The sequence below is a fragment of the Alnus glutinosa genome, chromosome 2 (genome assembly GCF_958979055.1).
Source record: "Alnus glutinosa chromosome 2, dhAlnGlut1.1, whole genome shotgun sequence".
NCBI lineage: Eukaryota > Viridiplantae > Streptophyta > Magnoliopsida > Fagales > Betulaceae > Alnus > Alnus glutinosa.
Window position 1 is genome coordinate 37,794,221 of NC_084887.1, and position 122,095 is coordinate 37,916,315.

General features: G+C 36.1%; 14 protein-coding genes and 1 pseudogene across 22 annotated transcripts; 7 read left to right on the forward strand and 8 right to left on the reverse strand.

Annotated features, from left to right (window-relative positions):
- The first annotated feature begins 1,090 nt into the window (after positions 1 to 1,090).
- Positions 1,091 to 8,665, forward strand: LOC133859987 (protein TPLATE). Its single transcript, XM_062295597.1, has 7 exons — positions 1,091 to 2,535; positions 3,034 to 3,630; positions 4,445 to 4,806; positions 5,176 to 5,479; positions 6,163 to 6,285; positions 6,991 to 7,446; positions 7,871 to 8,665. Exons 1-7 carry the CDS (start codon positions 1,411 to 1,413, stop codon positions 8,414 to 8,416), a joined length of 3,513 nt encoding a protein of 1,170 aa, XP_062151581.1. The 5' UTR covers positions 1,091 to 1,410; the 3' UTR covers positions 8,417 to 8,665.
- An 837-nt stretch (positions 8,666 to 9,502) lies between these two features.
- Positions 9,503 to 14,874, reverse strand: LOC133859988 (COP9 signalosome complex subunit 3). Its single transcript, XM_062295598.1, has 11 exons — positions 14,605 to 14,874; positions 13,966 to 14,081; positions 13,608 to 13,854; positions 12,829 to 12,886; positions 12,637 to 12,726; positions 12,401 to 12,466; positions 10,901 to 10,990; positions 10,577 to 10,735; positions 10,378 to 10,499; positions 9,880 to 9,952; positions 9,503 to 9,793 (listed from the first exon to the last, which is right to left on the reverse strand). The coding sequence occupies exons 1-11, from the start codon at positions 14,787 to 14,789 to the stop codon at positions 9,725 to 9,727; spliced, it is 1,275 nt and encodes a 424-aa protein (XP_062151582.1). The 5' UTR covers positions 14,790 to 14,874; the 3' UTR covers positions 9,503 to 9,724.
- A 1,270-nt stretch (positions 14,875 to 16,144) lies between these two features.
- Positions 16,145 to 19,183, forward strand: LOC133859989 (uncharacterized). Its single transcript, XM_062295599.1, has 4 exons — positions 16,145 to 16,517; positions 16,969 to 17,112; positions 17,210 to 17,415; positions 18,760 to 19,183. The coding sequence occupies exons 1-4, from the start codon at positions 16,270 to 16,272 to the stop codon at positions 18,915 to 18,917; spliced, it is 756 nt and encodes a 251-aa protein (XP_062151583.1). The 5' UTR covers positions 16,145 to 16,269; the 3' UTR covers positions 18,918 to 19,183.
- Positions 19,184 to 19,735: 552 nt separating this feature from the next.
- LOC133860953 (uncharacterized) lies at positions 19,736 to 23,003 on the reverse strand. The gene is made up of 6 exons (XM_062296635.1): positions 22,852 to 23,003; positions 22,664 to 22,748; positions 22,082 to 22,153; positions 21,613 to 21,779; positions 21,058 to 21,169; positions 19,736 to 20,218 (listed from the first exon to the last, which is right to left on the reverse strand). Exons 2-6 carry the CDS (start codon positions 22,703 to 22,705, stop codon positions 19,994 to 19,996), a joined length of 618 nt encoding a protein of 205 aa, XP_062152619.1. The 5' UTR covers positions 22,706 to 22,748; positions 22,852 to 23,003; the 3' UTR covers positions 19,736 to 19,993.
- A 1,478-nt stretch (positions 23,004 to 24,481) lies between these two features.
- Positions 24,482 to 26,508, reverse strand: LOC133860955 (mitochondrial pyruvate carrier 1-like). 2 transcript variants are annotated; one of them, XM_062296636.1, is made up of 5 exons: positions 26,353 to 26,508; positions 25,492 to 25,609; positions 25,339 to 25,393; positions 25,061 to 25,196; positions 24,482 to 24,787 (listed from the first exon to the last, which is right to left on the reverse strand). In XM_062296636.1, the coding sequence occupies exons 2-5, from the start codon at positions 25,582 to 25,584 to the stop codon at positions 24,751 to 24,753; spliced, it is 321 nt and encodes a 106-aa protein (XP_062152620.1). In that variant the 5' UTR covers positions 25,585 to 25,609; positions 26,353 to 26,508; the 3' UTR covers positions 24,482 to 24,750. The 2 variants fall into 2 exon arrangements, with proteins under 2 accessions (XP_062152620.1, XP_062152621.1); XM_062296637.1 differs by lacking the exon at positions 24,482 to 24,787 and having other exon boundaries at positions 25,057 to 25,196.
- Positions 26,509 to 28,250: 1,742 nt separating this feature from the next.
- Positions 28,251 to 36,407, reverse strand: LOC133859991 (sister chromatid cohesion 1 protein 2). Of its 2 annotated transcripts, none has more exons than XM_062295601.1 (13): positions 36,139 to 36,407; positions 33,392 to 33,656; positions 33,263 to 33,300; positions 33,139 to 33,185; positions 32,308 to 32,372; positions 31,374 to 32,104; positions 30,987 to 31,092; positions 30,134 to 30,270; positions 29,682 to 30,028; positions 29,440 to 29,476; positions 29,338 to 29,359; positions 29,102 to 29,234; positions 28,251 to 28,672 (listed from the first exon to the last, which is right to left on the reverse strand). In XM_062295601.1, exons 1-13 carry the CDS (start codon positions 36,260 to 36,262, stop codon positions 28,562 to 28,564), a joined length of 2,163 nt encoding a protein of 720 aa, XP_062151585.1. In that variant the 5' UTR covers positions 36,263 to 36,407; the 3' UTR covers positions 28,251 to 28,561. The 2 variants fall into 2 exon arrangements, with proteins under 2 accessions (XP_062151585.1, XP_062151584.1); XM_062295600.1 differs by having other exon boundaries at positions 29,440 to 29,491.
- A 5,146-nt stretch (positions 36,408 to 41,553) lies between these two features.
- Positions 41,554 to 44,938, reverse strand: LOC133859993 (transcription termination factor MTERF5, chloroplastic). 3 transcript variants are annotated; one of them, XM_062295605.1, is made up of 4 exons: positions 44,742 to 44,938; positions 43,819 to 43,868; positions 43,458 to 43,658; positions 41,554 to 43,355 (listed from the first exon to the last, which is right to left on the reverse strand). In XM_062295605.1, exons 1-4 carry the CDS (start codon positions 44,813 to 44,815, stop codon positions 42,235 to 42,237), a joined length of 1,446 nt encoding a protein of 481 aa, XP_062151589.1. In that variant the 5' UTR covers positions 44,816 to 44,938; the 3' UTR covers positions 41,554 to 42,234. The 3 variants fall into 3 exon arrangements, with proteins under 3 accessions (XP_062151589.1, XP_062151588.1, XP_062151587.1); XM_062295604.1 differs by having other exon boundaries at positions 43,458 to 43,670; positions 44,742 to 44,937; XM_062295603.1 differs by having other exon boundaries at positions 43,458 to 43,673; positions 44,742 to 44,937.
- A 1,479-nt stretch (positions 44,939 to 46,417) lies between these two features.
- Positions 46,418 to 49,798, forward strand: LOC133861060 (uncharacterized). Its single transcript, XM_062296757.1, has 8 exons — positions 46,418 to 46,826; positions 47,488 to 47,631; positions 47,728 to 47,843; positions 48,163 to 48,254; positions 48,477 to 48,498; positions 48,604 to 48,672; positions 49,318 to 49,386; positions 49,472 to 49,798. The coding sequence occupies exons 1-8, from the start codon at positions 46,616 to 46,618 to the stop codon at positions 49,550 to 49,552; spliced, it is 804 nt and encodes a 267-aa protein (XP_062152741.1). The 5' UTR covers positions 46,418 to 46,615; the 3' UTR covers positions 49,553 to 49,798.
- An 873-nt stretch (positions 49,799 to 50,671) lies between these two features.
- Positions 50,672 to 56,954, reverse strand: LOC133859994 (uncharacterized). Its single transcript, XM_062295606.1, has 4 exons — positions 56,499 to 56,954; positions 53,530 to 53,805; positions 52,956 to 53,093; positions 50,672 to 52,382 (listed from the first exon to the last, which is right to left on the reverse strand). Exons 1-4 carry the CDS (start codon positions 56,799 to 56,801, stop codon positions 50,841 to 50,843), a joined length of 2,259 nt encoding a protein of 752 aa, XP_062151590.1. The 5' UTR covers positions 56,802 to 56,954; the 3' UTR covers positions 50,672 to 50,840.
- An 8,694-nt stretch (positions 56,955 to 65,648) lies between these two features.
- Positions 65,649 to 73,481, forward strand: LOC133859996 (protoporphyrinogen oxidase, mitochondrial). 3 transcript variants are annotated; one of them, XM_062295608.1, is made up of 18 exons: positions 65,649 to 65,789; positions 65,924 to 65,963; positions 67,642 to 67,777; positions 67,864 to 67,929; positions 68,166 to 68,216; positions 68,370 to 68,426; positions 68,598 to 68,674; positions 68,791 to 68,827; positions 69,024 to 69,089; positions 69,405 to 69,445; positions 70,095 to 70,227; positions 70,407 to 70,586; positions 71,066 to 71,140; positions 71,637 to 71,760; positions 71,840 to 71,948; positions 72,106 to 72,180; positions 72,312 to 72,418; positions 73,158 to 73,481. In XM_062295608.1, the coding sequence occupies exons 1-18, from the start codon at positions 65,759 to 65,761 to the stop codon at positions 73,289 to 73,291; spliced, it is 1,539 nt and encodes a 512-aa protein (XP_062151592.1). In that variant the 5' UTR covers positions 65,649 to 65,758; the 3' UTR covers positions 73,292 to 73,481. The 3 variants fall into 3 exon arrangements, with proteins under 3 accessions (XP_062151592.1, XP_062151594.1, XP_062151593.1); XM_062295610.1 differs by having other exon boundaries at positions 69,411 to 69,445; XM_062295609.1 differs by having other exon boundaries at positions 68,604 to 68,674.
- Positions 73,482 to 74,939: 1,458 nt separating this feature from the next.
- Positions 74,940 to 76,735, forward strand: LOC133860959 (uncharacterized). The gene has a single exon (XM_062296644.1). It carries the CDS (start codon positions 75,110 to 75,112, stop codon positions 76,256 to 76,258), a length of 1,149 nt encoding a protein of 382 aa, XP_062152628.1. The 5' UTR covers positions 74,940 to 75,109; the 3' UTR covers positions 76,259 to 76,735.
- A 6,617-nt stretch (positions 76,736 to 83,352) lies between these two features.
- On the forward strand, positions 83,353 to 89,351 carry LOC133859997 (probable inactive leucine-rich repeat receptor-like protein kinase At3g03770). Its single transcript, XM_062295611.1, has 7 exons — positions 83,353 to 85,652; positions 85,863 to 85,996; positions 86,445 to 86,688; positions 87,114 to 87,325; positions 87,409 to 87,434; positions 88,338 to 88,449; positions 88,951 to 89,351. Exons 1-7 carry the CDS (start codon positions 84,299 to 84,301, stop codon positions 89,176 to 89,178), a joined length of 2,310 nt encoding a protein of 769 aa, XP_062151595.1. The 5' UTR covers positions 83,353 to 84,298; the 3' UTR covers positions 89,179 to 89,351.
- A 2,669-nt stretch (positions 89,352 to 92,020) lies between these two features.
- LOC133859998 (uncharacterized) lies at positions 92,021 to 99,420 on the forward strand. Of its 3 annotated transcripts, none has more exons than XM_062295613.1 (9): positions 92,024 to 92,311; positions 92,828 to 93,628; positions 94,298 to 95,541; positions 95,920 to 96,199; positions 96,337 to 96,561; positions 97,166 to 97,339; positions 98,231 to 98,425; positions 98,523 to 98,636; positions 98,847 to 99,420. In XM_062295613.1, exons 2-9 carry the CDS (start codon positions 92,915 to 92,917, stop codon positions 99,180 to 99,182), a joined length of 3,282 nt encoding a protein of 1,093 aa, XP_062151597.1. In that variant the 5' UTR covers positions 92,024 to 92,311; positions 92,828 to 92,914; the 3' UTR covers positions 99,183 to 99,420. The 3 variants fall into 3 exon arrangements, with proteins under 3 accessions (XP_062151598.1, XP_062151597.1, XP_062151596.1); XM_062295612.1 differs by having other exon boundaries at positions 92,833 to 93,628; XM_062295614.1 differs by lacking the exon at positions 97,166 to 97,339 and having other exon boundaries at positions 92,021 to 92,311; positions 92,833 to 93,628.
- A 3,804-nt stretch (positions 99,421 to 103,224) lies between these two features.
- LOC133860604 (UPF0481 protein At3g47200-like) lies at positions 103,225 to 104,574 on the reverse strand (annotated as a pseudogene).
- An 8,852-nt stretch (positions 104,575 to 113,426) lies between these two features.
- Positions 113,427 to 115,795, reverse strand: LOC133861383 (UPF0481 protein At3g47200-like). The gene is made up of 3 exons (XM_062297167.1): positions 115,746 to 115,795; positions 115,409 to 115,512; positions 113,427 to 115,079 (listed from the first exon to the last, which is right to left on the reverse strand). Exon 3 carries the CDS (start codon positions 115,041 to 115,043, stop codon positions 113,607 to 113,609), a length of 1,437 nt encoding a protein of 478 aa, XP_062153151.1. The 5' UTR covers positions 115,044 to 115,079; positions 115,409 to 115,512; positions 115,746 to 115,795; the 3' UTR covers positions 113,427 to 113,606.
- Positions 115,796 to 122,095: the final 6,300 nt, after the last annotated feature.

Sequence of the window (122,095 nt, forward strand, 5' to 3'; positions counted from 1 at the left end):
ACCACTTATGAGACTCACTTGATCGGATTAGTGGTTAGGCAACTTAATTTTTATTTGATCAAGTGAATCTTATAAGTAGTCTCTCACAATTACCTGCAAAGTTTCTTAAATTTAAACAAATAATTATAAATGATTATAACCCGTCTTATAGGGAAGTAAATTATCAAATCATGAATCTTATCAAAATAAGATCTCAATCGTTTATGCGCTTTGTATTCTTCTCTCTATTCATTACCTATCCAAGTTCTCTCCCAAATCCCAATATGTGTAGTTCAACGCTTCAAGCTGCTTCGACTGAGGTGAGTGTCGCCCCTAAGCGCAATTTTATTGGTGGACTGCGGTTTTACTATTTTCGGCCCAACCAAATCTCACGCCTGCTAGGCCAACCTTCACTTTTAAATTTTAATTTTTAGTAGTTAACAAAATCTAACTTTAAATGAATTTGAGATTCCAACAATATATATATATATATATAATCAGCAGTTTATGTTGTAATGCTCCATTTTAAGCATAAAATATTTTCTATATTTTTCTGTATTTTGTGCAACAAAAAATATAGTTAATGAAAATCATTTTCAATTTCACCGAAAAAACTTCTTAAATTTTTGAAAAATGATTTAAATCATTTTTTGAATTTAAACTCTTCATTCTTGCACCCACATTTGTAGGAATTCAGCTGCCACTGCTGAAATTTGGCCATTGTTCTCGAATTTTGGTGACTTAAATTCTAACAAAACTGACCGAAATATGACAAATACAGTCGAACTCCTGCCAATTTTGCCGGAATCCGATTGTATTGTGCCAGATTATGGTGAATATGGCCAGAATCCGGCTGGTCGGTGACGGAATCCAACTAGTGCTACTGCTGAATTTCAGCTACCATTACCGGAATCTCGACGCCGATAGGTTTTTTTTTATTGGTGATTTTTTTGTATGAACCAAATGTTAAAAAATATTTAAAAAATAATTATATTTTTTTAAAAATAATTTGTTAAAAATATTTTACGATGAAAAATATATTACGCCTACATAGGCTAGGCCCGATAAAATGGCTAGCAATTCAGGTAAGAAAATTGCTGAAATCCAGATGTGGGCGACAAAAAGCTAAGGTAAGACAGAGCCCCAATTCTGGGCCGTTTTCTCTAAGCCCACCACCGCAAAAATCATCCAAAGTCTACACCACTCTCAGGCTCTCAGCCGTGGCAGGTCCTCCCAACTCCCCCAACTTCACACTCACACTCCGCCATCTTCCCCATTTTCCTCTGAAAATCAAATAATTGAAACGAAAATAAATTCCTCAATTCCTAACATGTCCAACATTTCCATTGCCAATCACACCCCCTAACCAAAACCAAACACAAAAGCAAAAAGAGGAAGATATTTGGATCTGGTGGAGGTGGGGACTTGAAGATGGACATTCTCTTCGCCCAGATCCACGCGGACCTCCGTTCGAACGATGCGCTCCGCCAGACCGGCGCTCTCCTCCAAGCGCTACAGCAGTCCGCAGCGGGGCGAGACATCTCGGTCCTGGCCAAGTCCGCCGTGGAGGAGATCGTGGCCGCTCCGGCATCCGCCGTGTCCAAGAAGCTCGCCTTTGACCTCATCCGCTCCACGCGCCTCACCGCCGATCTCTGGGACACAGTCTGCATAGGCGTCCGTAACGATCTCGACTTCCCGGACCCCGACGTCACTGCCGCTGCCGTCTCCATCCTCGCCGCCCTCCCCTCCCACCGCCTCGGAAAGCTCATCGCCGATTCGAGCAAGGAGATCGAGGCCTGTTTCGGCTCGCAGAGCGACAATCTCCGATTCTCCATCACCGAAACCCTAGGCTGCGTCATGGCTCGCGACGACGTCGTCACGCTCTGCGAGAACAGCGTGAACCTTCTGGATAGGGTTTCCAACTGGTGGACACGTATCGGCCAGAACATGCTCGACAAATCAGACTCCGTTTCGAAGGTCGCGTTCGAGTCCGTGGGCAGGCTGTTCCAGGAGTTCGATTCGAAGCGAATGAGCAGACTCGCGGGCGATAAGCTCATCGACAGTGAGAACTCGCTCGCGATTCGGTCAAATTGGGTTTCGTCGATGGTGGACTTCGTGTGGAAGAGGCGCAACGCGTTGATGGCGAGGTCGTTGGTCTTGCCAGTCGAGAGCTTCAGGGCCACGGTGTTTCCGATCGTTTACGCCGTGAAGGCAGTGGCTTCTGAGGCCGTCGAGGTGATTCGGAAGCTATCGAAATCTTCTTCTGCCATTGGGAGGAGTGTTTCGGATTCGAATGCGGAACGGTTCGTCGGAGTTTCGGACATGGTTTCGCACCTGGCGCCGTTCTTGGCGTCCTCGTTGGACCCGGCTTTGATTTTCGAAGTGGGGATTAATATGTTGTATTTGGCCGATGTGCCTGGAGGGAAGCCCGAGTGGGCTTCGCAGTCGATTATTGCGATTCTCACGCTTTGGGATCGACAGGAATTTTCGTCTGCGAGAGAGAGTATCGTCAGGGCTGTAGTTACGAATCTACACCTCCTCGATCTTCATATGCAGGTATAGCGTGCTCATTTGCTAGTGTTATTTACCTGTTCAGTTGGGTTTTTTAGTTTGTTTAATTTACCGCTTTGAACATTAGAACCTAAAACTGTCTGTATATTGATAACTTGGAGAGATCGCATGGAAGGCAAGTTGGGTTTGGCTGGCTTTGGTGAAAATGAAACCTGGAAGGGAATTCTGTTCATGGTTAGCCGTTGAGTAGCGTTATGAGCTTAATAAGCTTTGTAATTGAAGAATTTCCAGTAGATAAGATATGGATGAGAATGTAGCTGCGGTTCTGTTTCTCTTTGTCAACCCTGTATTGTTTTCCTGTGAGCTGATGAAGTGTTATAATGATGGTCTTTTTCAAGGCTCAGCTTCTACTTAAGAAAGGGGAATAAAAGGACACAGCATGTAAAAGTGATTCAAATGTGTTTATGCTGTGAGTAATGCTAGTATCTATGTATGAGGGTTGAGTTTTAAACATGATCTGACATGTAGATCTTTTGTTTGTAGGTTTCATTGTTTAAGAGGCTTCTTCTTATGGTGAGAAACTTGAGGGCAGAATCAGACCGCATGCATGCTTTGGCATGTGTTTGTAGGACAGCTCTCTGTGTTGATCTGTTTGCAAAGGAAAGTGTTCGAAGAGGTCAGAAACCTCTTGCAGGAACCGATATTGCTTCTCTTTTTGAGGATGCAAGAATAAGAGATGATCTTAATAGTGTCACGAGTAAAAGCTTATTTAGGGAGGAGTTAGTAGCATCACTAATGGAAAGTTGCTTTCAGTTGTCTCTACCTTTGCCTGAACAAAAGAACTCAGGTATGGAGAGCAGGGTCATTGGAGCTTTAGCATATGGAACTGGTTATGGTGCACTAAATTGGACCGAGCCTGCTTTGGAAGTGGTGGAAGTTTGTAGGCCTTGCGTCAAATGGGATTGTGATGGCCGGACCTATGCAATCGATTGTTACCTAAAGTTGCTTGTTAGGTTGTGCCATATCTATGATACAAGGGGAGGTGTAAAAAGAGTAAAAGATGGTGCTTCTCAGGATCAAATTTTAAATGAGACAAGGTTGCAAAACTTACAACGTGAACTTGTGAAAGATCTACGTGAGGTATGTGAACTCCGCTTGACTAACTATAATTGCACTTGCTATGACTTAACATTGTGGCAATGCATATGTGGGCTGTTGCACTTCCTTATTCATTTTATCTGTAGTTAATGCTTCAAAGAAATTACTTTTATTGTTGTTAGATACAAACATGTTTAGTAGTTTGTTTCGCATAATACCTTTCTTGTAATATAAAACTATGTTGTTCTTGAAATTGTATTATAATAAATCAGAAATGAAGGAGTCAAACCGTGATTAGTGATGCTGCGAAGCTATGTCCTCATGTGTGCTGCCCTGCATGCCTTCAGTAGTTCATTTATACTTTTATGTTTTGTTTTTAATCAATAAACTGATCTTTTGCTTGATGCTGATGAGTGATTCCACAGGCCATTAATCAACAAATGTGGTGCTAAAGTATCAAGCTATAGAATAGCCATGTACTTCTATTTATTGTAGTCAAAAGTGTCTTAGTCTTGAGTCAGGTTTCTGACTGGGAGCAGGAGTCATGTATTGTTTTTTTGCTTTCTGCAACTGTTATCTGATTTCTTAGGAATTGTAAAAATGCTCATTCGAAGTAAAGTGGTTGTTATTACCTTCAAAACTAAAGACGGTTGCTATTTCTTTACAATATTGTATTCCTCAGATATTTGTTCTTTCTTTAGTTGTTTCTTTCTCTCTCCACACTGTTTTCTCGATTATCTACCGAATTCCAAGGTGTTTTAAGTCCTATCATCTTTGTTATTTTTTGTGCAGTGTATATTGAATAGCTTTTATCTATTTTTTGCGTGTCATTCCCAAACCTTTGTCCATTTGGCAGGTGAATACCTCAAGAATATGTGCCCGCCTTATTTGGGCTATTGCAGAACACATAGATCTAGAAGGATTGGATCCACTTCTAGCTGATGACCCTGATGATCCGCTTAATATCATTGTATCAAATATTCACAAAGTTTTGTTCAACATAGATTCTTCTGCAGATACAACAAATAGGCTGCTAGATGTTCAGGCGGTTCTTTTATGTGCTCAGCGGTTGGGGTCACGACACCCTAGGGCAGGGCAGTTACTGACTAAAGAACTCGAAGAGTTCAGAAACAATGGTTTGGCTGATTCTGTGAATAAGCATCAATGCCGCTTAATATTGCAGAGAATCAAATATGCATCAAGTCATCCAGAGAGCCGGTGAGCATAATTTATATCTTTATAATCTGAATAAGTGTGGATCAAAAGATATCATTTGATTGTACGCCCTAAATTTGCCAAATTTGCATCCCAATTTTTCCATGTTAAATTCTCTCCCCTAGGAGTTCCCAAACCCAATGTGGATCAAGATGTTGCACAGAAATGTTCTATCTGAATTTAGTTTTGTGCCCATTTAATGGAGTATGTCAAATTGGTGGACAATAATGATTGCTAAACTTCAGCCATTGTACTGTTGCTTTCCCTTTGTTCATTTCCTCAACCATATTTTACTAGTTTCTCGACAAGCAATTCAATATGTGTATAATGTGGAGAATGTTGAAAAGTCGGATGGTTATGTTTCTTTTTCAGGTGGTCAGGGGTTAGTGAAGCCAGAGGAGATTACCCATTTAGCCACCACAAACTAACTGTTCAATTTTATGAAGCATCTGCAGCTCAGGATAGAAAGTTGGAAGGATTGGTTCACAAGGCTATTTTAGAGCTTTGGAGGCCAGACCCTAGTGAGTTAACTCTTTTGCTGACAAAAGGAATTGACTCTACTTTACTGAAGGTGCCTCCAACTGCAATTACTTTGACTGGTAGCAGTGATCCATGCTATGTTGAAGCATACCATTTAGTGGACTCAAGTGACGGAAGGATCACTCTGCATTTAAAGGTTGAATTCTTCTAGTTGTAACTATTACAATTAACTCTGTAAGCCCTTTTATTAATGATTGTTATTGTTATGTAGTAGGCTATAAAAATTTTCTTAATTCAAAATTTTAAGTAAGATACTTATATAACATGGCACTTGGCACCATTGTTCTGCTTTCATTGAGGAGGGAAATAATGATCATGTGGAATGGATAGGTGTTTCGTTGTCGTTGGACGGTAGCTAGAAAGCACTTTGTCTGAACTCATGACTCTCAATTGCTAATATTCAAGAAGTTTTTACCCTCCACCTTTTGAGAACCCACTTTTTAGAGCAACTGATTATTTTGTGAATTTGTAGGATTTTCATGCAAATTTGAAGTGGGTAGGGATTTGTATGTCTTTCCTGTTAGTTTCTGTGGGAGCTTAACTGAGATGCCAATGCATCATGCTGTCATGACTCATTCCCTGGCACACATATATAATCATATTTTCATGGTTCATATTCTGAATAGTAGAGGTTACTTGAAAGAAACAGTGGGATTATGTTTAAATTCATTCAATGAGACTACTTTCTCTGAACTTCCATGAACTAAAGGGATGAAAAGAATTACTTTATTCCTTTGTAGGATACGAGCTATGGCAGATAATGCTCTTATTTTGTGCTTGATTAAAATAAAATTTTGACAATTGGTGAATATGTTGCAGGTCTTAAATTTAACTGACCTTGAACTGAATCGGGTGGACATTCGGGTTGGATTATCTGGTGCATTATATTTTATGGATGGATCTCCTCAAGCAATTCGGCAACTGCGTAATCTAGTTTCGCAGGTTTTCTTCCCCACCTTTGCAGTGCTTCTTGGTTTTTCACTTTTACCTTTGTGGTGCATCTTACTGTTTTTTCCCGTCAAGTTTTTCTTTTCTTTTACTGATAATCTTTTAGTAAATAAAAAATTGTTCTTCCCGACCAGTACATTCTCTAACCACAAATTAACTCTGGTGGTCTATAGTTTAGAAAATAGTGTCAGTTACCACGTTGTAACAGGCTTTAAGGATTAGAATGTGTCTCAATCAATCCTTTTGGTGGAGTTCCTAAATATTATCTGCCTATAATATTTTAGCATTCCTTCCTCAATGGATGCCATCTTCTAATAGAATTTGTCATATTCAGTTTTTCATTATATTTCTCTTTCACGGCTCCTGTATCGACAGCTTTTAAAGTCCTCTTTGTCTACTTTTCTGCTGATGATGATCTTGCCTTTATTTACTTGAACTCAATAGAAACCTATATGAATGGTTGTTGCTGGGGAACTTTGCTCTCTCCCCTTTATTGTTACTTTTTTATTGTGATGATAATTTTGGTGGGCAAGTTACATTTTGCATTTGTGTGAATATTAAATTGCCTTGAAGTCTACAGCTTGACAAGACCTTTTTGATATGGTAATTCATTCTAGTCATCTTCTTGTCCCCCTCCCTCCCTCTCTTCTTTTCACTTTGAGATTTTGTGATCCATTCTCTTGATGATGTTATTCGTAGGATCCAGTACCCTGCAGTGTGACAGTGGGTGTATCCCATTTTGAGAGATGTGCCCTTTGGGTTCAAGTATTATACTACCCATTCTATGGCAGTGGTGCTGTGGGAGATTATGAAGGTGACTATGCTGAGGAGGATCCACAAATCATGAGACAGAAGAGAAGCTTAAGGCCAGAACTAGGAGAGCCTGTGATTTTGAGATGTCAGCCTTACAAAATTCCACTGACTGAGCTTCTTTTGCCACATAAAATCTCTCCTGTGGAATTTTTCCGCCTATGGCCCAGTTTGCCAGCTATAGTGGAGTACACTGGGACATATACATATGAAGGAAGTGGCTTCAAGGCTACTGCTGCACAGCAGTATGGGGAATCACCTTTCTTAAGTGGACTGAAATCTTTGTCAGCTAAGCCATTCCACAGAGTTTGTTCACATATTATTCGAACTGTGGCAGGGTTTCAGGTATATAGTCTACTACTCTTTCTTGATGTTTGAGTTGACAATCTCTTTTGCAGTTCAGTTTCTTATGCTAGTTTGTGCAACTATTTAAGTGGTGTTTCTTCTGTGAAAACTCCTCTGGTATACTTGGGTTTATTTTCAATTTTAGTTTTGAAGGGACCTCGCCTCTGTCAGTGGCAGATTCTCTGATATGTCCTTGTTGGAATAGAAGAATTTCTGACATTTAGAGGAACTTGGTGAAGTAATTGATTTTCTCTTGTTGACTAGGATCTGAAATGGTTGAAATGTCTAGAGTAATTTGGAGTTGAAATGGCTTGTAAAATAGATACTTTTGTAGAATTAGAGCAGTGGCATTCTACCTACATGTTGTTTTCTTTGAAACTTTACTTGAAACAAAATTAGCCATTAATTTAATGTCTCGGAACAGCTTTGTTTTGCTGCAAAAACTTGGTATGGAGGCTTCTTGGGCATGATGATCTTTGGAGCCAGTGAAGTGAGCAGAAACGTGGATTTGGGAGATGAGACAACCACCATGATGTGCAAATTTGTGGTTCGAGCTTCTGATGCATCAATTACGAAGGAGATTGGATCGGATCTACAGGGATGGTTAGATGACCTTACTGATGGGGGTGTGGAGTACATGCCAGAAGATGAAGTGAAGGTGGCTGCTGCCGAGAGACTTAGGATCTCAATGGAACGGATTGCTTTATTGAAGGCAGCCCAACCAAAAAAGACTCCAAAATCTGAAGATGATGAAGAGGAGGTTGAACAGGAAGATGAGGATGACGACGACGACGACGACAATAAGAAGAAAAAGAAGGAAGAGAAGAAAGACGGCGAAGAAGAAGATGAAAAAACAAAGGGACCTTCAACCCTGTCAAAGTTAACTGCAGAGGAGGTTGAGCATCGGGCTCTTCAAGCCGCAGTGCTCCAGGAATGGCACATGTTGTGTAAAGAGAGGAATCAAAGTTAACTTACAATTTTTATTTTTTCTTTTCTTTTCTTAAGGACAAAAATATATTCTTTGCACTCGTATTCTTTTTATGATATATGAATTAGGTGGTAGTTGAAAATTTGACGGCAGAGTGCTCTTTTGGGTTTTTGGTTTTTCTTTTTGTACTTAATTTGTAATCGGGGAAGTCCCTTGTACATCTTATACCGGCTGTTCATTGGTCTTTTGTTCACCTTGAGAATGTAATTCCTAGAAATATGTTTTGTGACATAGTATTTATTTCTTGCTTCCTCGCATGCGATTTAGATACATGTCAGATAATAGAAAGAGTTGAAAAAGTTCTCATTGGACCGCCGGTTCTCATTACTTCATTTGCTTCTTCAGACTAGATGGAACGGAGTTCCCAATCTGATTAGGAACAGTAGAACAATTGAGCTTGAACCTTGACCTCATATTTAAAGAGTAGTATAAAACTATCATATAATGTTTCTCTTTTTTTTTTTAAAAAAATGTTTCTAATAGAAGAGATTCCCTCCTAAAGAGCGGACAAATGACTCTTCATGTGCCCTTGCAGTAAACCAATTCGAATGTTTCAATTGGAAAACATCTAATTTCATTTACCATGTAAACTTTGATGCTTGCAACAAAAAATCACAGCACAATTTACTGAAGAGTAATGCTATACATCATCCCCTTGTCCTCCTTTTGTCTCCCAAAATTGATGTGGCTCTTAAAATCACTATTGAATTTTTAATATATCACTATTGAATTTTGATCCAATGGTGATTTTAAGAACCACATCAATTTTAGGAGGACAAAAAGATGATGTATAGCATTACTCTTTACTGAATTTAGAACAACACTCGCTCTTTCTTTTTCTTTGATAAAAACTTATTGTGCAACAGGACCGTCTTGTATCTTAATTTTACAATGCTAGTTCCCGATTTTTTCTACGCAGCATCTCACAATGCTATAAATCTTACAAATACTAGTTTTCCTCACAAAGACCAGAAGGCCTCAAGCTGTCTAGCCTTTCAGAATTTCTTTTTGATTTTCAAAATTCTGCAGGACCATCCTCCTAAGAATGAGTGCTGGGAAAAAAAAAAATAATAATAATCTTGACTAATTGACAAGATACTTCAATATAGAAAATCCTCACAACTAAAACAGGGTTTTAATCACATATATCCAATTTTCTCTCATTTGGGCTACAAAAGAAAATTTGCATTCCTTTGAACAATGAAGAGCCGATAGAGCAAATTAATTGGGGATGTAACATCATTCTCGTAATCATGAACCACTTCATGGATGACTAGTCAAGCTTATACTTCATATGTTAAATTTCTGAGGAACAGTATCAAAGTCATCGAAGTCAAATCTCTGTCTTTCTCTCCCAGCCTGAACATATACATGAATTTCCTTATCAGTGATCAATAACTAATAAATAAGTCTGTTAACATGTAAACAAATGTGACAGGGTTCACCTTTGCTAGGTATAAAGGATCACATGAGATCTGTTCATCTATAGCAGTCAGCTTCCTTGACAAGGCCATTATCCTGGAACAAAAAGCGGGGGAGTATAGAATTAGAGATTATTTTCCCATGAAAAATGTCAGCTGTTGTACAAATAACAGTAGAAGGTTGAAATTGTTACATTCTGGTGCGGAAAAGAAAAGAAGAAGAATAAAAAAGGAGACACACGGCAATCCCTTCTGTTAATGGCCATAAACAATGATTTGACATTCTTATTTTGATATTTTTCATTGAGCTCTTCACACATATCATGAGGCTTCATATAATCTATGAGAATCACTCTACATAAAAGACTGCCAAAATTCATTCACTGACATCTAACTGAAAATTAAGATCTTGGACAGCACAGGAAGAACTAGGACCTCAAACTCATGGACTTCTGGAAGATATCTCAAGTACCGTTCTCCTATGGAATAAATGCTAAAATTAATAAGTTTGCAGCAACTTACCTCTGGATAGATGAATCGATATGCTCAATCATCTCACAGGTCTTATATTGTTCAGGATCCTCTAGGAATCTAACCATTCCATCCTTCTGGTTGATTGTTGCAAATATCTCCCCATCTTGGATCTAAAATTTGGCATATAAATTGTTAATGGCACAATACAAATGATATCATAATACAAAATTTTGCCCTCTGAAACTACCATTTGCAGGACATGCATTTCTGCCTCCTTAGGGCTATTCAGTTGTACTGTATTGGCAATATCTTGGAGGGAGAGGGTCAGGTATGTCTGGGTCAATCTCTGGATATTTCGCTTATACATAGATGATACAACCTGCTTCACCAGTCCAAGATTGTTGTCCTGGAAATAAAATATTTTTAGCCACCTTTAGATAACCAAAGCATTTGGGTAAAAGCTTCATCAAGCAACAATAAAAGCCAAAGTATAATGTTGCATACAAATTGACTCGGCATTATCTTAGGCTAGCCGAGACACTGAAAAGTCAATTATGTATGATAAACTCACATTTTCAAAATGCTCCCTGTTTGTCTGGATGTATGCCTCTAATTCTGCAATTTTCCCAGTGCTATAACTATTTGCAAGGTCAATGTAGGGCTGCACAAAGCCAAAAAAAAAAAAAAAAAAAAAACATATTATTGGAAAATGTTCTCAAAGCTCCAAATTGGAATACCATGAATAATGGTCCAGATTTGCACGAGGAAAAATACATTGGCTATTAATGGAGAGCAGGAATTTTGGGTACTCTATTTGTTACTATATGATTCACAGATACAAGACCAAGAATGAGAGCAGGTGGACAACTGCTGAGCTTTCCTTCAAGACATAATACAGAGTCAACAAACCCAACTTTATACCAAGGACATTACAATTTTAGTAGTAAAAAACATATATCAGAGGCTCAACCACTACATGGAAAAAGCCAGATACACTGAAGCAGGTAAAATACGAGAGAGAGAGAGAGAGAGAGAGAGAGAGAGAGAGAGAACAAACCCAACTTTATACCAAGGACATTACAATTTTAGTAGTAAAAAACATATATCAGAGGCTCAACCACTACATGGAGGGAGGGAGGGAGGGAGGGAGGGAGGGAGAGAGGGAGGGAGGGAGAGAGAGAGGGAGGGAGGGAGGGAGAGAGAGAGAGAGAGAGAGAGAGAGAGAGAGAGAGAGAGAGAACAAACCCAACTTTATACCAAGGACATTACAATTTTAGTAGTAAAAAACATATATCAGAGGCTCAACCACTACATGGAAAAAGCCAGATACACTGAAGCAGGTAAAATACGAGAGGGAGGGAGGGAGGGAGGGAGAGAGAGAGAGCCTATACTCCATATCCAATAATCATATAAATATATATATAATGTCATTAGGACCTTAATTTGGAAGCCCCAAAGTCATTTTTTCTTCCATAGAAAAAAAGCACGCCAAGTGCCATCCATCTCCTAGTCTAATAAATATGTGGTTTTAGTCATTCATAATATTCTAGCCATAATGCTGCCCAAATTTCAAATAAGATAGCTGAAAATCATCTTCCACAATGCTGCACTATGAGAACATGACTTTCATGCTTTCACAATTACTTATCAAAAAGAAAAAGAAAAAAGAGGATAGCTAAAAATATCTCTTTCCGTGCAAGAGATATTAGTGCTTGATCTCTGTTTGGTAAGAATGGGAATGGCCTCCCTATCATAAAAGGTAAATTACATAATGAACCCAAGATTTGAAAGTAATCTATTTACTAATCAATCTAAACCCCCCATTGAGGACAATTATCATAGAGGTAGCTCACAAGCAAAGACTATGTTAGAATGAGAATGCCACAATGCAAATCAGAAAATTGTCTTTCCATGACATTAATACAATAATTTAGCTGACAAGGCATATCTTAAAACTTGGTAGCAATCTTATAAAACATAGTCCAACCCAAAATCTATGTCTAATAGCCACAGAATCAACCCAAGGGCTCCCAGAATTAAGAGCCATGCCTAGCTTAATTTAAGACAATACCTGACAGAAGTTCTTTAGATGTCTCTGAGCAGCTGAAGAAGTGTACTTAGGAAGATTTGTAGAGAACTGCATCCCAACATATAAAAGATGATGTGATTAGTCTATAAGAGAGTGACAGACATACTTGCTCAAAAATCGCTTCCCAATTGCGAATCATGTGACAATATTTTCGAGAATAACTTTCTTCTCTTCAGTCTTCACATCAACACAAGGGTAAGAAGGAAATGAGGGCATACCTGTCCATGGTGAATGAGAGAAACCATTATGTATTTTTTGTACGCTTCAATAGCTATAGCATTTATATTGGACATTGGGGCAGTAACGGCCTGAAAAATAAGCCATAAGCACAGTCAGGACAGTAATGTGCATCAAAATGTCAGGATGTCAACGAATTATTTTCAGTAATGAGCTCTACATAGATAACACACATTGTGCAGAAGCTCCAGTGCTTTGCGAAAACGCTTCTGTCCAATGCATATCATCCCACTGTAATGATCACAAATGTGAAAAACTGTCAGCAAACTTCCTTACTGCTATCAAAGTACTCAAAGCATGAAACATAACTAATCCTAACGGTTGGCAAAAATTCAATCTTCAAGTAACACAAGATTTTTCATTTGTTTCCCTTCATGCTTTCTAAATAAAATAAGATTTTTTTTTTTTTGGGCTTTTAAAAGTTCAAGGCTTCTCATAAGATCATTCTGAGCTTCCATGTAGATAATCTAACATTACCAAATCGATCCTTCATTATTGAATAAAAAAAAAGCTTGTTATTAATAGTTTATCGCACTCAATTTTTTCCATTGTTTTTTTCCACTGTTAAGAAGTACCATAAATTATGAAATAGCTATGAAATTTTTGGTATTCTTACTTAGGTGACTAAGCAGTTCCCAATGAAAGATTTATTTCATAGGATAAATTACACTTATCAAACAAAAACATCCATAACAACACTTCAAATCCTAGGTGCACCAGTAGATCAAGTGAGCATCCAATAAAGCGAGAGAGTTCCCCCAAGAACCTACGGTATATGTCCATAAAGAAAGCAAAATGACAAATGAGATAGGAAGGTTACCAAGAAGCTAAAAAGGAACATGATTACAGGTGTCAAATGAAACAATCAGAGTTTAAAAGCAAATCACCACAACAGAAGTGTAAATTCTCATCTATAAGAGCAGAAGAATGCTAAGAAGCAAAAGCAACCTACCCATAATAACAGTAGAGGAAAAAGTCCCTTGGCTGATCAACTTCAAATATATCATCCTCCAAAATGGACAGGCCGGTTTTGTAGCACTTCGCCAACAAACAAAGAAGAAGAAACTCCGGATGCAAACTAGTCAAATGTTCTGAGGAACTCTGAAGTTTCTGAACAGCTGCCAACATCGGAGCCACCCCCCGAATTGGTGCCTCAAGCAGCACAACCTGTTCCTTGAACCTCTTACAAACAGATACAACTGCAACCCCAGCAATTAATAACGTCAACGAGTGTAGTACAGGTGATTTGATGACATTCCTCCCATCAAATACAATTCCATCTAAAGGTTAAAAAAAGAGAGGATACATACATTTATCGGGTGCCAAACGAACCTGCTCTGGAACACAAAAGCTAATAAATCTGGCAATGTAAGGAACCAGTGTAGCAGCTTGCTCTTTCGAGATTGGGATAGATGTGCACGCTTCTCTGTCACCACAAACACACGAAATTTCTTCCAACACTCAAAAATCGAACAAAAAGCTGACTACATAAGAACAATAATACCAAAGATATACGAATTTCCATTGTCATCAAACTCAATATCATACATTACGCCAAAATTCATGTCTCATATAAGTTACGTAACAATGTTCTCCACACCTTAGTACTTTACCCTAGTTTGATAGCCGAAAAAATATAAATAAAATCCTATTTTTTCTCAATTAAATCACACCCAATTGAACGTAATGCAACTGCTTCTTATACTAAGTTCTACTCCCTCATTTTTATCCTATCCAAAAGAGAATACAAAAAGAACGTAACAAACATGAAATTTAAAATTTTCCATTCTATTTTCTTCCACTTTCTTCTCAACCGAACAACAGGTTAGGCTACACTAAATATCTAAACCCTAACACTAATTATTTACAGTTACGAAAATAATAAACAAGCAAAAGAAAAAACGAAAAAAAAAAAGGAATAGTATTTAGCAGAATGAAGCAGAGCTTACAGGATGTAGACGTATCCGAGAGAGTGTATGGAGGGGTCGAGCTGGTTGAGAATCGGAGACAACCGAGTCGACTCGGAGCGGAGCGAGTCCTCCGCTTGCTTCAGAATGACATGGAGGCGTGAGATGTCTCCGGCGCTGCTCGACAGCCCTTGGATTTGGGCAGCCAGAGCTTCCAATGACCCCATGTTTCCGGGTTGTCGAACTCGGTGATACCAACTCAGTCTCAGAGAGAGAGAGAGAGAGGAAAAAAAAAAAAAAAACTTCTTTAGCCCTGAGTTTCGCTTGTATTTTATAAAAGAGTATGATTCGACTCGGAGATGTCTCGTATAAATCGTTGAGCTGACTCGGGTTACGATTGGACCGGAGAACAAAGGCCTGGGTTGCCTCGCCATTGCGATTCTGATAGGCGGTGCTTTTAGATCGGGCCTATGTTTAAGCCCGAACTCGGCCCGCCCAATTCTTCCTATATATCACTCTCCATAAAACTCCAAGAGCAGGGGTGGGTGTCGGTTCGGTAGGCAGTTAAGTCGGTTCGCTTAAGTCAACTTTGTCGGTAAAATAGGTAGGCGGTCGGTGTCGGTTCAGTTGCAATTCGGTAAGCAATAGTCTGATAATTTGCCTACAAAACATTCAATAGGCAATAAAGTCGGTTCGGTTAAGTCAACTTTATCGGTAGAGTCGATAACCGATTAATGTCTGTTCAATTACAATTCGGTAAGCGGTCGATAGATGGTAGTTGAAAATTTTTTCTTATTTTATGCCACATAAAATGTAAACCCTTTGTTGCACATTCTGTGTCAATTGTCATTGCTTGCTGCCTTGCTTTTATTTTGTCTAGCTGTGATTCACATGGGCTCAAGTGCTTTACCAAATTTCACAAGTTTATGGTCGTACCAATAATTCACGTGACACTGGTCCGTCAACCATAGATTAAATTTAATTATTTAGTGGTTGACGTGGTAAGTGTCACGTAGTCTTATAAACTTACATGACATTTCATGTGTCACTATTACACCAACCACAATCAAATTTAATTGTTTAGTAACTAACATAGAACAGGCCACACATATTACCTCGTTAACTTGTAAAGAACTTGTAGTGCTCTTAGTAGCACTCACTGCTAAAATACTAAAATTTAAATCTTTCAATGAACTCGTTTAGGCGTAAGAAAGAAAAATCTCATAATCATGCCATGAATTTTCTTTTTCTCCTTATTAAAGGGCATGTGGCATCCATGAATGGGAGAAATTAATTAGAAATTTGGGTAAATGAAAATAAAAGAACTGGAAGATGAAAGAAGAGGATTAGAATATTCTTTTTAAAGTAATTTTTTTAGTGGAATTATAAAATTTTAATCTTATTTTTTTAATATGATCCGAATGTTATCATTATAAGATATAATTTAATGAGATCATTGAGATAGAATAAATAAATTTTTTTTTTTTTTTTAAAAAAATATGATTATTTAAGAATTACCAAGAGAGATCTATCTTCTTCTGGAAGACCGGAACAATAAGAATTATTACCAAGAGAGAAATCTATTAAAAAGAAAAGAGGAGACCAGAGAGAGAGAGAGAGAGAGAGAGACAGCAGTGTAAACGAAAAAGAAAAAAATCGAGTGCAAGCTTTAGCGAAAGCTCTAAAAGCTCGAGCAACGAAACAACAATGGCGGACTACCACTTCGTGTACAAGGACGTGGAGGGCGCGTCGACGCAGTGGGACGACTTACAACGAAAGTTCGGGAATTTGCCGCCGAAACCCCCAGCGTTCAAGCCCCCACCCTTCACGCCCGCCCCGGGCGAGTCCTCTATACCCAAGGACAAGTCTTGGATCGATGAGAAAACCGAAGAGGAGCTCGAGGACCTCCAGGACGACCCCGATCTCGACGACGATCGCTTCCTCGAAGAGTACAGGTCTCCTATTTTGTTATGAGTCGGTTATCTGTATTCGTTCCGTTTGGTTACCGAGAAAGTGTAGGAAAATTAAATGGGATGGAAAATTCTAAAACTTCTCATTTCCACGCTTATTTTTTATTTAATTTGTTAGTATCGAAGGATTAGGAATGAGTTTACTTGGAAATATTCTTACTGTGAAACTAAATGAAACCTATTGTGACATTGTTTTGGTTGTTAAGGCAGAGATAAATAGAGTCAAATGGGTAATTTGGAAATGATTTGGTTCAAAGAAGTTGAACTTACCTTTTGAATTGATTAAGAAACTCACAACAAAAATTGCGAGGCCTAGCTATATGTTATGCCGCTCATTTCAATCAAATCTTTGAGCAACAAACCATTGTATTAGATATTGTTAAAATCAGTGTCTGTATTGATGTTTTCTTACGCTAAAATGTCTATGCTAAAATAGGAAAAAGAGGTTGGTGGAGATGAGGGAAGCAGCTAAGGTTGCGAAGTTTGGATCCGTGATATCGATTACAGGATCAGACTTCGTGCGAGAGGTTTCGCAAGCTCCACCTGATGTTTGGGTTGTTGTGATCCTCTACAAAGAAGGGTACTTTATGAGAGATGTAAAAAATACACTTGTTATTTTCTTTTTAAGGATTTGTTGCTATGTTTGTTATGTTGATGTTTGTTGGAATTTCTGATAGAATCCCAGAATGTGCACTGCTAATGCAATGTTTGGAAGAATTGGCGACAAAATACCCGGCCACGAAATTTGTTAAGATAATATCTACCGACTGCATCCCCAACTACCCGGACCGTAATATTCCTACTCTGTTAGTGTACAACAATGGTGCAGTGAAAGCAAATTACGTTGGCTTGCATAGTTTTGGCCGGAGATGCACACCTGAAGGTACCTTACATTTTAAGCACGGCTCATTTTTTCCATTAATTTATGACCTTAGCACTTATCTTAATCAGTTATTATTCTATATACGAGATCTTTTCTTCTCTATGTGAATAATCATTTTTGAATGAGTCTCAAACAAATTGTCAGTCATGTTTTGTAACAAATTTTAATTTTTTTGGGAGCTTTTTGAAATTTATGGATCTCATTTTTTGTATGCCTCTCAACAGAGTGATTGATCTCCAGCTTCTCAATTATGAATATGTAAAATGCATTGTTGAAAGAAATTAAACACAAATGAATGACGACTGATACTTTTGGGATGGCGAACTGAAATGAGATTTAAGTTATCGTAGACATGATATTAGTGTGTAGTTACTAAGGTAAATTAGACTTTAAGCTTCTTGTATGATCATTTTCAGTATGACCTCTGGGAGTAGTTTTGCTGTGCACAAGAGCAGCCGTATAATATTGGAGCTTGAACTTGTTTTCTGCAACTTCAAATTGTGGATTATTTGAAACAATTTCATGTATAGCATCTCGGATTAGTTTGTATCACCCATCTTAGTTTCTTGTTCTTGAACCATGTATCACGGAAAAGAAAAGTTTTGTGAACCATGCCCAGGAAGCTGTCATATTAACTTTGTCAGTTGAAGTCTGTATTTAGTAGGAAAAGTTGCTACTTAAAAATTTCAGGCAGTATTATTGGATGTGGATTATTTGAAACAATTTCATGTATAGCATCTCGGATTAGTTTGCGTCACCCATCTTAGTTTCTTGTTCTTGAACCATGCATCACCGAAAAGAAAAGTTTTGTGAACTATGCCCAGGAAACTGTCATATTAACTTTGTCAATTGAAGTCTGTATTTAGTAGGAAAAGTCGGTACTTAAAAATTTCAGGCAATATTATTGGATGTTTTGTTTGAGAGTATCTCATGTCAAGCCCTGGACCTTGATTTTTTTTTTTTTTTTTTTTTTTTTTTTATTATTATTATTTTTTATAATAAGGGAAGATTTGAATCTCCCCTTCGGCCAATTACTTATAAAAAAAAAGATTTGAACCTAGAACATCTGAGACAAGGCACAGTGGCTGTGGTGAGATTTCCTATACGTATCAGGTGGTGGCATTCCCCTGGATTTCTCGGCAATATAAGACAATTTGGAATGATTCCATGTGGAGGATACTTTTCCTGAACCTGTTCTTTTTTCAACATTATGTCATGATACCCGATTACTTGGCTCTTTGGCTCATTATGTATTGTTGTCAACCTGATATCTTTCTACTTACAATTATTCCGCTTAAACTCTTAACATATTCATATTAAATATTTGTGTTCCCCTGAAACTAGGTGTTGCATTAGTTCTCTGCCACTCAGATCCCGTACTTGATGATGGCCAGAGTGGGAGTGATCCGTCAAGAAAAGCTGTGATAGAAGGAGTTCGCAAGAGGCTCATAGAGAAAGTAGTGAAAGAGCATGAAGATGATGATGGATCTTCGAGTGATTAAAATCTTTGTAATTTCTTTCAGGTTTTTTTTAGCAGGAAAGGACAAGTGTTCATTGAAGATAAAGGAATGCTCACTTGCTTTCCTTCTGCCTGCACACCTCTGGTTTTTCTTGCTGCTTGTACACCTTTTTCTGTTTTTCTCGTCATCTGTGATACTAAGATGTTTGTTCCTGAGGTATGACCTTGTTTTTATGTAGACCCCAACTCAAGTTTGAATACTTCTCATGGGATGATGTACTATTTTTTGAGGTGAAGGTTCATTTCCTAGATTCTGAAGTTTTGTGATTGAATATTGTAACATGCCTTACAGCAGCCTTATTCAGCAGTGAGCGGTGATAAGTTAATGTGGAATTGTAACATGCCTTACAAAGAGCCTTAAAGCATTGGTTAGCTCCAATTGTACTGCATTGAGGCCCCTTACAATTATCTAGAAATGTAGGAGCCTGCAATTCCTTCAATCAACAATGAGCGGCCTGAATTATACTGAAGCCTCAAATAAAAAGCAAAATTAAATAAAAATAAAAATCCCTTAAAAAGTCGAGTCGATCGCCCCATAACAGAACTGTGCTAGGTTAATCATCTTTTAAGCCTTTTATAAGGCGGTTAGACTATTGGGGGTGGTCGGCCACTCTTGAAATAGCTTTGGGGGCAAAACCTGATTTAGAAGTAGTCCGACAACTACCTCAAAATAGGTTAGAGGGTAGCGGTTGCCCTTTTAGCTTCATTTTTTTGTTCCCTCCTTTTTCTCAATCTATTTGTACCAAATGATTCCTTCCAACATAATTTCTTCCATGGTTTAAACTTTAAACTAAAAAAAAGTGCAAATTCCCAAGGTAGGAGCAGTTTAATGGGCAAAATCAAGGCCAATTAGTCACCATCTCCTCGTATGCTCAAGGTTTTGACACCGCAAAACAAACATTTGAATAGAATTCTGATAACCACAAAAGAATTTCACAACCCGAACGTTGACTATCCTCCAAAGTAAGAGCTGATTTATGGCCCCACATTCATGGTGGTTACATACAAACGATAAGAAATTGCCCTCTATCAAATACGAGAACACGCTCCAACTGCTATTTATGAACTCACGTCTGCTTTAACTTTTTTCGCCCTTTTGCCTTTTATTGTCTCATTGGCACTCTGTTGTTGCAGCTCAGCTTTCTTCTCAGCTCGAATCATTGCTCGCCTTGCACGGGGCCGCATTTCGCGTACTCTTCTAGGAGGCGTTATGTATGGTTCAATGGGTCTGTCACCGAAGGGGTGCTCACTTCCAGCAAATATCCTCAATTTTCGATCTCTATCCTGCATCCAAAAGGCCCTAAAATGTAAGACAAAAAACTTTGGAATGATTGTTCCAATAGACCAACTGTATGGAAGAAAGGCGCATGTAATTACATGTTTACACGAGTTATACCAATATTTTGTTCTTCATTCCCCTTGTCCCCTCAAAATAATCGAAGCAAACAAATTGGTGTGATTGTATAACCAAAAAGTAGTAACAAGCAACTAATCTCAACTGCGGATATTAATCCTGGTGGGTCTACCCCCGACAGCCAACTGTCAATTTTCCAAGGACAAATTAAATCGTGCCTTGAAATCAATTAGGCTATTACTCATATAACGTAACTGAGAGCCACAAAACTGGTTACACGACTTCTGTCCTTGAATGAATGCCATCCTACTCAAAAATTCAAGAAACAAAATGATGCCAATTTGAATACGCAAGCAAGCCAAGGGAAGTTCCCAAGCATTTTGATATTGATATTCATTATGCAGGACACAGTTTCTCGGCCTGGATCATGTACCCATGTAAGGTGAATAAAGTTTACTGAGAGACAGCTAATAACTGATGATGTGTTGGTCAGGCACCTCACTTCAAAGGTTCAAAAAGCTTGTTCAGATAAAGATGAGGATCACCAAGGTGAATCCCATGTTTATGTACATAGGTGATGCATTTTTTTTTTTTTAAAAAAAAAAAAATTCAAACTAGCACACGAAACTTCTGCTACTAATTAATCTAAACTAGAACAAAGCAAAAGAGGTGCACTTTATTGTTTTTAGCTAGTTTAATAATAGAGCATTTGAGAGAGAGAGAGAGGGAGGGAGGGAGGGAGGGAGAATCCTAAAATTCTAACACTCACATCACGCAATTTGTTTCTTGGAAGCATGCGTAATACAGCTTTCCGTATGACTTCTGTAGGATCTTTAGCCATCTGGTCCTTTAAACTCCTTTCCTTGAGGTGGCCCACATATCTACAGGGTACATATAGTTCAATGTCAATATCAAAATGCATAAAACGACAGCAATTAGGTGGAATTTGGAAGCTACACGAATAATTACATTTTTTTTCTTCCTGCAGAGATGTAATTTGAATATGAGTCCACTTTGTTTCAAGTGGCACTTAAAGCAAGTAAACTTTTGGTTCTCACCACTGATCACCAACAAGATCTTTTAATATGTCGTTAGAGACAAATCTTCAAATATTTTCTTTAGGTTACATTGAACAAATATGCAAGATCTTTAAATTCCAATTGCGCTGTTGAAATTAAGTTATGGCGCATAGTGATCACAAACTTGTGCACCTCAGCTTATATAAAAACAAGACAAGAATTAAATCATTTTATTTTCCTGCACTCCCCCGAATTTTTTATCACTGCTACAGTTCACAAGCAATAAGTGAAGGAGTAGAACTTGCCCAGTATGCCAATGATAAATCTTGTCTGTGAGTTTTCTCCCTGTGACGCAGACATCCTTTGCATTAAGCACAATGCACATATCCCCATCATCACGATTTGGAGCATATGTTGGCTTATCCTTTCCTTGAATCACAGTAGATATTTGGGATGCTAATCTGCCAAGGACCTAGGGAAAAATCGTATTATCATAAATATTTGCAAACCTTATCACTTCGAACAGATAAATTGGAGATTTGAAAAATTCAATAGAAATACATTAAGAAGCCAAGTTTAAAAGATCTTAAATCTGCCTCATTTCATAATAATTTGCTGATCAAACTCAGGTACTTCTGTTCCCGAAAGGAGTAGAAAGACCAGCATCATTAGCAAAATTCTAAGGACAGAATTTTTCATCCATGCCTGTATCTACTAGATATTTAATTTGCCATAATTAAAGGCATATGGGGGAAAATGATGGTATATGCAAACCTGGCCTTTGGCATCAAATACCCTCCAGCGCAGACCTTCCAGATTTATACGTCTCAGCCCAGCAAGTGCTTTCTGCAATAATATTGAGTGATAAGTTCCGTTATTGATTTGGTCATCTTAGTTAAACATTAATCAGCAAATAAGACACCAAGGGGCATGGCGTCCAATATAAATTTCGAATTCGATGAAAAAGATTATCGTTTCCCATTCTCAAAGTACATCAAGTATGAGGGGCATAAATAACGGCTTAACCATGGCATTTTTTCAACACTTAGAGAGTAGTAGAGAAATATGTAATGGGATTTTTTCACGAATTCCATGATACCTGCAACCTGACAGCAAATTCAACAGTAAAGAAGAAATGGGTAGTGACAATACAACAGGAAAACTTCAAGACTTCGCGATAAAACCACATAACATAGAGAATGAGTCATTCAATACATTTCACAAGCGTGTGGCGTGCTTCAGTGACTATGAAACGGGTTTGGTTTTAAGCAGAAATAATAATTATAACTTGAGCTCCACAACGAATGAAATCTACGAGCTTTGAAACATAGAGATACAATAAAAGGGAAATATTGCCTTCATGTTGCCACTGAAAGATTGAGCTGCTTGGGTTGCCATTTCTCTTTCTTTGAATCTCCTTCTTCACGCCCAAATCATCCAGCTGAGAAAATCCAATCAAAGATTAAAGCTAAATAAATCTTCAAAAAAAAAAATGTTGTTAAATTAAATTTAAAATATAAAAAGGGAAAGGGAAACAATTGGACCTGTAAAACCCTGAACAGAGAGAGCTTAGGGTTTGGGCAAAGAAAGAGAAAGTCCTGAAGTGAATTCGGCTCTGATCCACTGCTATTGTTTTCTTTTCTTTCTTCTTTTCGGAGGACTTGAGGCCGTTGGATCTTCAGGTAATAAGTCGTGATTAAAATGGACCGATTAGAGTCGGCCAAGGTTAGATTTGATTCTGGATGAACAGTGTTAAGGGTAATATAATTTTTATTATAAGTTTTTTAAAATTGACATGACAATTTATATGATATTTACTACATTAATTATTAAAATATAAATGATATTTATCCCGTTTACAAACTAATATAGTACTTCGCATGACACTTACCACATCAATTACTAAAATATAAACTGTCATATATGTGTGACACTCATTTTCATAAAATGTATTGCCACATAAATTTGTAAGGAACTTGTTTTAAGATTAAAAATTTCTCTAACCCAGTCCATAAAAAAATTATTACGTGTCTCTTGAGCATGTGAAAAACACATGTTTTTTTTTAAAAAAAAATAAAAAAAATTATGTGTTTCTTATATGCTAATTACAAAATTTTGTATTTCTCACATGCTAAGGAACACATGACAAATTTATAGACTGGGTTGAAAAAAAATTCTCCCAACCTAATTTGGAGGAAATTTATGTCCAAAATTGTAGCTCTCTAACTCTTAAGAATTTTCCATTCTGTATTTTGATACTACAATAAGTAACTTAAATCAATTATACAGATTTAAAGGTTAAAAAGAAATTTAAAATTTGAAAGTTGAAGCTACTGGAGTGGGCTGGGACACTTGAATTTTGTTGATTTATAATGGGCCTTGTCAAAGACCTGATCTAGTGTGTTCAGTGTTGGGATGCACTAAGACCCTCCTACTCTCCAGGTGATTAGATCAACAGTTTATTCAAAGAGCTTTTTAAGTATGTTTTAGTCTATTTTTATGGTACAATTTATTCTATTTGCAACCTTTGCAAACAAGTTGCTATAGGAACTTGTAGTTGTGGAGAAAATTATTCTGCCAAAAGTTGCTACTTAGCATATTTCAACCACCGCTTATCTAGATACAAAAAACGCAATTAAACAAGACGAACTTGCCCATCTAGCCCTTGGTTAAGCTGTATTTGATCAAAATATGCACCATACTTTGGGGATATCCCGCAAAGATTAAATGAATGGTTTAAATTACAACTCATAAAAGAAAGATGAAATGAGTGATTTGCACCACGTGCAAGTTATAAAAGTTGTTGAACTACCTTCTGTGGCCAAAATGGTGGTTCGGCCATTCCGAAGGCTAGTCTGAAAGTGGCCGAACCACTTCCTATGGTCATAGGAGTGGGTTGACCACCTCCAACCCAAGTAGTAGGGGTCGCCACCACATTATAACAACTAGAGTGATTTGGCTACCCTAACAGATACCCCTATAACTTGCACGCAGTGCAAACCACACATCTCTTCTTTATCCTATACGTTGTCGCAATTTGAACTGTTCGTTTAAAATGACAATTCAAATTAGACAAATACATCGCGTGCAATTCCCGATCCACCCTATAGTACAATAAAAAGAGAAAGAAATTGTCAAGCTCACCATGATTTTGTTTTTTGTTTTTTTAAAACATAAGAAATTCGAGTGCTCCAATATATATATATGGTTGATAATTGTCTAATTGAACAGGTTAGAAGAGCTTGTTTCACTAACATTTTCAGGGATACTGTTGCTTTGTGTTGTTTCTATTCCTTTGAAAGCCCAATGCAATGAGTTTTTTCTTGCTAGCTTTATTACACAACAATGACAACATCCAGTGAGGCCGCAGCTAGGCAACCGCCTAGCTAGGCAAGGAAGCAAATGGTCCATGATGTATACAACGTCATATCATCTTTGAATCACTATGTTTCAGCGTCCTTTTTCTCCTCCTGCAAGTGCCTGTAACAAAGAACATTCATAAAAAAACTTCTGTCTGCATCTTTGATTGCTGGGAAAATGAAAGGAATAATAGAATTCTAGGCCAAGTTGCTTGCTATAATATGGATAGGATATTGGAATTTGATTTGCTGCATAGATTAACTTTTCTTTGATCACTGACTCACTGCTGCTTTTGATTAAGTAGAACCCAGAACCATGAAATTCAGATTGGAAGAACAAATGATCATAAAACAAAGCCAGAAGCCATGGGTACGTGCTTGCTTAGATGCTTACCCCTGAGCCTTCATCCAACGGGAGAGCTGATAGAGCTGTACAGTCTCATTTGCTGCATGGCATACGAGAAGATGGTAGTTCCTTGGCTGTACCATATATGCAAACCTCATGAACAATGCCGAATAAACACACATTACTGCAACACCCATCAGAATTAAACTACAATTCTCAGTTCATATATATAACAAAGTCTGGAAGAAATAAATGAAAAAAAGAAGTCAAACTTTAATGTTATACGCCTTTACTCCAAAGCCTCAAACACATATATAGAATTAAACCTTTTGTCATATTGCCAGATATCAACTCTGGGGGCTTTTTTGTGTCTGTCATTGCCTGTCAGAACCAGCATTAATGGAATATTATCTCAAAGTTACCCAATGGAAACAACAATTAACGTTAATTTGCATCAGCAGAGAAGTACTGAAGCATACTGCAATGGGAATGCTCCAGTTCACAACAGGACCCCAGAAGTGAGTTGTTTTAGGACCGATAGGACTGTTCCAAAATGTGCGGAGGATTCCCATTTATTAGCTATCACAACTTGCAGACCTGCATATAATAACATTTCAGTGATACAGCCTTGTCGTGCCCGGCCCGGCCCGACCCCCAATCCCAAATCAATCAATCAATTTACATAGCTAGAACGGCGAAAAATTTAAAACTTTTTGCTACGTCTTATCCTTGCGCAGGGGCCACACTAGCTAATCTTTTTTAATCGTACACTCATAGCGGATTTTCCCGAAAAAATTGATGTCATAATGGTAGTATTATAATCTCAAGCATGCTTCAAAATTTTAAAGTTATGGAAGGGGTTTTAATCATTTTCTCACAAATCTGTCATTTTTTTTTAGATTAACCATATTATTTATTTTATCAATACGACCAGTACTACTATTATTTGGAGGCTTTATTCCTTTGTTTGCCTTAATTAGGTGACTTCCTAATTAACTCGTCTAGTTGAAGAACCGGCTTGATAGTAAGGAAACAATCTCTGAAATAGATTAACGGAGAAATTGGATGCTTTATGTAACTGTGTTTATGAATGATTGACTGGATCAAAATTCTATAGCATAACTTAAGTGGACAAATACAAGCAAATTAAAACAACTGTCGGCTTCTCAATATTATCAAAAAAGAAAAAAAGAAAAACAAGATTAATTATATATCAAATAAAAGAGAGAAAAGAAACTAAATATATTTTACGTAATAATATTCATGTTAATATATGTTTTCAATGAACCTCAATCGATCAAATTATCAATATGAGAAGTAGTGAAGCATATAAATCTTACTGGATGGAGAAGCTGCAGATCACATGAGCTCAGGGTGCAGTCATGGAATCCAACATGATATGCAGAAATGAGAGTTCCAATGCATCAGAAATGCCAAGGCTAGCTGTGGCCCTTCGACCAAGTCAAAATGCATCTCCAATAATCTAGCTAGCAAGTAGCAAGATATGATATTTTATTCGCCCAAAAAGACCGAATTCTCCCCATTTTATCACATCACATGCATCAACCTTCTATACGTCTCATTCATCAAAAAAAGAAAAAAAAAAATTATATACACGTCCATCAAGTTAACTGTATATATTTATAATGAAAATGGTTTTTAATGGTGAAAATGATGTTTATGCTCATATTTTAACAATATCACACGTCAATGCCTACTTTTTTTTTAAAAAAAAAAATAAAAATAAATGAATAAAAATAGAAAGTTTGGGATACCAGGACACCACCATCAAGAGTTTTAACTTCCTCTTCCATTATGAGATATCACCACCTTCAACTACTACCGAAATCTATCGCTACACAGTCTGACTGTCATGCCACCATCTGTCACGACTCACAAAAAGTAACTCCCTAGCTAGATTTTAAAAAGGAATAATCACTCTTTTGGTTTTAACACAATTAAAAATCACTTCTTTTATCAATATTTTTCTGTCTAAATTATTCGGAAATTTTTTGCAATTAAGGTTAGTCATCCGCATCCATGTATAAACTAGACAGACCATACCGAGAAAAATTTCAACCATAACCAATTTGGAGGGAAAGTCTTATGGAAAGAGTGATTTTTAAATGTGTTAAAATCTAGTGAGTCATTTTTTTTTTTTTTTTTTTTTTAACATAAATTGTAAGTTTTAAACGAGTTAAAACCAAGGGACAATTTTTTTTTTTTCCCCCTTAAAGTTGTACCCAATAAATCGATCAAGACTAAGGATATTGTAGATGAACATTCAAAGGAAGTCTTTCAATTTGCAATTTTGCATCATGCATTTATCAAAACTACATAAAAATTCAATTAAAATGTTACATGAAAAATCCTTAAAATATGTTGTAGTAGTTGCCAAATGTTGACATCAACTTTCCCAACTCATCTAAAAAAATACACACTTTCCCAACTCAATATAGAGACTACCGGTGCTATCCAATCAAAATGGTGCACGTTAGGGTATTCCCAATAATTTATGTAAATTTTTAGACAACATAACTAACCAAAACTTACTTTATTTTAACTTAACTAACCACTTTTCAAAACCTACATCTATCCGTTTATATAAAACTTCTTCTCTATTTTATTAAAATAATACCTTTTTTTCTTTTTTTTCTTTTTTCTTTTTCATTTTCGTTAAAAACCATCTCCACCAAAAACATCAAATATAGGGAGGGGAACAAGCACTTTGGGATTTTACTATAAGTCTATAAGTCCAGTTAGATATTTCGACTACATGAAAAATAATCATTAGGGCTAGCAGCCTATCACATGGCAAACATTCAGGACCATATTTAGAGCCTTTTTTTTTTTTATAAAGGACACGCATCCCCAAAAGTCAGGTAACACCCTATCTCTAACACTTTCCATTCAGTTTTCTCTCTAAAATACCTTATTGCTTTAAGCATAAGAGGCTCCCTAAATCCCCCTAAACCTACAGTACTTTTGAATGACTCTTTCTTTCGTTTTGCAAGAGCCCCGTCACTGGCCCGGCTGTTTAAAAAATTTGCTTCAACATAGAAGTTGATTCATATAATCACTACAATTATGAGCATTGCTTTATAATTACAGTAAAAAAAAAAAAAAAAACACACTTTAAGTGATCAAAGAGGAAATCAAAGAAAGAGTGCTTGGTGGCTGTCCCTTTCTGGGTTGCCGAACTACCCACCAAAAAACCGACCCCTTTTTTTTTTTTGGGTTTCGTTGTCATAATTTGGGCCATTCATTTAAAGTAAACAACCCACAAAAAAGGTATTGCATCCCGTACAATGGATCTCAATCCGATCGTTACAGGATTTTTCCTACAGTGGTCGAATAAAAACCTAGGCCAGTTTATGGCAACCGATGTACTCATGTACAAAAGAGACTTGATTCAACTCAACCTTAATTCTAACTAGTTAGTGCCTACTGTACAAAGGAGACAACACCTTACTCATCTAACACGGTCGAGTATCATATACTCCATAATTCTATTTCTCTGCAATGAATATATACAGATACTGCAGTGTTTCATAGAAAATCAGCTTCACAAATTTGGTCCCATTTCAGGAGTTTCTGGACTTGAATATCACCATAAGCATTATCCTGCTTTACATCCACATACCCTGTAGTCCCCAACACCTGCAAAGTTGTTTGACATACAACACTTTCAGATTTTGTATCACCTTATCCCTAACTTTGTTGTGTTTTAGGGTTAAAATTATGGGGGGTGACCTGGATATATATCTGCATATAATGACAAAAAGCAGCGGATTCTACAAAAATATCTTGCTGAAATTGTGTGTAACTTCTCTCTCTCTGAGTATATAGATGGGAGTTGGGAGGGGGGGGGGGGGGGGGGGGGGGGGGGGGACATGTATATAGGGCTCTTCTAAGGCCAAATCCTAATAAGGACTGTTTAAGTAAGCAACCAACTGAAGTAAAGATTTCAGGCAGGGGCAATTTCAAATTTCCATTAAAAAATGAAATAACAATTGAATAGCAGTTTATTGCTGGCACAGGCCCTCAGAATTAGTCAGAAAATGATTCTCAAAGACATGTAGGACATACCAGTATCTCATAGAATAGCTTTGCACTTTCTTTCTTGGTTCTTCCTTCCAAAACCCTCAATAAGCTCATTACTTCCTCCTCTCTTCCCTTTTTCCGATTTAGGAAATTTTTGTGCAAGTACCTTGCTGCTATTCTGTAGATCACAAGCATAACAAGTTGAAACCAAATTTTACAAAGAACCATAGAGAGCTTATATTCACCAAGAGAGAAAATTGGACGAGTGCAATCCAGCTTACCTGGTTCTGCCTGACCATCCATCTACAATAAAAATAAGATCCATATGAGAATGCAAGATAGATTAGCACAGTATGTTGGAATAAATTTGGGATAGTTCTCACAGAGTTCCGTGTTATCTGCTCCACATGAATATATCTCCTGAGACAAAACAGACGTATAAAAAACGAAATATCAGTCAGTTATCAAACATGCATATTCCACTCCAGGCATAGAAAACATGCTATTAAAAAAAAAAAAAATCCACCCTTATTGGGATCTCTAGACTTGGTAGAGTTCAAACCACTCATATCAAGATAATTATTCATGTAATTTTAAGGCTACTCTGTAATGATCATTATTTCACCTCATTCATTAGACACAGATCAAGTTCTTGATCCTTGCGTGGAGATGGCTCTTGTTCCTCAACAATTCCAAATGAACTTGAAGGACTTACTCCCTCTGAGTTAGGATTTTTGGCATCGTTTGGACTTTCAAATGATCTTATTGATGTTGGATGCTTAACAGGTGTTTCTGGAGCAATAGCAATTTGCTCTGATCTGTCCACAGTAGAAGATTCTGCAATTTGCTCTGATCCACCCACAGTTGGAGATTCTGGCAAATCTAACTTCTTAGGCTTGTCCATAGTTTCAGCAGATTCTAGAATCTTCAATTTCTTTGTGTAAAAGAGAGATCTAAGCTCTGATGAAATACCTAACGATGTATGTTGAGTAAAGATAGCACAGCAATTATTCATTTAAAAATGAAATAGATAGTACAGCAATTGAACCACAGAGAAAATGGTCATAGAAAACTTACAAGGGATCAAAGGCTCTAAGAAGCCCTGGTGGAGAATGGAAATTCGAGAAGCTTTCCACACAGCTAGAGCATTATGAGGAGGTTTTTTTCGTTTAGAAACTAAATCACTTGCATCATATATGCTCTGCCTAAGTACCCTGTAAAAGTTTAAAATGACATGGCGCACGCTATAAGTCATTTATTTATTTCTTTCTTTTTTTAATTTCCTCAAAATTGCTACACTTCTGTCCATTTTAATTAAAATTGAATGTTCAAAATTATGTGTTTTCACACAGCAGCTAGAGCATCATGAGGAGTTCTTTTTTCGTTTAGAAACTAAATCACTTGCATCATATATGCTCTGCCTAAGTACCCTGTAAAAGTTTAAAATGACATAGCACGTGCTATAAGTTATTTATTTATTTATTTAATTTCCTCAAAATTGCTACACTTCTGTCCATTTTAATTAAAATTGTATGTTCAAAATTATGTGTATTCACACATACAGAGCTCCCTATCTTATTTTCAACCTTTAACGATTGATATATATAACTTGATGAGGAAAGAGATTTAAGCTCGACTCAGCAAGCGTTATACCTCATACTTTCGGGTAAAAATAATTAACATTACCATAAAATTAGCATGATATTGACATTAGATAAATTCACAAAGAACAGCTGTTTAATGATATTGATGGCTATATTGTTCAGGAGTTCTATCATCCACAATATAGCTCTTAATAGGGTCATAAATTAACAGCCATATCAGAAACAAAATGACAGAAATAGACAATTAAATATAGGCCATGCTTTTATGTATGGACAATAGCAAATATGAACCCATATTGAGTTAAACTTGACGTAGCAGTACTTACACATTGGGCAACACTGTGGTCTCATCAATTAAACATTTTCTTTTCCTTGAAATCCGAGCTCGCTCCCTAGCAGCTGGTGTAGGAATAAACTCTGGTGTAGTAACAACTGCATTGAGGGAAGAATTGTAAGTAAGGACAACCTTACTAAGGACAAGGACCCATTTAATAATATACAATTGCAACTTTGAACTGCAAGTTCTGCAACACATAAAATGGGAAGTCCCTTACTGTCTTATTAAGCAATAACAAATTTGGCTTTCTGATAAAGAAATAATGACAAAAGTACGAATCATTAAGGAGATAGTTGATAAACAATTCTACCAAGGTCTATTTTCAAGAGGTGACGAGAGAAACATAATCTAAAACCCTATCTTGGGTATTTTGCACCTGATGCATCTGGGAACTTGGATGGAGGAGTCCCATCAAGCATAATGGACGGTGGACGCTCTTTAATATTACTCTGACACTTCCTATTTTCTGATGATGTCAGATTTGGAAACTTTATTGACTCTGAACCATTATCATGCCCTGCATTATATTGTCTAACAAGTTTTGGAGGTTCCTCCTTGGCCCCACAAAACGTATCAAGGTCCATACATTCTCCTTGAGAAAATTTATCAACTCGAAGCTTCTCCATGCTTGTTTCTAAGTCGCACAGATCATAAGTTTTCGTAATGACCTGGTGCATTTTGTTTTCTGATTGTCCCAATTCTAGAGTCTTTATTCGCTCTCCATCAATTTGATGACCTTCACCAGATATATTAGCATTATCTACAGGTTCTCCGCCAGTGCCACAAAATGTCGCAGGGTTCACACATCCTTCTTCAGATAGCCTACTGTCTTGATGCTTCCCTGTGCTTGCTTCTCCAGGTATTTTGTCTTCAAATGGTGCCGTTAATGGAACGTTTATCTGCTCTCTCTTAGTCTGATGATCTTCACCTATTGATTTAAAAGGATCTGCAGGTTCTTCCTCAACTTCACAGAACATTTCAAGATCAACACATTCTGCTTTGGAGAACCTTTTGTGTTGAAGGTTCTCTGTTCGTGCTTCTAAGTTGGTTACATTATGAAATGCACTTACTTCCACATCAATGTCCATTGGGTCGGACGATAGAAGACTGCAACAAGAGTAACTTTATTATTTAGAGAGAGAGAGAGAGAGAGAGAGAGAGAGAGAGAGAGAGTGCCGCAAAAAGAATATAAAGCAAGAAGTTTATAAAACTTGAGCCACCCTTATATATGAACAGACATGCATACACATGAAATTCCCGAGAAAAAAAAGAAAAAGAAAAAGAAAAAAGATGGGGTATGATTTACATACTTGTCAGCCAAAGTGAAATCAGTGCCGTAGGTACTGTCAAAGACAGCAATCTCCTCATAATGATACTGCAAAACCACAAAAGGCTAGCATTTTCAGTACATATCTCTGATGAAACAAAGATAGCAAAGTCATTATAACTGCTTATAGGTCATTAAGACTGTATGCTTTTTTTTTAAAAAAAATGTACTACTCGATGTGACAATTTTGGGGTTTTATTTATTTATTTGGGGGGGGGGGGGGGGGGGGGGGGGGGAGGGGGGATAACTATGAACATAATCTAAGTCCCAAGATGGAGTAATTCTTTAACCTGATAAACACTTTGATCTATAGGCTTCCACCCACCCTGGGTCTAGATCATTATAACAGTGTCAAACTAATCAGGTTGTGGATTAATGATTCAGGTTCATAGAGGACAAAACTAGATGCAGCACGCCTTCCAGTATATGGGAATTGCTGCATAAGCGATGCTGTCATATCATATTGATTAGCAATGTTCTTTTCTATTGATGTTTGTAAAGGATAAGACCGTAAGTCCTTGTTAGCCAGGGAAGCATATCATGCTCCAGAAAAAAAAAAAAATATATATATATATATATATATATATATATATATATATATATATATATATATATAAGTAAAATAAGTTTTATTGAAAGCGTAAGGCGCCCCTAAGTACATTGGAAGTATATATATATACACTTAAAAATTTAATAACAGAAAACAAAATTTCACCCATAAACTTATACATGGACGTATTAGTGGACGTATCTGGTGAGGCGTTATAAAGGACCACCGTAGCATTTTATGCATGAACATGACTATGTGACATACCTTGTCCAAAGAGTACTGCCCTATTCCCTCATTTTTCCATGCACCATCTGTTCCATATCACAAAAAATATATAAACAATACAAGCAAAGTAAAAAGCACTTGAAATTTGAAGGAGATGTAGAACCTTTCAGTGTGATCTCTTCATGTGGCACCACATTACCTCTGGGAAGTAGGAAAAACAGAATATATTATAAGTTGATCAAAACAAAGACAGATAACCTCAACCAATCAATTTTTTAACCGGATAGCTTACCCACTAACATCATCAAGGATCTCTAGATCAAAAGCATCAAGTTCAAACCTTTCCGGTAGAGTAATAGAGTAATAAGGTGCGCGCAAGGTTTCCACTTGTGCTTTATCTTTTGTACTAACCACAAAGTCATTGATCTTTACTAGCACCTTGTGGCAGTCATCAAACAAATATTCAACTTTTTTTGAGTATACTCTCACAACACCTAGAAGGAGGTAGGCCAGCACTCTATATGTAACAACATTCAGCTCATCTTGCAAAATTTTATCTGCGTGAAACCAAAAAAAAAAAAAGAGGAGGAAATAATGGGACAGGGTGATCAGAAATCCAACATTAGCAGATACAAAAAGACAGTAACCATTACTTCCAAAACAAAAAGACGACTATTTTTAGATGTTAGATTAACTTGAAATGTAAGGAAATTCAATGCTTATAATTCTGACAGTAATGATCTCCCGTGAATAAGACTCTCACTTCTCATTTTTGGCAAACTGCCATTCCATGAAAAAGTCATAAAAGTACTTTTCTTAACCTTGAAATCAGACAAATAAGAAACAAAATTGTAAATTCACCTTTCAAACACTTTTTCAGATATTGAATTTCCAAAAGCCGTTATCCTGACTTTAACTCATGCTGATTACCATCATCATTACCATTACACCACGGCTACAGTCACCACTATACTGCAAACAGCATCACCTCTGAAATGTCACCACAGTATCGAAAATTTTATCTTTTGAATATTCCACTATGATCTCCACAGACACCATTATCATAAGCCATTTAGTTCTTATTCTGCCATCATCAAATTCACCACCTGCCATGCCACCACCTATTCTGCCATCAAAACTACCATAGCTATCACCATCTTTGTCAACACCAATCCTATAATTCCAGTCAAATACCATTTTTCATCATAGATGATAATTTAAGCCTTTTGCTCAGCAGCAGAAAGTAAATTAAAAAAAAAATACATATTTTCTTTTCCACTCCCAATGAATCACCTTCTAATATTTTATAACATGTCTTTGTAATTCGGACACAAAATTTACCAGTTGAACTAGTCCCACTATCATTTAGATCTGACACTGTGGTTTAGACCCCAAACTAAACAAATTCAAAGTGAAGCCATTTGGCTTTGATGGTATTTTGTGTTTTCCGGCACTTCAAGAGCATCTTACATTGTTTCACTTGACTGAATTGCCAATCAAATTGGCTTCTATGTTTCCCAAAATGATGCTCCAGCATGCCTAAGGTGTCCTAGTCTTCAGTATGTAGATTATATGCTTGTCGCATGGACAAGATGTGGACCTATAGTTCTCTCTAATGTTAGTGATCTATATAATTCCAGACAATTTCTGCAATAGTTTTTTATGACTTCATGACTATTTACCTTATTTTACTGAGGCTGCAGATGGAGTCTCATTAGCTCCACTATAAGTTTTTTACCTTGAATTTTTTGATAAATTTAGTTTCCCTTTTGGTTGATCACAGCCAAATATTTTCCAACTCCATACTTGGCTATGGACCACGAAAGGTAGGCAAACGTTAGGAGGGACTAACTCTGATAATTAGATAACGCCATGTAAACTTGTGATAATTTTTGAAACCAAAGTGATTATTTGATAAAGGTTCAAAGCATAGGTACCAAAATAGCATTTAACCCTAAAAATTTTAAGGTTTAGCAACATGCGGAGCCTGGGTCCAAGAATTTGGGTTCACTAGTTAATTAGGTTGAACTTTGTTCCAATGATATGATGGCCAAATTGGTGGTCTCTAATAGGTTCACCGAAAATTTGTTGCAATATTTGGAAGGAAACTCTCATATTTCATGTTCCCATAGATTTTCCATTTCCACTCCTCCAGCTGGAACTATAAAGTTCTAGTTTCCCATGTCCACTCTCCAATTCGACACTTTAATTTGAACAAATGCCAAACCTTAAATTTTTATTGATGCTTAAAGTGAACTGTCTTCCTCTGTCTGAACTAAATTTATTATAACCAATTACAAGGAACAGGACAAAGAACCTAACAAGAAATTCTTGGCTACGAAAATTGCGATTAAATTATTACCCTAGAAAAGAATGTGGGAAAGAATCAAGACAAAAGCCACTGTCCAGCTTAAATTCTCAATGGCCAGATTATCTAATACCTACCGCCAATGAATACCAGCAACTTACAAAATTGCACTGCTGCCACTCAGAACGATATCCACGGATAGCTGATTTTTTTATTGTAGTCAACAAGGAACAAAACCTCAAACTAGGTCACACAATGGTTGCACTTTATAGCAAGAGAAAAAAGTTTTTTTTTAAGAAAAAAAAAAAATCAAATTTTTAGAACCCCCCAAATGGGTTTAAGCTAATTCAGCCATTATTTAATATATCCATGTAGACAAACAGTATTTCAAGCTATTTTTCATACAACTCAAGCATCCAGATGAACCAAACCCCAAAAAGGAGGAGGAAGAAAAGCCTGTTGCATCCGAACAACATGCACATTCTTGTTCAAATATAAGAAAGAAAAGATACAGCAGCTAGCACAAATGAGAGAGAACGACAGAGTTCTTTATTTTATTTTTAGAAAAAGCTAACTTTTAAATACGAATGAATATGCTGCAATTACTCTCTCTCCCCCCCACCAAAAAAAAAAAAAAGGCAAGCCCAATATGGAAAATAAAAGGCAGTATGTATGTATATACGTATATAGGCACAAGCATATAGTAAAGCTGAAGAGAAAAGAAGACGAACCAACGGAGGAAGAGATGTCAGTCTCAGTAACCTGAGCCTTCTTGAGCTTTTTGAAGAAGTAAGCAGCAACCCATATGGCGCCTAAAGGCCCTTTGCTTGAAAGAAGGCACTGCGAGTAGAACATGTTCCTTTCTCCTTCGTCACGCTCTCTCTTATCTTTCCCTTCGGTTATGATTCTGAAATTCAACACATTTCTGAAAATTCTCCTGCTGGTTGAGAATGCGAGGGGGTGCTTATAAGAAACGGTCGAATGCAGTGCCCAGCAAGCCTCGGACCCAAAAGCAGAAAGGAAATAATTGTGAATTCATATTGATGATTTATTTATTTTATTTTAAAAAAAGAAAAAAAGAAAAAAGACATTTATCCTTGACCTGCTCCTCATTTGTGTACTTATTTGTCTTATTTTATTACAAACTATTATTTGTAACACTTGACCTCTTTTAATTATTTTTATTTTTATTTTTGCAGTTGGCAGTTCTCTCCTGAAAAGCGAAACCTAACTTGCCTCAAATAGGTTGAGAGTTTCTAAAGAAAAGAAAGAAAAAAAACGGTTGAGAGTTATATTACTTTATTTTATTTATAAAAAAAAAAACACAGTTAATATATTACCATTTGAGGCAAGAGTAATGCTATTAAAATTACTCTTTTGAGGCAAAGATGTGATCTCATACCTAATTACAGTATTCTCATACCTAATTACAGTATTTACTCTATATTACTATATATAATTTTGCTAACCGACAGTATCTATCATTTGATATTGAGATTAACCGACAGAAAAATGACAGCGTAAGAATTGGTGTTTTGGATAATGTCCTTGGTGTGGGTGCACGGTACACAGTGAGGCAACGGTAAAAAATCTCAATCCATTACTTGGCTGCTGACTCGTGTGTTGCCCAAGCAATGTGTCAATCCTCCATATCTTTCAAGTCGAACGACAAGAATTATCCAGAATTTTGACCCTAACAACTTCACCCAAGGACCAAGGATGGCAAAAATCCCACCCCCACTCACCCAGTAGGGCCGGCCAGTACAATCAATATCATCAAAAGAACATCATCTCATTTGTATTCGCAAGTCAAATTTGAGTCGCATTATATATACATTAATTTTAACTCAATCTGTTTAAATAAGCAAATTAGACTGTTCAACCTTAATCTGCAACGTTTATGTTGAGATCGTGTCAAGTTTAATTGCAAATCTTAAATGCCGCGTATCGAATTTGAGTTGATATATAAATATAAAATTATATAGATCAACTCTAACCCAATCTATTTAATTAAACGAGTTAAACCCAACAATCCTAACTCGTTAATGTCTTATTTAATTCGCCTCAAATTTGTAGATTCTGCTTCCAAACACACTTTCCCGATGCATCATCGAGTATGGCAAGGACTACTGAGCAGGTAATCCTTTTGGAGAAAAGAGCTGAACATGATAGTAGATGCGTCCGCGTCCGTTCGGTGCACGGCGTTATGCGCCAAAATGTGTTAAAGTGTCCTACATTGCTAAGAGATCCTTGTCTTGTAGACTTTATAAGTCATTGACACCCCTCCTCTCTTAAAGCGTCTTTTGAAAGTGAGTAAGCCCATAAACTTACAAAATGCACTCTCAAACTTGATTAAAGCTCACAACAGAACTGAAATGGCCAAAGTTTGCAAATGCAGCTGTAAATTCGTTTACGTGATCCAATTTCCCCGACACAATACGATTATTGTGGCTCTCAAGAGAAGCAATAAATAACTACTAGATATCGAGATTTACGAACAGAATGAAGCCCTGAGACAAGGTGGTCAATGAAAAGGTCTGACTTGTTGATGGTCCTTGCAGCAACTGAATTGCTCAGTCCTTGTTTCTTTAAGAAAAAGGTCAAAACAGCCTTGGCTTCTTCTTTTTCTGCTGCTAATAACAGGGCTGGAGGCACCACTTTCAAGTTGAATGACCCATCAGCCCCAGAATCAGCTTGCCATAATATCAAGAAAAATTATGTTAACATCGTGAAAGAGAAAATGACAGTTCAAATGTCTATGTTTCTTTCAATTTTATGCGGAGGTTGAAATAGCACTGCAAAAGCCACATGAAAGAAAATCTAAGATTAATTGCTTACCCAACTTTTCTTGGCAAGAGAAGAGATTTGCAGTTAAAGAAAGTTGAGTCCTGAATGTGATAAAATAAATAAATTAAAAAATAAAAAAATAAAATCAGAATTTCCGTAAGAGAAAAGAAAAAAAACTAAACAAATACAAGGGGAGAAGAGAGCTGTGGAATGCAGCTTCAGCTGCTACAACTACTACAATCATTTAAAAACATTTATAGTCATTCAACTAAAGGAAATATGGCAGCAACCATCCTTCCCACCTGCTTAAATACCAAAAAGTTCAAAAAATAAATTAATAGGAAAAACCACGCCTACTTACTACTTCTTATCTATCGAAACCCATTTGCATTAACTTTGGGGGCTTCAACTCAGAGATATAATCCATCTCTTTGCCATCCATTTGCATACGCACATTCGTGAACTTCATATGTTGGACTATATCATCGTTGGTTTTCCTTATGCCTCACCACCATTAATTGCAGTACTTCATCAGTATGACTCATACTTGAACGTGTCTAAAAGTCGAATCACCTCTTAGGAATACCATCATACATCACAAAATCAATCAATTCCATTCCTCTCCTAAAGCATATCTATACATCCCATCTCAAAATCATCCTTTATTTTTTGCATCTGGTTTAAAATCGCATTTTTTTTTTTTTGATGAATAAGTAGAACTATTATTAACAAATGAATCAACTGTACAAAGAAACCAACAAAATACCAAAACACATAACAAACTAACACTAATTCAGTATGTTAACATCAATATTCCATTTGTGACACAAGTTGATGTTTTCCAGAGTCTTCTTGAACTTCCCTTTCCCAGAAACCCGGAACCTCACCTCCCAGAAAATTAACTTCAATATCTGCTCTTCATTTCTAGGTTGACTTCCAAACTTTATCTCATTTCTTGTTCTCCAAAGACCGTATACAGCAGAGCTCAATATCAGTTTACATATTGACCCCATCAAGGACTTAGTCTTCCAAGTTCTACACCCTTCTTCTATCAAACCATCCCAACTAGTAGGAGGATTTAAGACATCACAACGTTGTAAACAGGTTTTCTAAATTCGGGAACTAAACCCACATGAAAAGAATAAGTGGTCACGACTCTCAGTTCCATTTCTGCAGAAGACACAATTTGTATCTCCTCATAACCCCAAGCCAGCAATCGATCGCCAGTGGTGAGCCTATTATTGACTGCTAACCAAAGGATAAATGCTTGTTTTGGAATAGCATGCTGATGCCAAACCAGCGGCCACCAATTGACAATGGCCTTTTTCTGTTGAAGATAATTCCAAGTATCAGAACAATCATAGGAACCAGAACGAGATATGGACCACACAGGCTTATCAATCTCACCAATAGGCACTTCAGGTAACCTACTCTGTATATCAACTAACATCTCAGATCGTGCAAGCTTCCAGCACTTATTCATCAACTTAAAATCGCATTTTTGGTCAGCAAATCGCAATGTCAAACGCACTCTTAGCATAATATTCATCAACTTAACACACGGGCTTCTTAAGCCATAGAGCATAATACTCTTGATCGGTTTATTTTTCATCACAATTGGCACAACCCCATTTATTATTTAACCCGTAATTTATTTAGCTTCAAAACAAGAACATTTATAACAATTGAAACAATACACAAGCCGATGGTGAACAAAACAAGAATAAAGACATTAAAACAATCAACTTTTTACTTTCCTCTTAACGTCACTCAAATAACTCACATTTCACATATACATATATAAGCCAACCACGCCACAGGTACACAAATATGAATATTATAGTCAAGAAATCATAAACTATACAAATCACGTAATAAAACGGTTAAGATAACAACTAAATACAACTTTCTCTATAAAAACAGAAAAAAAAAAAAAAAAAAAAAATGTTCATAGGAGAAGTACCTTGCGGAAGTGAAAATTCCTTTTGACAGAAATGAAGGATGCTCAGCAGAGTTGATAGCACAAAAAACTCTCATTTTCTATCAAAAATTGGAAAAATTAGGATTTGTAGGGCAGAGTGAGAACCGAGAAAGAGTAGGAAAGGGCTGGTCTTTTTCTCGGCTATGGATTTCGCAGTGACGTCATTTAACAAGGGCACGTTTGGTGGGACCAGGACCGGCTCCTCCAGTTGAAAGCAACTGGAGAGGATCTTGATGCCATTTAGTGGGTCTTCGAAACACCGTTTTGTTTAGGCTGTATAATGGGCCGTTGAAATTGAACGAACTTTTGAGTTTTAGGCCATCGGCTGACCTATCTTGTATGGTACAAATATACATAGGATAGTGTTTCCCTCTAATAGTTTTCCTTCAACTTAGAGGATTTATTTATTTTTATTTTTTTTAATGAAGTCTATTAAATTAATATTTATTTTTGAAATATATAATTTTATATGTATTTTATTATAATAAAAAGTTCACATACAATTTAAAAATTTATGTAACAATCGTGTGCTCTGAAGACAGATATTAATTTAATCGACTAAATTCAAGATTCTTTAACCCAATTTGAAGAAATTTTTTTTGTCTAATTATGTCCAATATACAAAATGTAATCTTGAGTTTTTGTCTTGATCCTAAAATTTTTAATTCCATTAGGAAAGGAAAACTCTATTAAGTTTGAATTTTTGTCATAACTCTAGAATTCTTAATCCCATTCCACAAACTTTCTAGATTCCAAAATGAAAATTCCAAGAGATTCCAGTCGATTCATCCATGTATATATATTGTTGATGAAAATAAATGGAATTTGTTTCAGGATGGCATGACATACTATGAAGTATAAATCACAAAGCGTTTCTTCAAACAAACAAATCTGAATATGGTGAAAAAAAAAAAAAAAAAAATCAGATCTGAAAAGAAATCTATGGTTAAAATGTCGACGCTGTACTGTATGAAACCATGAATTATACATACGTAGTGGGCTGGGCTCAATAAATTCATCCATAACATTCAACTCTTGATAGGCCTCATTTCACCTGTGAAATCCGTGTGGGCTTTCCGGCCTTTTCCTTGTCACACGTCGTCGTTTCATAGCCAAGAAGGAAACCGGCCCAGGGTTTATCAAAAATCTAAAACCCTAAGAATCAGACTCAGAGAAGAAGAAGAAGAAGAACAAGACGAGCATGAAACCTAGAGGCTAGATCCATGGCGATTTTTCTGAGATGCGCATTCTAACATTGTCAAAAATTGCCACCCTACTTGAAAATTAGCTTCCCAAACAATATTATCTTCAACAGAATAGAAACAGGAAAATAAATATCAATCAAGTCTACTTTGCTATACTTATTACACCAATCATCTGCATGCAACTGAATAATGGTATTATCAGAGAATAAGGCGTATCATTTTTTGAGCAACAAAAAAAGGCATTTTAGCAATACAATTATACAATGACTAGAGATGCAGAACTAGGCTACCTCCCTGGAAGAGTGTAGATGCCAAATTGGAAATGGAAGTAAAAGCATAGACAAGGACAACATTAAAGATATAACAAAATATGGGGACTAAATACTTTCAATGAAATAAGCAATGGAATAACCATGCTATGCAATTGAGAACAGATTGCTTTCAATGACAATCATTCTGCGTCCAAACAAACTTCCCCGACGCCTCGTCATCGAGTATGGCAAGGAGAAAGCTTTGTCAATATACAGGATCACTGAGCAGGTAACCCTTTTGGAGAAAACAAGCTGAACAGGATGGTAGATGTGTCTTTGTCCCTTTGGTGCACGGCGTTATGCTCCGACATGCACTCTGAAACTTGATTAAAGCTCACAACAGCACTGAAATGTCCATAGTTTTCAAATGCAGCTGTAAATTCGTTTACACGATCCAATTTCCCCGACACAATACGATTCTAATGCCCACATAGGAGCACCAACGGCTTCTGACTTGGCACTTGCACCCCCACGATAATCCCTGAAATTAGGCATTGAGTACTGTTATAAATCTGCACACAAGTCTCATCGTACACTGTCTGATCAAAGGTCATCACTGTTGCTACTCTTATCCTTGTCAGGGAGCATTTTCTCCATTTTCTTCATTTTCTTTTCCAAAGCCTTCTTAAAGTCACTATATGACAGTGAAAGCAGCTGGTTCAGCAGCAATGAAACTCCACACTCCTTCATTTGTGCATACCTTGGTTTAATCCTCTCTTCCAAACTATAGCCAAAATATTGAGGGAATTTCACCAGCTCTGATTTTGGATAATCCATGGTCAAAAAGAACTCCCATTTTGTAATCAAATTCCCTGACAAGCTAAAAGTATATAAGGCCCCATATCTCGAAATCATGGTCCCAATTTCCTCAATACTATATCCCCTCTCCAAGAAAAATTCTGTCATGGGCTTCAGATTTGCTTCAATGCTAAGACCAAAAGTCTGTGGAGATCGATAGAGAAGAGTAGCAATATCAACTCCCAAAGAACGGAAATACTCAGCAGTCGGCCGTAACTTGTCCTCAACACTGTAGCTAATAATGGTTGGGCTGCGTGTCAGAATCTTACCAATGCTCTCTGCTGAAAGGCCCATCTCATTAAGAAATTCCACAGTGGTCTTAACCTTCTGCTGGCTATATGTTAGGAGATGTGGCAAGCGATATATCACTTTTGCCCATTGTTTCTTGTCCACACCCAAATTCTCTAAGAAGGCCATGGTGGGTATAAGATTTTCAGAGAGACTAATTCCACACAACTGAGGCCTTTTCATGAGGATGGTGGGAATATCTGATTTTGGTACCCCAAGATCAAGAAGAAACTCAACAACTGGCTTGATTTTCCCCTCCAAGCTATAGTAGGCAAAAGATGGGAATCTTTGCGTAATTCCCTTGATCTGCTCAAGATCCATACCAAGCTCTATGAGATAGAGAACATGAGGGCGGAGCTTCCCAGCTGAGTCAGTCTCACTCACTCGCGACATGGCCTTTAGCTTCTTAGAGTCAAGGGTTGGATTGGGCTGTGAAACTGGCAGAATTGTTTTTTCTTTAACAGGTGGGTTTGGAAAGTTTTCTGCCACGTCAACCATAAAGTTCCCATGCTCTTCGAGAAGGGATTCAAGGTAAGGATTAAGAGCATCCCTGATCTCAAGGGTTGTAAGCTCACGTCCTGCCATGTCAAGGGGAACTGGATTAGCAAGGATCCATTTTAGAATAAAATAAAGTAAGTTAACTGTGGCTCAAAAGAAGTAATAATATGTTGAAATCGAACCTACTAGGTATCGAGATTTATGAACAGAATGAAGCCTTGAGACGAGGTGGTCAATGAAAGGGTCTGACTTGTTGATGGTCCTTGAAGCAACTGCATTGCTCAATCCTTGTTTCTTTAAGAACAAGGTCAAAACAGCCTTGGCTTCTTCTTTTTCTGCTGCTAACAGGGCTGGAGGCACCACTTTCAAGTTGAAAGACCCATCTGTCCCAGAATCAGCTTGCCATAATATCAAGAAAAATGACGTTAACATCATAAATGAGAAAAGGATAGTTCAAATGTCTAAGTTTTTTTGAATCTTATGTGGAGGTTGAAATAGCACTGCAAAAGTCACATGAAAGAAAATGCAAGATTAATTGCTTACTGAAATTTGCTTGACAAGAAAATTGTTTTGCAGGAAACGAAAGTTGAGTCCTGAATATGATAAAAGAAGAATCAGTATTTCCATACTAAACAGGGTAAGAGAAAAGAAAAAAAAAATAAACAAATACAAAGGGAGAGAGCTGTGGAAGGGTGAGAGAATGCAGCTTCAGCTGCTACAACTACTACAATCATTTAAAACATTTAGTCACTCAACTAAAGGAAATATGGGAGCAACCATCCTGCCCAACTGCTTAAATACCAAAAAGTTAAAAATACATTAATAAGAATAGCTACGCCTACTTACTACTTCCTACCTATCGAAACCCATTTGGATTAACTTGGGGGTGCTTCAACTCAGAGCTCCCATAAATATTTAATCCATCTCTTTGCCATCCAAATGCATACACGCCTCACCACCATTGCAGTACTTCATCAGTATGACTCATACTAGAACGTGTCTAAAAGTCGAATGGCCTCTTAGAAATACCATCGTATATCACAAAATCACTCACTTCCATTCGTCTCCTAAAGCATATCTACACATCCCATCTCAAAATCATTCTTTATTTAGCATTATATTCATCAATTTAACACGCGGGCTTCTTAAGCCATACATCATAATACTCTTAATCGGTTTATTATTCATCACAATTGGCACACCCCATCAAACCCGTAACTCATTTGGCTTCAAAACAATTACATTTTATAACAATTGAAACGATTCACAAGCCGATGGTGAAGAAAACGAGAATAAATACATATTAAAACAATCAACTTTCCTCTTAATGTCACTCAAATAACTCATATTTTACATGTACATAAGCCAACCACGCAACAGGTACACAAATATGAATATTCTAATCGAGAAATCACGTAAAAAAAACTTTCCCTCTAAAAACAGAGAAATGGTCATGGGAGAAGTACCTTGCTGAAGTGAAAATTCCTTTGGACAGAAATGAGAGCTGCTCGGCAGAGCTGATAGCACAGAAAGCTCTCATTTTCTATTAAAAAAAATACTGGAAAAAACAGGGTTTGCAGGGCAGAGTGAGAACCAAGAGGGAGTGGGAAAGGGCAGGTCTTTTTCTCGCCTGTGGATTGGGAAGTGACGTCGTTTAATGTGCCGTTGAAATTGGTCTTGTAACTGTGTGGTACAAACATACAGACAAAGTTTTCCCTCTAATCATTTTATAATTCGGTCTGATATTTATCTTTAAAATATGTAATTTTTACATTTTTTTTAATATGATTTTCAAATTATGTACATGTTAAAAATATATGTGATAAATACGTGCTCTGAAAATAAATATCAATTTAATAAATTGAATTAAAAAAAAAAACTCAATTTTAAAAAAACTTTGTTTATTATATCCTGTTTACAGAATGTAAGCTTAAGTTTTTGTCTTAATCCTAAAATTCCTAATTCCATTGGAAAAAGAACAACTCTTTTCAGTTTTATTTTTTGTCTTAATTCTATAATTCCTAATCCCATTATTAATAAGGAAATACCACTCTCCATTTAGTGTAACAGTGAGGGCATGCATAATTGTTTTCTCACATTTTTTTAAAATATGAAAAGACAACTATACCCTCAATTTTACACTAAATATAAAAGATTTTCTCCATTTCAAATAAAAAAGATCCAAATTTACCAATAACCCGCTGAATCAAGTTTGGATCGAAAGGTCACACTCTAACAAATGCCTAGGTTTACCAATTATAATAATGCCAACACAAGAAACCAATCTATTTGCCTTACTAAGAAACACATATGGGTTGGTCAAATCTGCCTTTTTACCTTTGCCAAATTTTTGGTGTAACATCCGGCAACATCATACTAGAAACAATATAAAAGCGACATGTCTTATTCACCAAACAGAAGTTACTAGTTTAAATCTTTTCTTCCGATCTTATGTGGACATGTTAAAAATAAAAAATAAAAAAAAAAACTCACCAGGCCACAATAACAGGTGGCTTTAGATGCCACTGAATCGTGCACGCCGGTAACTTTGCGACACTCATTGTCAAAGCCGGTAACCAAACGTCGTGTCCAACCCATGAATTGCCCAACCAAGGAAGGATACCAAGCAAAGCCCATTCGAAGGAAGGGGTCCTCATGAAAATAAAAAAGCACTGGCCCAAGGTCTTCATCCTATCATCCTAGAGTGCAAGGCCCACTTCTTCTGCCCTCCTAGATTCTAGTTTCTAGACAGATAATGGACTTCAGTCCATTTAACCACGTATGATAAATGATAATCATTTTCTGTTACATCTTTCACCGATCTCTATACAGAATGGGTTAATCTATCATTAAATGCGTGTAATCTATTATATGGATCTCATAAATTCAATAATGAATATACCAAAAAATTGGTTGGAATATGAGATGAAGAATGATGTCTAATATCCATCCATGTATATATATATTATGGATGCAAATCAGAATTTGTTTTCGGATACATACCATGAATCACAATTAGGCCTCTCATTTAACATAGGAATATGTTTATTGTACAATTTTTATACAATTTAAGATACATTAATCAAATTTATGCATGTGAATCTTATATATTACCGATGTATTTTGAGTCGTGTGAAAAGAGTTGTGCATTTGGATGCAAAAATCATTTTCCTTTCACATAAGAATTCCTACGCCTTTTCCTTGTCACACGACACGTCGTCGTTTATAGCAAAGAAGAAAACCAGCCCAGGGTTTATCAAAAATCTAAAACCCTAGAATCAGACTCAGGGAAGAAGAAGAAGAAGAAGAAGAGGAGGATGAAACCCTAGAGGCTAGATCCATGGCGATTTTTCTGAGACGCGCATTCTCAAACCGAAACCTCCTTCTCCTCCGAAGATCCTCGGCCCTCCATGGCGGCGAGCTCCGTCAAGTGATCAGCTGCTCTGCTAACAATGACATGAACTCCGAGACTCATCACAGGACTCTCACTCTTCCGGCCGTTGGTTTTCCCAGAGAATCTCGCCGAGGCTTCGCCAAAGGACGCAAATCTAGTAAGTAGTATTGTTTTTGTTGATTTTGATGCCCAACATAAGCCAATTTTTATGCTTTAAGATTTGATTTTTGACTCTGAGAGTAAAGGGTTATATGGTCTTTCATTTCTATTTCATAAAGCATGAACTTTTTTTGCGGAGCGTTGGCATTTGCTTATTATAATTCTACATGTTTAATTGCTTAATGGGGATGTTTAAATCCATTATGAGTTAGTTTCACAGGTCCTCTTTTGAATGAATCTCTTGGCTTTCTGAGAGTTTCAATCGTTTTGCAGATCATGCTTTGTTAATAAATTGTTGGGTTCCATTCTTATAGAGAAATTTCTACTTGTGTAGCCTTGGAAGATCCCTATGATTTTTCTCTGTATTGCGCACTTTCATTTTCGTTTAACTGCTATAAAAAAATGAATGCGAAAATTAAAAGGGAATCCATGAGATAGAGATCCATTGCCGGTATGCTGGTTGAGAGAGTTTTAGGTATTTTAGATGTAATTTTTTGTTGATTGAAATACCCTATTGAGCTTGGTCGAAGTGATTCTTTTTGCTAGAATAACTGCAAATTGTTTAACTTTTCACAACCCGCATGCTATCTTTTTGCGAATTTATCATCATTATCCCTTTACATTTGAATCTTCCTTTTCTATTTGGTTACACCTTTTAGAGGATGATGATGCTACAAGCACTATTGAAGTTTCACCCGATATTGGACCCACTATTAAGGCAAATGCTGCCTCACAGATGGAGGCGGCAATAGTTGCATTATCAGGAGAGTTGACCAAACTAAGAACAGGAAGGGCATCTCCAGGTACATTACTCCATGCCATCGCTATTTGTTACTGTTTATTTTCTCGTTCTGGTTGTCTGATTTATTAACACGATTATCGGTGGAATGTCTCTACAGGGATGCTTGACCACATTATTGTAGAAATTGATGGTGTAAAGATGCCCTTGAGTCACTTAGCTGTTGTTTCAGTCATGGATTCCAAAACATTATCCGTAAATCCTTATGACCCAAATGTAATGAACTAAACTTCTGCTTATTGAGTTTATTACTATTGGTTTCCATACTTGTCTTTTCTTTTTCATTGGCATGTGTAACTGTTTCTTATTAACATGTGTCTGTGATTAGGTCTTCAAATCTGTAGATCTATTATGATGGAATTTTTATGTATCAGTTGCATTAAGTCAATATTTTTTGAAACTTAAGTTCATTTGCTTTTATATGGTTTGCAAAAGATGGGCATTTAAACTTCCTTTTTTCTACATGCTGATCGTTACTTAATCTAAACATTCCAGTTGAAAGAATCATTCCAGTGGTGGTGCTTGTTTTATGCAGACCTTAAAAAAATTAGAGAGCGCCATTGTTGCATCTCCATTAGGCTTAGCCCCCAAAGTGGATGGTGAGCGGTTGATTGCAGTTATTCCAGCGTAAGTGATTATGTTTAATCTCATACTGCCACTTTCCTTGTCCAAAAAGAAGCCCATTTGCTAGTAATGTCTATTTTAAAAGTGTTGTACTTGTGATAATCATAGTTTTAGTTACTGTTGGATTTCAAGAATTTTGTTTAATTATTTGCCACGTTAAATCTTAATCTATCTATATAAATATTGCTTGACCCATTTACATTTTTTATACTCTCCAATGACCAGGTTGACGAAAGAGCATATACAGGTAAGCAATCATTGCCTTTTCCCTTCATTAACTTTTTTCATCTTTTACCTCTTTGTCTCTGCACCGTGATGGCTAGCGTTTTATATCATTGGACATTTTTACAAGGCTGTGTGTAAGGTGGTTGCCAAGTCTTGTGAAGATGCTCGACAAAGTATTAGAAGGGCTCGCCAGAAGGTATAACAGTATCTTTGTTCTTTTTACTAATCTTATCTATGTTTATATTTCGTGGGTATTATTAGAGAAATATAAATTTTTCTTCGGGTAAATTTGATCGCAATCAAATAATCTTCAAGCAGGGTCAGGAGTAGGAATTTTGGTCGGGAGGACCAAACTATAGTATTGATACACAACTCAAGACAAACTATATATATTCATTAGTTTACTATAAACAAAAATTATCAAAATGTCTAGCCCCTTATTTTTAGTTGTCTATTGTGGTGAGCTCACAATGAAATGTACCTGTGACAAGTGTTCGTGGATGAGAAGGAAAAGAATCAAGGGCATGCCCGACCTGAGCTCCTACTCCCAGGCCAGAGCAAGAGCAGAGAGGAAGAAGGAACATTAAAAGTTTTAAAATACACAGATTCGCTCGACTGGGGCCTCAAGAAGATCGTCCAAAACAATGTTAGGCAGTTTCCTAGAGATTCAAGAAGATTGTCCAAAAGAATGTTGGGCAGTTTGTGTGGCAACGAGTCTAAATATGGGAGTGTCATTATTATAGATAGGGAATACAAATGTATTCTACGCATTGCTGTGAAATGCCTCCCCCATGTTCTTAATCTTTATTGTGCCTAAGCAGATTGTTGGTTGGTTTTACAGGCAATGGATACAGTAAAGAAATTGTATTCACATGCCCCGAAGGATGATATAAAGAAATTGGAGAAGGGAGTGAGTTCTTAGCTAATCACAGCTAAATAAATTGATGAGTTTTACATTGTTTTTGGTGTTTTCTGACCCTCGTTCCTTTTCTCAGGTTGACGAGTTGACCAAAAAATTTGTCAAGTCCGCAGAGGATATGTGCAAGGCGAAGGAGAAGGAGATCACTGGAGGCTGAGTTCCGGATTTCTTCTTTTGCATGAGTACACAGTTTTTGAAGATCCCAAATCAGTAAAAAGTCCTTAGAATATCAAATATTTGGTGATCAATCAATGATAAAGTGAGATTTTGCCATGTTTTACTTTTATTGCTATGAGATTTAACCTCTGCCAAAAGGGTCCATTCTGTTTGCAGCTCGATGGCAGTTCCAATAGAAAATCATGTAGAAACACATTTATAATGTGAATGAATATTCCGTTTATAATTTTTTCTAGACATTAGTAATTTTTCTGTAGGCATAGGCGAGATAATTTACACGCATAAGCCTCCTAGGTTCGGGAGATTCCAAAATTATTCTAAGCCTTTGTGGTGCGGCTGGGACTTTTATTTCAAACGAGGTTGCAAAAAAAAAAAAAAAAAAAAAAAAAGGTCTTTAATAGTTTTTTTTTCATGATTAGAAAATTTTAGGAAAAAATCAAATTTATATTTTATTTTAATCTCAAAGTTTTTCTTTGATTCCCAATGGATCTTTCTTTCAACCTACTGTTTACATTTGATTTGAGCAATCAATTAATGTGTTTAACATGTCATGTACCATTTTTTTTTAATGAAAATATCAAATTTAATCACTAAAGTTTTCTATTATTTTAATTTTATTTAATTTTTCAGTTATTAATTTTGACAATTAGGCCTTTTAAGTTTTTCTCTAATTTTAAAAAGATTCGTTCGTCTAATTAATTAAAAACATGTCACATTAACTCATTCAATTCATGTTTTTTTTTTAATCAAAAATAAATAAAAATTAAAAAATTAATTTTTTTTTTTTTTAAGAAGTTGTTGACCCCTCTTGGGAGGAGTGTCAACACACATACTCCATTTCAAATAAAATAGAGAAATCATTTTATGGTTAAGATTGAATTTTACAGAATTAATAATATATATGGGCTACATCATTTAACATAGACAATAAATACATGGTTAGAATATTTAAAATTTAATTTGAGCCATAAAATAATTTCTCCATTTTTCAAGTGAGATGGTGAAGATCTTGTTCGGTTGTTCCCAACGTTAGGGGCACGGGAGGAAAGTTAGTCTCGATCAAAAGAGGTCGGGCTTGGGTTTGAGATTCGGCTGAAAATGTTCTTCATCGGGCTCAACAGTGATTAGCCTTTACAACAAAAGCTACACAATTTACAACTACGGGCTACCAAAACCTTTACAATGAAATAGCAGCTGTGAAAAATACTTCAAGACGAAGTACTCTCCCAAACATCTATACATATTGCCTACTTCAAATCCTCACCATTTTATGTTTCTCTAAAAATAGCCTCTTTCGTCACAAGCTTTATACCCCTCACCCAAAGCTCAGCCCTTTCAAACCCACCCTCGCATACAAAATGCACTTCCCTGTTCTTCGTAGTCACCACCCTAAACAGTCCAGCTTCATCAGCACCACCCTTATTCTTCCTATTCTTCCGAAAGGCTGGGCTGGGCCCCACCTCAGCGTGCCGGCATATCACATTTCTCCGGCCAGACTTCCCCCATCGCAGCACCCCTGCAGACCCCACCATTCTAATTTCCTTCCCGTGTGGAGTTCCTTTCCCTTGCTTGGTGTGCTTCTGCAGGTAAGCACCGCCTAAAACTAGCTTGCGAGAAAGCTCGTCGAGTATCACACGCTCTGCGTCGTTTTTCCTGCCAACAGTTTTCCTTGCAAGTGAGAGTGCCGTTTCACCTCTAGCATTCTTAATCTCACAATTGGCCCCATGTGAGATCAAGAGCTCACACATGGACCCATGGCCTTCCTTTGCAGCCAACATGAGTGGAGTGTAGCCGTCCCCATCAGGGACATTTACATCATAACCTCTACTAGTCAGCAATTTAACCGCATCCAAGTCACCGCGGCGAGCAGCACAATGTAAAGCACAAAACCCTCCAGCATTGCGGTTGCCCTTTTCAAGGGCAAATTCAAGCATTACCTTCTCAAATAAGTCACGACTCTGATGCAACTCAGATAAGCTGATTGCAGTTTCCCCAGATTTGTTGTGCAGTTTTACATCAGCCCCTGCATAAACCAGCAACCTGAATGCTTCAACATGACCCTTCAGAGCAGTGACCATGACTGCCGAGAAACCATTTTCGTCCTGATAATCAAGATTAAATCCTCCCCGGCCAATAATAATTTTTAAAGCCTGAACGTCACCAGCTTCGGCTGCAAACATTAATGGAGAGAAAACAGACATACTGCTGGATCTAGGTATCTTTATAGCTTTGATTGCATTTAACACTGCTTGTTGAAAACCAAGGGACCACCGGTTTGAACCAGCAATTGAACTTGCAGACTGACCAGCAACATTCACCAAGCCAAAATCAGCACCAGCCATGGCCAATACCTTGAGACACTCTTCATGCTTATATTTTGCACAAATCATCAAGGCCGTGTCACCACAATCTGAAATTGAGTTTAGATCACAACCAGAGTCAATTAGGCATTGAAGAATTTTTGACAATCCAAGACGGGCGGCCATGTGTATGGGACGGAACTCAGTTTTCTTGGTTGTCTTAACAGGGCATTCCACGTCCACACCACAATTCAAGAGCACCTTGACAGCGCCTGCATTGCCACATAGTATGGCATGGTGAAGGAGAGTTCTTCCGTGATGAAGGATATTGGGAGAGAGGTGTTGAAGGAGCATGCACAAGATTCCACCACTCTCTTCAAAATACTCCACCGCACACCAGGTGATGGCATAAGGCTCTGCCAACCCTGCACCCACTCGAAATTCTTCCCCTGTAGCCATGTCCCAAGACCAAGCTCCCAACTTCACTTTGATGTCCGTCCTGGCACCAGCCTGTTTTTCCATTTTAGGAGGAAAAGCCCACAGTGAGGGGAAAAAAACGAAAATCATGAAAAGATAAAACAGTAATGATTCTGTCACTATCTTATCCAATACTGAACCTGCAGTACGCATCATCCTATCACATACTGCGAATATAATTCATTTACAGTGAAGATTCTAACACAATTCCAGAAACCTGCACCATTGGCTTGTCATCAGGTAGAGATCCAGCTGTGATAGCAATTACACCAACATCACAGAGGGACCCACCCGTTGAATTGGTCAAGCAGACTTATAAGTTTCAGACTAATAATGAAGTACTTGTTATTCCCCCCCTGTTTCCCAAAAAATAAAGACAAAAAAAATTAAAAAAGCATCCTTTTTAGGGTCATATGTGACTGCTTATTCTATTATTTTGTCTGACACTAAAGATCAATTTCACTTGACCGGTAGACATATTATAGAAGTTGCAAAGCTTAGAAGTACGCAAATTTACTGCAAAAGAAGTAAGCCCACTCAAACTTGGTCTCCATATGTTCCACCCTAATCATTCCAACAATTAATACTGAGACGTAAAATAATCACCTGGAGCAGCAAATGGACGACGGAAACCTGCCTGCCAACCACAGCAGCAGCAAGTGCAGTACAATCAACATTCATGTGAACAGAGGGCTTAGATGACTGAAGCAAGACCCGATCAGCTGCACTTGCATCCACACCACACTGCAATTAAGCAATAAAGTCAATGTATACCCAAACAATCAATCAATAAAAAATAGAAGAGAATGAACTAAGACATTAATTGGCTGCCCTGGAAGACATACTGTTAAACACATGGCTGTGAATTCAGTTACTATCTGGTAATATCCTTCCACAACGGTCAGAGAGAGGAGATATTACAGAAAAGGCATAGGATATTTTTGTAATGAGAGCCAAAATAAACCACACAGCCCAAATAGCACACAACTGTACTGCAGCTTAGAGAAAATAGCCACAGTAACTGTATAATGTTCATATTGGTGAGGAGCAATTAACTTAGTAATATAAAAGGAGATTAACAGCGACCACAGAGCACTCATTTCTGTTTTACTACAACAGTCCCTATAGTAGTATCTAAAAAAAGTCGATGATTGATAGCCCATAGGATTGCAATGTTTACCTTCATGAGTGTATCAACTACATCCACGAAACCCCTGCAGCATGCCGTGACAAGAGCGCGCACAGCAATATGGGGCCGGATCATATCAGATCCCATAAGCAGCTCTGCAAGCCTTGCACGGCCATGACAGCTCACCTCCAGCAGAGCCTCCTCACAGGCTGGCTGTGACGCCCCAGCTTTAAGTAAGATCTGAAGAATCTCAAGGTGGCCCTCCCTCACTGCTGCTGTTGTCGCGAAGCCCCTGAAGAGTTTCTGGTTTACATCAGCTCCAGTGCTCTGTCATGTAATAAGCGCCAACCCTTAGTACATTGCCAAGCCCTTGACAAGACTCCACAAGAAGACATTACACTCGTGTCTCTTTCTTTTTCCTTTCAATTTGCCCAAAATCTCAAAGGTTAAGAAGAAGAAAACCAAACCAGTGCCATACTAAGCATCTTGGATTCTTTATTGATGCAAAAGGTAAGGCCACACGAAGACAAAAACGGGGAACAAATCTGATGTAATAGGCTAAAAAGCACAGAACTTTCATTTGGCAATACATGAAGGCCATTGATAAGAAGGGCGATGTATCATGCATACAAACAACTATGTACTTAGCCTGCTCTGGCCAAAGGTCAAAGACAACTAAAAGGCATTGGGGAATGATCAAGACTGATCAAATCAAAAAGGTTACGTTTAATATCTCTGCTTTCATCACATTACAAGCATTTTATTACATCAAACCAATAGAAGAAAACAACATCAAGTATTGAATGAATAATTCTACGGGATTAGAAAACTATCATCATCCACAGTGACAACCCAACTACAAGTTTCATAACAAAATTCAACAGCAGGATAAACTTGACAAGGAAGTTGAATAAAGATCATCACATTTTTGTGGTGCTGAAGTGTGCATAGCAATCTAACAGTAATTCGTACAAAGTTTGTGGAGTATAGTCGACAGCAAGGCAACATAAGCAAACAATTTAGAGGGGCACTATTCTACAAAAATAATACTATTCCTCTCAAACAAGGAAAAAAAAAAAAAAGCATTTCCCATTCAATATAAAGAGCCATTATAAACTACAAAAGAGGCACTAGCAAAAGCAAAGGGACATAGTAGATTAAAAAAAAAAAACTGCCAATCTACTGCTTTACAGAGAGGACTACCACCACTTCTCGTTTGTAAAACGCACAACAATTAAAAAAAATAGAACGGACCATAAAAGACCCAAGGATCAAAATTCATCAATAACCTTCAATAATGAAAAATCATTCAGAAAAATATTTAAAAAGATGGTATGCTATGTGTGACAACAATGAGAGAAGTCCATGACTCTGATCTGATGGTTGAGACCGATTGTTTTATTACTTCTTCAATTTCAACCCAATCAAGAGAAGGCTACATCAAGTACAGAATACCGAATCTCAATACTTTGAAGCAAGCAGCTAAATTGATCACAGAGCAGATGAACTGAGTGTTATTAGTTTACGTGAACAATGAGATACAGAGACAGAGTCCCACACCAACTAAATAATAAGAAAGAAAACAATATGGCACATGATAAGAAAATATAAGAACATTAATTTTGGATTATAGAACAAGATAAGTGGATTTAGCTGAAAAAAAAAAAAGAAAAAAAAACCATTTGGAAATCAAAAGTGAATAAATTAGTTAAGGGCTACCATATCTCCATTAATGAGAGATAATGAGGCACTTATACAATTACATAATGGACCCAATGAGGTAAAAGCATTAAAGACAATGAATCTTAAAGAAACTAAAAGGAATAAACACCCCGAAGAGTGATAATGCCTGCGGAAATCGAGACATAAGCTTCCAAAAGCATTCTTTTAAACTAAAAGCTTAAAACGCATCAAAACGTCCTAATATTCTCAATTCTGAGTAAATAAGCAGAAAAAAAAATAAATAATAATAATAAAATTTTTTTAAAAAAAAAAAAAGAAAAAAAAAAGACAGATATGCTGACTATTTTAGAGGGAAAAAAAATCAAGTACTTAAAAAGCACTTCTTCGAACAGTAAAAGTTACCGAGATTTGGATTCCCTTTTTATTTAGGAGCAGAACAGTAAGCATAAAGAGCAAGAGAGATTTAATTTCCTTTCCTTTTCTGAAGCAACCAAACAGAGTAGGAGACAGAACTCTTTTCAAGCTTTAAAAGCTTCTAACAGGAGATTTGTTAAAAGCTTTTAGAATTGAGAATCACAAACTAATGAAAACAAAATACGCATAACGTGCTTCAAAATCAGTTCAAATTTATTTGGACGGATAAATTTTATATAGACTCTTTCACATTAACAATGGATAATTTGTTTAAAATAAAATAAAAAAATCAAGTACTTAAAAAGCACTTCTTCGAACAGTAAAAGTTACCGAGATTTGGATTCCCTTTTTATTTAGAAGCAGAACATTAAGCATAAAGAGCAAGAGAGATTTAATTTCCTTTCCTTTTCTGAAGCAACCAAACAGAGTAGGAGACAGAACTCTTTTCAAGCTTTAAAAGCTTTTAACAGGAGATTTGTTAAAAGCTTTTAGAATTGAGAATCACAAACTAAGGAAAACAAAATACGCATAACGTGCTTCAAAATCAGTTCAAATTATTTTAAAATAATGATTTAAAGATAAAAAGCGCTTAAATAATCTAAAACTAGTGAAAAACCAACAATGTGAATACAAAAACGTAAATCTCAATCTCAATCACCAAAGTGCAAAGAAAATAGATAAAACAGTTTCAAATGTTTCCCAAGCAAATATAAAACGGTTTGAGACCAGTGAGAATCACAAATTTGATCACCAAAATGTAGAGAGACAAACGAGTAAGAGAACAAACGCATAACGCTTTCAACAATTTCAAAGCAAAAGAATAGACACGTCATTTTCGACATGCTTCAAAATCTGCAAAAATCAACAATGCGAATGAAACAGTGACGAATCTCAGCTTCGGTGACAGTGATCTGAGCATTTACCAGCAATTTCTTCACGAGGCCCACATTCCCGGTGTGTACGGCGAGAAACAAGGCCGTGACGTCCGTCTTGAACTCCTCGTACACCACGCGGACCTCGCTCGCCGATTCGTCACGGAGGACCAGCTCGGTCTTCCTGCTCTTCAGGCACACAGCGCCAACGAAGTTCACGTCCACGAACGGATCGGCGATGCACTCCATCGCCGACCTCAGATCGCCGGAGAGCGAAGCTTCGAGAAGCCGCTGTGAGACCTCTGCCTCGTAGTCCACCGGAAACACCTGCTGCCTCCCGGAGAACACCGTCATTGAGACACGTGGCGGAGCACGAGATTCAGTAGTACCAAACTCTCGCTGCAACTTCAGGCGAAGGCTCGCATGCGCTCTCTTTCTCTCTCTCTCTCCACGAAACGCGAGGCTCAATAGAAACTTTGAAAGCAGTGAGCGCCAGAGACACAGAGAGAGGGAAGTGGAGACGGGTGCGAATTTATTGGGATGGTTTAACTGGGACTTAACCACGGTTGAAAAAATTGGTGGGAGGGTTTAAAAAATTGGGTTGTGGGGTCCAGTGTCAGTGTGGTTTTTTTAGCCTTTGAGCTCGGCCGGGACTGGTGACTGGCTAGAATAGTGGATGAGCGGCTAAATATTGCCTTGGCTTGACAAGATTGGTCCTGGGCCTGAACTCTCGGCTCGGCTTCAATCCCGGAGAGAATATCGTGTAACAGTCGTGTCTGTGGGATGTCAAATCGAAACCGTTGATTGATTAGGATTTTCTGTTGTTAGTAATTAAATAATTCCGATTTTATAATCTCAATATTTATTAATTAAAAAACTATTTATATCATAATCTCGATATTTGTTACTTACAAAAAAATATTTGCATCCTATATATATATATAGTCAAATGTGAATTGGTAATATTTCTAAAAAAGTATGATTAGTTAGGATAAGGACTCTCTTCATTTCAACTAAATGTGGATAATCAACTTTTTTATCAAATGAGCAAAAAAAAAAAGTAAAGATTTTCTGAACCTCTTTGGACTTTAGCCTATTACAAATACTTGAAAATATTATATTTAGTCTTAAAAAAAAATTAAAAAAAATAATAATAATAATCTCTTTACCCCTTAAAATTTGGAAAAAAAAAAAATTTAACCCAAATATTTGATTCAAAGTTAATATATTAGATAACGGTAAAGTTTTGGATAAATTTATTATAATGGATAATAATTAACCATGATTTTGAAATTTAGAATGCGATTTTTTTTTTCTTATCTTTTATCGTAGACCAAGCATGAGTTTACAGTTTGCACTCGATTAATGAGTATTTGAAAAATTCATTTTTTAAAAAATATTTATTTTGTTTACATTTTAATAAATAAGACTGTAATGTTATTTCATGTTCAATTCACTCCGTCTAGTAAGTCCTTTTCTTTTCTTTTTTTTTTTTGTTAAAGCAAAAAAAAACACCAATAATGTTTTTAAAAAAATTTATATTTATTGTGGCAACAGTCCAATTTGAATTGAAAGTTTCTAGATTTCCTATGGTAAATTCATCATACTTTCAAATTTCAACATTAAATAAAATACATTGAATTGAGAAAAATTAAGATCTTCCAAATAAATGATTTTAAAAAGTAAAGAGATAGAAAAAGGATCACGTGATAATGTATAGCACATCTCGATCTTTTAAAAGTAATAAAGATGAAAAATGTTATTTTGTATTCTTCCAACCTGCAAAATAATCATTTATTTAAAACTTATCCAATAAAATTACTCTAATCAATCGAAAAGATCATCTATGGTTTTAAGATCCTTAACATGGATAAAAATAAATCTATAAAATCGTAACTAAAAAATAACAATTAAGATTTTAAAAGTGGATACATGCAAAATCATAATATATACAGACCCTAATATAATTTAAAGAACTCTCTTAACTGTTCCTTTATCCAAATATATCAAAAATAAAAAATAAAAAAATCCAAGTTGATGTCAAGGTCAAGAAGAGTCCTGTTCTGTTCTACGCTTTTTTCTTCACACTTCCTCTATCTTTTGAGGGTCAAAAAGGGTAAAAAGTAAAAACTGAGAAGATAGGCATAAAGCTGTAGTAGTCATCCTGTATACTCCGTAGTCAGTTTGAGTACCGGAGAAGCAATCGCTCCATTTGAGTTAAGGGCTACGGTGACCCAGTCCAAGCTCCAGTACGTAGCTCAGTCAAGTCTTTTTTGACCTACAATATTTGCACTTTGTCAGCGCATGTCCTCACTCTCCTCCCGGTTCACCCCACACATGCAGCACTTTATCTGCTAAATACAGAGAACAAACCCATGTGCATTGATCTGATATTATCGACGCAATAATTAAGATAGATGTTAGAACTTAGAACGTACAGTTAGACCACTTGAAGTTGACGAGGTAGTCATCAAAAGTATATTGCGAAAGGAGAATAATTTAGCAAAAGAATTTGCTTGGAGTAGGTTGATATATATAAATCAAATGAATTGATCTTAAAAAAAAAAATAGATGTATTGTGCAAATTAGCAAGGAGACGAAGTCTCGTTCTACTTGATAACTTGATGTATACTATTAAATAAAATAAATTAAATTATTAATTATAAAATAACTTCTCTCCATTTTATTTTATTCTAAAATTGAAAGAATCTTAATCCATATTACATGCATAAAAGACAAAATAATACGTTACAATACGAGTAGCAAAAACTACCCTTACAGCATCGAATACCCTTGAAAGTTGAAACCATCAGATAATGCAGGTCGGCTCAACGTTTCGTGTACTATTCATTGCCATATGGCCATGTCGTACTAGGAGACGCGTCGGCGTCGCCTAACTTGGGGCCCTTTCAGGATGAAGAATATCTGGCAAAATCACCAGTATGATATGGGCCCATCCTACAGATTTAGGGGAAAAATCTTTAGTACAGTGGACTATACCGTACATCAGCGCTGATTTCATTGGCTTTGCGAGCCCCAAACTGATGGAGCCCACAAAGAATGCAGAAATCATGGTCGTCACGGTACAGCTGGTTCTACCAAATTCCCGCCCCATCTCGGATCTTAGAAGATCTCCCCGACGCAAGATCACGTTGTCTCCTATTTGTCCGTAGACAAAGACTGAAAGACGTCAGGTTATTATCAAAGCCAGTTATTAATTAATTATAAAAAAATATTTGACTATACACTCTCATTTAATTTTTATTCTATCTCTGTATATATAGACTAATAATATATCATCTTTGAATATATAAACTAATAATATGAGAGATAGTAAAAAAAAATATAATACGACCTTAATTTTTTTAACAATATTATTGATTCATATAAATAAGCGTGAAATAAAAATATATAACCAAGAATTTTTCTTAATTATAATATTAAGTGAGATTTTGATTGGAATTCTTGGAGGATGCTCATTCATTGTCACGTGGCAGAGTGATGGGAGTTCTTGGACGATGCTAATGCATTGACACGTGGCAGAGCATAGTCAGTGTTAATTGCCGAATTTGAGTGAGCTTAGCCTGCACCTGCAGTGCTTAGACGGCCAAGAGAATGCAGAGATAGACTAGTGACAACTCCGGGTGAAGTAAGAGCTATCAAAGCCTGGCCGCACAGTAGACACGTGTGTTTTGTCGGAGAAAGCAACACTGACGTGGCTGTCAACGTGTGTTTTTAGTCTTAATTGATATCATGATATCCGGCTTAAGACAAAGAGATGCTGCTAAGCGCATCTCTTTTTCCAAGTGCAGCAAAACCAATCCCTCGCGTGGAATGAACGCGTTGCATTGCCAGGAAAGATTCACTTTTTCAGTGTCGTTGGATTGGATATGATGTCTATTTAGTGTTGAAGCTATAATAATAATAAAATATGATGTCTATTTAGTGTTGAAGCTATCCATAATGTTGGATTGATGGATTGAATAAGGGGCGAAGAAGGGAAGCAAAAAGGAAGGAAGAGAAAAAAGAGAGATTTGATTTGGGTGGTGTAAAAAAGTTACACGAGATTTTTGTAGTGTTTTTCATAGTCTAGATTTAATTTTACATTTTTCATGAAAAATAGAGTATATAAAATAAAATTTGGACCATTGAATTTTTTAACAACACCCCGAAAAAAAAAAAAAGAAAGAAAAAAAAAGAAGAAGAAAGAATTCATTTCTCCCTTGGTTTTGAGTAAGGATATTGTTGAACTACAAAGAGAAATATTACATAACTCTCAGTTAAGTTGCATTCTTAAGTGTATACTCATTAAGAAAAATATTATATAAAAATTATTATTGAATTTTTTTGATCTAATAGTGATTTTTATTAGTAATCAGATAAAATGTGTAGTTAAAAATACATATAACATTTCTCAATCACAGATAATATTTCCCTATTCATTTGTGAGACGAAGACTTAAATGTCCAAATTCACGAATTCAATTCCAATACAACATTATAAATTACTAAATATTTTTAAAAACTTAATTAATAAAAGATAGTGAAGTTAAATTATTTAAATTATTATTTTATCAATAAAGGGCGCGCAGTTTGTTTGTTGTACCCCTTTATAACCATACCGAAGTATTAGCTTGGCGGTGATTGATTAATTATACACAAAGTATAAATCCTATAGACTATAACCTTTTCTGTTCAAATTTGACGAAAATAAAATAATCAGAACAGTGTGGATTCTAGAGATAGGCTCTCCTCCCACCTCTTCTTCTTCTGTTTTTTTTTTCTTATTCTTTTTTTGTTACCCTCTTTCCCTCCAGCTGATGGAACAAATAAAAGAAATGATATCTCCCACCCTCTTTCATTTCACTCCTTTCTGATTCCTCTCTTGTCCTTATACATAAAGCTTAAATTAACTCAAGTTGTCACCGACATTAAAGAACGCTATCAACAAATCAATCAATGCAAGAAATATATGTAGGGAGGGAGTGGCTGAATATAAACAAACAAGAGTAAAAGCAGGTGTGACGACCCCGCACGTGATGGGAATGGAGGAGTTTTCATTTGTTAATTGGTTGTCGCCGTGCACGAGGGGGGAAGCAGCTAGCATTACCACCCGTCACCCGCTCATGTGACCCTCTTTAAGGGCCCTTGAGAAAAATGAAGCAGTAGGACTGTACGTAGGAGTAATAGTCCGCATCAGTCTCTACGAAGGCACGGACAGGTACTCAATTAATTCTATTTGCTTTATGATCAAAATTATTGAAAATCTATATCCATTATTAGGGTACTAGCTAGTATTACTTTTATTATAGAGTGCTCCTCAAAAATTTGAAATTTTTCTCTAGAGTACGTATTTTTTTTTTTTTATGAAGAGACCCTCCAAATTTTTTTTTTTTTTGGTCCCCTCCAAAAGCTTTCATTTTACTTTTGCCTCCTACCAGTGTGAAAAATCGAAAATGTCCCCCTTCTTTTAGTTTCCCCAGCGTGAAAAATGCTGAGAAGTGAGAAGTGCCCCCTTTTTTCTTTTGCTTCTTTCTCAAACCTCTGAAATGTCAATCTCAAGTTTTCCATATTCTCAAAACTACCTCTCTTTTTTTTTTTTTTTTTTTTTTTTTTTTTGACCGTGTACTCAGATAAAATAAGGGAATTCAGATCTTATTTGAAGCGGAGAATAACTGATTCTTTATACTCCAAAAAAAAAAAATGCCTTCAAATATAAAGAACCGTTCCTCTTCACTTCAAATCTAGCTCCAAAAACTAAATAGGGCATTTTGTTAATGAGAATCATTATAAGTTTGGGGTGTAATCAAATTTGTATGCTTAAAGGTAAGTTTTTATTATGGATATTGGTGATACCATTTACTAAAGGCTCCCTTAGACTCAAAAGAGGCTCACTCAACCTAATAACACATGTTTTTATTTCCTTCGGACTCAAGAAGATTTATTTGTCCTCAGACCAATAGTCACCTGTCCAATGAGCACGTAGTAAGGTGATCATAAAAAGAAGGGCATTTTCGAAAGAAAAACTATTAATGAGAATATGCCACATTTCATATTGGTTCATTGATCTTTGGCACTTGTCATAGTAAAGCCCACTTACCATATCAACAGCAGTACTATAAATGAAGGTGATGATTCCTATTTTGAAGTATGCACATTTTTTCCTCCCCACTCAATAGTTCTATTGAGTTTTCTCTTAAATAACTTATTAGCTTAAGTATCGGAGTGATCTCTAACGGTACTTCTGATAACTCGCCCTTATTTTTTTCATGTCTTATCACGTCTCATTAACTGGACCACCGGCCAAATGTACAAACATATATTAATTTATTTAATTAATAAAATCTCTTTTTGTTAAACAATGGATTTAGGTTAAATTTTATCAACATCAAGAGGAAAATGTTTTAAGGAAAAGATGGAGTACTCCCGCCCGTATGCATAAATCCAATAGACTTCTTGTGCAATAAACTTTTAAACGAATAAGTGTTACTATGATTATGTTAAGATAAAACAGTAGCAGTTAATTGTCTCATTCTATTTTTTATTAAAAACAAAAAGGTCGAACCCCAATTTTACCCGTAATAAAATTCTCTCTATTTCAAATAACATCAAGAGCATCCAATTAATTATAAAACAATAAGTAAAATGATTTAAAATATTAAATAATAATTTTATCCCTTATTTTGTAGCTAAATTAAGAGGATCCGTTTCCCCATTACCGTACGTAATTAATGCAATATTTAACTACGTGTTATAACTGAAAGTACACTTATTTTTTTCTTTATTTGGATCAAGTTGGCTTCGTCAACTCTGACGTTAAAATGACGCATTTCGACCTCTACAGCTGTGCCATGAACGCACGGATGAAATTCATGCTTGTGAGTAGGTTATGAGGGCCCCTATGCTGTATTACGAATTTAAATTTTGAACTATAATCGTCCGATCTCAAACCTTACATCTCGGCCCCCACATTCTTTTCCAAAGTTTCCATCCCATCATGAGATCTTCCTTTTTGAACACTCTTGTCACTTCCCTCGCAATTAATTTGGTATCCGTTTGCTTTACCACTTTTCAAATATAAGGTTTTAAAAAGTAGTAATTTTAAAACATAATTAATAAAAACATAATTAAGTATTCGATAAGATCATAAGTTTTTCTTTTTGATATGTCCACATCAGAGGAGAAGAGGATTCGAACTAGTAATTTCTGTTTCAAGAGGCGTAGTCTCCAACTGATTGAACTACCTATTGAGTTAAAATCATAAATTTTTTTAAATAGCTAGGTTTGAATCTTTTTTAAAATACACCCATTTATCCTTGTTTTCAAACCATATAAAATTCGGTTAAAATTGCAAATTTGGCCCGCAAAATCTAAACACACTCTTAAGAATAATTAAGAAAGGCGTAAGCAAATCATTCTTAAGATAAGTAGTACTAAAAACAGACAAATCAAAAACCAATCATTATAATTTAAAACGGAAGTGGCCAATTTCATAAATTCCCTTTGTCAACAGACACAAGCGACCATCTTGAAGCTTTTGCGCCTTTTTTTTCTGGTCTCCAATTGCCTTAGATTAATCTTTTGGCAAAATTATGGTCAAGCGTGAAGGCGACACCAAATTTAAATATGACAACGCCACTAATCATATTGGAAATCCTAGTGGCATTCCGTGATAGGTCGATCGCCATGGAAGGAAGGTTCTTTTGGAGACAGATTTGTCTCCAAGCTAGACACCACCTAACCCCAATTCAAACAAGTTGCTTGTGCCTCAAGGTTCCCAAACTTAAGCAAATATGATTTTAATCTACTCATTTGGCTTTAAATCTTTCGTGGGGGGGGGGGGGGGGGACATCTCTTTTTCTTTTGATAAGATGGCAACCAACCTTTTAAGCCATGGCTTCCCTTTAAGTAAAATAGAAAAAAGCAAGCAATTTATTGATAATCATTCAATAGGTTTCTTTTCCCCTCGATGTTATCTGACATATATTATCAAGAAATGATTGAAGGAGAGCCAGGATTCTTAATTATCCGAATCATATGAGTGCAAAAGCATATTTTTGCCGGGCCGCTTACAAGGCAAGAAAAAATAACTGGAGTGGCGCCAGTCAGCAACTGGTTGGATATTTCCGATGCTTAAGTCATTAAATTTATTGAAAAAAAAAAGAAAAAGAAAAGAAAAAAGAGTTTTAGAGTAGAAGAGACTCTTATCTTATTTGGAATGACCACCCTCATTTATGCCAGACTCATTGTTTAAATGTCACTTAAGAGGCCTTTGATTGTGTACTAGTAAGATGAATGCGATAGACTTCTAAGATTTTTTTTTTTTTATCCTTTCTAGGCTTCTAGCAAAAAAGCATTTATGTTAATTAAGCTCAAAACTTTGACCCTAAGCTTGTTTATAATATCATAAATAGGCAAAAATTGACATGCTCTCGTGGGCAACCTATGCATGATAGGCTGATAGCACAAAAAACTTAAGGAATTAAAAGTCAAATTTAAAAATTAAGGTTATGTTTAGTATGTGAAATGACTATTCATTAGAAAAATTAATAGTTTTTATTGAAAATATAATAAAATGGAATGAAATAGCTCTGGAATAGTCAGTCTCATTGATCATGAGAAAATGACTTATGTTCCACAATTTTGAGAAATATTAGTCATTTCTTCATAAACAATAAGAATGATTATTTTAAATGTTAGATGCTTATCATATGATCTAACACTAATGCTATTATATTTTACATTCTTTTATTCTTAAGAGCACTAACAACATCTTCCTAAAAAATCTCATATTGTTTCCATAGACGTAGGGAAAACTTAAAAAAGAAAAACCTTTTGAATTAGATTTTCGTATTGTCCTATAACCTAAGAAAACATTAAGTGAGCCAAAAGTTATACCCTAGATTTAGAGAAATAAAAGCGGCTTCCTTAACATTATTTTAATATAAAAAATTTTATCCATTTTGTGTACCAAATGTAACCTAAGATTAAATTGCGCGATTACTCGAGAAATAAATTTATGTATTTTCCCTTTTCCTCACGGGGTGTGAAAAATGTCCTCATATCAAAACACTCGAAACCTCATTACTCAATTCAATTTGGACCGCTCCAGGCCTGTTGGGTCTGGTTAACAAAGTCTCATACTGAAAATTGTGGGCCAAGGCCCAAATCATTTTACAGCCCGGTACTAGTGGTAGTTCTATTATTACTACTATTCATTATCTCTCTGTGGTCCATCTGTGCAACGTTTGAATTCTGCAACAACGTTCACTCCCCAGAGCACCACCTATCAACAGGACTACGTCCGCAGAAATGGCCTCAGCTTCCAAAGAAGATAAGCGGAGTAACTCTCTCTCTTCCTAATATCATTTTACGATTAGGTTTATTAGGTTGGATAGGTTTAGGATATCTCTTTATTTTTTTATTTTTTTGAATTTATTATTAATAGCAATAATAATGGTTTTGTGTACTTTTCAGGTTCGGCTAAAAGAGTAGCTGTTATTGGTGCTGGTGTTAGGTACTGTTGTTAATTAATATTTGAGGTTTTGGCTGATTTTGAGTCATTAATTAGTTCTACAATATACTGCTTGTTAGTAAATCCTTAAAAAGTGCTTTCTTAGAGACAGGCTGAGTAGGCTTTATCTCTTGATTTCAGCTACACTTCCATTAATCTCTTTGAATTTAGTGTGGGGGTTGTTTATCAGAATCACAAAAGCAAGGCCAATTGCTTTAGCTATTAATCTCGGTTAATGGTTAACTCTAGGGCCGGCAATTTTTACACTGTTCATGAATCCGACACGAAATTAAGGGGTTAGGGTTAAGCTTAAGGGATTTGATTCTTGTACAACACCAATACAACAACTGCACAACAACCCCTCACATGAGGGTGGGCCCCAGCATGTGGGACCCACCCTCATGTGAGGGATTGTTGTACAGTTGTTGTACAGTTGTTGTATTGGTGTTGTAAATCTAACATTTTCCTACGTTTAAAATGGTTCGGGTCATAAAAGGTTGACCCGTTTAATAAAAGTGTCGTTACAGGGTCAACCCGTTTGACCTGCGGGTTGACCCGTATACTTAAACCTTTTTTTTTTTTTTTTTTTTTTTTTTTTTTTTTTCAACACTAAAAATTAAATATAAACAATCATTTTACCTCTCTATTTCTCTCACTATCTAAAGAGTAAAGACTAAAGAAAAAAAAATCTTACAAAAAACAAAACAAGTCTTTTTATTTTATTGAGTTAGAACTTGAACAAAAAAGGCAAAGACTAAAAAAAATTAGCGTAGTTTTTTTCTTTCTTTCAAGTTTTCGATCTTAGAAGTTAAACCAAAACAAGTAAACAATAAAACAATTCAATGTTTTATATTTCAACTGTGAAATAATATGATTTTTTTTAGTTTAAATTTGTGTTTTTATTTTTATTTTTATACTTTATTAATAAACGGGTCAAACGGTTTGTGTCGTGTCAATCCGTTATTTAACAGGATCGTGTTAGGGTTTAAGGGTTTGAGCATTTTATATAAACGGGTCGTGTCATGGTTGACCCTTAACGGGTTGGCGGGTGAAACGGGCCGTGTTAACCCGTTTTGACAGCTCTAGTTAACGCTGTGGTCTTGTGGATATAGGGCTGTTTGTTTTGTTTAATTTGATTTTTGGGTGAAAAAGTTGCATATTGTGCTGGCAAGGCTAATTAAGGAGACTATGGGATACCTCATAAACTTAGTCCCACATTGAGTGGGTGGATTGCCCACATTAGGTGGATAGATTATAAAATTTTGCTCGAGAATGCGAAGTCCCGCATTGGTTCTTTACTAAGTAAGACCAGGCTTATAAGTGAATCTAGGGAGCTTCAATTGCAACTTGATTAGTTCTTTTGGAGTGATAGCACATATGTAATTAGCTCTTTACCTGAGTTGTTACAGGTTAAGCTAGAGTAGACTACGCGAAATCTCAATCTACTAATTATGTTCCCTTAAGAAATGTCTGGAGTGTTGAACTCTCTTGAAATAAGCCCATTAGTCCAGCACTTGTTATGTGCTTCATAGATGGGGCCACATTAAACTTTCTTACTGATATGTCTAATTGTTTCATGATTCTCATACATTTATATTTGCAAACTAGTTTATGAATGCTAGATATATCATTTTCTTTCTCCTTTCCGCAAGTTGACTTTGACTTTATTTTGATGGTCAAGTGGGCTTGCTGCGGCGTACAAGTTGAAATCACATGGTTTGAATGTCACGGTATTTGAAGCTGAAGGAAGAGCTGGAGGGAAGTTAAGAAGTGTTTCACATGATGGCTTAATTTGGGACGAGGGAGCAAATACAATGGTAAAATTTGTGGCTGCAGATTGGAATGACCATGAGTCCAATCTAGAATTTGAAAGCAATAGTAATGGAGGTTTTGTTCTGTTCAGACTGAAAGTGAAATGGAGGTCAGAAGTTTACTTGATGATCTTGGACTTCGAGAAAAGCAACAATTTGTAAGTGTTTCTGCATTATATCCAATTGTGGACCTGTAACTTGTGCATTTTCATACCAGTGTGGGGATCTTTGTCTTTAATTTGTTGTCTAGACTTGTGACTGCTAGACTTTGATTCTTGGAATTTGAAGTGATGTTTCATTGCTGCGGAAATAAAATTTTGAAGTTTATTGTAGCCGTTCTCGGAATCTGTCATGGTACTCTGCTGACTAAATTAATTGTTGTCTACCGTTACAGCCAATTTCACAGAATAAGCGGTATATTGTACGAAATGGGATGCCAGTATTGGTATGTCCTGCGTTTTACGTCTGTACTAATTGCGTTTTCTTTTTTTTTGTAGTATCACATGTGGTTGGAATATTTTTTATTTTGCTGTTTTGTTATTGTCATATATGCATTTGTGTCTAACCCTGACCATAGCATCTCAATTTTTCTCACCAGATACCCACTAATCCCATTGCACTGATCACAAGCAACATTCTTTCTGCACAATCAAAGGTTTGTTTCTAGAACATGGTCAGAAAGCAATTAAACGTTAGAAAGTTTCTATTTTTTAAAGAATTATTTTGCAGTGTTTTTGGGCCCATTGACAACAGTGATGACATGTTTTATTTTTTAAGAACTCTCTCTGTGAGTATACCCTTATGGGGTATGTTAATGTATTTGCAGTTTCAGATAATTTTGGAGCCATTTTTGTGGAAGAAAAGTAACTCCTCAAAAGTTTTTGATGATGATTCACAGGAAAGGTGATGACTTCAATAATAGGCAATTTTAAGTTCTCTGCACTTTAAGTCTTATTTGTTTGTTATTATTTGAGGAGTAGTTCCTTAGTATTCTTATTTGCTATTTGTTTTTCTTGTAGTGTGGGTGGGTTCTTTCAGCGTCATTTTGGGAAAGAGGTATTCATTGTACTGTTGCTTCATTAGTCCATGATGCTAACCTTTCCGATCATCAAATAAAGCTTATATAGCATAATGTTTTACAATTTTCCTGACAAAATTGATTTTGCACACAATATAGTGAAATACTCAATAGCTTTGGAATTGATATATGAAATATTTAATGCATTTCTAATCACTTATTTTCACTTGTAAGGTTGTTGATTATCTCATTGACCCTTTCGTTGCGGGCACAAGTGCTGGGGATCCTGAATCTCTTTCTGTGAGTAATGCACTTATCATTGCTAAGAAGCATAAGAATGATATTGTTTTCTGATTGATCAATTATTTTACCAACTAAAGAAAATGCCTACCCTGACATGCGATTTATTGTCCTAAAATGATCTGGTTTGGGTTGACATAAGAAACACTTGAGCTGTTTGTTTTTATTCTTTTTTTCCAATCTACAAGTTTTAGTTTTAGGGAGTTGCTTTTATAAGCTATGGTATCTTTTTAGTTATGACTTTGAGTTTTGATGCTTATTCATTTTCATTTGTTCAATATCCCCTTTTCTTTACCTCCTTATCGTTTCAAATAGATGCAGCATTCTTTCCCGGAGCTATGGAATCTAGAAAAAAGGTATTATGTCCTTTTGCAACTTCCACCTTATAGATTTGTTCTTTGCTGAAGATTTTTTGACGTAGTTTTTTTTACCAGTTTTCTCTGGTTTCTGTTTGAATTTGGATTGGCAGTTGGTTGGGTCATTCAATAACAACCATACCTTCGCCAATCCTACTTTTAGGAGAGATTATGGGAAAAATAGATATATTATTGCTTTATCAAAGCACCAAAAGTTTTATATGTGAGTCATGCTTAAGCTGACCCTGATATATTTGTCTCTTTATGTTGCACAATTAGATCTCCACAGTGAGTAGGGTCTGTATATTTGTCCGAATATTACAGGGCTTAACAATCCTGTGAGCACTTTAAATTTCAGTCTAGGTTTGGTGATACTTGAAGTCATACTTATTAGCAAATAATGTTGAATCTCTATAGTTTCGTTCCTTATTGACTGTTCACAACCATTGGTTTGGACATAATTTAACTTCAAAGCAGTAGTCCCATTACAATTTTTATTTTTTTTGTTTTGGTGTAGTTGATTTTAGTATTGACAGAATGAACTGTTGTAGTTCTCCAATTATAAATAACATGTACCTAATGATATTCTATCTATTGATGCTTCCTTCATGATCTATGCCTATAATTGGCCAATTTTCTATTCCATCAGGTTTGGCTCTATTATAGCTGGGATGGTTCAATCTAAGTTATCCACCAAAAGAGAAAAACGTGGAGATACGAAGGGTACTTCAGAAAAAAAGAAACGCCAACGTGGTTCATTTTCGTTTCATGGTGGAATGCAGGTATGGTTACCTCTTAAGAATTGATGTAGTTTGCATGTCTTACCTGACATCACTTATGTGTAGCATGCTTCTCACATTTGTAGATGTAGGAATGAAATGCTTATATTCATCTTTGTTGCACACTGCTAGTTTTTAAAATATGTACTTGGTCCTTATTTTCTGATCGTGGTCTTTTGCAGATGCTTACTGATATGTTGTGCAAAGAGATTGGCAAAGATGATCTTAAACTGAACTCAAAGGTTTTGTCATTATCTTACAGCTGTGATGGGAATTCTGCCTTAGAAAATTGGTCAGTTACTTGTGCTTCCGACCGTGATAAGCATTCACAAACCTTATCTGTTGATGCTGTAATCATGACGGTCAGTACGTATCTTTTGTCAAGGTGTTTTTCGACATTTATGTGCTTTCTTTCTGTCAAACTTCATTCAGGGTATTTGTTTTTGACTTTCTTCATAGTGTATGATTTATGTGTCTGAAACTTATGCATTTCATTGCCTGAGTTGCTTAGAAAGAAATAAAACAAGAATAAATGAAATAAAGAAAGAGAAAAAAGATATCTATTCCTCATGGCAGTTGTTGGACTCCTGCCAACTCCATGACTTAGTTGGATTGATGTAAGGTTTCTCAAGGACCGAAACCCCTTGCCATGGGACACATCGCATATACTTGCACCTTAGTCACATGACATACACAGAATCTGCTTCTGTATGTTGGAATCTTCTTGCTCTATCCTTGGCATGAATGGGAGTGCACCTACTCACACTTGCCACACTATAAATATATTTGCTACTAAGAAAGGAACATCATTGTTTTCTGACAAGGAACTTGTTTATGATAGGCTCCATTAAGTAATGTCAAAGAAATGAAGATCACCAAGAGTGGAACGCTCTTTCCACTTGACATTCTTCCTGAGGTATGTATTCCTATAGTTTGACTTGAATAATCATGTACATGCTTATCAATGTCTTTAGGGACTACATTACAGTTTTGTCTTAGTTACTTAAGCTGGTAAGAACCCGGGAATATGTGCATCCTTTAGATAATCAAATTGAAAAAAGCAAAATGCGTAGCATGCATGAAATTTTCTGCTAGATGACATTAACAATAATGAATAAAGTAACATAAAATATGTCTGCATTTTGACGTTTCTCTTTGAGACATTTTCAGTTGGGTGGGAATGGAGTAGCAGATGTTTTTCCTTCAACTTGAGCATCTAAACGGATGGAAAACATTCCTCTAAATACCTCCCCATTATGTTCAATTAACTTTATACCTGTAAACAATATAACTAGACAAGTCATTGTCCTTGACAAATAACTTTGGCACTTGAAAAAAGCTCTGTTCATTCTTGGTGCTTTCTATCAGTTCAAGTTGTAGCAAGTATTTCGTATTTTCTGGTCATATTGCAGGTGACTTACATGCCATTATCAGTCATAATCACCACCTTTAAGAAGGAGAATGTCCAGAGACCTCTTGAGGGATTTGGAGTTCTTGTTCCTTCTAAGGAGCAACAAAATGGTCTAAAAACCCTTGGTAATGCTTTGTCATTGCTCAGTACAAGTGAATATCTTATATCATTCTTCTATGTCACTGTATGTATTCTGGTGTACAGGTACACTCTTTTCTTCTATGATGTTTCCAGATCGTGCACCTAATGACCTATATCTCTATACAACGTTTGTTGGTGGAAGTCGAAACAGTGATCTAGCAAAAGCTTCAACGTATGGGAACCTTCCATGCTTTTGATTTAATAAATCAATTATGCAACGTATCCTTCACTTTTATATATTTTTCATCAATTTTTAGTTCACTCCTTTTATTGTTCTAATTATATATTTCCTGCAACTAACATTTTTCTCCTGTTAATTGTATTTCCAGAGATGAGTTGAAGCAGATTGTTTCTTCCGATCTTAGGCAGTTGCTGGGAGCAGAGGGAGAACCCACATTTGTAAAGTATAGAAACCAATAATTTCTTGTTTTTCGTTTTCCTTTTTCTTCAGGTGGTTAGGTTGGAAATGATATATAGTAAATTACCATTTTTCTTTGTTTTAAGTTCTGATATTTTGAAGTATACTTAATGACAGTCATTTCTACTGGAGTAAAGCATTTCCCTTGTATGAGCGTAACTATGGCTCAGTTCTAGAAGCAATTGAAACGATGGAGAAAAATCTTCCTGGAATCTTCTATGCAGGTACTCACTTATCAACTTGAAGTTCAGATAAGCAATCATTTTCAATCCAGTTGGATAAAGGGGTGGCAGATCCTCCATTGTCTTAGGCTTAGACCAATACGAAAATCCTTTTCAATCATAAGTTTCTAGGGAGTTTATAACTTTCCAAATTCACATCTTAATGATGTCTCAGGTTCGAGAGTTGTCAAACCGTGACTCCCATTAGGCTTTTATAGACATTTGTGAGAGAAAAGAACAGCACATCCAGCCATCATATAACTACAAGTTGTGAATATGTATGCTGTGTTAGCATGCTAGTTAAAGATATTGCAAGAAAATTGCAAGATATTTGATAATACCTTGTCCTAAGGTTTGTTCATGAAATGATAGAAGTACGTATAGCTCTAAGTATAAGTGAACTCATGCCCTCATAGCCTTATCCTACTGGAGTATATGGTGTTGGGTACAGAAATCCTATTTTGCCAATATACACCTTTTAGCTTTTATGTAAATGCCTCTAAACCTAATGAAACCTTCTTTTCCTACCATTTTGAGATGAGACAATGAGGATGATATTGAGTGCGAAAAGGGATCCTGCTGCTAATGAATCCAATAACTGGATTTTTACCTTAATTTTTATTTATTTTTTAAAGCCGCACTTACAAGAATGGTTTCTGTCTGCCATATTATGAGATGATCAACTAATGACATTAACATTTTAAAATTTCTTCTCTTGTGGTCTGGACTATGAACATGTTAGGGAACCATAAGGGTGGTTTATCTGTTGGCAAAGCAATAGCCTCTGGGTGCAAAGCAGCTGATCTTGTTATATCCTATCTGGAGTCTTCTTCAGATGACAAGGCCCTTAGGGAAGAACCATCATTATATAAATAAGTCTATCCTTGCTGCTCTAAGTACTATTATCTATCCTCCCTCTTCTTTGAACATGAAAGGATAGATCATCGCTTGCAAACTGTATGCCATCCCCTACTTTTGAATGGTCATCAACAATGAACTTTGTTTTCTTGTACATGACATGAGTTTCTTTCTCAGCTTACCTAACCGATATATTTCTGTTTATTAAGATTTCCTAGTTTTTCCTTTTTTGTGGGATAAATAGTTAGTCCAAGATTACACTTTCATGCATAAAATGCATTAAAGAGAACACTGGGAGAGATTTTTTTTTTTTAAATAAAAATAACTTTCAATATTAATAGATAAACATCAGCAGAGAGCAAATTGCTTCCTAGATACAATATCATAGACACAATTCGGAATTTCTTCTAACCAAACTTGATCTATGATTGGGCAAAAAGTTAAGATGTCTTTGAGAGTCAATATTTAGCAAGATTTTTTCTTGTTGCTATGTCTTCAAGCTAATCTCCAACTAGAATAAGAACCAAGGAAATAGACATGAACTGAAGTAGTTACAGAAAACACTCAAGACTCTCAAGAGAACTCTTTGTATATGAACTCAAACTATTTTGCGTCTGATTCTCACAAAAGAGTTGGTTGATCTTTTATAGAGGAATAACGAAAGAGAATCTTTACTTTTTATAAATATAATTTATTGTACATGATATCATCTTTAAAGAATGCTACTTTTACTTTTGATTAAAGCCAAGTTCTTTAATTTTGATGGTCTTTACTTTACTGATGTATTTTTTTTTTTTTTTTACAAAGTCGTTTACTTTTGTAAGCAGTTTACCAAAACTTCTCGCATGTCTGAACTCGAATACACATTTATTATTAATATTATTATTTTGAAAAACACTTTTCTCAAATATATTAATAAACAATTCAAAATATAAAATACTTCTTTATAAAACTTTTCAGGAGAAAAAATGTTTTAACAAAACAAATATTTAACTTTTGCAAGAAGATAAGTTAACTTATTATGTACACTACTTGAGTAGGAGTTAACTATTTATTTAAAAAAGTTAAGAGTGACTAGGAGACGATTATCAACGGAGAAGAAAGATAATTACGCGGCCACGCCTACTATTCTGGTGGCCGCATGACACTATCTACATGCTATAGCTTAATGTAGTAAGAGATAGGACAATAACAGGATAAAAGAGTAGTTTTTAGGGTTACTTCTTTTTTTTTCTTTTTCTCTTTTTTTTAGTGCGTTTGAAAAAAAAAGCAGCGTGAAAACTTGAAAAATCTACATTTTTGTGCCGTAAGCAAGGTGGTGCATTTTTAACAAATGTACGATTTTAAAGGCTGAACATCACTAACAATGTTTTAAAAAATTTATCAAACACTTAATTATATTTTTAAAAATCGCATTGGAATTAACTACGTTATAAATTCGTTATTTTTTCAAACATTACATTTTCGAACGGATAAACCAAACAAAGACTAAAAAGTAGTATGAGGTTCTGATTTTGTGTCCAAAATATACCAATCCAACTAACTTTCCTCGCACGATTTTCTAAATTGGAGCAATAGTATTTTTGTAGGCACATAGCTATGTGGGTTGGGCCTGACTAATGGGTTGGCCCGGATATTGTCCTGGATGCGAAATTACGAACCAGTATAGCTCCTTAAGATCACAATGACTCGGTGAGCCAACGAATCGCTTCTTTTTAGGGTTTGTTTTTTGTCCTCTCGGTCTCTGAGTTTCAAAGATCGAACCCAGATACCAATTCAGCCTCTCAATTCCTGGTGAGTTTCTGTTACCACTCGGTCAATCTTTTTCTCAAAGGAATGTATCATTTCATATGCAGAACACTCGTACAAAATCGAAAAGTAAGTTCGAAAACCAGTTACGTTCGTTATATCCAAACAACACCCTTGTTCAATTCAGTTTCAAACCCCACAGAGCAACAATCTTTAACAGTCTCTTACCTCATTAACTCATGTGGGTTGTCTTTAGAACAAGCTATTTCAGCTTCAAAGGTGGTTAGAATAGAAAACACTGAGAAACCAGACTCGATTCTAAAGATGTTAGCCACTTATGGGTTTTCAAAAACTCACATTTCAAGCTTGATTTCTAAACTTCCACCTCTGCTTTTAGCTCATCCGGAGAAAACTATAAGGCCCAAGATTGAGTATTTTGAGTCCTTGGGTATTAGAGGACCCGACGTACCTAGGATTATCTTTTCAGACACATCCATTTTAATGTCTAGTTTGAAGAAACAGATAATACCCAACATTGATTTTCTTAAAGGTTTTCTTGAGACCAATGAGAACCTTGTTAATGCATTGAAGCAATCAGCCCAATTGGTTCGATGCAACATTAAGAAAGTTTTGGTGCCAAATATATCCACTTTGAGGGCTCATGGAGTGCCAGAAGAACATGTTGCAAAGCTTATAATCATGCAGCCTAGATCACTTTTGTTGAGGTCTGATTTGTTCAAAGAGGTGGTTTGTGCAATTAAAGAAATGGGGTTTGAACCGATGAGACCTTCGTTCATTTTGGCTGTTCGATGTATGTCAATAATAAGCAAAGTGAAGTGGGAAAAGAAAAAGGAGGTTCTAACGAGCTTTGGTTGGTCCGAAAATGAATTTCTTTTGGCATTTAGAGTGCAGCCAATGCTAATGATTTGTTCAGAGAAGAAGATTAGGGATGTGATGGATTTCTTGATGAACAAGGCCGGTCTGAAGCAATCACATATTGCTAGATGCCCAAATTTATTTCTGACTAGTATTGAGAGGAGATTGATTCCCAGATGTGCAGTTCTGCAAGTTTTGATGTCTAAAGCTATGGTTGGGAAAAATTTAGATATAGTTTGGGCATTGAGTTCAAATAAGCGGTACTTTGAGAAGAAGTATGTGACTCGGTTTATGGAAGATGCCCCTGAAGTGATTAAGGCATACCAGGGTAAGATGGTATTTCAGGGATTCAGTAATTGACTGTGAGACTTGAATCTGATGGAGGAATCATTGAACTTTCCAGAGTCTCCTTGTGTTTTCTATTTTGATTTCCACAATTTGGTGAGACCAGAGCGGTTTAGCTTTCCAAGAATTAAGGCTTGTGTGTCTCTACAGACAGCATTGATGGCAGATGCATTTTGAGGAAAGCGAATGTGGTGTGTTCAGTGTGAGGATGAGAATGATCATACATGTTAGGCTTTTGTGATTGATTTTGAATGTGATGATGATGATTTACCTGTTATAAAGTCACATTATAATTTCTTTTGCACAGTTGTTTCTTTCTGGGATGAACCTTTTTTTTTTAATTATTTGACCCATTTACAGGATAGAGTTCAGCAGCTTCAGCTGATTGTTTTTAGTTTAGGATTAAATGTGTATGTATCATCTTGCTCTCCCATGGGTATTGCTATTTTTTATTTATTTATATGAGAATTTAGAGTACGTTTGATTTTGTAATTTCAAAACGTGATATTTGAAAACACAATTTTTGAAAATATAATTAAGCATTTGGTAAAATCGCAGTTTAACATTTAAAATTACGCATTTTTAAAAACACATTCCCTTGCGTGTGACTTGACAGTGTGCGTCTTTCTATGTTTTCAAATTACAACTTTTTTAAAAATGCACATCTAAATGAGCTGATTTTAGCAATTTTGTAAAAAACGTATTTTTAACCTTCAAAAAAGCAAGGCCAAAAAGACTCTCGGTGTCATCAAGTCATTTTAACTTTTGGGTTTAGTTATTGTTGCGCAAAGTGATGTAGCACAATCTTCAAAAAAAAGAAAAAAGAAAAAGTGATGTAGCACAAATGCTTTTGAGAAGAAAGCTTTGAGAATGAGGGGGGAGAATCCGGAAAAGAGAAGAGAATGAAACCAAAGAAAGAGGGGAAGAAGCTCGGGAGAGAAAATAGAGAGAAAGAAAACGGGCGGCACCCTTCGATTAAACAAAATATTTCATCCAAAAACTACCTTAATCTCCTGTTAACAATGTTTAAATAGAAAAATAACAACCCTAATTAAACCCTAGAAGGGATATGATTGGGCTAAAAAAACAAAATAAAAAAATATATATATAAAAAAAACAAATAAAAAAATAAAAGAAAAGAAAAGACATGGTCAATCGGTCAGAGAATTGTTTCACATGCTTTGAGAGTTTGAGTTGCAGGTTGTTTGCAGGTTTCACAAAAGCAAGAACTACAAGACAAAATTCCTATTGGGCCTCTTTCAACCATATTTATTTTCTCAGCCCATATTCAACTGCAAGTTCAAGAATAAAAGGGAAAGCCCGTTCAGAGTTGATAGATTGGGCTTAGGCCAAAGCATCGTCATCTAAACTCGATGACGAGTTTTTCGATGAAGGGAAGAATGATGTGGAATACATTGGACCTTTAGTTTTATTTAAAGTATTAGTTTTATTTTATTTAATTATAGGCTTGATCCAAAGTTTAAGTTAGTTGTAATTTAAGAATGGGATTGGCCTAAAGTTAGTCATATTAATTTAATTTATGTGTAATCCAATAATGGGCTTAGCCCTTAGTCACATTAGGGTTATGGTTAAGATTTAGTCTATAAGTCTATTTAAGCATAATATTTTATTGTAATAGACAGTTTATAATGAACAAAAAATATTGATTAATTCAGCGTACGTCATTATGTTTGCTCTCTATTTTCTCCCTCTCCGATTAATGACCCTACATCACAAAGCCTAGAGATAGTGGAATCATGGCATGATTGAACTCACAAAATGGGTATTGTTTATTCATCGGATATATTTTGATTCCCTAACTGATTGTAACTGAAGCCTGTTAAGATTCTATTTTAGACATAAAGATGTTCATAACTTTTTGACTCGTTTACTCTTTTGTTGTCAATTTTTTTTTTTTTTTTTTTGGCTTTTGTTGGTTGTTTTGTGTTGCTTTGCAGGTTTTACTGGTCTTATATATATATATACATATACTTTTTTTTTTTTTTTTTGAGCAAATACAAAGCAACGGAGGAAAAACAACAAAAACCAAAAGACAAAAAGAAAGGAAAACAAAAAGAAGAAGCTGTGGGGGCTAATACAACGGACAGAGGAAGAGACGTAATGGGAATGCATTTACTTTAAAGAATAGAGGCAGCTCGTCGAGTGAAATTGTACACACATCAGTCTTGACATGAACTTTGTAAAATGATTCGACTGGAATGAGGTTCAAAAGTCGGAGATAAAAGGCTCCGGTTACTAGTCAAACGGAGAATTTGCATTGAGGTTTGCTTTTATTAGACTAGATTTAAAACAAGAGCAATCAAATATTTTAAAAAAAATTATTTAAACCGGCCGTGAGAGATAGTCCCTCACACCGAACCATCCAAGACGTGAAAGATAATACCTTATACTTGACTAACATTTATCTCATAAATCATTTATGATGTCAGATTTATAGAGAATAAAATTCTTATTCAAAACAAAAACATAATCACCAAATAACTGCAGCGGTCATGGAGGAGATGAGCAGCACCGCATGAAAGTATATAGACGGATACATAGTAGAGATGTCAAAATTGTTAATCTAGTCAAAGAACAGCACCTACAAAAAGAATAAAAAAAAAAAAAAATCAGAATGAGAGGCGAAGGGTAATAGCAGATAATAGAAAGAAAAACAGAGTGGATTATCAATTTTTTGCGAGTTTTTTCCCTCGGGCCAATACTGTACTTGCTCAATTTGTCTTAAAAGTTAAAAAGAGAACAATTTGAAGAGATTTTTGGGTCTTGTCTTTTGAATGTGTGAACTGAGAGCAGCACATGGAGAGGCCTCCTTGGAAACTTCGTCATTACTAGTACGTATTTACTCCAAGTACAACACTTTTTTTTTTTTTTTTTTTTTCTTTTTTTTTGTTCTTGGGTTTTGTTTTTTGTATCAGTTTTATAGGTAACACCAATTTCATTGATGGAGATAAAACTCACTTTGATTGGCATTATCATTTATCAAACGCACTTTCCGTCCGAAAAGTACTTTAAACGCTAAAGTGCTCCATTTTAATGAATGTTTATCACATATTCGCACCCTTCAAACTTTGATAACACTAACACTACCAAACACGCAAATTCACTAGTAGCCCAAGGCAATTTGGCCACATTTTCTTTACATAAATGCTTGACGTATTTATTATTTTATCACAAGGTCTTACGAGTTGATGTAGTAGCTAGTGAATTACGCAAGCATTAAAAAACGAAAGGAAAAAAAAAAAAACATAAAATTACACTTTGAGGTGGCGGTTAATCACTCAAAACCACTTTCATGGGCGTCCGACCACTCCTTTGGAGGTAAGGAGATGGTTGATCAACCCTATTGAACCTGTAGGAGTGGCTGCATCATTTTCGAAGTCATCGTGTGGTTGCAACTATCTCCCATAAACAATATATCTAATGGTTGTGACTAGGGGTGGAGCTAGTATTTGAAATTTGAAAAAAGAAAAAAAGGAGGAGGTGGAGGTAAAATTTAAATTTACAACAAAATTATTATAATATTTTTAAAAAAAAATTGAGAAAAACATGGTAGCTTTAGGGCAGACTTCCCCAAACGATAATGTAGGTTCGCCTTTAGTTGCGACCATTCTAATGTGGTGTAGAACAAACTGTTTCAAATCTGATCTACACCAAAATAGAGCCATTAATTTGTTTTACGTCAAATCTGATGGTTCCGACCACCCTCATATGTGCTTTTACTCATTGTAAAAATAATAAAAAATCGTGAGTTATAAAGAAAGTTTTTTCAATTTTAAATAATATTGTAAAGTAGATAAGATATACATCACCATTATTAAATATTATAAAATCTAACATTGGACCATAAAATAATCTCTTCATTTCTAAGTGAAATGGAGTGGAACATTATTAAGAACTTGATGAACAATAATAAAGGACTTCAATTTGATAACGGCGGGGTTGCAGTTTATGTAGAGGCAAATTTGTGAGATAGGTTGGTGCCTTTGATTGTCGGTGGGAGCGAGTTGAATGAATGAATAGTGATTGTTGATCAGGGAGGAGACAGGAGGGGCTCCCAAAAATGAAAATGGTCCCACACTCAAATGATTGTCCTTATCTTTTTGTACTTGTAGCTATTCATCATTTTCTCATTAGATTTTTGCTTTTGATTTTCCCTGGAATTAACCGTTATCTTACACTGGAAAGCACCAAGTTTTACTTTATATCATTGTGTTTGTCTTTTGGTGCCCATGATGGGACTGGAACTAGGTCACTTTCACTAATATATCATTATATATGAATTCACTTACATGGGTCACGTTAATCATTTGTCAACAAGAGTTTATAGGATTTCGTTCATATAAATTATATATATATATTTTTTTATACGATAAAAGACATATGGTAATTTTATAAACTGGATTAAACGAATTTAATTTGTAAAAAATTTACATCCATATGAAAATTAAGTTCAAACCAAACAAGGTGAGATAACCTTTTAAGATGTCACATTTTATTCCGTTCAAATTCTTATACGTCGTGGTTAGGCTTATAACATGCACTATCTCAATGTAAAGACAAATGTCGGTTTAATAGGCGAAATCGAAAGAATTTGGCTACCAAAATTGTGTCCCCCACTTAATCATATACAATCAAAATCTGTATGAAGGACTTTTCAGTATACCTCAAGAAGTTTGATTTGCGCATTACATTTATTATTCAGGATATCATTGACTCTCTTTCGGTCTCTATCTCTTGAAGTGCTAAAAAAATCAATAAAAATGTAAATTTTTGTATCCATTCAATAGTACATTGAGCCGTAGCTAGATTTTTTTTTTCCGACCATATTCCTACTGCTCCTCCACCCCCTCCCTCTATCCCAAATTCCCAATTGTCGGTGTGAAAGACCCACCTCCTTTTATAATATTAAGTTATTAGCTACTTATAGTTTAATTCTGCTTTAAGCTTGTTTCTTGCTTGATTTGTTTTCAATGTACTTAAGAAAAAAGAAAAAAGAGAAAGAAAAAAAAAAAAGTTTGGATTTACTTTGTCAGATGCCCAATCCAAATAAAAAAGAACAGAAAATTCCAAGCAGACTGATTCATATTGGCCCCCAAACCAACATGCCTCTTTGTCTTGGGAAAGAACCGCACCAAACTTCCACATGCCTTTTAAGGAGCGTGAGTCGAAAAACCCACCGGAATGCTGAACGTGGTGGCAAATGGCAATGCTCATTTCACGTCACATGGGTGCGCGTGGTTACGGTTCTAATCACTACTTTCATGGGATTCTTTGGTCTCCAGGCCTTTCGAGCTCGTGGTTTCGCATTCAAAACAGGCTGGCCAAGGGACACCTGGCCCCTCTATTTAGGACTTTTAGAGCAATTAGCAAATCCCCAAGTTCCAATCATATGCTTTCCATTTAACTTTCCTTAATAGACGTTAATTACTCAATCAATGAAAAAGATTCCTTATACAATCTGGTTTTTGGACTCAAAAGCTAGCTACTCGAGTAACAGTGGAGCTATAATTGTAATTTGACTTTTTTTTTTTTTTTTTTTCGAAGTAACAGTATAAACATAGTTATTGTTTTTCATAAATCGTTACAAATGATATTAGAATTATCTAGTAATGATATGGGGTGCAGGAGCACCTCATGACGTATCTTTGATGAGGACGTTCGAGATTTAAGAGGAAAAATTGTAACATCTCGGTCTCAATTAAAAATATGAGTAGTTTATATAGAGTTAGTGGTTTATAAAGACATTCATAAATATTAAAAAGTCTCTCATTGATTATTTACTAAGGGAGACTTAGCTGTATAAGTAATTCTAAAGAAATTTTAACTTGACTACTCTCTTTAAAGTGATAATGTACTTGTTTTAGTTGTAGTACAGATGCGACTAGCGTTTTTTCTTATTTTTACGGCCAAGCTATCACATATATCCTATGTATTAAAGTTTTTTTTTTTTTTAAAAAAAAAAAAATTAAATTGAAGGAAAATTCTCAAATTTAATCTATTAAATTAATATATATTTTAAAATATACGATTCTCACGTATATGTAGGAAAACTTTGTCCCCATACGTTTTCATAACTACTCGATAAAATATAATGCTTTTGTCATATTGTATTGACATGCATTGCATTTCACACTAACGAATATGCTTAGTAATCTTTTTGTGTGTGGATATTTTGCAGCCTAACTCCGGAATATAAGTAAAATTGTAAGCCAAAAGGTATTGCTGGACTGCCTACCATACAAGTTTATTTTCAGAAATAGTATTTGTTTCCATTTTACCTGGGAAATAGTATTTTTTATTTTCAGAGAGAAACTGTCAAACTGTCAAAGAACCAGCTGGGAAATACCGTTGGAACGAAGAGAAGAGATGCCACTTTTGCATCCACGTACCAAACCTCCATTAATTGCGAAAGCAATTGCTCTTCCTGTCGTTCTTTCTTCTAAGAACACCCATCACTATGGCCTTCTTAATGATGTGGATAGGAGACCCCAATATTCCCAAAATTATGGTTACGTCTTTTTCCACAAAAATTTCCCTCTATCCCATTTTTCCAATCTAAGCATGGGAGGCTCCGCCGTTAACCTCATGCGGGTTTTGTAGCGACCCGCTTTCTAGTCTGGCCGCATAAAATTTGGTAGCATCAAATAGTAGACGGTTGATGCCATAATTATACATCTACAACTATTTAGTAAAATCTGTTGCAATGGACTACTTGAATCAAACAGTCTCACATAGAGGGAGGTTACGAGACTTACCTTTTTGAATAACTTAAAGTGCAGGGCTCATTTGTTCCGAACAGATGAGTGCACAGAATTCAGACAACTAATTAGATGGATTCCGATTCACAATGATTGACCTCATAAATAAAAGGTTCTAATTGTTGTCTTCTTGGTTTGTTGAACCGGGTTAGTCTTTATTTTATAAGATGTCGTTGTTGTTGCGTTTAGGAAGAATCAAAAGCTAACTTTGCTTTTACTAATTGGAAATGAATGGGCTGCAAAAAAAAAAAAAAAAAGTAAATGAATGGGCAGATCAATGGGATTCAGTTGAGAATTGAGATAATAGAAGCAGGGTCATAACGGTGATCGTGAAACCAATCAAAGTATCAAACAGAGAGGGAAAAAAATCCATGTGATGGCATATCCCTGCGAATAGCGGTGGAATCCGAGGGACATTCACGAGAATCAGTCAACAAAAACCAGTATTTAGTTGCACATTTTCAGTCTCACACGCCGCACAGACACAGTGCCTTCCCTTCCCCTCGGCCCCCACTTGCTTTGTCCTTGTCCTGGCAAAAACTGACCCGTCATTGAAAGAGAGAGAGGGGGGGAGAGAACGTCTCAGGGGCACTAAATGCAATGCCAGTGTCTTGTACGGACCTCTTCAACTAACTCCATTATGGTAAACTTTTCTTTGAATTCCACACGCATTCACTGAAGAACTGAGAACAGTAGTACTAGCGCTATAAAGTTTCTATTCTATTCCTCTTCCCAAGGTTGGTCTCCTGCCTCCTTTACATTTGTCTCCAAGCTTTCCTTCGTGGGTCTATCTGTATTTTCCTAGAAACTGTCTGGAACTAATTTGAGACATTCTTTGGGTCACGAACTTTGCTTCTCCTTCTTTTTCTCATGCTCCCTTGTTTTTCTACCTGGGTTTTTGAGCAACTTGTACGAGCATTCAAGGATTTTCCGTGAAAGCGCGCCCCGTTGAGTTTCCCAATAGGTTTTTCTTTCCTTCGCTGTCATTATCTTGGATTTCAGCTTCGACTTCTGGCTTTCTCGAACTTGGTTAAGCAGAGCCTCTAGGCGCATTTGAGGTTTATATTTCATGAATTTTCTTCCTGGGCTGGTCCGAGTTCACTTGGAAGTACGTTTTGTTCCACGCGAATTTTCTGAAGGAGCTCTTTTTCGTTGTTCTGCTTAAGAATCTTTGATGGGTCTGTTAAGGTTTTTCTTAAACTTGATAGTGCAGCTTAATTTTTAGGGTTTCTGTCACCTTTTGTGTTTCTAGTGTCTAGTGCTTCAAATTTGTACAATGGGATATTTGTGCTTCTTGTTACTAGTGGTTCTTCCTTGGGTTTTGTTCATTCCAAGCACTTATGGGTTACCAACTTCTCAGACACAAGTCTTACTGCAGCTAAGAAAGCAATTGGAGTACCCATCTTCATTGCAAATTTGGGAATATTACGGTGGCGATTTCTGTAGCCTCTCTTCATCTGCACATATGAGCATCTCATGCCAGGGCAATCTTTTAACTGAGCTCAAAATTATGGGAGATAAGCGTGTCAAGGTCAGTGAGTTCAATGGATTTGCAATTCCCAATAAGACTCTATCTGGAAGTTTCTCTATTGATTCCTTCGTTACCACATTGACAAGGCTACCCAGCTTAAGGGTTCTTAGCTTAGTGTCTTTGGGGATCTGGGGACCACTTCCTGATAAGATTCATAGGTTATCTTCACTTGAACTTCTGGACTTGAGCTCAAACTTTTTGTATGGTTCGATTCCATCTGAAGTATCAAGATTAGTTAAGCTTCATACTTTAGCACTGGATAGCAATTATTTCAATGATACTATCCCTGGTTGGTTGAACTCATTTTCGAATCTCACCATTTTGAGTTTGAAGAGTAATGAATTGAAGGGTCAGATTCCTTTATCAGTATGCAAAATCCAGACACTCACTGATCTTGCCCTGTCCCACAATGAGCTTTCTGGCAAATTACCTGATTTGAGTGCTTTAACCAGTCTACATTTATTGGATTTAATAGAAAATCATTTGAATTCTGAACTACCAGTCATGCCCGAAGGGTTGGTTACAGCACTACTGAGCAAGAACTCGTTCTCAGGCAAGATTCCTGAGCAATTTGGTGAATTGGGCCAGCTTCAACACCTTGATATATCATCCAACGATCTGAGTGGAACTCCTCCCTCTGCATTGTTCTCTTTACCAAACATCAGTTATTTGAATCTAGCATCCAATAAGCTCGGCGGGTCACTTCCAAATGAGTTAAGTTGTGGTGACAAACTTGGGTTTGTTGATTTATCTGATAACAAGTTGATAGGTGGACTTCCTTCTTGCTTGAACAGTACTTCAGACGAGAGAGCTGTTAAATTTAACGGAAATTGTTTGTCCATTGATTCCCAACATCAGCATCCAGGATCATATTGCAAAAAAGCCATTATGAGGGGTAAACAGTCCAGAGGAAGAGATATAGCGGTAATAGTTGCTCTCGTTACCGGAGCTGTTCTTCTTGGGGTGATTTTGGCATTTGGGGCTCTATTCTTGTTTAGAAAATACCGTTCAAGAAGAACACACGAGCAGCATATATTGCCAAAGATTGCGCAAGATAATGCATCAACTGGGGTTTCCTCTGAATTCCTTGCAAATGCCAGTAAGTTCTATGGTGGTCAGTTTATTTTGTTACTATCATCTTCATTTGTTCAAAATCGAAAACATTTTTTGCCTACTTACAATGTCAATTTCATAGTTTAGGATATATGAATAGAGACTAATCATGATTGGGTTGAGCATGGTTTTAGGTGCATATGAGAGCTTAAAGTGATAACCTTGCCTCTTTTTTTTTTTTTTTTTTTTTTTCAAGGGTTCATTTCTCAAGCAGCAAAGCTAGGGACACAAGGTGCCCAAGTGTGTAGATTGTTTTCTTTTGAAGAGTTGAAGGAAGTGACAAACGACTTTGATTCATCTACGTTTCTTGGTGAAGGCTCTATGGGGAAGGTAACTCTCAAAAACTGAAATATGCAGCGGAAATATAGATGATTCACTGGATTCTTCCGAAATGGTGATTCTTTTAGATAAATCTACTAACTTTTGAGCTTTACATTCACATTGTTTAGGGGCATATTATACAAACTAGGAATTTAATTCTAAGAAAAACGGTTGAGCCCAAATTCTTTTGAAGATCCTACACTCTTTTACTGTCTGGCTAGTATTTTGATATTTACTATTATTTTACTTATTCATGTGTATGATTTGCAAACTCTTGAAATGGGTTGTCATGATGCCACAATCGATATGTACAAACTAAAAAATGCATTTATATTGATTGTTGTGGTGTCAATGAGAAGAATATGTGTGGCATTCATTAAGTCCAACACATTATATTTGTCCATTGCCAACTGCCTCTTCTAACTTCTTCTTTTTTCTTTTTCTTTTTTTATTTCAGCTTTACAGAGGGCGATTGGAGAATGGGACCTATGTCGCCGTACGATCTTTATCTTTAGTAAAGAAATTTTCAATTCAAAACCTTAAAGTTCGGCTTGATCTGCTCCCAAAGCTTCACCATCCACATTTAGTTGGCCTCTTGGGTCATTGCATTGATGGTAGTGGAAAAGATGATTCCAGTGGCAACAAAGTTTTTCTTATATATGAATATGTTCCTAATGGGAATTACCATACCCATCTGTCAGGTTAGTGTATGAAAATGTGTGTGTGCCTGCTCATCTGTCTTCGATGATATAGTGTTTACTATTCGCACAGTCTGATATATACATGCATAATGCTTATAACTAGTTCAGACCTTTTTCTTGAGTTCAGTATGCAAGTGGCATCCCTCCCTGTGTGCACCGGCATAGGGATTTTCCTTTTTTTTTTTTTTTGTTTTGGGAGGGGTTGTTTGTGGTATGCAGGTTTGGTGCTTCTAACTTTATCTCTTATCTGAGTCATCCTATCCATTTGACTGCATTCAACTTTGACTTGTCATAAGATGGCCGAAATCAGTTTAGAATTTTTTTTACTATCAGACCTTTAAAAGCTACAATTTTTAACATAATATATTGCTTTATGTGTTGGGGCAGGCAACCTCTAATCCAACTACATATTTACATACATGCAGAAAATTCTCCAGAGAAGGTTCTTAAATGGTCAGAGAGGCTGAGAATTTTAATTGGAGTTGCCAAGGCTGTGCATTTTTTACATACTGGTGTAATTCCTGGTTGTTTCAATAACCGACTAAAAACGAACAATATATTGCTTGATGAGCATCAAGTTGCAAAGCTCAGTGACTATGGGATGTCAATCATCGCAGGAGACATTGAAAAATCTGAGGTATAATACCTTGCCTTTTCAAGCTCTCGAGTGTGCAGTCTTATCTTGGGCAGTCATTCTGATACATTCTGTTTGTTCTGTAGGAAAAGGAAGAAGACCCGAAATCATGGTATGATATGAACTATAGCTTGAATTTTTAAGCGGATGATACAAACTGTAGCTTTGAAATGGCTGCTTGATTTCATCAACCGGAGTCAGATTCTAAGCTTTTTTATGCTGAATTAAGAAAAATTATAACCGATAACGCATTCTTGCGGAAGATTTTCTTTGATTAATAAGCCCAAGGATGCAATCTTGGGATATGTAAATATATCTTATTATGGATCCATAATGAGAATGGTTTATGAGGCCTTTTTACTTTGCTGCTTAAGTGACACCGAGTTGAAGTATCAAATTCTTGGTATATTCAGCATTCCTCCCGTCTACCCACTACCTTCGTACTCTTATTACTCCTGCTGCTACATGTAAGATCACCATCATTGGTGCCATTTAGACTGCTGCTGCATAGGGATGTCTCCCACTGACACTTGTCATTCCCATTGTAGACCCCCATCAGATCCACCTTTGCTTCTTTAGCAGCACTTCCCTCATTGTCACCACTCCCTTCATCATCACCATTCTGTAGCACCATCTTTGCTACCATCCGCAAAGTTTCCACCACCATGAACACTGCCATTATTTACATGCTGACCCCCTCAACACCAGTACCACCACTACTGTTGCTATAATTATTGTCTCACTGCCCCCATTACCACTGCTGTCATGCTGTGTCAGTGAAACTACCCAGTGCCACTACTTCTATCATACATATTTAGTTGATTAACATATGATTTTGTTTCATGATAACTGGTGGAGTCATTAAAATTATACAAATTGGGGATCATAGAAGAAAAGTTGGATACCTAATCTGATGATTTGTTCGAATTTCTCCTTACCTGCCTGGTGTGATGCTGTAACTACATTTTAGTACTTATTTAGAAATAAATGATACTAATTACTTCCTTTCTTGCAGCCATCGAACAAACTCAGAGGATGATGTTTACAACTTTGGATTTATATTGCTTGAATCACTGGTTGGGCCTATAGTGACTGGAAAAGGAGAAACATTTCTCCTAAATGAAATGGTATGCCAAAGCTTTTATGAAATGAATTCCATAAATTTAATTGTACAGCTCCGAGGCAATTTTATCCTAAACATTCTTTTCTCAAGACATTTTCCAATTCAGGTGAATGGGAATTTTGAAACTACTATATAAAATTTTCCAAGTCTTCTCATTTATCCATTTGTTTCCTTCTGAAAAATGAATAAGCGTAAACTCGAACTTTCTTAATGCTTTTTTCACATAAATTTTTGTTGAGGCTACAAATGCTGGTCTCAAGATCAATTTTTTTCTTCATATAATAATGAAATGAGATCTCAATTCTTTAGACTTAGCTGCTATAATTTTGCTCTAGAAAACAAAACAACTGCAGTTAGTCATATTTTTAAAATGGCATAAGATCAAAATGACTTGGATTAGATATAGTGAAAATTTTCGTTTTCTTTATGATGTTTTTTCAAATATTTCCTTTATTCATTTTGTTTGAGATGGTATGTTGCTAAGTCCTGGAGTCATGAATCACAGGCATCCTTTGGCAGTCAGGATGGTCGAAGACGGATTGTAGATCCAATTGTGTTGACCACTTGCTCACAAGAGTCGTTATCGATTGTGATAGCCATCACAAGCAAATGCATATCCCCCGAACCATCGTCTCGTCCCTCTTTCGAAGACGTCCTTTGGAACTTACAATATGCAGCTCAAGTCCAGGCCACTGCTGATGCTGATCAGAAATCAGATTCTACGTCGTTATAAGTTTAGAGGTAGTGCAACAGTATAGAAGCCTCCTGAAATTTGTAATGCACCAGGTACGCCTGCATTTGGGCTGCCTTTCCCCATTGCAATGTGAAATGTAAAGTTGTAAATGTCATTTTCTTTTGCTTGACCTTATACTGCTGAATTTTGGTAGAAAAGAAGTTGTTTGGTTACATTTGAGTTTGGGCATTGATTGAATGATGTAGAGCCCTGAAGTAGAATAATAGCTGCCAAGTGTTTCGTTCAAATATTTGTCCCTTTATTTAATGATGGGGGCTTGAATCATGAAGATTGCAAACAATAGAATATTTTTAATGGGGCTGTTGAGATAATATGAGGAAGAAGGAATTCTCATGATTGATTGGGGCAAAACAGATTTGGATCTGGTGCAACAGGGGCAGCTAATGTTAGAGGATAGGTGCCCCCACACTTGCTCGGCCAGCCGATCAGGTGTGTGCCCATCTACTTTCTCATATTAGCCAACTGTATTGCATGCAATACGAGCAGCTAATTGCATCTAATCCAGTCCGGGGCAAACACAAACTTTAATGAGGGGTCTCGAAGCTGACCTACAAACGAATCATTAATATAGAACAAATTTTTTTTTGAGTGTCGGGGAGGTTAAGACATATAACAAGTAATTACTTTATTATTCAGGAGTTTGTCCAAGGTCTTCCCCTAGAATCATATTACATTATTTTATCATATTCTCCAAGCTCCACCAACAGCATTGGAAAATGGCAAGCACTATTTTTTCTGTTAATCAACAAGACTAGCTTTCATCATCTAGAACTAGAAGGGGACATTTCAACCTACCCAGATCCTTCCTGCTTTCCTCTTGTGAGCTATTTTATATGCTTAGAGTTTAAGCTCATATATCAGCTAAGTTCATGATTAAATACAAAGCACTTTTGTGACGGCTGGTGCACCTAGGACCTAAGCAGTTAGGTGAATGGTTCTGATTAACTTTCCGGTTATGCTAAGCGTGTATTACTTGAAAATTAATTTACCTTAAAATCTATCAACATAGAATTAGGGTGCCGCTGAAGGAAATTTTATCACTTCAGTCTATTAAATTGATATTTATATAAGGATAAATGTCAATTTTTATCATTATTTGATCAAACATGGATCATTAATTTCATTTTTATACTCTTGCAAGAGTTTGTATATATTCTTAATTCAGATAATTCTATGTTAGTGAATACTGAAATAATAAAATATGAACAAATTTATTAAAAATAATAACAATTTTTTTTTTTTTTTTTGAAAAAATTATTGTAAAACATTTTTGTAGGATCTTGATGAACGTTGAATGAATAGCGTGGGCTGAAAAATAAAAAATAAAAAACGAATGAATGGCGTGGGCTAGACTATCCCGGGGCGGCGGGGCGTGGAGTTGTGTCGGTTCAAATACAGCTAGCCAGCTAGCCAAGCAAGAAAGGGACTTGCAAGGGACCCACTAGACTCTGTAGTCTAATCCCCACGCGCTCTCAAAGGGTCCGAGTCATTGATGAGTAATGGCTACCCTTCTTGAGTTTTACTTTTCCACACTTTCATAACAAATTCTTCATTTTACTCGGTTGTCCGTTGATCTTGGTAAAGAAATTTAAGCCTATGATACCTAAAATTGCCCCATACAAGTTAATCAAAGTTTATAGAGGTAGCAGGGTCCTGCAGTTTGTTGCTTGAAGGCCTTAGCGTCGTGAGTCGTGACAAGTGATATCATAGTCAAACATGGATCAAAATGTTAGGTCAATTAAGTTGTGGCTAGTGAAAAGAATACGTAAGCAAGCGCCTTTAAAGAGGCTCCACGGAGATGGTTCGAGTCAAGCAAAACCAAAAGCATTCATCGAAAAAGAAATTGTTTGTGAACCAGTGCTTTTTCTCAGCCTTTGGATCAATAAATGTAGTATCATATGTTACTTTACTTTTTTAATCTAAGTATTAGTCGGGAGTGTTACGTCAGTTTTAAATCACAATTCATTTTAATATTAAGAATGTCAAAAATTGATCGATAAAAATAAGTATTTTCCAATTATAATTTAATAAAAAAAATTCATTCATTGAAAACTCACAAAATATTTGTAACCCAGTTCCTTGAGGGACCGATGTATTTCGATGACTATTTTCTCCATCTTGCAAGAGCCCCGTTGCTAGTCCGGTCATTTGAAAAATTGTTTTAACAAACACAAAACACTTAACACTTAAAACTATTTTTTCACATTTATGTCACATAAGATCACGTTTTTCAACCAAACACAAAAGAGTAATGCTATACATCTCATTTTTATCCTACAAAAGTATTCCACAAAAATAGCATGTGAGTTCCAACCAACCCTTAAATTTTGTTTAAAAAATACAAAGACCGATCAAATGGTTAGTTATATCATCTTTGTGAAATAAATGTAAAATAAAAACGTGATATATAACATTACGCAAAATAAAAAGTATCCTCTAAAACACATTAACAAACATTCGGATATTATTTTAATAATTTTTTTTTTGTTTTCCAATTTACATAATCCTCTCCTTGTTGTTATGGTGATATACAAGCATTCCTCGTCATAGCCTTGCTTGCCAAAGAAAAAGCACTATATAGTAAATAGGCTTTAAGACCTTTGTGTTATTTCTTGTGTGTGATAGTGAGAGGCCCATTGGGTTTGGTGAGAGCACCAACTCAGTGGTTCGACCCTCAGTTGGTCAACAACCGACGGTTACCGGGACAGTGGTCAACACAACCCGTAATCGCGCGTGCGAAAAATCCTCGCCTCAAGCCTTCAATAGCTTTTTCTATATAACTTGATCAAGTGAAAAGCATTTCCGCCAAGGCATCTCCACCATCCAACGTCACAAACGACATGGACCAACCATTCACGACGCCGTTTTGACTTGTCGGCGTCATCCATTGCCCTGGCAGAATCATCTCCACTTTTTTTTTTAACCATATTTTTGCTTCTCTTTTCTATTTTTATAATCAAAGGCATTCTCGATTCTCTTCACTCACAGCTCCTTTGCCTCTCAGAATCTCTCTCTCTCTTTCTCAATCAACAATGCTGAACCATCCGATACAAAACGAGTCGTTTTCTCTCTCATACACACTTCTCCGATTTTTCGGCTACTAGCTTTACTGGTAACTTTTCTATGTCATGGTGAAATGGTGTGAACTACTTTTGGCTTCAATTAATTTTGGTTGATGTATTATCTGGATCTGATGCTTGTAAAGCAATTCCTGAAAATTGCTCAGTGGCTGATCATTTTGCTCTGACTCCAATGCTGTTATTGCTAAGCTTTGTGCTTATGAATTTGTGATTTTTGAGCTCATTTTTGTTTAATTTGTGTTTCATTTACTGAGCTGAAAGTTTAGAGGACATTTTTATTTTTATTTATTTTTTATTTATTTAGCTTCTATGCTCCGCTTCTTCATTTTGAAGTTCATTGGATCAAAATCTTTATAATTACGTGGCTTAATAGAATGAAAACCAAGAATGGGTTTTTGTTTTTTTAATAGTTAAGCAATTGGAAGAACAACTCGTGAAGAGAGCTTGTTTTTATTCATATTCTGCTATTAATGTGTAGAATGCAGTGTTTTTCGTTACTAACTCTTCTGAGTAAAATACTTATGGTTTTCTATGTTTTGCTTGTGAAGTGTAGGACTCTTAGGTGCTTGTGGCTATACATAGCTAAGCCCATTGGAGTGGAACTATAACTAGGAATTAATCCACTTTCTGCAAGCATGGTTCTAGGATTGAGAGCAAAGAACAGGCAAAGTGCCTCTGTCCAAATCAATTATTTAATCCATGTTCAGGAGATTAAGCCTTGGCCCCCATCACAGTCACTTAGATCCCTCCGTTCTGTGTTGATTCAATGGGAAAATGGCGAACGGAAATCTGGGTCTACCAACCTTGTCGTACCGTCACTTGGGTCAGTTGTTGGTGAGGGAAAGATTGAGTTCAATGAGTCTTTTAGGCTACCGGTGACTTTGTTGAGGGACACGTCTGTCAAAGGTGGGGATGCCGATGCATTCCAGAAGAATTGCTTAGAGTTTAACTTGTATGAGACTAGGAGGGACAAGACTGTGAAGGGCCAGGTGTTGGCTAGTGCCATCATAGATTTGGCGGATTATGGTGTTGTGAAAGAGGCCTTAAGCATTAGTGCTCCAATGAACTGCAAGAGGAGCTATGGGAACACGAATCAACCGGTTTTGTTTATCGAAATTCAGCCTTTTGCTAAGGGCCGCACTAGTTCCTCATCAAGGGACAACCAAGCAAAAGGGGAGTTGCTGGATGATAATGGTGGTGGATCTGTTTCTGCCTTGATGAATGAAGAGTATGCTGAGGAAGCTGAGATTGCATCTTTAACAGATGATGATGTTTCATCGCACTCATCTCAGACGGTTTCTTTTACTTCTCCTGACTCTAACGGGGGTTTACCTCCTCAACATGAAGAGGTACTCTTTGCTTTTTTTTTTTTTTTTTCTTCTGTTCTCTTTTGATTGCTAGTCTGTATCTACATTCTTCTATTGCTGGAGAGATTCATATTCTCTTGCCTTGTTCGTGGATAGTATGTCTAATTTGCTATATATTACATACGTGCTTTGAACATGCCTTTGGGAAAAGGTGTTCTGCTACTAAAGAGATTCATATTCTTTAGCCTTATACGCAGATAGCATGTATAATATGCTATATGTTAGATAGGTGGTTTGAACATGCCTTTGGGAAAAAGGCATACACAGCATCTGATTTTAAATTGTTTGATACATCATTAGTTAGGTAGATTGATTTTTTATTTTTATTTTTTTTTATAAGAATTATGGCACAAGGTTTAGGAAAAATGCTATAGGACAGACTCAGTAATTTGCCTGTGTTTACACAGCTTGTATTGGGGGGCCGAACACGAAGAACATACGTGTATAGATCAGTTTTTTGTTTCTAATTTAATATTTTTACACATCTGCCTGTAGATCACCATGCTGTTGGTCAAGGGCTTGATACTATGGTCAGCATCATAGGTGAAACTATATATTTATATATACATATATACTCACACACATACTCTTTTTTGGTGATAAATTACTAATGATGTTGCATGTAATATAATAATTGGAACTGAATTCCAGAATGGACCTGACATGGTGACTCTTAGCATTAGAGGAGGTAACAAGGAACACGCCTTAGCTTCGAAACCAAAGCTTGAAAAACCAAATACGATGCCACATATTGGATCACATGAGAGTCTAAAGAGAAGCTCATCTTGCTCATCATCGATAGACTTATCCTCTGATCTGGGAAGCCCCGTAAATGGTCCTAATTCTACATTGAACTTTCCTAACTCTAGTTCAATGTCAACCTTACAAAATATTGCTTCCCATGGTGTTCACTCTTCCTCCTCATCCTTGGCGTTTGAAAATCCAGAGGAAGATTCTGATGCCAGCATTAGAAGCAATGATCAACTGCAGTTTCAGGAAGTTCATAAAAAGGTTACGAATAGCACAACTGCAGTTTCAGGCGATGGTCAGCAGAACATCAAGGAAATATCCAACAGTCTTGTAGCATCCCCAGACAATCATTCCGGGGTGGTTGAGAAACGGGACTCCAGTAAGCCCAGCGGTTCTCAAGTTAAGGGAAAAAATGATGGGAAAGGTTGGGAAATCGGCAGTGATGAGCAGGAGGAGACTGAAACCAGTGATAATATCTATGATAGTTCTATGGAAGACAAAGATGGAAAGGATCCACAAGAAAACGGGGATGAAAGACAAAACTTGGATGAGAAAAGGCATTCTACAGAAGATAAAGCATTAGGTATCCTAGATGCTACAAGAGTACAAGCATCTTTGGAAAGCGATACATTTTCTTTAAGCTGGGGAAATCTTGGAATGAAGAGCAATATCCTTAAAAGTGACAGATTAAAGAATGTGAAGTCTGTTAGGTCATCAACAGACTTAGCTAGGACCAATGGATTGCTCAGTGGTAATCAGCAAACAGAAATAAAGGAAGCTGGTGTTCTGGGAGATGCACAGTATGTTGCCCGAAACCTCAGAAGCAGTGAAAGAAAAGAAGCTAAAGTTTTTCCGAAGGATACCAGAAGTGCCCTTTTAGACAGCAAAATCCAGCACTTGGAAAACAGAATAAAGATGCTTGAGGGAGAGTTGAGAGAAGCTGCTGCTGTTGAGGCTGCTCTTTATTCAGTAGTCGCTGAGCATGGAAGTTCCATGGGTAAGGTCCATGCTCCAGCTCGGCGCCTTTTGAGGCTGTATCTTCATGCTTGTCGAGAAAGTTCTCTATCAAGGAGGGCATCTGCAGCTAGAAGTGCGGTTTCAGGACTAGTTTTGGTAGCGAAAGCATGTGGAAATGACGTTCCAAGGTATATGTAAACCACATTATTTTATGATTTTCTTTAATGGTTAGCTGATTAAGGATATCGGAACTACCTACTTTATGAAGAGAACTAGTTCATTGCAAGCACCTTGATAAACCATAGACTTTAGGGGTGGGAACCACCCATAGATGGTCTTATCCACGAGATCTAAATTGAAGCTGGATGCATTGTACTATTGATGCAATAAAAATATAATAGTAGCAAGCAAAAGATGACATAGCAGAAGCGTCAGATATTTGCTTGAGAGACTCAACTTGTGCACACATCTTGTGTATGAAATTTTATTTTATCTATTATGTGTTGAAGTAAGTTTTGTGTGGTTCTCATATGAACTCATTTTCTTTTCCTATCCTCTGATTACAGGTTGACGTTTTGGTTGTCAAATTCTGTTGTCTTGAGAACAATTGTAAGCCAAGCCAATGGGGACCTGAAGCTACCACTCTCTGCTGGAAATTGTATAGAAAGGAATGGTGGGGGAAAGGTAAATAACAAGGTATCAACTTCATTAAAATGGAAAGCATCTTCTCCTGGCCGAAAAGAGGCATTGTATGGAGGTTGGGAGAACCCACATGTGTTTACATCTGCATTAGAAAATTTAGAAGGTTGGATCTTCTCCCGCATTGTAGAGTCTATCTGGTGGCAGGTCACTCCTCAATTCTTGTTCTTCCTTTTGTCTTCAATTTTTGAATTTCCCTGTAAGTGTTTTATGGCAAAACTAGGTTCTAGGGCATCAATTTTCATAGTTGCCTGACCTGATTTAGTTTACTGTTTTATTTCCAGACTCTGACTCCACATATGCAGTCTGCTGCTGCAACAGCATTTAACAAAGGTATGGGTTCCAGCTCAAAGAAAAACTACGGAAGGTTATCTTGTTCTGATGATCAAGAACAAGGGAGTGTTTCGTTAGACCTTTGGAAGAAGGCTTTCAGGGATGCGGGCGAAAGACTTTGTCCAGTCCGAGCCGGAGGGCATGAGTGTGGCTGCTTGCCTATGCTGGCTAGATTGGTAAATCTTTACACTTGACTTTCCCATAGTAAGATCAACTTTATTTTTCGGCAGGTGCCTGTGTCTTAACATGTAAAGAAGCCGACACTGTATAATTTTGTGAATTTCATAAAAAACAATTTAAAATTAAAAGAAAGAAAGAAAGAAAGAAAATATCAGTGTAGACAATAGTAACTGAGTGATTTATTTTCAATAGATGCTGATGCTATAAATCTCTGTGCGGCAAATTGAAATTTGATATCAATGAACAGAAAATGGCTGTTTTAAAGTCTGTTGATGAGATTGCAAGATAGCTGCTTTAAAGTTCCTAATGCACGTAGGCAACCTGAATTAATTATGTATGTACTACTTTTAAATGCATTTCCTACCTCTCTCTAGCAAAGCTTGGTATACTGCTGCACATAAGTTTTGGTCTAAATTAAATGACATGTTTTAGTGAATATGAAATATTCCTTATATAACACAGCCAAAAGAAACAAATAAAAGGTCAATACATTGATCTGTCCCTTTGAATTTCTGATTATGTTTTCCTTGGAAAATTTTAATTTTAATTTTCTTTTTCTTTTAAAAAAATCTGACATTACAATGCATCTTTATGGTCTAGATAATGGAGCAATGCTTGGCTAGATTAGATGTGGCTATGCTCAATGCTATTCTTCGTGAATCTGCTGATGAGATCCCTACAGATCCTGTATCTGACCCCATCAGTGATTCAAAGGTTCTTCCAATTCCAGCTGGGAAATCAAGCTTTGGGGCTGGTGCACAACTGAAAAATGCGGTAAACCTTGGAAATTGTACTTTCTGAGGCTAATGTAGAGCAGATCATAATGATAGATGTTCTTGATCCTCTCAATTAAGTCTGCCAAGTTACTACTATTTCCTGGAATTGTAGGATCACCTTTCATGTTTTTTTTTTTCTTTTAGTATATTGATTTTTTTTCCTAAGTAAAAGGGTAGGAGAGGGTGACTGGAGTGGCTTCCCTACTTGCGCGTGACCATAATAGTACCTACCCGCTGGGAACAATGACAGGAGGGGCCTAGATGGGGAGACTGCAAGCGTTCCCTCAAGTCTGTTCAGCCATAGCCTGATCCAGCTTTACCAAAGGCACTAATGGACACCTACTCGGTGGTTTTTCTCTTTTACCACCGAGGGTGATGGTCTAGTGGCACTTGGTTTGTCCCAAGTGTTTTGGTGGGTGGTAGGGTCCTGGGGTCGAATACCGAATTGGGAAGCACGTGGGATTTTAGTATATTGATTTAAAGATGTTCATCTATATATTCTGAAAATGTGTTACATTTGGCTTGTCTTTAAATGGTGAATGCCAACATCTTATCCGAAAGATGAAGTCTTTTAGGCATGACATTGACCCATGCATTGCGTGTTTTTTGTATGAGAGGATATAGACTGGACTATTTCTGATTCTTTCTAATATCGGTCAACATCATACCAAATCAGATGATTATTTGCAGTTCGAGATGCATGAAAATTGGATTCTGATTATATTGAACCTGCAGTATTCCTAAATAACGCCTGATATCTTAGAATGCACCCTAAAATTTTGTTGAATTGTAATGGCAATGTGAAGTTTTCTAATGCTACGTTCTAAGCGAATATAGTTCTTGTTGCCCTAATCCACATTTTTCTCCATTTGTGTTTTGTGAATCTCAGATTGGAAACTGGTCTAGATGGCTGACTGACTTATTTGGTATGGACGATGATGACCCACTTGAAGATGTAAATAACCATGCCGACAATGATGAGAGAGATGATACATCATTCAAGTCTTTCCATCTCCTTAATGCATTGAGTGATCTCATGATGCTTCCAAAGGACATGCTTTTGAGTAAATCCATCAGGAAAGAGGTTCAATGCTGGAACTTAAACCATACATTTAGTCTCTGATCTGCATGGTTAATATTTGTAGTTGTTATTTTATGGTATCTTACTTCCACTTTTGAAGGTATGCCCTGCATTTGGTGCACCAATGATCAAGAGGATTCTCGACTATTTTGTTCCAGACGAGTTTTGTCCGGACCCAATTCCAGATGTTGTGCTTGAAGCGCTGAACTCTGAGGTCAATTAATTGAATCTGCATTTTTTTAGCCCCTTGTGTGTTGATGATGAGAATAATTGATACATGCTTGCTAGTTTTACCTTTTGGGAAATAGGTCTGGCACAGTCTGGACCAAAAATCTCTACCATGGTGTTATACGGCATTCTTGCATTACTATTGCGTACAAGAATTAGCCTGATGAGCCTATATTCTTGCTATTGCTTTATGTAGGATCTTGAGGCTGGGGAGGAGTCCCTGACGAACTTCCCATGCACTGCAGCTCCTATAGTCTATTCACCACCTTTGGCAGCTTCAGTTGCAAATATTATTGGAGAGGGTGGAAGCCAACCTCACCTGAGAAGAAGTGGGTCCTCTGTCCTTAGGAAATCGTACACCAGTGATGATGAGCTTGATGAATTGAATTCGCCCTTGGCTTCGATATTTACCGACGGTTCCCATTCTTCAGCAGTTCCAACTAGGCCCAGCTGGAAATCAAAGGAAAATGGCAATCAAAATGCTGTGAGATATGAACTCCTTCGCAATGTATGGATGAATAGCGTGGAGTAGCTCAATATATATATCTCAGGTATATATGTACAATATGTCTCTCTTTTTTTTTTTCTTTTTTTTTTTTTTTAAATGTGGAGTTCTTAGTTCTTACTCCGGTTTTGGTTTCAGTCTTCTTTACTTCTCTGTACAAAAAAGGCAATGTTACTAAAACAACTCAAACTTTTAAACTGTAGAAGTGTACCTTTGATATCAGTGATTGAATCTAATAAGGTATTGGGTATGGGTAAATACATCATTACGTTATTGTTTCTTTTTCTTTTGCTGGAACCAAAATGCTTTTTGAACAAGGGCTTTGCTTCCCTATCTTCCTGAGGGGAAGGGGGAAAAAGACAAAAAGGAGTGTTTTAAATCGGATGGATTGGAATTGATGTGATATAAATGTAAAATTGTTTGTGTTTTGAGTTTTTGAGTTGTTAATATATTTGTAGATCACAAAACAAAAGACATAAAATAAAGACAAAACAAACATGGCCGATGTCTCCAAGACAAACAAACTCAAGAAGCATTGAAGAAATGTTATTGAAGAAATGCTTTTGGGTATATATATATATTGACGCCGGAACAGAATAGCGATTATTCTGTAGGCTAATCAGTAAGTAATTTGCAAGGAAGAAACAAGAAATTCACCCCAAAACAGAGATAAAAACTCTGAAATTTGATAATTCATCAATAATAATGAACTGTCGGAAAAAGGCCCACAAGCCGGGCTAATATAGCTGAAAATTCGACCTTTAGGATTTTACCAAAAATAGCAAAACCCTAATAAAATCTCCTAAGACTTGAAATAAATACAAATAAGCATATTATGAAAATATTTGGTGCCAAAGAATTACCATATTAGGGAAACTATAATAACTATAATATTACTTAACGACTACGTAAATATAATTATGGGAATTCTTTAAAAGATGAATCAAGAGATTTGTGATAGTCTCTTCTTTCCTTCTTGGTCTTTCCCTTGATGGATGTTGACAATTGGTAGAGAATATCTTCTAAATCACAACTTGCTAAAGGTCTCTTCTTTCCTTCTTGAGTAGTTGACCATTTCCTTTCTTGCTTAAATCAAGCCAATCACATCGCCACATCATAGACCAATTAATTCTATAGTTGCGTCTGATTTCCTCCTGCATCATATATATATATTATTGCAATAATATCAAAGCAAATTTTTATTCAGGTAGAGAAATGTTATATACCACATTTCTATCTTACAATGTTGATGTGACAGTCTCAACTAACATCTCTATTTTTTTTTTTTTTTAATTTTTTATAATTTTAACAAAGACTAATCCAAAAGTTGGTTGAGACTGCATTAGCATTATGAGATAAAAGTGTAGTTTCTAACATTACTCATTAAGATATATGAAGGTTTCTCTTAACAATTACCAGAACTAGATGAATGTCGCTATCGGAGGAAGCCGGTTAATTAGTCCATGGTCTTGGGCTTTTGGGAGCGGAAACAAACAAAGTTTTACTCCAACTACACTAGAGAATTTTTTTATTTTTTATTTTTTTTAAACTTAAGTTTTAAAAATTATCATGTATCATTTAGCATTAAAGAAAATCACATATTTTTTTAATAGAATTTCTTCCAACTCTTTTGATGTTAGCACGCTGGCTTCATACGAGACCCACACATTGGATCGGAGTTAACATGTCCGTTTAAAAAAAAAAAAAAAAAAACTGTAACAAGTAAAGTCGACTGACCGAGAGAGAGAGATCGGGATCCGGCGAGAGAGAGAGAGAGAGAGAGAGAGAATCAGAGAGCTAGACAGCAAGAGAGAAAAGAGCTAGAGAGAGTTTTTAGGAATTTCAAATTTTAGGAGAATATTCCAGACCACTACTAAAACTAAGCCCGTCCTCCAGCTAATGGTACTGTTACATTTGGGGTGTACCTGCGTGCATGAGTGTTTTTTACCGTGAGTCCCAAAACGTGCTTTTTTATGTAGCTTCAAAGCCTCGCCTGAATTAATTGATTTTTCTAAAGCTTTGCAACCTCACCTGACATCATTCAACTCTACAGTAACACATTTTTTGAGTTACTAAAGCAACCTTGTTATAACAGAACTCAAGGAATTAAGAAGGTAGCATTCTGAAACACACCGCATATACATCACTGTGCACCGGTCGTGGTTCAGCTATCTTAAAGTTAAAAAAATACACTCTCACTTCCATTTTTTTTTTTACGTATATTTTTTTTAAAGTCATCACTAAATTTAGGGTTAAATATGTTTAAAGTATCTGAGTTTTGAAAACTTATTTTTTAGTACCTGAGTTTCAATTTATTTTTGTAATTTTTTATATTGTGACATGTGTCAACCTCTAGGAGTTGACACGTGGCAAACCGTTAGTTTTTGGACGAAAAATTTGACTGAGGTACCAATTTAATCTTTTTCCAAAACGGAGGTACCATATGTGAAGTGAATTGAAACTCAGGTACTAAAAAATAAAATTTCCAAAACTCAAGTACTAAAAACGTATTTAACCCTTAAATTTAAGATGTATCACTTTTAGATTTGAGATATGCTCCCTTGCATTCTTTGGTTCATCTCTTTTACAAATCAATCATCGAATTTGTAGGACTCGCATGTGAGTCTCACAAATCTAATGGTTATTTGTAAAAAAAATTGTACCGGCCGTTACAGACAACATATGGACCAAAGATGTAAACAAAAAAAGTATTTCTCTTTAAATTTTTTTCAAATTGTGATTTTATGCTAACTTGCTTATAAACTTGGTGCTACTTTCCCTATGGCTTTTGTTTTTGGATATTTTAGTTTAATTCTCTGTATATATAGGTTGCTACATAGAAATTTTTTGTAAAGTTTTCTGAGGATTAATCTTTGTTTAGTTTGCTGAAGGTTGCTTTTGACGTTGTGCTTTCTTATGCTCCGTTTATTTCGGCGTAAAATGATTTTCAAAAAATGATTTCGATATTTTTCGATGTTTGGTGGGGGCGAAAATAACAATTAACCGTAAAATGATTTTCATTTGACCAAAAATGCTTAGTAAATTTTGTAAAATGGTTTACGCTTTTTAAAAGCGTAAACCATTTTCTCCAGACGACAGACACATTCAACCCTCTTTAAATGATGCAGTCGACCTTCACACTCAAGCAGTCGACTATCACCGAAAACTTGTTGGTGCCGGAATCCTGCCAATGTCGGAATCCGGCAACATCCGACCGCCATCGCCGGATTCCGAAGGGCCAGATTCCGGCCAGAATTTGGCTAGATCTGGCAAAATCCGGCCGATGTCCGGCCAATACAGTAGGAATCTGATTGTATTTGGCCGAAATCTAGCTTGTCGGAATCCCATGACGGCGACCAGACATTGCCGGATTCTGGCGGTGGTTGCCGGATATCGTTTTTCGCCATAGGACATTTTTCCGTACGCGCCAAATGCCGGAAAATATTTTTCGTGAAAATTGATTTCATCAAAAATATTTTACGACGAAAATAATTTTATGTCTAAACAAACGGAGCATTAGTAGTTTGTTTCGATTATTTGCAGTTGTTGTAAAGTTGCTGAGCAACTTGTGGTCGATCTACTGGAGTTTTACACTTTCTGGAGAGAACTGTGTAATTCTTTCTGTGGAATGAAAAATGTTATTCGATCATCTAAAACAAAAAAAAACATTAGAACACATACTCCAAAGCAAATAACAGCCCTTTCTTTTTCATAATTGACATTGGAAATGATATTAGAGAGACCAATATTATACAACAACTCAAACCCAAAACTCTTAAGAATATATATATATATATATATATATGTATATATCACATTAGAATGCTATTTCAAACTAAATACAAAAAACACCTCTAAAATCAGGGACGGAAGAGAGGGCGGGTATAGGCCATGCCCCATTTCTAAGAATAAAGAATTTTTAAGGTAAAAATAAAAAATAAAAATTATAAGGTTAAAAAAAAAAAAATAGCTTATTGATCAAAACAACAAAATTTTTTGACCCTTAATCCCTGCATACCCATAATATATAGTTTCTCCCATAATATATACTTTCTCGCTCAGTCCCCGCCTAAAATTCCTTAACAAAGAGAGCCAGAGTTTGTAAGAAAGTAAGGATCAAAAGGATAACAGCTGCCAATGTCGAAAGAACAGACCACGGGGTGTTGAAATATTTGTGCACAAGCATGGCACGCCATCCGGGCCAGTGGCGTTGGCAATGACTATGCACTTGCTCGCAAAGGTTTGCATAACAGAATTCCCCGACGGCAGTATTATTGTAAAGCTTGTTGAAGAAGATAGTGGCAGCCTCTGGATCAATCCAATTACGGATGATCTCCTCATCGCAAAGTATCTCCAAGTCCTTTGTAGTATTTATGAGGTTGTCTAAAAGTACGGCATAGGCCGGAAGTGAATCTGGTTTTGCAACCTGGGTAACACTGCTCAAAACTAATTTCCAGAACACCGTCAGCAAATTTTATGTCCAGGATGCTTTTAGACGTACCACTCCTTCTGAATATGATTCCAGCTTCTTTGAGATGTGTAGCCGAAGGCATGAGTTCCCATGGAATTGTGCTTTCTTCCCCAGTACTAAATTTTCTGTCCAAGATGCTTTTAGACGTACCACTCTTTCTGAATTTGATTCCAGCTTGTGTAGCAGAAGGGATGTGTTTCTGGGTTGATGTGCTTTCTTTCTGATCTTTCCCAATGGATGAAACCAACCATTTTCTAATCAGGTCAAGAATATGCTTGATGTCTTTGGCTACAGTGCTCCGTAAGAGGAGGCATGGAGGACAAGAAATTGTAACCAAAAAATTCGATGACAAGTTGAACTAGGGGTTTCGCGTCGTAGGGACGCTTGGTCACGTTGAACAACTGCTCAAGTACGATCCAGGGTACTTGGTTTTCTAGCAATGCCAAGTCATGGCTTAGAAATGAGGAGATACAAGCCATGGTGGTAACAGGATCATCTTTTTGTACAGGCTTCTCGCAGTCAAACTTGCGGAACAGCTCAATAAGGAAACAACCATCGATCACCAAAATTTTTACAAATTCATCTGAGCTGTAACTGATTGGTTCGGCATAACATGCACGAGCCTCTTCTTCCACGGCCTCGATGGATTTGATAATGTCTCCAAGCTTTGTCTCTGAATAACGAGACAAAAGAACTCTCAAATAAGTGGCTTTAATCTTTTCCATGGCTTTCAAGTTTGGATTGCCATGGTGGAAATGCCCAAAAGAAAATGCACGAGGAATATAAGCTTTTTCATTTTGACTTTTGAGTGTGATCGATGGGAGTTCTGAAGATACAAGCCTCAAGTGACATGAATAAATCATCGTCGGACATTGCATCTCTTATCGAAGATTCCAAGGATTTGATTTCAATAGTAACACTGTCTTCTTCTCTGTTGACCACACCCATATTTGATTCCTAAATAATCAAAAATGAAGAAAGAGACAATATTGTAAGAGATTTCCTTGCTTTTGAAAGAAAAAAAAGAAAAGAAAAGAAGTTGGTAATACTTACAAATTACAAGTTAAGGACAAATTAGGGCCTTGGTTGAAAGTTGAAACTGTAGTAGCTAGCTAGCTGCATGTGTCGTCGTGACTCGTGAGTAGTACGTGCTTAAATATATGTTATGATGCCGCGTTTAGAGGGGCTATTAATTGCTAACTTGTGAGACTGGGTCTTCAACTGCAGCCCTAACACTGAGTCAAGTGTACGTAGCCCTAACGACACTGAGTCATTGACAATTAATTAACCAAGGTCAGCAATGTTGGATTAATTTGTCTTTTGAGAAAATTTCAACCAAATATTTCGTTTTCCCCAGAATTATGAATTTAATGAATCCATTATGCAGGGTTCATAATACAGGAATATATCAATTCCATTCTCACAAAGTATGGTTCATAAATCATAATGATCCTAAAGAAATTAATATCTAAAAATTCATTTTCTCTCTCCTTGCACTTTCTTTCTCTTCTTTTTTTTTTTTAAAAAAAAAAAATTATAAATTATTACTTATCTTAAAAGTTTAAGTGAATAAAAATATGAGAATTTAATTATTTAATTAATATTTTGATATATAGATTATTCCTCTCTCGATTCCCCCCCCCCCCCCCCCCCCCCCCCCCCAAAAGAAAGAAAAAAAAACCATTCCCTAAAAATGTACAGAACGGCTTGCCAAGTAGAAATGCGATAAGTCGAATAAATCACATGATGCTACTATTGTTACCTTAAATAATGCAGTAGGAATTGACACGTATAATTTTTTGAAACCACAAATTTAAAATTGTCATAAACTCTGAATTAAACACTTGTTTATAAACATTTTTTTTTTTTGAAAGGTTGTTTATAAACATTGAGGACATTTGATTGATCTTTAAGCTACTACTACTCTTACGATTCAAAAAGGATGTAACAAATAAGCCCCAAACCTAGCTAGTCAAGAGCGTACTTTCCCGCTTGACATTTGGTTGTTAAACATATTCCTTCACTTAACACTGGGTCGTCAAGCATATTGCCGTACCTAATTCTGGGTCGTTAATTAAGTGTAGGGATGTCAAAAAGGGTTGATACAACCCGTTTAGATAAAAGGGCCAGACCTTTCGACCTACTTAAATAATGGGTTGACACGACACTATCCGTTTGACCTGTTTATTAAATGGGTCAAACGGGTCATGTCGGATTGACACGACGGCACGAACCGTTTGACCCATTATATAATAAAATCTATAAAAATAAAAATAAAAACACAAATTTAAACTAAAAAAAAAATCATATTATTTCACAGTTGAAATATGAAACATTGAGTTGTTTTATTGTTTACTTGTTCTGGTTCAACTTCTAAGTTCGAAAACTTGAAATAAAGAAAAAACTCCGCTAATTTTTTTTAGTCTTTGCATTTTTTGTTTAAGCTCTAACTCAATAAAAGAAAAAGACTTGTTTTGTTTTTTGTGAGATTTTTTTAGTTTAATCTTTACTCTTTAGGTAGTGAGAGAAAAAGAGAGGTAACATGATTATTTAGATTTAATTTTTAATGTTGAAAAAAAAGGTTTAAGTATACGGGTCAAACAGGTTGACCCTGTAATGACCCTAGCTTTTATTAAACGGGTCTAACGGGTCAACCATTTTATGACCCGAATCCTTTGAAGTTTAACCCTAACCATTTAATTTTGTGTTGGGTTCTCGGGCCGTGTAAAAAATTGACAGCCCTAATTAAGCGTTATATGTATAAACTTGTTCATATTTTATTAATTGATTGTATAATTTTGAATAATAAATTAATAAAATTTGTTATTTTGGTTTATTTAAATTTTTATTTTCTTAAAATCAGAAAACCAAAAAAGCTTAATCGAGCCGAGTAGTCGACTTGGATACCTATAAAGTCTTGAGCCGAGCTCAATCATACGAGCTTCGAAAACTCAAATCGTGTTCAAGCAAAATATTGATTTCGCCGAGCCGAGCCCGAACAACTAAAACTCAACTCGGCTAAGCTCATTTACGGCTCTAGCCTATACTGACCAGATCATGAGTCACACGTGTGTTGGGCTCATGACTCATGTTGACATAGTTTAGGAGAAAAAGACAGCTTTGGAGGTCTTTAACCCTGATGGTTGTGTGGCCTCAAACTGAAACTGCAGCATTCAAAGTAGAATTGAGAATGAGACTTTTCACTTAAAAAAAAAAGAAAAGAGAATGGGACTTTTCCTCGTTGCTTTCTTCAGAATAAGGTCATGATCATGTCATTGTGCTATATATATATATATATATATATATATATATATATATATGTACTATATATCTAGTGCACATGAAAGGATTGGTGTGCTGACCGATTGGAATTAACGCTCGGAATGCATGCAAAGATTCCATGTAAAAAATTTTAATAAAGACATCGCTAAAAACTAAGATCGATCAACGGTTGAAAGGTTGTCTTTCGAATCCTTCACTTTTAATCGACTCTTTTTATTGGTCCAAATATACACGTTGATACAGTTAATTGCACCATTAAAGCCCGGTCTGCTACACCTGCATAAACAACTAGAAAAGAAAGATACGGGTGACTCACCGGAGGGGAGATGGTGGGAAACCTCTTATGCCTAGCTATATCAGTAGCTAGGGTAATTTTGTTGTGAAGACAATAAGCTAAGAGAGTTTTTTTTTTTTTTTTGGGAGTGAAGCTAAGAGAGTTAAGGGTGTATTAATTGATTGCATAGTACCTTATACTTAGGGTTAGTTTTACTTTACCTCCTTTTTATAGAGCTATCTCCCATATGGCAGCTGTGCCAAATCTGGCAAGGATCAGAGGGCTGATCTTCTCTCTCAAGATCTTGGACTCCGATTCGTCCATCACATGTATCATTAATGGCGGAAGAACCAATCTAAAATAGTAGGATTGTATTTGAACCGAGTCGGATTAAGTATTGAATGTTTAAATTTGACTCATTTAATTTTATTTCAATCACAAGCCGAGCTCGAACTTATCACCAAGCTAGATATCTTGTTCAAGCTTGGCTCGTTTAATTTTATTTTGAACACAAGTTGAACTCGATCTTATCACAAGCTGTTCAATTAACTTATTCATTTCTTATATAAAGTAAATATCATGATTGTTTACATTTCCGTAAATCTATAGTAATCAATTAATTAATTAAGTATTGTTAAAATTTTATCATTTGAATTCATTAAATAAATTAACTTAATTCTTAAATAATATAATCTCGAGTTTATATGTATGTATATAAATTCATTATGCACATATACAAATTACGCGCGTGCATATACACACATATAACCACACATACTCACAAACATACTTATGTATATACAAATCTATAAAATTAAATTCACAACAATAATTCAAGTTATATCTATCATAGTAGGAAGATAATTAATTTTTACTTAAGACGTTCTTAATTATTACAAAATTAAAATAATACAATTTTTTTTTTTTTTTTTTTGTAAAAATAAAGTTATTTTATACAAACTTATCCGAGCCGAGCTGAGATTATACGAGTATGCCTCGTTTAATATTCGAATATATTATTGTGTTCACGAACGACTCATTTATTATTTGAACCGAGATCGAATCGAGTTTAATTGAACTGAATTGAGCCAAGTTCACGAATGGCTGAACTCATCTTACACCCCTAAATAGTAGTATAGTATAAAACAGTTATTATTGATGTCTTCTTTTTCTTCTTCTTCTTTTCGGTATTTATTATAATGCGAATTCATATAAGTAGTAAAAATAGTTTTTTTTTTTTTTGTTGCTCATAACAGATCGAGTCCACAATATTAATTATATATCCTTTGAAAAGGTTCGAGTTGACGGATAAATTGATGTTCACCATTCATATACCTGGTGGGACAACATTTGTTATAGGAAATGCAACTTGGTGGCTTGCTACAATGACAGAGAATATAGACAGAAATTTCTTACAAACTGTTTGTAAGAAATTTTATATAAATCAGCTTTTAATAGTGACATGTATCCCTTATATGTAAGAAACACATATTTTTGTTTTAATTGCATATACTTTTCACATATTTTTTTAATAATTTAAATAACACATGTCGATTTTAGAGATTGGTTTATATAAGAAATTTGTGTCTAGGGAATACATACTCGCAATTATGCTTCCTTTGCCGTTTTTTATGGTTGGCGAAAGAAAGGTCTTCGATGACCTTACGGAATGTATTAAGAACCTCATTTTGGTAAGTGTAACTTAACTGTGTATTTGTCAGTCGAGAAATGCTACACTTAAAAAAGAAAAAAAAAAGAAAAAGAAAAAGAAAAATTCATATTTGCTCTCCAATGATATGTCATTTGAGAGAAAATTTTAGGGAATTGTAGCATTTTTCTTTTGGGTAAGAGTAATTTTAGAGACTATCTTTTTATCTTCTTAAAATTGACATGACTTTTAAAATCATTATTAGATCAAAATTTAATAGTGGTTCATCTCAAATCTACTAGTAATTTTAAAAGTCACTTTAATTTTAGAGGATTACAAAAAAAAAAAAAAAAAAAAAAAAAAAAAAAAATATTCTATAAAATATTTTACTTGTGTTTAATATTTTCAAATTGTTGAAGACCTCATGGCAAAGTCATATTGTCGTCATCGTTGCTACTTACACAACAAGTATTTTAAGAAATTCAAAGATAAGGAGGAAGCGATTTTTTACCCCCAAATGGTGGTCCTGCAGAGGATAATGACTAGAAAGAGATTTGCGAGATGTTCTTCAAATTCTAAATTTGAGGTAAAAACATAATTTACTTATGTAAATTTTTTTTTTTCATTTGTTTCGGCGTAAAATGATTTCTGGAAAATAATTTTGGCATTTTTCGGTGTTTGATAGGGACGAAAATAATGGTCAACGAAAATAATTTTCAATTTGACCATAAAAGCTTCTTTAATTTTTGGAAAACGATTTACGATTTTTTAAACCGTAAATCGTTTTTCGAAATGAAACTCTTTGTTTTTACACGCATATTTATATTTCTTATGCAATTTTTTTTTTTATCATTCTTATTTATCTTAATTTTCTTATAAAAAGTAAATAACATACAATATTATTTTAATATATTTTTTTCAATGTAAGAAATATATTCATTAACCCGAATAATCTTTTGAGAAATTACAACCTAATTTTTTTCACCAAAATCATGAATTTAATAAAGCCATCATATTCGAAAAAAAAAATCAGATATTACCCTGAAAATCAGCACCTCGAATATTGGGCAATCTTTTGTGTAATTGTCTCATTCACAATGATCCTAATAAAAATTAAGATATTAATTAAATATACCATTTCTTCGTTTTGATCCATTGCACAAGTTTGGTTTCTCGGTTTCCCCTGCTCCTTCCCTATGTGGCTATGTTTTAGCCTTATTATATTACCCAAGGGTTTTTCGGTTTCTTAAAAGGCAAATTGTTATTAAGCAAAGGAATGAAAAAAAAGAAGAAGACATTTTTAATTTGTATAATATAATGGACATACAGACCAGTGCTCTTTCTCTGTTTCTCATCTCTCACCAGAACTAGATCACACACATACAAACATTGCAGGGAACTTGGCAAAACAAGAGACTAAAACGCCAAAATTTTAAAACTGAATGGAATATTATTCCGCATTCAAAAGCTTCAATACTCGCAAAAAATGTAAAGCTTAAGAAACACTCCCCCCCCTCCCCCCCCTCCCAACCATTCCTAAAAATGTACATAACGGCTTGCCAAATAGAAATGAGATAAGTCGAATAAATCACGTGATGCTACCATATATTGTTACCTTAAATATTGCAGTAGAAATTGACACGCATAATTTTTTGAAACCACAAATTTAAAATCGTCATGAACTATGAATTAAACAGTTGTTTATAAACATTAAGCACATTTGATTGATCTTTAAGCTACTATTACCCTTACAATCCAAAAAGGATGTAACAAATAAGCCCCAAACCTAGCTCGTCAAGCGCGTACTCTCTCACTTGATATTTGGTTGTTAAACTTATTCTCCCACCTGACATTGGCCAGGTCGTCAAGTGTATTGCCCTACCTAATACTGGGTCGTTAAGCGTTATTTGTATAAACTTGTTCATATTTGATTAATTGATTGTATAATTTTGAATAATAAATTACTAAAATTTGTTATTTTGGTTTATTTAAATTTTTATTTTCTTAAAATCAGAAAACCAAAAAAGCTTACTCGAGCTAAGTAGTCGACTCGGGTACCTATCGGGTCTTGAGCCGAGCTCGGACAAGCCTCGATTGAAAACTCTGCTCATGTTCAAGCAAGGTATTGATTTTGCCAAACTAGCCGAGCCCAAACAACCAAAACTCAATTCGGCCAAGCTCATTTACGGCCCAAGCCTATACTGACCAGTAGGGGTGGGCATGGGGCGGGGTGGGGCGGGTTTCGGCATTTTTTGGCCCCGCCCCGCACCTTTGCGGGTTGGAAATTTCCAACCCGCAAACCACACTTAATAAAGAGGAACCGTGCGGTGCGGTTCACTGCGGGGTGGGTTTGTGCGGGGCGGGGATTGCGGGGCGGGGCGGGGCGGGTATTTTGAGTGGCATTTACGTAATTTTGATTTTATTTTGTAAAAAATAAAAAATTCAAAAAAAATACTAGTTTTTTAAATAAAAAATTAAATTCATATTTCCATTCAAGAATATTTTCCATGGATTAGCCTTTTAAACTAAAAGCCCTATTAATTATAAGATAAAATTCTAAGAAACATGATTTTTATTTTCTCCCATCAACAAAGCATAATGAAAAATGACAAGAATAAAAAGTTATAATATTTTACTATTCTATGTCATCAATTTTCTTGTCTTTTCCAGAAGTAATGAAACGATTATTTCAAATAACAATACAATAAAAATGTGTACACTTTAACATCCCATAAAATTGAACCATAAAAATTGTATTTTTCACACAATGAAATGAGTCCACTAGTTAATAAACAACTAAACATGAAAAAATATAACAGTCAATTAGTTAGTAAACATGCAAAAATATAAAAGTGAACCAAAACAATTTAAAACAAAAGGAATGAGTGAATGAATAGACGATAAGGTTTTCTTTCTTTCCCTTTTTTTTTTTTTTTTTTTTTTATCCTTTTTGGGGGGCGGGGCGGGGCGGGGCGGGGACCCGCGTTTTTTAAAAGTCTAAACCCGCAACCCGCAACCCGCCCCGCATAAATTTCTCAAATTAGGATTCTAACCCGCAAAAAATTTCAAAAATCCGGTCTTCTGCGGGGCGGGGTGGGGCGGGTGCTGCGGGTTTTGCACACCCCTACTGACCAGGATCACGTGTGTTGACATATAGCTAGTTTAGGAGAAAAAGACAGATGGCTCAAAAACCCCGATGGTTGTGCGTCCTTTCTAGAACCCTAGCTACAGCCATTACCCCACCCATTCCCTCAAACTGCAGCATTCAAAGTAGAATTGAGAATGGGACTTTTCCTCGTTGCTTTCTTCAGGATAATCATGTCATTGTGCTATATATATATATGTACTATCTAGTGCAAATGAAAGGATTGTTGTACGTACGTGCTGACCGATTGGAATGAACGCTCGGAATGCATGCAAAGATTCCATGAAAAAATTTGTAATAAAGTCATCGCTAAAAACTAAAATTCTTATAGAAAAAGATCAACGGTTGAAAGGTTGTCTTCGAGTCCTTCGTACTTTTAATCAACTCATTTTATTGGTCCAAATATACACGTTCATACAGTTAATTGCATCATTAAATTAAGCCCGGTCTGCTACACCTGCATAAATTAACAACCAGAAAGAAAGAACCGGGGTGACTCACCGGAGGGGAGATGGTGGGAAACCCTCTGTTGCCTAAACTGGTGGGTGGCTGACCCAACCAGTGCCATTGAACCGGAGGTGGCCGCAGCCACTCCTAGAACTCCTCGGGGGTCCCCCCAAGGCGTTTCGAGAGTGGTGCGACTATTCCTGGCCCTCCACAATGGCTGGTCGACCAACCATTTTGAGGTTTAGTTCTTTTTCTTTTTTGAAAAATGCAGTCTTTACTTCAAGGAATAGCTATTCATCTTCGTAAGGAAATAGTTATTCCAATGGAAATAATTATTCCATGGAATAGATTCCTACCAAATTAATTAAAGAATAGCGATTCCTATAGAATAATTATTCCATTTCATGGGCCTATTCTGTGACCTAAACGGGCATAAATTATTGTACGACCAAATACCAGACATGATATATACATGTCAATGTTGTTAGAATATATATATTTTCTTGGGTCGGAATATCAATAGGAAGGGTTTATAAAAGAGAATAAAAGTAAGCAAATGAGCTAGCTTTTCGGTGTAGGCCTGTAGGGAATGGTTCTTATGCTTGAAACAATATGTATTTAAGAAATAATTTGAAATAAGAAATAGAGCAGAGTTTTGGGAAGAGACCAAAACTCTCTTTTACATGGCTTTGGGTTAACTTTTATAATAGTCTGCCCTCAACTTTTCACTGTCGGTTTCTCCACGATGATGATTTTTAGGGTGATTTATCAAACGGTTCTTCACATTCTCTCGTGCCTTATATTTGAGATTTGGGGCTCGTGAAGCAATTATAAAGACTGCTCAGGTGGCACGAAAAGGGCCAAGTGGCGTGAGAACGAGAGAGAATCCTTTGTTTCAACTGTTTGGCTAACCCAGATTAGTGGGTTGTTTTTTTGGTTATGTGAGCTATTAAGACAATGCTGATAGAACCCAAGGATGTGCTCGGGAGAAAGAAAAAAAAAAATGAAAGGTGAAGTGACTGATTTCACATTATTGAACCCAAGCCTACATGAAGTTGAAACCAAGCCAAAATCAGCAATGGATAAAGATGAGGACTAACAATAGTTCCAAAAAAAAACTTAAAACTTTTTGCCACATTTATATTACATATATAGAACACTTTCTTGATAAAAAAAAAAAAAAACTATTTTTTTATGGTGTAGAAAGTTTGTAAGAAGGTAAGGATCAATAGGACGAGAGCGGCCAATGTCGAAAGAACAGACCATGGAGTGTTAAAATAATTGTGCACAAGCACTGCACGCCATCTAGGCCATTGGCGTCGGCAATGACTATGCACTTGCTCACAAAGGTTTGCATAACAGAATTCCCCGACGACAGTATTATTGTAAAGCTTGTTGAAGAAGATCGTGGCAGCCTCTGGATCCATCCAATTACGGATGATCCCCTTATCGCAAAGTATCTCCAAATCCTTTGTGGTATTTATGAGGTTGTCTAAAAGTACGGCATAGGAAGTGAATCTGGTTTCGCAACCTGGGTAACACTGCTCATAACTAATCAGATTTCGGAATAAGGTTTCTGTCGTATCATGAATTAGCAATGAAGGGATTTCCAGAACACCGTCAACAAATTTTATGTCCAGGATGCTTTTAGACGTACCACTCCTGAATTTGATTCCAGCTTCTTTGAGACGTGTAGCCGAAGGCATGAGTTCCCATGGAATATTTGTGCTTTCTTCCCCATTAAATTTTATCTCTACCATGCTTAGAGATGGACTCCTTCTGAATTTGATTCCAGCTTCTATGAGATGTATAGCAGAAGTGATGTGTTTCTCTTTTTTTTTTTTTTGGATGACAGAAGGGATGTGTTTCTGGGTAGATGTGCTTTCTTTCAGATCTTCCCCAACCGATGAAACCAACCATTTTCTAAGCAGGTCAAGAATATGCTTGATGTCTTGGCTAGAGTGGACCGTAAGAGGCGGCAAGGAGGACAAGAAATTGTGACCAAAAAATTCCATGACAAGTTGAATTAGGGGCTTCCTGTCGTGGCGGCCAAAGGTGACTTTGAACAACTGCTCAAGTACGATCCAGGGTACTTGGTTTTCTAGCAAGGCCAAGTCATGGCTTAGAAATGAAGATACACAAGCCATGGCGATAACAGGGTCATTTTTTTCTTTAAGCTCGTCGCAATTAAACTTGCGGAACAGCTCAATAAGGAAACAACCATCGATCACCAAAATTTTTACAAATTCATCTGAGCTGTAACTAATTGGTTCAGCATAACATGCACGAGCCTTTTTTTCCACGGCCTTGATGGATTTGATAATTTCTCCAAGACCTGTTGTTAAACAAACACGAGGCAAAAGATCTCGCAAATAGTTAGCTTTAATCTTTTCCATGGCTTTCAAATTTGGATTGCCGTGGTGGAAAGGCCCAAAAGAAAATGCACGAGGGATATAAGCTTTTTCATTTTGACTTCTAAGTGTTGCGGGAGTTCTGAAGATACAAGCCTCATGAGGCGACGACATGAATAAATTATCGTCGGTCATTGCATCCCATATCGAAGATTCCAAGGATTTGATTTCAAGAGTAACACTATCTTCTCTGTTCACATGATCAGTCATATTTGATTCTTTTTCTTGTTCCTTTTTTGCCTGATCCTGATAATGTTTATTCAGAAATAAAATCAAAAATTAAGAAAGGAAGAAAGAAGGTAAGAGATTTGTATCTTTAGGCACGTGCAATTCTCTTCAAACAGAATAGATAGAAAAGAAAAAGTCACATTGATAAGAATAGGAGCGTTACATTCGTTCAAGAAAGAGTAATACTGTAACTGTTAAAATAAGGTTTTCAAAGTTCATGCATGGTAACAGATGTAGCATTGTCCAAAGCTGATGACATATATTCCGAAAGAGGTAGTATATATAAAGTAGTTCAAACGGACTCAAATAAAGGCGAAAGTATGTAAGCATTAAATTAACATATATACCAGTAACTATTTATCCGGCTCCACCACTAGCTCAGTAGCTCTCAGAATTTGGTTTTTGGTTCCTACAGTAGTTTGCTGCTTGCGCGCGCTCGATCAACAATATCCTGCAAGAAAAGTTGATATATATAATTAAACCCATCAGAGAAATTTACTTGCACTTGCGACTTCTACTCAAGAAATCCAACCCCTCTACAACTTTAATGCGAAGATGGCTGCTGTGATCAAACTAATTAACCATTGAACACGCGCTCATACTGTACGTGTGTGTATATATGTCCATGCATGGCAAACACAGAGCTAGTAAACTATGATTGAGCAAGAAGTTGCTGCTACTTACAATAACAATACGTCGACAAATTAAGGACTTGTTTGAAAGATCGATGAAACTGTACCTGTGTCGTCGTGAGCAATCCTTGCTTAAATATATGTTATGATCGATGCCGCGTTTAGAGGTTGACTTGCTAAGTTGGAGATCGATCCACGCGCGGGGTATTCTCCACTGAAATTGCTTGCTACTTTCGCGAGTAGGAAGGTTAATTATTACACGATTATTCTAATATTCTTGGACAAACATGTCACGGAGGTTAGATATATTATTAATTAAATAATTAAATTAATTATTTTTTATTGACTTAAATTTTTATAATAATTGATGATTTAATATGGTATCAGAACAAAAGGTCTCGAATATTGTCTTTGTCATTCACCTCTCATTTCTATTAAATATTTCATTTGCTGAATCTGTTACGAACTTGAGTTCGTAATGACCCTAACATGATAATTTAGGTTCTTAGAGAAAACTTAGACCTCACAAAACAAGGTTAATTTTAATTAATTCTTCTCTTCCTTTAATCATAATATAACAACCTTTAAATAGAGGAGCTATTACAATGTCCCTAAAAAAAATGACAGAAATTTCCTACAAATCGGTTTGTAGAAAATTCCATACAGCCCACATATAAAAATGTTAGTTTGTGATTGGCCTCATTTTGTATTTGGACAAAATCACTTATTTGTAAAAATGCTTTTATCAGGGATTCCACTATTCAGAGTGATGTCAAAAGATTCTGCACTGCTTTCAAGACAGAAGTTTTCAGAGTCCCTATCAGCCGTCCGGACAATCGTGCCATCCTCTCCGGACGCCCATCTATCTACTATTCCATCCGTCCGGACGCCCGACAGACCAAACATCATCCGTCCGGACGACGTGCCATACCGTCCGAACCTTCACTGTTTCGAGAAGTTACTGTTCCAGCTTGCATCCGTCCGGACGTCTCAACAGCCCGTCTGAACGCCTCTCAGTGATCGATCAGCTTCAGATTCTTTCTAAGTTCAATTTAAAGGAAGATTACTTCAACCGTCCGGACGACGTGGATTCCCGTCTGGACGCGCTCATACATAAGGCAAGAATCGCAATTCAAATATCACCGTCCGGACGACAGTCAGCCTTGGTCCGGACGCGCATTCATCAGTTAAGGAAATTGCTTATTCGACTTCAACCGTCCTGAAGACTGCCTATCATGGTCCGAACGCGCGCATAGCAGATATGAAAATTGCGTGTTGAAGTTCAGCCGTCCGAACGCTCATCTCCTATGGTCCGGAAGCGCGAAGCCTTATATGGAAGTTACTTGCAGCGGACGTGCGACCGTTCGAACGACAATGTCTCACCGTCCGGACGCGGCTCTTAAACAGGAAAGATTTTCAGCGAAAATCTCAAAAAATTCTGTCGCACTGTTGTTCGTCCGGACGGCCCAGGTTCACCGTTCAGATGGCGTCCGTACATATTACAGCAGTCGCCCATTCTGCACCTCAGCCTATAAATAGAGGCCCTTGGGCATTGAGAACTGCATGAATTCGGTATTGAATTCCACAAGTGCTCAGAGAAGTTATTTTGAAGATTGTTGAGCTGATTTAATTTCCTCTGAAGCTATTACAAGTGTGTTGTTGCTATGCTACAACTGAAGTCTATCTTAGGGGTTGGCCATAAGGTAAATGATTCCATTGAAGACCCCTTCAGGTAAGAGACCTGGTTGAGAAGCGTTCGTGTTGAGTTACACGTTAGAGAGCAATGTACGAATTTAATTTCCGTATTATTATTTTTGTTGACACTTTGTGCACACACTTGTTTATTTTAGAAGTCAATTTCAATTTTCAAAAAATGACACGTGTCTTTTAAAACATGTGAAAAGCACATGTTTTTTTTTTTTTAATTATTTTTTTTATTAAAGCTATTAAAAAAACATGTGAGAAGTACATGCTATTAAAACATGTGCTTCTCACATGTCAAAAGACACATATCAATATTATATGTAGGTTGTAAATTTTTTTCTAGAAACCGGTTTGTAAGAAATTTAGGTCCTAAAAAAAATTAGGGCCGAGTCATCAATCAAGCAACCCCTACGGAAATACTCTTATATATAATATTACGTACTTAATATGACTAAAATTGACTTATACTACTTATTGTGAAAATAACGACTAATAAGAAAATAAAGAGATTGGCTGGTTACATTAAATAATTACTACCCCAGTAGATATTTATTTTTTCAAATTAAGAGAGAATCGTAACAGAATTTTATCGAGGAAAATAATATTTATACACATATATATTATGCACATATTCTATACACACTTACAAAATGAGTTTGTACAAATAACACAATTATTTTATTTATTAAGGAGAAGTTTGAAAAGTCAAACTTAATTATCAGTTAATTAAATTTTGAGAGCGTTCCTCTAGAGCATTTCTCTTTCTGTTTTATTTTTCCGAATTAAAATATTATTGATGGAAATTGTAGTGCCAACTACGTACCATGTGCGAAACAGCTCAGGAAAACGTGTGTGTATATATATATATATATCATGGGACCAAATAAAACAGTAAGTCCAACTTTAAGTAATACATTTTATTGGCCCAATAAGCCAATATGTTAAGATAATAGCCAAAGCATCTTGATTGAAGCAATTTGGATTTGTTTACGAAATTACGAGTGGGGGGCATGTGATGTGCGCGTTCTATCTGATTTGAAAACGCATACAATATTAACAAAGAGAAGAGGGATGGAAAGAGCCAATTGGCCAATTTGTTAACTTCATAATTAATATAGTTTTTTTTTTTTTTTTTTTTTTTTCAATTCATAATTAATATAGTTAATATAGTTGGTGAATGCGAAGCAACATGACTAATATTTCTTTTTTCCCTAATGGCAAATTATATACTTCATTTTTTTTTTTGGGGGGATAACTTCTCTTGTTTTCCATCTTAATTTGACTTCCTTAACACACGGCATTTCTAATGTTATTTAGTAGATTGTTATACGATTGTCATACAACTTGATAATGTCGCAATGAAAATCAACTATTGGATCAGTATTTGTATTAAAAAAATAAAAAAATCAAGGGTTAATTTTCACAACCACATCATACCAGTTGTATGACAATCTATTAAATAATATTACTCAATATCGAAATGGGCCAAGACAAAGGGCAAGAAGTTGCTACTATTTACAATAACAAATACTCCTCATCGAGGAATATGTTCTTAAATATATGTTAGAGTAATGCTGTAAATTATACTTTTATTTTACTACTATTTCGGTGTAGCAGTGCCGTTTGAATCAACCTTTATTAAAAACATAGTAAAGGAAAAAACACATTTTAAACCCCGAAGTTGCATTGCTTTTTTGATTTTGCCTCCAATGGTTAAAAATTGGCAATGTCCCCCACTAAATTTTCGAAATTGTCAATACACTACAAAAAAACATGTTTTTAGAGCCTTTTTTTTTTTAGAGCCGTTTTAAAGGCTTAAAACGGCTCTAAACAATTTGCGCCGTTTTTTTTTAACCGTGTTGATAACGGGTCAACACATCAAGTATTAAAGACCCGAATTGAGCCGTTTTTACCTAAAACGGCTCTAAATTGAGCCGCTTTAGAAAATGATTAAAAAATTAGAGCCGTTTTAAGGACCCTAAAACGAATCTAAATAAATTAAAAAAAAAAAAATGAAAAGAAAACAAAATGGACTTGCATAACAGCGTTAGGTTACCTAGAAAACTAAAATTCACAATTTATTCTTTTCTTTTCCCCATTTTTCGAACAACCAAACAAATTAGAACCTCTAATTTCCTAAACACAATTCACGGCCTAAAGAAAACAGAAAGAAATAAATATTTTTCTTTTATTTTTTTTATAAATGAATATGGTCTGCTGCAACCATGGTTAGATGAATCACAATCAGGAGAAAAAATATTATATCACATTACTGCAACAACAAAACAGTAAACAACACAAAACACCAAAATCTTTACAACAGAAACACCTAATACCGCAACAACAAAGCAGCAAAAATAGAAAACTAAACAAAACAGCAAATACCTCCTTGATGCTTTCAACATGCTTCCATCAAATTCAATCACAATATCACCTGGACAGATCCAGCACAATCAGCAGGAGATCTATGAGTTACCTAGTCAAAAAATGGGAAAACCATTAGAAATAAGCAACATGCATTTTTTTCAAAATCAAAATATCAAAACTCAAGAGACCCACGTTGACAGTGGTCGTCAAGAGAGAGAGGGAGAAGAAGAAAATGAAAGAAGAAAGAAAGGGAGAAAGGAAGATGATGGCGAGTTATGGAGAGATGAGAGTGACGATCAGAGAGAGAGAGAGAGAGAGAGATCTAGATATTTTATGGATGAGTGAAAGGAAAAAACAAAATTAAAATTCAAAAAGTTGATTTTTTTTTGCTGTGCGCGCGGGACACGAAAATTTCGTGTCCTGCCCAAAATTTAGAACCGTTTTGGATTGGAGTCGTTTTCTTCCAAAACAGTTCCAACTGGAGCCGTTTTGTAACGGCTCAAATCACTTATTTTTATTTTTAATTAATTTTTTGATAACTAAGCATATAGTATATTAGCTAATTAAATACAATATTACATATTAATTATAGGGAAAAATACACATAAAAATATTTTTTTAAAAAAAAATTAAAAAAATTTAAAGAAAAAAGGAAAACAAAATTAAAACAAAATAAAAAAACAAAAATTTTTTTTTAAAAAAACTGAAAATTATAATAAATAAATAAATAAACAAACGAAAAAAAAAAAAAAAAATTAAATGTGATCGATCGTGGTACGATCAGAATGATGGATCGTGGTATGATCTATGTGATGGATCATGGTACAATCATATGTGATCAATCGTACTACGATCTATGTGTTCAATTGTGGTACGATCTATGTGATCGATCGTGATACGATCAATGTAATCGGTCGTGATACGATCTATGTGATCGAACGTGGTACGATCTATGTGATCGTTCGTGGTACGATCTATGTGATCAAACGTAATACGATCAATGTGATCGATTGTGGTACTATCTATGATCGATAGTGATACGATCCTTGATCGATCGTGGTAGGATCTAAGTGATGGAATGTGGTACAATCATGTGATCGATCGTGGTACGATCAATGTGAAACCTTTTTTTTTTTGTTTAAACGGCTTTAATTTGAAACATTTTTTTTTTTTGTTTAAACAGCTGCAATTAGAGCCGTTTTGATAAAAACGACTCCATTTCGAACCATTTTTGTTAAAACAACTTAAATTATAGCCGCTTTAAAAATGGCTAATTTGAGCCGCTTTTGTTAAAATGGCTTAAACTAATTTGACCTGTTTTAACGAAAACGACTAACAAAAACGGCTCAAAAAGTCCTTTTTTTTTTTTTTTTTTTTTTAATATATATATATATAGTGATATAACCCATCCGTTAATAATTTTCGTCTTTTTTACAAAAGAAAACCCATGTGCGCTACACTTAAGTTTTTAGGGACAAATGTCGATCCCCAAATTAATTACCCTCAACTTGACTCGTGCTTTTCTCAAAATGTCCCCATTTTTCAAAAAAAAAAACAAAAAAAAACAAAACAAAATTGATTGGGGTTGGGGTGGTTCGCCCCATTAGCCAAATGGGTCACCCTAAGCCTTTGTGGTAGTTTCGGCTACACCCATTTGGCTTATTGGAGGCCATTCCGGCCAAATGGAAGTGGTTGTATCCACCTTTTTCTTTTTTCTCCCAGGAAAAATTAGAGCATTTTGAACTTTTCATCTCCTAAAAACCCACGTGCGATGTACTTATACACCACGATATACACCACGATCTTAGTGTTCCCAAACCTGCTTTGATGCGATCTATAATATGACCCATGTGGCTTCTATTGTGGCCTCCTGAATTAACTGTATTGACAACTTGTAAGGCATCTCCCTCAAGAATAATACCAAAGAAATTCATTTCCCTACAAAATTTCATAGCATGGATAGCTGTCAAGGCTTCGGCTACATTTGCTTATGCTAAAATTGGTCTTGTAGTGCTACTAGCAGCCATAACAACGCCCCCATGATCTCGTACCACGATACCTATCCTAATGCGTCCATGAAATTTATCAACAGCTGCATCCTAGTTAACTTTAATCATACATATGGATGGTTTCTTCACACGGACATTTATAATGAAATAAAAGTGTAATATATAACATTACTTTATATAGGTTATTTCCGCGTTTACTGGGTATTTTCCACTGAAAGTTAGACGTATTTTCGTACATAGGGGGGGTTTAAGAGTCTTATGATCATCTTAATCAACCATTATTTCGTATGTCATGCACCACAACTCTGGATATTTTTTCAAG

What these genes read in the sequence shown, in the direction of transcription:
- LOC133859996 (XM_062295608.1), top strand. Translation starts at nt 65,759, where the DNA reads ATGGCCTCAGCTTCCAAAGAAGATAAGCGGA. An exon ending in TTCTTTCTGCACAATCAAAG is followed by an intron (nt 68,427 to 68,597) that starts GTTTGTTTCTAG and finishes ATGTATTTGCAG; the next exon opens with TTTCAGATAATTTTGGAGCC. An exon ending in TCCTGGAATCTTCTATGCAG is followed by an intron (nt 72,419 to 73,157) that starts GTACTCACTTAT and finishes TGAACATGTTAG; the next exon opens with GGAACCATAAGGGTGGTTTA.
- LOC133860959 (XM_062296644.1), top strand. Translation starts at nt 75,110, where the DNA reads ATGTATCATTTCATATGCAGAACACTCGTACAAAATCGAAAAGTAAGT.
- LOC133861383 (XM_062297167.1), bottom strand. Translation starts at nt 115,043, where the DNA reads ATGACTGATCATGTGAACAGAGAAGATAGTGTTACTCTTGAAATCAAA.
- LOC133859994 (XM_062295606.1), bottom strand. Translation starts at nt 56,801, where the DNA reads ATGACGGTGTTCTCCGGGAGGCAGCAGGTGTTTCCGGTGGACTACGAG. An exon ending in TAGTTGATACACTCATGAAG is followed by an intron (nt 53,094 to 53,529) that starts GTAAACATTGCA and finishes GCTTAATTGCAG; the next exon opens with TGTGGTGTGGATGCAAGTGC. An exon ending in TCGTCCATTTGCTGCTCCAG is followed by an intron (nt 52,383 to 52,955) that starts GTGATTATTTTA and finishes ATGGAAAAACAG; the next exon opens with GCTGGTGCCAGGACGGACAT.
- LOC133859997 (XM_062295611.1), top strand. Translation starts at nt 84,299, where the DNA reads ATGGGATATTTGTGCTTCTTGTTACTAGTGGTTCTTCCTTGGGTTTTG. An exon ending in TGAATTCCTTGCAAATGCCA is followed by an intron (nt 85,653 to 85,862) that starts GTAAGTTCTATG and finishes TTTTTTTTCAAG; the next exon opens with GGTTCATTTCTCAAGCAGCA. An exon ending in CATTTCTCCTAAATGAAATG is followed by an intron (nt 88,450 to 88,950) that starts GTATGCCAAAGC and finishes CATGAATCACAG; the next exon opens with GCATCCTTTGGCAGTCAGGA.
- LOC133859991 (XM_062295600.1), bottom strand. Translation starts at nt 36,262, where the DNA reads ATGTTCTACTCGCAGTGCCTTCTTTCAAGCAAAGGGCCTTTAGGCGCC. An exon ending in TGAAGAGATCACACTGAAAG is followed by an intron (nt 33,186 to 33,262) that starts GTTCTACATCTC and finishes GATATGGAACAG; the next exon opens with ATGGTGCATGGAAAAATGAG. An exon ending in GATTTCACTTTGGCTGACAA is followed by an intron (nt 32,105 to 32,307) that starts GTATGTAAATCA and finishes CTCTTGTTGCAG; the next exon opens with TCTTCTATCGTCCGACCCAA.
- LOC133861060 (XM_062296757.1), top strand. Translation starts at nt 46,616, where the DNA reads ATGGCGATTTTTCTGAGACGCGCATTCTCAAACCGAAACCTCCTTCTC. An exon ending in TAAATCCTTATGACCCAAAT is followed by an intron (nt 47,844 to 48,162) that starts GTAATGAACTAA and finishes TGTTTTATGCAG; the next exon opens with ACCTTAAAAAAATTAGAGAG. An exon ending in TGACGAAAGAGCATATACAG is followed by an intron (nt 48,499 to 48,603) that starts GTAAGCAATCAT and finishes CATTTTTACAAG; the next exon opens with GCTGTGTGTAAGGTGGTTGC.
- LOC133860953 (XM_062296635.1), bottom strand. Translation starts at nt 22,705, where the DNA reads ATGGCAACCCAAGCAGCTCAATCTTTCAGTGGCAACATGAAG. An exon ending in ATTTATCATTGGCATACTGG is followed by an intron (nt 21,170 to 21,612) that starts GCAAGTTCTACT and finishes TGTACCCTGTAG; the next exon opens with ATATGTGGGCCACCTCAAGG. An exon ending in CAAGAAACAAATTGCGTGAT is followed by an intron (nt 20,219 to 21,057) that starts GTGAGTGTTAGA and finishes TTTTGGATGCAG; the next exon opens with GATAGAGATCGAAAATTGAG.
- LOC133859998 (XM_062295613.1), top strand. Translation starts at nt 92,915, where the DNA reads ATGGTTCTAGGATTGAGAGCAAAGAACAGGCAAAGTGCCTCTGTCCAA. An exon ending in TAGAGTCTATCTGGTGGCAG is followed by an intron (nt 96,200 to 96,336) that starts GTCACTCCTCAA and finishes TTTTATTTCCAG; the next exon opens with ACTCTGACTCCACATATGCA. An exon ending in GTGCACAACTGAAAAATGCG is followed by an intron (nt 97,340 to 98,230) that starts GTAAACCTTGGA and finishes TGTGAATCTCAG; the next exon opens with ATTGGAAACTGGTCTAGATG.
- LOC133859987 (XM_062295597.1), top strand. Translation starts at nt 1,411, where the DNA reads ATGGACATTCTCTTCGCCCAGATCCACGCGGACCTCCGTTCGAACGAT. An exon ending in TTGTGAAAGATCTACGTGAG is followed by an intron (nt 3,631 to 4,444) that starts GTATGTGAACTC and finishes TCCATTTGGCAG; the next exon opens with GTGAATACCTCAAGAATATG. An exon ending in TGCGTAATCTAGTTTCGCAG is followed by an intron (nt 6,286 to 6,990) that starts GTTTTCTTCCCC and finishes TGTTATTCGTAG; the next exon opens with GATCCAGTACCCTGCAGTGT.
- LOC133860955 (XM_062296636.1), bottom strand. Translation starts at nt 25,584, where the DNA reads ATGGGAATCCTCCGCACATTTTGGAACAGTCCTATCGGTCCTAAAACA. An exon ending in ACTGGAGCATTCCCATTGCA is followed by an intron (nt 25,394 to 25,491) that starts GTATGCTTCAGT and finishes TGGTTCTGACAG; the next exon opens with GCAATGACAGACACAAAAAA. An exon ending in CGTTGGATGAAGGCTCAGGG is followed by an intron (nt 24,788 to 25,060) that starts GTAAGCATCTAA and finishes TCTTTGTTACAG; the next exon opens with GCACTTGCAGGAGGAGAAAA.
- LOC133859993 (XM_062295603.1), bottom strand. Translation starts at nt 44,815, where the DNA reads ATGAGAGCTTTCTGTGCTATCAGCTCTGCCGAGCAGCTCTCATTTCTG. An exon ending in GGAATTTTCACTTCAGCAAG is followed by an intron (nt 43,869 to 44,741) that starts GTACTTCTCCCA and finishes TATCATATTCAG; the next exon opens with GACTCAACTTTCGTTTCCTG. An exon ending in TAAATCTCGATACCTAGTAG is followed by an intron (nt 43,356 to 43,457) that starts GTTCGATTTCAA and finishes TTGACATGGCAG; the next exon opens with GACGTGAGCTTACAACCCTT.
- LOC133859989 (XM_062295599.1), top strand. Translation starts at nt 16,270, where the DNA reads ATGGCGGACTACCACTTCGTGTACAAGGACGTGGAGGGCGCGTCGACG. An exon ending in CGCTTCCTCGAAGAGTACAG is followed by an intron (nt 16,518 to 16,968) that starts GTCTCCTATTTT and finishes ATGCTAAAATAG; the next exon opens with GAAAAAGAGGTTGGTGGAGA. An exon ending in CCGGAGATGCACACCTGAAG is followed by an intron (nt 17,416 to 18,759) that starts GTACCTTACATT and finishes CCCTGAAACTAG; the next exon opens with GTGTTGCATTAGTTCTCTGC.
- LOC133859988 (XM_062295598.1), bottom strand. Translation starts at nt 14,789, where the DNA reads ATGGGGTCATTGGAAGCTCTGGCTGCCCAAATCCAAGGGCTGTCGAGC. An exon ending in CTCGGATACGTCTACATCCT is followed by an intron (nt 14,082 to 14,604) that starts GTAAGCTCTGCT and finishes TTGTGGTGACAG; the next exon opens with AGAAGCGTGCACATCTATCC. An exon ending in CTCTCATTCACCATGGACAG is followed by an intron (nt 12,467 to 12,636) that starts GTATGCCCTCAT and finishes GTTGGGATGCAG; the next exon opens with TTCTCTACAAATCTTCCTAA.